Here is a 144,179-nt window from a genome sequence, read left to right on the forward strand (position 1 = left end):
TGTGAAAGTGACGAAGTCTGGGGATAACCTCCAGACTCAGAAAAAGGCTGACTGGGCTGCGATGGACCCCCAGCTAAAGCCTGCAGGGAAGACTGAATAGGGCGGTTTTGGTAACCTCCTGAACTCTGCCCTCTGGAGTATGAACCGCTAAACTCACCTCCCTTACGGAACATCTTAGATGTCGACGCCAGGGTAAAGTCGTCTGGCTTCACCCCCTCCACTTCTATCACAAAATCAACCACTTCCTGAAAGGATTTTGCTGCAGCAGCTACTTGTAAGGCTGGGATCCGCAAATCTGACCTCAATCCCTTTACAAAACGGCGAATCCGCTCTTGTGGACTGAAGCAAAGTTGAGTGGCATACCTGGATAGTGCACGAAATTTAGCCTCATAAGCAGCAACAGACATCCTTCCTTGCTCTAGGCTCAGGAATTCATCTCTCCTCCTATACCTCAAGGTCCGGGGTATATACTTCTGCTAGAGAATGATGCCCAAGTCATAGGTGGTGCCTGTGCTGGTTGACACTCAACATACGACCGCCACCATATTTTGGCAGCCCCTGAAACTGATAGGTCACAAACTCCACACCGAATTGTTCTACTATGTCCATCTTATGTAGCAGCTCATGACAATCAACCAGAAAATCATAGGCATCTTCAGATTCAGCACCCTTGAATACTGGAGGTTTCAACTTTAAGAATTTAATGAAAAGTACATGTTGATCACTTGTCATTATGGTCCCTGTAGTTAATCGAGGAAACGTGCCTACTTCCAATGAGGCATCCATGCGGGGAGCCACAGCAGCTGCATGTTGTACTCCCTGACCCTGAGGTGCTGGTGCAGAAAACACTGGAGGTGTCTGGCCCTGATCAGATAACCCGCTAAGATAGGTAAGAACCTGGTTAATCATCTTTGGGGTAGGCTGTGGGGTGGTAATTCCTCATCTTGAACCTGCTCATTTTCCCCTTCTTCCCCCTCTCTCACTACCTCATCAGTCGGTGGAGGAGTCACTGCCCTATTACTAGCTGCACCAGGTGTTTGTCCTCTACCTCTAGAGGGCGTCCTCTTGTGACCTCTACCACGGCCTCTTGCCACTGCTCCTCCTCGAGCTACGGTCCCAATGGTTGGCTAAGACGCACCCTGTCCTGCCGGTGTTTGTGTTGACACAGTTGTTGCTCTAGTTCTAACCATCTGCGAGATAGTGTGAGGATGTCAGATACCAATTTGTATCACCTAGATACCAATTGGACCCAAGTAATAGCACGAAAGAAAGAAAGAATGGAGTTTTCCTAAAGTCCTATAGCCTCTCAAAGAAAAGTAAGGGCGTCCCCCTACCGTTCCTCAAGACTCTACTAGACTCGTTCTTGTGTGATGAGACCAACGAACCCAACGCTCTGATACCAAGTTTGTCACGTCCCAAAACGAGCCGCGAGTGGCACCCACACTTATCTTACTACGTGAGCGAACCAACAATCTAAACCCCAACGTTTACCAGTATATAAATTTTGAATAGTAAATAAAATGCGGAAGATCCAAAACTCATTAACGAAATCAATTAAATAAACTTCTAAAGTATAATACTTATCATCCCCAAAATCTGGAAGTCATCACATCAAGAACATCTATCCTCAAATTACTAAGTCTAAGAGTATTTAAGAACTAAAATAAGTAGAAAGATGGTCCATGTCCGAACTTCAAAGACATCAAGACGTGAAGAAGAGAATCCAGCCCGAGCTAGGAATAATAGCTCACCCTGAAATCTGACGTGCTGAAGACTGGCTAGAGTTGAGGACGAGTCGAAGTCAATGGTGCACTTGCTGCACTCCACAAAACAACAAGAAGGAAAAAAAAGTAGGGGTCAGTACAAGGAACACGTACTGAGTAGGTATCATCGGCCAACTCAAAATAGAAAACAATATATACTGAATAATAATATAAAATCAACCACAATACTTAACAGGTGACAAGCAACAAGTACAAGAACCATTGAAAACAACAACAAACACACTTATGAGGACTCAAGCCTCCACACCATACTCATTTGGGGAAAGGGTTCTTCAAATTCGAGTATATTAAGTTAATTCAAGATTTCTTGCCTTTAATGTTAGTGTGTCAGAACGTGACACTCCGATCCCCTAATACTGTGTCGGAACGTGACACTCCGATCCAATAATCCGTGTCGGAACGTGACACTCCGATCCAAAATTACCCTTAATCATCATTTATTACCACCACTTTTCATTATTTAGTAATATCTCATCAAGCCTCTTTTATTCAAGGCATTACTTCGGTAGAGATGGTTCAAGATTAGAATTTCAACATTGTCATAACTTTATAGTCAACCACAAACCACACAATCAAAAACATGCAACAACACAATCAAGTAGATAGGGGACTTTACAATATCATTCAATACATATCAATCGCTATTTAGAGTTTATCTATTAGATAGAATTAAACCATAACCTACCTCCACCGAAGAATCGTGATCAAGCAAGCTACTTCCCCAATGCCTTTGCTGTCCTCTTCGTTCTCCCTCTTTCGCTCGTTCATTCCGCTCTGCTCTCTTTATTTTTCTTCTACCCTAATTATCATATAATTCATTATGATAAAAGTAACTCACTATTTATTTCAAGGTTATCTCCTTTAACCCCCAAGTAAATAAATAATTTAACTTACCCCACTAATTTCATAAAGTTTGTCATGAATAGTCCAAAACACACCTTTAAAACTTTTAGCGAAAGTCTTACCAAGTCGGGGTTAAGCAACTTGTGACGGTCCGTCGTATCTACGACGGTCCGTGATGCAGTTCCGTCGTGAAGTTCAGAGAGTCGATTCCGGTACCCAGATTCCCAGAGTTGAAGTGTTTTGGAACGAAGGCCCTCGACAGTCCGTCGTGCCTATGACGGTTCGTCCTACTTGTCGTCGAGGGTAAATAGGGAGAGCAGCAGAAGAAATTATACAAGTATGGGACGACGGAGTCCATCACGGTCCGTCGTGGCCATGACGGTCCGTCGCGTTGTCCGTCGACCCAGTCAGTTTTTTTTTATCAAAAATAATTCTACTGTTCGAACCGGCTAAACAGGTTGTTACGTTATGTGTCTGAAAATTCACCGAGATACGAATGAGAATAAAGTCATAATACACATGGAGGGGAGACCAACATGGCAGAATTGCCTGGAAAGCAAGAATAAGATGGTATGAAACATGAATATAAAATGTGTGGATGCACTAATGAGGAGGTTGAGAGGTTGGTTTTACTATATATCTGGAGAGATATGAAGAACTAGGGCAGTTGATTTGACATGGTAGATGAGGATGTGACCTTAGATAGGAATGTATCGAGGTCGAGTATTAATGTTAGGATTAACTTTTAAGGCTAATAGGTAGTTAAGTCATGGCGTTTTTCTACTATTATGATTTATATATCGCATAGTTTTAAATGTGTATAAAAATCATTCACTACATTTATTTTGTACAATGCTTTTTTGTGTCTCTTTTTCTTTTGTACATTCATGTGCCGATAATTTTTTTGAGTCGAGGGTCTATATATAATAACCATTCTATACCTCAAAGTTTGAATAAGGTTCATACAACATATCCAATACAGATTTGGTTTCCACTAATGGAATTACGCTGATATATTGTTTTATTTTATCAAAGAGGTAAGTGCTAACAAATCAAAATTTTGAGAAAAGATCAATGTTTGAAGTAAAACTTCATTGAAATCACTTACAACAATTAATAACATTGAAAAATACAAAACTTATATGAACAAATATGTTTCCCAATGATATCAAGGATGATCTGGGGTAGCTCAAATACAAGAGGGAAAGTTTGTAAGGTGTTGTTAAGGAATGAAATTGTAGTTCGTTGAGAATAGTCCATTTCAAAAAACTCAAAACGAAAAATATAATCGAAGAATTCATTCTTTTCAATAAACCCACATGATTAACGTCACGTCCCGAACTCATTGGGAGAAACTGGCTCCTAATGCAAAAAATTAGGCCCAAGCCGACCCTTTTTAACCATTTGCTACCGGCGCAAGGACGCCACAGTAAATCAAGGAAACAAACAACTATATCTTGGCTTATAATTAAGCCCTCTTCCGGCAACGCCCCTGTTAACAGATCTATTAAAAACAACTACAGCCAAAAGTTCATATAAATAAATAACCAACCATCACCAAAAGTCCTGATTGGACTGTTGAGGCCACCATGATATCTATAATAAAACTTAAATCATGTATATATGAAGACAATACACCAAATAGCTCAGAAGCTTCCGCGAACCAACAAACTAGGACATCATGGACATAATGTAGCTATACACCCCCCACACTAATTAGCAAGCCTCTATGAGTAGAAACTATTGGCTGGACAGGGCCCCACCCAACCTACCCATAAAAACATATACAACAAAAGCTAATATACCTCCAAACGCTGGCAGCTCTAGAGGAAAGGGGCTAGACAATCAGATATATGTCAATCCTATTGCTGAGGAGGTCTACTGGGTGGTATTTCAGGACCTGCATGCATGAATGAAGCTCCCACGCAATGGGGCATCAGTACCAAATAATGTATAGAGTATGAAAGGTTATAGATCAAATTTACAAGTATCATAATATACCAAAAGCAAGCACGTAAGGAAATAAAAGTATAAAAAAGCCTCCGAAAACACTTCTAAATCTAAAAATATAAAAATGATAAAAAAAAAAAACTAACCAAGCCCCCATAAGCTCGGCAGGTACAAATAACATACAACATACCTAGCCCCCCATAACCCTAGAAAGTGTCAATCAATTTGCAAATCCCTACTGTTAACACTTTGTCTTTGTATGAAGTTACATAGCCCTTTTTTGCATTCATATAGCCCCGTAGGAAGAGCACAGACCTCTTAGGAAACATCACAGCTCTGTGGGCCGCATATAGTGCTCCTTTGCATCATCATAGCCCTATAAGCAACACATAGCCCACTTTGGTATCATAATAGCCCCATAGGCAACACGTAAAACTCTTTGACATCATTATAGCCCAGTAGGAAACACATAACCTTTATTGGAAATAGCATAGTCTTATTAGACAACATCATAGCCCCCATTGGCAGTTCATAGCTCATCACCTAACTAGAATAGCCCAAAGGGCAACAACAAACAACTGAATAGGTTAAAGGTGAGTAATTTAGCTATTTCCAAGTTCTTCTTAAATTAGGGTCGTTCTTAGTAGATTATGAGTCCGTAAATGAGGATTTCTATCTACTAAATCATCAAACAACTCATAATTATATCTACAAGATGACAAACACTAACTACCCTTATATATCACGTCCAAACTCTAAGTAAACATACCGAACGAAGGGAATAACCTAAAGATACCTTTCCAACAAGCTCAAAACCGTTGTTCCTTCACAAAAGTAGTTCCTTATATCTTTAAATTTCGGAAACATTATATATACAAAGCTGGTATGAATCTATAAACAATTCATAATCAAGGCTTAAACCGAAAGATTTGCCATATTGCCCCAACTTGTTTAAACGCCCATACAAATTTGTAAAAACAACCATAAAAGAATCCTGATATGATTTCCTTAATAACTAAGTGTAAAGCTTGAATAACAACCTATAACTACGAATTTGTATTTAAAAACTATCTCCAAATTCAGTTAATAGAAGGGAAAAACGATTGTCACATGTAGAGATCACATTTCTTAGCACCGGGGCAACCTTTAATGTAAGAAATTATCCAACACTAACCTTAATCATGCAAGAACTCCATAGGAATAATCTCTTACGCTTTATTTCTTTTTAGAAGTTAAAGGAAATGTTTTGATGGACAAAATGCTGATTAAGCCTACAAACCACATTTTTTTATCCGACCCGGATTTTGCCCTGGCAGTCCGCATTAAAACCCTTACAACACTTAACTCCGATTTCAATTGGATATGGGGTTTTGTGCATTGCAATCTACACTAGTAAGGCTTTCATTTAATGGGTGAAAGGCCTTCTAAATGTTTACACATTTGGAGAAAACAACTATGACATTTGACTCAAATTTAAAAGAAATCTTTAAAAATAAACTTACCATAACTTTAACCAACTTTTATTTGCCACTTACGTAACTTCAAAACTTGAGATACAACCCTTGAACACATAAAATAGGAAATACCAATTATTATTAACTTATAGGCCACCTTCATTGTCTTTCAATGAAAATACGAATTAATTTCGACGTTTTAAAAAGTCTGAGTGTTACATTCTTCCCCGCTTCAAAAAATTCATCCTTGAATGAAACAATCGGAGTCCTGCAGTTATGTCCTTTGGAATTCCAAAAATTTAGGCAGAATATCCTTTGAAAATATGACTATCCAGGAACATGAAATGCATATATCTAACCTAGGCGTTTCAAAGGATGACATAATTAGGGAAGCACTATAGCTTCGCAATAGCAGTGGGAGCAAATATAAAACAACAACAACAATTACAATAATAAGAAACAATATATATTTTTTTAAGAATATAAGATTGGTATCTAACCTTACTGCACTAATACAAACTGATGAACCATCACACTAGGGAGCTCATGTCATCCTCAGCTTCTCATGTCATCTCTTTTCTATTCTTGTTTCTCCACAATACATTAAACGAAGCCCCCTCTTTGGTCCTAAATTTACAGACCAGCCGATCTAATATGATAATTTGAGTGTCCATGTAGAACAACTATTCTTTGATATTAACATCCTACACTAGGACAACCCGAAAAGGGTCTACTACACACTTCTGTAGCATGAATATTGTAAATACCTGGGAGCAACCCGTAGAAGTTACCGACATACAAGACTCTGAGAAGTCTCATACAAGACTTTTAGATCATTCATCGCGTAATATACTCAAAATAAATAAGAATTTATTATTCTTCACACACGAATAATACATTCATTAACAAGCAAGTAGAAGACTTCTTTACAAAAATTTAACTTTACAACACTTTTGTCTCCCAAACCATCTAATACCTTGGAGTACATCATAGTGACTATTCCTAAACAAGAGTTAAAATAAAGAGTAAAGACATAAAGGAACATGCGGGTCTTGTCCTCAAATCTATGTGGACTCACCAAGCTTCATCTTCAACCCTTAAAAGCCTATCCAACATCCATGGCATATAAAGACTTCTAACCCCTACACTTTAGTCAAAAAGGGAAAAGAAGGGGTTAGAACATTTAATGCAATAAGTATGGAAGCCATGCAAAACCATGAAAAGAGGAAATTTAGTATAGAAACATGCTTTCATGACATTTTGATTAAAAAAAAACTTTTATACTACTAGTTTAAGAGACATAATACAAGTAAACAATCATATGTAAGACAATACCCAAATAATCCACAAGATATGAACATAATCACATAAAATCCATTTAAGCATTTAGATCACCTCTTAAAGGTTATCCTAAGACCCACCTACGTTGGATATGAAGCGTCCACCCATACAACCTCGTCACACACAACTAGATGAGCCTCAAGACTACCAAAATTAAGGATGTTCCTTTCCATCACATAACACTAAGTTCCATATTCATTAAGTAAGTCTTTACATTATTTAGACTCTGTACTTAAGATTACTCTACCACCCATTTGGCTAAGACATGAAGGACCGCCCATACACCCTCTTCAAGCAGACCTAAACAATTCTCAAAGCTACCCTGGATAAGAACCTTTTTATTGATCATTATTTAAAAATATCAAGATTTTTCATTAAATCCACTACGAGATAAGTCAATTAGGGACTTGACATAATGGTCCTAGAAGACTTAGGGAAATCATATGCTTTAGAACATATCCAATAACTAGAGTGTACATCCCATATCATAAGACGGGCATTAACCACATAGACCACACTATCTAGGTATGGAATCCGTAGCCTACCCTACCCCAACGAGGTTGTTCTACTTACCAAGGGTAGAACTAGGATATTTCCCATCTTGACACATGGTTAAAGGATATCAAGGGCTTCTTTGTACTCTAGTCTCATCTAAAGTAGATCTAGTACCACAAGCATATCCACTCGGTGATTTGCCTTTGTTCTTATAGAGAAAATAACTCCCTAGGTGTATTATAGAAGGTAAAATTACTTAGTCCTACCAACTCATAATACTTTTTCTGCCAAGGATGGGTCCACTAGGGCTGCCAACCAAGGTCTATTAGGATATCACTTATGACTTTCTTAAAGATGGTCGCATGACATCCCAGACAGCCTATATATAATTCCATCATTCCACTTAAGAAGAAGGCTCCATATAGGTCTCTTTCTGCAAGGCTTCTTATTACCCTTCTTCCATATTCAAGGTTTCACATTCTTAACCTTCTTATCATATTCAAGGTTTTATATTCTTGACATTCTTTTGTTATTCAAGGTTCTTTATAAGTCTTTCACAAAAGGGAACCGTCTTAGGTCTACCGGTCCTAGACATGCATTCATTTTTACACATACATGAAAAGGGTGCCTAAACCAACCAAGTCAAGAGATGACATATTCACATTCTATCATGTATCAAGAAGAGGGACCTAAGTCTACACATCATGAATCAACATTATTTTATAAGGGCACTTCTTAGTCCTCATTATTATATATCATCAATTAACGAATAATCATGGCATTATAGCACTAATACAAGATCATATAGGCACCACATGAGCACCTTCACTTTATACATTCATATTATACAAGATCACACATACATCACATTAACCTCTACTTGATGCACTCATATAAGCCATAACACCTTGCACATAGTCACGTTACTTCATGTAGCAAACTTCACATTATACCTCACATGAACCCTAACATGATACTACTACAATTCACATAGGAATGCCCATAAGTCCATGATCATAATAATATACAACACATAAGCACCACCACCAAAAGCGGACAATAACAATCAATAACAATTCCATATTAGTTCTACATTAACCAAGGGAATTAGGTCAACTTACCTTCTTCCAGTAGCCAAGATCACCGGTCCTTAACATATTCATCATTTCACAATATAATAAAATAATTAACCATAAAAATCAACATTAGAAAATAATCTAAACTCAATTCTATCATCATTATATGATAAAAAATCAACCTATTCATAAGCAAAATTGAAAGATTTGAGAAGATATAGTGTTCACTGTCAGTTTCATCGGAAAACATCAATTATAAATCAATAATGTCAAATCAAATAATTTAAAAACATTTCATGCAGGAACCCATGAATTAGAGTGAAAATTAGACTTGTTGATTATCTTTGAAATCTTTAAAAATCACTTTGAAATTGTCTCTAAGGTGAAAGAAATACATAGATAAAGAAATCACATAACTTGTTAGAATAAATCCAAAGAGATTTGAAGAAGAACTCCGTTGCAATTCATTATCCTAGCTCCAGCTTTCACCTTGAGCTTCCATGGGGTTTTTTGGAGAGAACATTGGGAGGGAAGGGTTTTGATTTAGGTGCGATGATCTAAGAGAGGGTTTTAGAAATTTAATACTCCTAAAATACCTAAATACACCTAAAACAACCGTCCATACAGTTTAAAATACTTGGAATTTACCATATCACCCCAAGATTGGCCAAGTTGCAGCAGGAATTGCAGGCCTAAACGACGCCCTACCATCTACTGGTCGTAGATGGAACAATGCCCCGTCACTGAGGCCTATCATTTTGGTCAGAGAATCACAAAGTATAAGGCACTGCAGATCCAATCGACACCCAAGGTTGACTGGTAGTTGATTGAACGACTGGTCGTCCATTGGGGCTATCGTTTGACACTTCCTGAAAATATCTTGGCTAAGATTTGGGGTCCTCGTCTAGGGCCCCTTGTTGGTCCTTTGTGGATCTGTACTCTGATGTTAAACACCAAAACATGCTCATCTAGGTCTTAGGGTTCCCTCCTATCAAATTAAACACCAACAACTCATGAAACATGCAAAGTCACACTAGACCACACACCAGTACATGACTAGTCGTCGAACGTCATAGTTGTTCGTTGACGTTTGATTTCAAACTCAACTGGACTAATCTAAAAACTTATTTATACATTATATTACATATTTAAAATCCCATAAAACACAAGTGAATCTCTACTTCAACCCAGTTCATTTTTAGGGTCGTTACAGATACACAGAAAAATGGATGAATAGATTCAAGCCCCAAAGGCAATTCTAACTCATAAGTCACTCGCCCTACCTTTCAAAGGATCTAGTATGGCCCAATGAATCTTGTAATAAGATTATCTTTGTGTACAGTTCTCACATCACCCTTCATAGGTGAGACTTTCAAGAATACCCACGTACCGACATATAACTCTAAGTCCCTTCGTCGCACATGTGAGTATGACTTTTGTCGGCTTTGAGCTTTGAGAAACATCTCTCGAATGATCTTAATTTTCTCCAGTGTCTGTTTTACTAAGTCTTGTTCAATCAACATTGACTCACCAACCCCGTACCATCCAATGGGGGGCCTACATCTTTACCCATACAAATCCTCACAAGATTACATCCCAATGCTGAAATGATAACTATTATTGTAAGCAAACTCGATAAAAGCAAAGTGGTCATCCCAACTTCCCTCGAAGTATATCACACACAACATTTCTCGAGTGTAAAAATCATGCGCTAAGTCTGGACATCTGTCTGAGGGTGAAAGGATGTACTCGAATTAACTTGTGTCCCCAGAACATTCTGGAACGACTCCCAAAACTTAGCGGTAAATTGTGCTTTTTCACAATAGAAAATAGATATTGGCACACCATGAAGCCTAAAAATCTCTCCTACATAGATACATGCATAGTCTTCGGTTGTAAAAGTTGCTCTGAATGGTAAGAAATGGTTTGATTTTGTTAGTCCATTAAAATTACCCAAATAGAGTCATACAACGCAATCAAGGTTATATTGTAATAAAATCCATATTAATTGCTTCCCACTTCAACAAAGGAATGACTGTGTCCTGAAATAGCCCAGCGCAATTTTGGTGCTCAACCTTCACCTATTGACTGTTAGGACACTTTGCCACAAACTCAAAAATGACCTTTTTTTATCTCGTGTCACCAATAGATATCCTTAATAACATGTTACATCTTCATCAAACAAGGATGAATAGAATAATGGGAATGATGTGCCTGATCTATAATCCGATGTCAAAGCCCTGTAAAAATTTGGAACACACAATCCATCATTATATGTAGGGACTCAATCTCCAGTTATAGAAAATGCTAAAGACTGATGATCCTAAGCCATGGCTTTAAGAATCTCTAAAATAGGATGCTCTTGTTGTCGTGATTTTACTTCCACAATATAGATGATATGACTTTGTCCAGTATTTTTACCACACAATATTCTTCCTCGAACAATCTTGCTCCCTAGCTAGCTAACTAATGAATCTCTCTCTCTATCTCACGCTTCTCGACACCTTAATAGGATATATTTCCCATGGATATTTGACTAAGGGAATCATCTACTACATTCTTCTTTACTTAATGATATAAAATATCCACGTCATAGTTTTTCAGTAACTCAAGCCATCGAAGTTGTTGCAGATTTAAATCTTTTTGTCTAAAAATATTAAGGGATTTTATGATCTGTGAAGAAGCTAACATGAATTCCATTAAAATAATGTCTCAAGATATTGAACTCATGCACAACAGCAACAAATTCTAAATCATGAGTCAGATAATTCTTCTCATTCTTTATTAATTACCTTGAATCATATGTGATAACCTTACAATGTTTCATTATAAAATATTATTAGTTTACACCAGAATCATCACAGTACAACACATAGCCTTATGAACCCTTTGTCAATGCTAGAATTGGCGTTGATGTCAACCTGTCCTTCAGCTCCTGGAAACTATGCGAATAATCCTAAACATAGTTGCTTTTTTAATCAGCTCTGTTAAAGGTGTTGCAAGTGAAGAAAAACCCTATGAAAATTATAGAGTCCACAGAACTCATACATAGAAAACTATGTATAAAGTTCTCAGTCTCGAAGAACTTAAAGGAGTGCTTACATATTATTTGCATTCTCATCTTTTGAATGTGAATACACCAAAATATCATCAATAAATACAATAACAAAACGTCTAGATATAGCCTTAATATACTAGTAATCAGGCCATGAACACTTTTGGGGAATTAGTTCATCAAAAAGACATTACCAAAAACTCAAAAAGTCCATATTTTATTCTAAAAGTTGTCTTTGGAATGTATTTCTCCATAACTTGAATCTGGTGGTACCCTAATCTTGAATCAATCTTTAAGAAAACTAGACCCTTTGTAATAGATCAAAAAAGTCATCGATCCTTTGAAGGGGATCATATTCTTTATAGTTGTCGGTAATCGATACACATTCTTAGTGAGTAATCTTTCTTCTTTACTAATAACACTAAGAACTAGTCCTAATAAATTCATTATCACGAAAGTCATTCAGCTGATCCTTTAACTCCTTTAGATCATCAGGATCCATTCTATTAGGAGGGATAGATATGAGTTGTGTACCTGGTAGTGTATCGATGGAAAATAAATTTCCGTTCTCTAGGTATACTAGGGAGTTCTTAAGAAAATACATCTAGAAACTCATTAACTACTGGAATAGACAGACGAGCCAGTGGTTCTGTGTGAATATCATGAACGTGAAAAAGATGATAAATTCAATTCTTAGTAATCCTCCTTCTCGCCTTAAGATAGGAAATAAACCTACCTTTTGAATTTGAAGTATGGTCGTTCCATTCTCAAACTGCCTCTCCTACAAAGTGGAATCTAACAATATTTGTTAGAAAATCAACATTAGCATTACAACACGCTAACTAGTACATACCTATAATGAAGTCAAAATCAACCATCTCTAGCCCTATGAGATCTACAAAGGTCACGTTCGATAATTTTTATTGTGCAACCTCGATACACTCGCATATCAACAATAGGCTCACCAAATGATGTAGATAAAATAAAGGGTCAATCAAATGACTCTTCTACTAGACGTAACTTCCCCGCAATAAATGGAGAAACATAAGACAAAGTCGATCCAGGTTCTATCAAAGCATAAACACAATCGGAGAAAACAATCAACGTACCTGTCACAACATCTGGTTATGACTCTGAGTCTTTTCATCCGACTAATAAATATGTATGGTTATGTCCATTACCAGAACTAGATGCTCCCTCTCTTCCAATGCCTCTACCTTTAGCTGCCGAAGTCTGGGGTCCACGCTCTGTAGATTGTGCTGATGACAAGGAAGATACTACTTACCTAATCGACTACCTATACCCACCCTAACCTATATTTTGGAAGATCCTCTACACATTACCATGTTTTCCACAAGAATAACAACATGTGGAACCCTTTCTAGACCTCCCAAAATAATTCGTAATCATGTAGCGCAACGCGCTGGTCCTGTCCTATCCTATTGTTGATCCCTATGCTGCTGAGAACCTCATCAAGGTGAACCCTCCATGGGGACTGACTTTCCCTAATAATCAAACCTACCACCCAGGAATTGTGCTATGATGGCGGTCTAGGTGGCCTACTATAATATCAGGGTCTGAGACCACTTTAAATATCTCTTGATGAGCTAGTGGGCGTAGTCCTCTTCTGTCTCTCGCTCTATACCCTGTCACTAATATATTATAGTTGTGTATGATCCTCTATAACTTGTGCAAAGGCCTGAATTCATGAAATATCTATATTATCATATATTGCAGTAGTATAACAAGCATCGATAAAGTCTAAGTAAAGCCCTCCAACAAATATATTCACCCTGTCATGCATCATATAAACAAATATTGGTGTATATCTATCCAATGAATCAAATCTCAGCCTCTTCCTCATACACTCATGCTTCCATGTCAAAGTTTCAAAATATGGTCACCCAGCTATCCCTCATCTCTTGAGGCAAATAGTGATCTATGAAAGCTTTTGGAGCCAAGTGGGTGGATATGCATCTTTTCCCTATATCTCTCCTAACTCTCATACTACAATATTGAAACATCCCGCAATAAATATGTTCCTAACTCAAGTGATTTAATCGCTGAGACATGCATGACTCTTATGATACTATAAAGTTAATCAAAAAAGTGTCAAGGGTACTCTCTTCGATGTGTCCACGTAAACTGTGGAGGATCCCAGACAATAAATTTACAAACCCCTGGACTCTCAGAACCTTTAAAATGTCCAACAACTTCTTGAGCAACTAGTCGGTGCTGTGAAACTACTAACTGTGCTAACATACATATTGTAGTCTTAAAATCCTTATCAGATGGAACTGGAGGAAATGGAGGTGGTACTATTGGTGGAGCCTAAAGTTATTTAGCCCTCAGAGGCTCCTAAAGTTGTGGAGAAGCTATAGGGGGCTGAGATGATGTCTCCACCGGGTCTCATAATGGGCTAACTCCACATGTGGTAGCTTTTGTTTCATGACCAAAAAGCACCCCCTACATGTAGCCAGTGTCTTCGTCATCGAAGAGGCCTTAGGATAGCCCTTATCATACATTAGTGCATATTATAGATAGAGAAAATGTAGAAAATTTAGAACTTTTACATTTGAAGTATACTTAGACTTCTCATTTTTATATATGAAGTTTACATAGAGTTCTAGTCTATGAGATATTAATAGATTTCTCATATATCAAAATAGACAATTTTGAGTAGTCTAACATTGTCTGACATATAAAATCTAATATATAATTACAATATTCTAGTAGAGACCTTACACTAGTAAAAATGCCACATATAGGCTTACAACAATGTCTCAATATAAGGAAATAATAATTGTCTTAGACATAGTCAATACTACTAAGATAGAAAAGTGGCATCATCCTCGGACTTGAGGACTCACCAACAACTTGGGAAAATATCCTAGTCTTCCTTGCAAATGGCCTTGAAAGCTCTTCAATGGCCCGAACCTACATAATTGTTGAAATATAAAGAATAAAGGTTATTACAAACCAAATGTACTAAGTATGAAAACATATGCAATTAAAACCATAGAAGACATGCACAAAAGGCACATTTTCTGTAAAAACATGCTATGTAATTTTAAACCCTTCATGCACATAAAACAGCATATACAAGTCAATTATCACAACAACATCAAGAAATGTTCATATATACAAGAAAAAAATCATCAGAAAGTCATATCAAGATTTCATGTTCTATAGTTCATATCATCACAATATACAAGACCCTTACTCACAATCCCATCCCAACCTTACTAGTGCAATGCTCATGTGAAGTTCAATAAACAAACATAATCAAGTAAACCAAAGAAGAAACTTTAAGCAATGCCTTTACCTCATATAACATAACATCATGTGTAGTCATTATCATATATATAAATTTCAACCAATACCATGTTCATCAAATAAAACCAACATCATATAGAACCGACATTATACATTTCATTGTCACATAAATGCATAAGAACATTCTCGTAGAATTCCCCTCAAAGGCAAACTTGTGCAATGCATAGATAACGTCTCATACCCTTACATATACTAAGTAGTACCCTTTGAGTCATAGTAGTGAGTGTCTATCTTTATTACTTCCTTTCATTTATTTTACTTTCTGGAACAATTGCCTTGACCAAAAATAGACAATGCGAACTAAACATCGAATCTGGTGTCATGAAACCCTAATGCGAAATAAGGTGCTCTACTTGCCAAGGTAGAACCATAACATGTACATAGCATTTTAGGTGGATCCACTTGCTTATTTTCCTATGGGGGAACATCGTTAAGGAACAAGGATATTTGCTAGAAACTCACTTATTTCATTTTCTTAGTACTATCCATCTCATAAGAACAGTAGTGAACCTACCTTCCACTTAGGAAGGTACACCTGTCATATCTAGTTCGCTCGGTGCTAAGCTAAAGTCATTTTTTTAAAATATCATCAACCCTTTCTTAATCATCAATTCTTCATATAGTTTATAGGTGACTAACCCCTTGTATGATCGATCATAGCTCTTAAGGTTTAGAATGAGAACTTCCTTTAATCACAACCAACATTACTGAGAATATCATATCATAGTCATAATAATAAGTCACACACGAGAATAATGTTCAACCTTGCATCATAATACCCCAATGACCATCTCACATTCAATATATTCATAACATGACATCATATTCATCATACCATCATATTCCTATTCTTTTCACATAATTATACTTCAATTGAACGTCATCATCAATAATAGACAAACATAATTTTATTAGACAAATCATAATCTCAAAAGTCTTACCAATGGCTTCCGCGATTATCCTTCAACATCCCACCCTCAATTCAACCACATTCATACAATAATACAGTCACCATCATCATATAATAGTAAATTAAGCAATAAGATATTCATTTCAAACGTCCCTAATGATGTATCAACCTAATTCATAGTTAGGGTTAGGGAAAATTGTTCATTCATGGATTCTTTAGAGAACCTAGGTGAAAGACTAAAGAACTACAATAATCTATCAGTTGAAAATCATAATATATAAATATAATTCAATTCAATATCTCATTAAACCAATTTGAAAGACAACCCACGAAATTGGATGAAAACCATGATTTTTTAGACATTTGTAAACAAATTTGAAGAGCCTCTTGGGGAAAGAGATCCCAAGAGAGAATAGCCTACATATCTTAACAATCCTTGAAGAATTATGGAACAAAACATGTCTTTAATCCCTAATGAAACATGAACATTGGGTCTTCAATGGGGGTCTTTGGGATAGAAAGAGAAAGTAGATAGAAGTGGGAGTGAATTGGGTTTGGGAAATAATGAGGTGTTGGGTTAGTTTAATAAAGTATAAATCTTTTTTAGTCCCCAAACGAATTTGATTAAACATCTCTTCATAATAAATTAATTAACTATCTAATTCACTAATGTTGACCGAAACTAGACAGTGAACCAGGGTCCAACCGATGACTCCCCGTCGATGCCTCAACAACAAGACCACGGACCGTACTGGTCTTCCGTGTTTTTTGTCAGAAACTGGGATTTTGACCTTTTTTTAATTAGGGTAAGTGTCCATCCACGAGCACAATCGACGGGCCATTATCCCATCGACGACTCGTCATTTTTTCCATCGATGGCATTTTAGAATTTGACATCTTTGGGGTCAAAATGCAGGGTTCTCCTCAAGAACCCTTTGTTTGGTCCTTGGGGAGTCGTACCCAAACATTTAGACCCTAAACACACTCTAATATGTATTTCCAACACAAAATTTAACTTCAATATCATAATTTAAACAACTTGAAACACACTAGGGCATACTAGCTCAATTACACTAGTCTCCGGACGTTGTTGTCATTTCTTGACGTTTTGATTCAAGTACTTCCTAATTGAGTTTATTAACTTTGTATAATCTTATAAACACCATTTAAGTCTTAGTTCATCAAGTCCGACTTTAGACTAAGTCATGGAAATTCTGGAGTGTTACATTATCTCCCTTTTAGGAACATTGGTTCTTGAATGAAAACTAAATCGTTCTCTAGAGAGAGAAGATACTCAATATTAGCAACCCAACCGACAACAACATAAAATCATCATGATTCACAGCTCATAGGAGGATTTCTCAACTCCATTCAATAGAAAATCAAAGCACTTCACATAGCAACTCTATTTACAATTCATCATATATAAGAGCCCAACATTTCATATCATATAATGAGGAGTTATCTTTTCAATATCAATTTGAGCTCAACAGGAACATCAAAGAGTTAACACGCACTTAATCTTATCAAGAAAATCTCCAATACATGCTCACTACAATCTCAAGAAGCCAATTATACACATTTCATATAAGTGCAATTACAACATAAAAGGATTTTTTCATGAAAACTCATTCTAGCATGAACCTTTACAAATATATACACGTAATTAATTAAAAAACAAGTCAAGTTACATATTATTCATTATTTTTATTTTAAGAGGAAAGAGATGAGGATAACAGGACTTCATGTCAGCCTTGACCTCCCATGTTGTACCCTCAACTATATGGTATCTCCATTGGACTTCAAGCCACCTCTTTCTTCCTCAAATTTTTGACTGGACGATCTAATATATCAATCGGAACCTCTTCATAATAAAGGTTCTAATACACCCCTAACCCTTCAATAGGGTGAATAGATACTGGGTTGCGTATACATTTTTAAGCATAAAAACATGAAATACCGAATGAATCAGGACTAATTTATTCGGTAGTTTCAATTTATAAGCAACATTCTCGACTCGTTTCAAAATCTCATAAGGACCCACATACCGGGGACATAGCTTCCCCATCTTAACAAATATCATTACCCCTTTAGCAGGTGAAATCTTCAAGTAGACCCGATCACCTATTTCAAACTCAAGGTCTCTTCTTCTATTGTCGACATATAATTTTTCCTGATTATAGGCTGTTTTCAACCTATATTTTATCATTATATGTTTCACCATAGAATTATAGGTTATCTCAGGACCAATAACTTTAAAATCGCAAACCTCAAACTACCCAATGGAGACCTACATCTTCTACCATAGACTGCTTCAAATAGTGCCATAGAAATACTCAAATGGTATCCATTATTATAGTAAAACTCAATCAGCGGTAGGTGATCGTAACAATTACCCTTAAATTCAATAACATAATATATTAACATATCCTCTAGGGTTTGGATGGTATGCTCCGCTTGGTCAACATTTTTGGATGAAAAGTGGTACTAAATTTCACTTGAGTACCTAGCCCCTATTAAAAACCTCAAAAATAAGAAGTGAATTGGGAACCTCTATCCCAGATGATAGACATTGGGATCCCCTGCAAACTCAAAATCACATTAATGTACAACTTAGAATACTCCTCCGCTAAAAAAGTAGATTTGAAAGGAATAGGGCAGATTTCATCAATCTATCATAAATCACTCATATTGAATCATTTTGCCTTCGTGTACGTGGCAAACCTACAACGAAGTCCATATTGACATCTTTCCATTTACATGTAGGGACATCCTTCACTTGAGTTGAACCTCCCATACTTTAATGTTCGGCCTTAACTCGTTGACAATTAGGATACTTAGCCACAAACTCTGCTATATCCCTCTTCAAACCGTCCCGCCCATAAACCTCTTGAACATCATGATACATTTTGGTAACACCTGAATGAATAGAACATTTGCAACCATGAGCTTCTTCAAAAAAATTCCTTCTCAAATCATCAACATCCAGTACACACAATCTACCTTGGTACCTAAGTACCCCATCCCCTCTTCAGAGAATAACTCATTTATCTTGCTAAGTACCGATTCCTTAAAATCCATCAATATAGGGTCAAGATGTTTCGTAGACTTCACCTGAACCACTAAAGATGACCCAGAGTTCTTATGAACCATGAAACCACATTTAAGAGATTCTTCTAATCGAACACCCAACCGGGAATATCTATGAACATCCTTCACTAACTCTTCCTTACCTTCTTTCACATGAGCCACACTACCCATGGTTATTCCACTCAAAGCATCCGTAACAACATTGGCCTTGTCGGGGTGGTAAAGCACACTCTTTTCGTAATCCTTCAAAAGTTCTAAACACCTTTTTTTGTTTGAGATTTAACTCCTTTTGATTAATCACATATTGATGACTATTTTGGTTGGTAAATACATCCACATGAACAACATATAGGTAATACCTCCATATTTAAAATAGCAAACACTATGACTGCTAATTCATGATCATGAGTTGGATAATTCTTCTCGTGCGCCTTCAGTTGTATGGAGGCATAAACTATCAACTTACCATGTTGCATAAGGACCCAACCAAACCTACTTGAGAAGGTTCATAATACACGACAAACCCTTTTGTAACCTCCGATATGGTCAACACCAGAGCGGAGGTTAGCTAATCTTTCAACTCTTTGAAGCTTATTTCACAAGTCTCCAGCCACTCAAACTTAACCATCTTCTGAGTTAGTGTTGTCAAAGGAGAAAATGTAGAGGCAAAACCATCAACAAACCTTCTATAGTTTCTATCTAAACCCAAGAAACTTGTCATATCTATTAGAGTAAAAGGGCTAGGACAATTCTTAACCACTTTCATTTTCTTCGCATCGACCTCTATACCCTCATTGAGATTATGTGACCAAGAAAAACAACTTATCCCACACACTCACTATGTTTAGAAAAGAATTGATGCTCCTTGATAACTTACTATACAACCCTTAGATGGTCCATATGCTCATACTCACATAAAGACCATAAAAGTCATCAGGGCGTTACTTAAACCCAAAATACATGACTAAAAACACATAATAACCATAACTAGTTTGAAAAGAAGTTTTAGGAATTTACCACCTCTCACCCTAAGATGTTGATATCCGGACCTGAAATTAATTTCAAAAATTAATTCACACCTTGTAGTATCAAACAAATCATCAATCCTAAGTAGAGGATAAAAATTCCTTATAGTGACCTTGTTCAATTGTTGGTAGTCAATACACATTCTAAGAGACCCATCTTTCCTTTTCATAAATAATACCAGAGCTCCCCATAGAGGTATCTTGGTAGTATAAATCCCTTGTCAAGCAGATCCTTGAGTTGAACCTTCAACTCTTTCAACTCGGTCGGAGCTACCAAATAAGGAGTAATTGAAATGTATTTCGTATTCGGCGACAAAATTAAAGATGACATCTATTTCCTATTCGGGAGAAATTCATGGTAAGTCCTTTGGATAGACTTCCAGAAAATCCTTCACTGTGGGGACCGACTCTAAACGAGGAGTTTTCGAGTCTAAGTCTTTGACCGTCAAAAGATGGTAGATACATTCCTTAGAAATCATCTTACAAGCATTTAGACATGAAATGATTCGAGCTCTAGAAATTCAGTTCCCCCCCCCTTCCATTCTAAGACGGGTTTATTTGGAATTTGAACTTAAATACTCTTGGTCTACAATCAATAGAAGTAAAAAAATCATGTAATAAATCCATCGACAATATGACATCAAAATCACCAAGTTCTACCAAATTGACCAACGTAACTCTACTGGGCAACAATATAGGGGCAACTCATAATGTATTTTCAGCAACAACTAAGTCACCAACCGAGTATTCACCAAAAAGCATTATCTTACGATATCGGGTAACACATAAAACTTCATGGACACTTAAGAAGTTACATGATATAAAGTGGCACCACGATCTAGTAAAGCATAGACATTAATTGAAAAGACTTGTAACACACTAGTGACAACATCGGGAGATTCCTCTTTATCACCCCTAGAGCAAAGAGCATAGAAGCGGTTCTTCTTAGGAGCATTGGAACCCACACCAATTTCTCAAGATTGATTACTCTCTCTCCCTCAGCTTTAACCATGGGACACTCCCCCACTTTATGGCCACCATTTCCACTACCAAAACAATTATCCGTCCATACTAGACATTCACCTACATGCTTCTTAGCACACTTGCCACAAGTAGGTTTCTTACTTTGTTAATCACCAGTCCTTCCTATTTGGGACCTAGGGCTAGACACCCTATCATTAAGAACCTTCTGGAAATTAGAAGGAACTTGGTTGGAGAAACTCTTCTTGATCTTAGGCTTGTGTGGAATTTCAAACCTACCCTTGGAAGTACCAGCTTCACAAGACGTAGCATCCTTAATCTTCCTCTTAATCCTAATCTGTTCCACTTGTTGATCATGCACCATCAAATGATAAATGTCCGTGTTGTTATAAAGCATCACCTAACAACACTGTTTAACTAGATCATCGGACACTCCCATCACAAAATAGCTCATTTCATCCCTCGAGTTTGACAGTAAAGAAGAGGCATACTTAGACTACTTAGTGAACTTCAAAGAGTACTCAAGAACACCCATACCTTCTTGATAAAGGTTGATGAACTCCCTTGGGAAGAACATATCAACAATATCCCTTTTAAAAACTTCCCAACATATGGAACCCTCTCTCAAAGACCTATTGTCCCTTCATTGAGTATACCAAGTTTGAGCCGCATCCTTTAATTAATAAAGGATAGCTCGACCTTCTCATTTTAACTCATCCCAATAGCATGCAAGATCTTGTAGAACTCATCAAGAAATTCATGGGGGTCTTAATTCAACTTAAACCAAAAGAATATAGGAGGGTTAATCCTAGTGAAGTCCTTCAAGCGAGAAGCCATGGTAGTAGCTTTTTGGTGCACACGGGGTCCAACCTCCCGATTTGCTTGAGCCGTCATAGCTTGAAATTCAGTAGTTACTGCCTGAGATTGAGCAGTCATAGCTTGAGCAAGACAATGAAAAGCCAACCTTATCGATCCATCTGTCATAGCTGGAGGATTGACCGGAGTTTGGCCACCCAAATGAATTTGTTCTTTAAGAGGGGCTTGATTATCTTGTGGAGGAGCTACCGCTTTATCAATCTCTTCTTAAACTCTTCTAGAGGTTGCTTTTCAAGTAGTCATAGCCTATAACCACAATTAATGGGTTATATTAAAAGGACACATAGAGGTAAGACTCTTGAGAAATGACATCGGATTACTAAGAAGATGATAATTTCTTAGCATCACATAGCCTCTTATTCATTAACTGTGGAGTGCTTAACATTTATAAACAAGACCCTAATAGACGTGGTTTAATGAGACATCAATCCTAATATTACTTCACCTCATGCTTTGACACCATGTTTGTCACTACCGAGGAGAACCACTTAGACGTAATCGACGCCTTCATCCTTGAAGAGGCTGATACAATCAAATTACACCTCCCTAAATAAGCATAAGTGATCATTATCAAGTAGGAACTCAACTATTATATTTGGGTCAATCTTACGAGGAAAACGGTTTAGACTTAACCTTAACCCATGATTATATCCATTTAGTCAAGGTCTTTGCGAATTAATTAGATAAAGGTGGGGAGTTGTTAAAAAAATTCCGTAAGTAGTATAATTATCAAGTGAACAAAAGTAGACTACAATTTTTATAAAGATGGGAAAATAACCAGTGTGTATGTGTTCCCTACCGGCTCATAACACATTACTCCAAGAAATAGCAATCCTTTTCTAGTGTATTACATACAAATTGATAAGTTAGGTATCTCTAAATCCTTGGTCCGACATCTAAAGAATGTCATCCCGCACATTGGTCCGACTACGTATGAATTACTTACATACCCTTACCATTACCTCATATAAGACATCATAATTGATGTATGAATTTGTTAATACTTCACACCAATTGACACTGGCCTATTAGATATTGTCACACCAAATCCTTTTTTATAATTCTTTTCCAATAAATAACCTCCTTGGTCCAGCAAGAATCAAGAAGGTCAGTTCTAATGTTGGCCACCTTTAAAAACTCTTCTAAACGAAAGAATTATCAATGCATGCAAAAAAATTGTTCAAGAATTTCTTTGTTACTAGTCATACTTTGTTAATTACTGATGGTTACTACAACCCTATTTTTGGATTTAGTTACCGATGTTAGCAAGAATAGAATTCCTGTTTTTTGATAAAGAAATCATGAAATTACTCAGATAGATTAAGAAACCGAGAAATCACATTTGAAATTTCAAGCAAAAAGCTTTAAAACCAAATCCAAAAATCAATTTATTGCTAAAGTTTCAAAAATCAATCTCCAATATAAAAATAAGAACAAGAGTAGTAGTAGCTACCCCAAAATGGCGTTTTCATATACAATTTATAAAAAAAATTCTTAATGAAAAAGGAATTCATATATGGAAAGTTTTGTTCAGGTACGCGACTTCAATCAACGAGAAAACTATTAGACCGTCGATCAATCGATGGTCCGTGGTTTGAGTCCGTCAGTCAGTACTTAGAAAATATTTGGCTCTCTGGATGGCATCCTCTCTTCATCAAACGTCTGAAAAACAATACAATCCATTGATCCATTTACGGTCCGTCGATGCTCCACCGTAGCTCCATACTTAGAATCGTCAAATATTATGTAGTGGAACACTCTCAAACTAAAATGATGATTCACCAATACAGTCCATTGACCAATCGACAGACTGTTAATTCTCGTGGTTCCCCACTTGGTCAGACTTTCCTTATTTTCCTCCTATGCCTAAGCTACTTATCTACGATCACCACCTACGGTCCATCGATTAAAAGACGGACATCGATTTCCTCCGTAGGTCTGTTTCAGTAATTTTTCAGTTGCCTTCTTCGCTTTCTACCTGAACATTTTTGTGCAAAACAACACACAAAACTTATTACAACTAATATAAAAAGGATATATACACACAAAAATCTTGAGTGAAATGCATTTGAAATACCTTGAAATCACGGTATATCAACACCCTCAACTTAAATTTTTTTCTTTGTCCTCAAGTGATGCACTATGCCCTTAACAACATTGTATAGAAGCGGGCACTTTAACATCCAGCAATATCATTGCTATGTATCCCGACACTTTCTTGATTTAGGACAGGCCTACGTTTCAGTATCCACAAGATAACTCATACGGATCACATCATAACACGAATTTACCATACAGCAGACACCTCTACTATTTTTCCTATCACAAAGGTACCCATTCACTCCAAAAATAACTAGTGCCCTCACTTCAAACAAAATCCTATGTTTCCACAGTGATAATGAATTTTGGGTACAAGGATATTTTTATACTCTCACGCTCAGGAATGTGTTCACATACAGTTAGTTTTCCACGCCATAGGCTTGCCCTTATCTTCGTTGCTTAGGTTTACCACACTAGACTCTAAGGATCACGGTAGGAATTTCTTGGCTTGTAACATAGCTCAAAATGAATTGTGGTACATTTGAATATATTTAAATTGTATATTCCCTCCATGACATTGCCGCTAAGCTTTCCACCTCTTTTTATTGTTTTGACCTCCTATTTCATTTCTCTTCTTTCCTTTTGCCTAATTTCACCCTTTTTTATGTCAGTTTTGCTTTTGTCTGTTTTTCTCAGCAACTCTTTTCTCTCTTTTTATTTTACTTTTTTTTCTATTTTAGTATTTTTTATTTTTTTGCCATTGTACATTCATTTTTCGACAAGTAACATATCTCTCTTACTTAAGCTTTTGTTTTCAACATCTAACTCATTCCATACCCATTTTTGGGTATTCTATAATAATAGCCTCCCTCAACTCATGGATTTTCCATTAGTCGAGCTTCATAATACCTGATGTCGGGTTATCACGAAGAAGAGATTACATTTTGCATTAGCCACCCTCAACTTAGGCTTTTGTCTTAAGAGGATGTGCACATGTCCAAGGAGGGACATGGGCAAAAACATTAGACCCTGGGAAAGTGAGTTGCGGAATTTAAAAAAATGGACTATTACAAGCTCAACATATTTGGATCCAAAGGGACAATTAATTAATTTGGTCAATTTCTTTAGGCTAGATCTGGGCTATTTCTAACAAGGGACTCTAATAAGTTCCTAACTTCTAGAGTAGATTCCCTTCGCAGGACTAACCGGGCATGTCATAGTCAGGCACAAACTGGTGAACACTAAAATATACTCACACTTTCATGGCACATCGTCGCACTATCCGATTATCAGAATTCCCAGTTCAAGTTTTAGTTGAAGGTCATGCATTGGGTGCCTTTTCATGTCATGTTTAGTCACAACACATTCAACTAATCTCAGCCTATATTTTTCACACACTGATTCTAGAATCCGAATGCAACCGGCATCGTTAAACTCACAAAGGTCGCAGACAAGCCTCTTCATAGCATTCATCACATTCATATAGTTAAATTTGCGGAAAGTTTAAGACTTTTAAAACATAATGTAGTATACATAGACTTCATATATCTTCTACAAAGATTAATATTCTACTAAGCTCAAACTAAAACAACTATCTACAATTTATGAATCAATTCAAATCAAAGATAAATATATAATGTAATAGTTTTCCAAACCGGCCTTTATACAAAGCTCCGAAATAAACACCTGAAAAGAAACGGTAGGGACAACATCCACTAGATATGTCTAAAGTACTAAGATATATAGATATGTTTAGCATCCTTGAACATCAAGAGCAATTACCAAAGTCCTGAGATCGACAACCCAAACATCTTCGATGAATCTTAAAACTTTTTTCTTACCTGCACCTGTAAAGATAATAATAGAATAGGGTTAGTACAAACTTGTACTAGCTATTGGGTGTATGCACAAAAACACATAAGGACTATGCATGATCAAACAAAGCTCTTCTTATAATAACATGCCATTTTTGGAAAGTCACATCCCTAGACTTTACTAATTCGTTATTTGTGAATTATGGTATGAATACTATGTATTTTAATGCATCCAAAGCACAAAAATTATTTTCTATATGAATACAAGACCTTAGAGTTATCAACATAATATTAGAAAAACTTGAGCGAAAAGTTTTAAATTTGATGCCCCAAACCCGATAGCCTTCTTTCTAACATTTAGATTTTTTCAGTCTTCTTCTTCTTCTTGTAATGTAATTCAATGATCTCCTTTGATCCTATATTTTACTTACAAGTTCAATGATTCATTGTATTCCCATTCCTACAATTAATTAATTAAGTAATCCAAGGACTAAGGAAATGATTTGGCTATCCTTACAACAAGTTATTCTTTCAATCCTAGATTCGTTGGGCAGGAACACTTATAAGCCAGTCTTTATTTGCTAGGACACTTATTTCATCATTTTTTATATTAGGGAGATCACGGGGCATTGATTACCTATTATATTTTAATCCTCTTTATTGGCATAATATAAGAAGTTATTATAAACAGTTTCTATTTGGCTATTCCTATTTTTCATAATAAAAGAAATAATTATTTGCTATCCCCATTTTTTGTTGAAAACTTCATTCTTATCAAACACTGACGGTTAATATTCTTAGGCTCTTACTTTCTTAGCTCACTTTGAACATACATCTATTCTTCTTTCTTTCTTTACTTAAGGACATCTTTAGAATTAAGATCGTGCGAGCAAACATGTAATGTTGTGTCTTCTCCTCATCGAAATGGATGATTCACCGATCAAAGTGAATATAGATCATGTGAGCTAACAAGAAATCCAATGTCTGCTCCACACTGAAAAGAGGTGGTTCAACGGCTAAAGTGAAATTGAGTCCACCATTCACCCCACACAGAAAAGAGGTGGTTCACGACTAAAGTGAACCGAATACTTTCTTTGAGAATTTAACCGACATAGATCATGTGAGATAAAAATGAAATCCGGTGTCTCCCCCACATTGAAAAGAGGTGGAATCATCGGCCAAAGTTAAACCGCATCATACATAGCTCGCTTACCTGGAATCCACTAGCTAGTTCCAATGCTTGCAAGGAGATATACGGAGACTACTTATCAACCTTGGTGGTAGCCTCATCTCATGAGACTTACATGTGCTGGCACAAGCTCATTGCTAGTCTATTGGTGCTTTTCTCAACTTCTTTTTCTTTACATCTTTTAGAGTTTACTCAAACATTATGGAAGCTTGCTTCTAGTTATTAGGTTTACTTAACTCTTTGAATAACCGGTAATCCCTTTCTTTACTTGGTGAAATCTGAAATTTAACCTTACCGTACCATGTCGGTGTTAATGAGACTTCTCTCACAATTATTCACACCATAATTTGTGAGTATCTTTAACATAGTTGCCTCAGGTGTAAGTGAGACTTTTATCACTTCCTCTAACACCCCATTCTGGTCACTCTCATAATTTGAAGACTTTTAATTATGTTATTACTCACCTTAACTTATTTCATGTCTTTTGGTAGCTTTATACCATTCTTTGTAAATGTTAAGAACTTTGTTCAATGTAGTTACTATGTATATCGTTCATTTTGAAAGGGTATGTTGAGACTTGTCCCAATGATTGGCATACCCTTGGTTATGAATTCAAAATCACCTTAGTCATACTTAGTTGGGTTCACATTATCCATTGGCCATTCTTTCTATCAATCTTTGAAAGCAATATTGTAAGCCAATTTCATTCAGCTTTTTGGGCAAGACATTGTTAGCCATTTTATTGCCATAAAACAAACTTTCACTTACAGAACATTCATTATGTTATCACTAACCACATATATTAATTTCATGAATGTAATATAGTGATTCCCCAATATGAACTAGTCAAAAACTTAACATTTTAACAGTAACTAAATTGCATAACGATTCATAGTAACTTCATATTCTCGAAACACATGTAAACATTATATCATTCCTTAATTCGTGCAACTAACACTTATTTCGAATCCAACCTATATATCTCATTAGTCATTAACAAATCAAGAATTTATAAATTAAGTTATAAAAACATACCAACAACATGTTCATGATTACATCTACATACTTGAAGAATTGAAAACAAGGATAACTAGGGAGATGGACGTTAAAAAATAACATTGGGAAAAAACCCTAGTTTCGAAGTAAATGAATTCAAACGTTTGAAAAGTCTCTTGGAGAAAGAATTCCATGAAATAAAACCCATACATTATGTAAAATTAAATCTACTATGATCACCTTGCACGAAACCTTGAAGAAAACCTTGAAATCGTCTAAGAGAAATTGAGAGAAACTTTTCTACTTTTCTTTCGTTCGTTTACTGTTTCGCTTCATGAGTTTCTTAGTTTTTGATCGTGAGTCTAAGTCTTAGGAACCAACCATGACTCATTAAAATTAGGCTAGTTAAGTTATTGAATAAATTAATTAACTGATTACTAAAAAGCCCCTCCTATATTGACAAAAAAAGGGAAAACATAACACTTAGTCAAATCTTAAATTTTTCCTAAGAATTTTTGCCGTACTTCTTAATTCTTCCATAGTAAATTAATTCTTTAATTTAACTAATTAAGGTATAGAGGGTAATTACCAAATTACCACTAAGTCATTGGCACCATAACTAACCGTTTTGGACCATCCTAGTTTAAGTACTAGGATGTTTCTTGAGTTATACTATGTTAGTGTACGGATTTAGGTTTGACAATTTAATTTAATTAATTAAATTTCTAATTTAATAAATTAGGTTACCTAGGGTAATTGTTAATTTACCGTTAAGTTTTTAGGACCATAACTAACCCTTTTGACCATCCTAGGTTAGTTACTAGGTTGTCTCTTTACTAGTTACTAGGTTAGTGTAACCTAAATAATTCTAACTTTGTCGTGTGCATTGGATAATTTATTTTTGTTTGTCCTAGGTTAGTTATCTAGTTAGGTAAGTTATTTAGAGTCTAGAGTTAGTTATTAAATCTAGGACCCACATGGTGAAACCCTTGTGCACGCTTGCTCCCTAACTACCCTAACCGAATTCAGTTGTGGTGGTCCCCTCCTTGGCCGTTTATCCCGATTTCCTTGGATATGGGCTTGCACATGTTTTGCTTGTACTTTTTTAAACTAACTATTCTTGACAGTTCATTTGTAATGTTTACTTACTGTCCCAAGGATCCTCACTTTGTCACTTCTTAATCTACATGATCATTTTAAGTGGTCATGTGTTATTATACCTAAGCTTGACACTTGGATGCCTCGTATCTAATATGTTGAATTATGAATAAAGGTTGTTATCTTAGGGTCTTCATTTAAGGTACATTTCTTAACCATGCTCATTAATACTTTAGAAAAATTTGCTAACACCCTTTAAGCCAACATTTTCTAATATGCAAAATATTTTGCTTATTCGGGTATTATATAGAAATTGCCTAATACCCCTTAACCAATTTTATATACTATGCCCAATATTTCTCAATATTGGGCATTGGAAGGCCTATGTATTTCCAATACGCATTCTTAAAGACCTATTGGGTTCTTCACTAGACATGTAATTTTCTGGAATATTACATTATCCCCCCACCCCCCTTAGGAATATTCGTCCCTGACTGACACTTCACATCATTTTTTAAAATAAAGAGGGTGACTTTCGAAAACATTTTAACATGGTTGAAAATTTACTCTTGGTGAAATTCTGAAAATTTACTCTTTGTGAAATTCTGATTCACACTTACTTTGATGCATATTACTGAAGCTTATCTAACGCTTCATATTTGAGATTGAGGAACTTCCTTCTCAATCACTTAACCTAATGCACATCACAACTCATGCCACACAAGAATCATGTCTACGCTATACAAAAACAGAAAAATGAATGCAAGCATGAACTCATATAGTGCAGGTGTAAGAAACATGATTATGAACTTAAAACATCAAATCAACTAATGCACTAATTATTCAGTGTTTCTTAAGTAAAAACCAGACTTAGGAAGAGTATATCTAAACTCAAGAACTGAATAAGTGAGGGTAATGGGATCTCATGTCGGCCTCGGCATCCCATGTTGCTCCCTCAACAAGGTGGTTCCTCCATAATACCTTCACGGTGGAAACCTTCTTGTTCCTCAGCCGCTTAACTTGGCTATCTAATATTTCAACTGGAATCTCTTCATAAGAAAGGTTCTCATCAACTCTTAATCCCTTAAAAGGCAGGATGGATGCTGGATCGCCTGGGCACTTCTTAAGCATTGAAATGTGAAACCCTGGATGAATAGAAGCCAAGTCTTGTAGCAAAATAAGTTCGTAGTCAACCTTTCCTACTCGCTATGAGATATCTTAAGGACCTATATACCTTGGACTCAATTTCCATTTCTTACCAAACCTCATCACCCCTTTCATGGGTGATATCTTCAAGTAGTTTAGATCACCGACATCAAATTCAAGAGCTCACTTTTTGTTATCTTCATATGATTTTTTACGAAGTAAGAAGTAGCCAATCTATCCCTAATAATTCTCACCTTCTCCACAGCCTCATGTATGATAACTGGGCCAAGGATGGAAGACTCTCCTACTTTAAACCAGGTAACTAGAGACCTACATCTCCTGCGATATAGTGCCTCAAAACGTGCCATCCCAATGCTTAAATGATAGCTGTTATTATAGGAGAACTCAATTAGTGGCAAGTGATCATCCCAACTTCCCTTGAAGTCAATAACCCATGCTCTCTGCATGTCTTCAAGGGTCTAAATAGTACGCTCTGCTTGTCCATCCGTCTTGGGATGCAAAACGTACCCAAAATCTTATGGAAATATCTTCAAAAATGATTAGTGAACAAGGCTCCCCTATCCGAAATGATAGGCAAAGGGATCCCATCCCATCTCAGTATTTCATCAATATATAGTTTGGCATAATCTTAGTCCCTATAAGTAGGCTTCATTGGTATGTAGTGTACAAACATAGTCATCCTGTCAACAACAACCCAAATAGAATCATGTAGTTTCATGGCTCTGGGCAGAACCACCACCAAATCCATATTAATAGCTTCCCACTTCCAAGTTGGGATCTCAATAGACATGATAAGACCCCCAGGCTTAAGGTGTTCGGCCTCAACCTGTTGGCAATTGGGGAAATCCGCCATAAACTTAGAGATATATCTCTTCTTACCTTCCGATCAATAGATCTCCTTGAGATCCTGATACATTTTGGTAGAACCTGGATGAATAGAATAGTTTGAGTAATGAGCCTTTGCAATTATATTCGGCCTCAACCTATCTATATTGGGCACACATAATTGACCCTGGTATCTAAACACACAATCCTCCCATAGGGAGAATACTTTATTCATCTTACTCAACACAGAGTCTTTCAACTCCATGAGTACTGGGTCAAGATGCTTCTTAGCTTTGACATCTACAACAAATGAGGATTCAGAACTGGAATGAACTGAAACACCCCCACTTGGTGTTTCTACTAGGTGTACACCCAATCGAGCCAATTGGTGTACCTCCTTAACCAGATCCGTCTTCTCATCATCAATATGAGCCATACTGCCCATGCTCAAACAGATCAAAGCATCAGCCACTATATTAGCCTTATCTGGGAGATAGTTAACACTCATGTCATAATCTTTAAGCAACTCCAACCATCTTCTCTGACAAAGATTTAACTCTCACTGTGTAAAAACATACTGAAGACTTTTATCGTCAGTAAATACATCAACATGCACACCATATAAATAATGTCTCCAAAGTTTTAATGCAAAGACAACCACAGCTAACTCAAGATCATGAGTAGGGTAATTCATCTCGTTGACTTTCAACTTCCTGAAAGCATATGCAATTACCTTGCAATACTGCATAACAACAAATGCCAAACCTACTCAGGAAGCATCACAATATACTACATACCCTTTACCACTCCTCGACAATGTAAGCAGTGGGGCTGAAGTGAGTCGGTCTTTCAGCTATTGGAAGCTTTTTCAAACTTTTTTGACCACTTAAACTTCACCTTCTTTTTCTTTAAAGCTTTCAATGGGGAAATAATATTGCAAAATCCGTCCACAAACCTGCGATAATAATTAGACAAACCAAAGAAACTCCGAATATTTGTGGGAGTGAGGGGCCCCGAAAAATTCTTCCCTGGTTCAACCTTTTTCCTGATCAACCTAAACACCTTGGTCAGTCACCACATGACCAAGAAAGGTCACTAATGTCAGCCAGAACTAACATTTACTAAACTTTGCATAATACTGATTTTCCTTGAGAAGTTGCAATGTCATTCTCAAATGATTTTCATTCTCTTCTCTGGAGTTAGAGAATATACGGATGTCATCTATGAATACTATGACAGGAATCAAGGTATTCACCAAATACCCTATTCATAAGGTCCATAATCACGGCTGGTGCATTTGTGAGACCAAAATGTCATGACAAGAAAATCGTAATCACCATATCTAGTGTGTAAGGGAGTCTTAGGAATGTCTTCTTGTCTCACTCAAAGCTGGTGATTGCCTTACAAGAGATCCATCATAGAAAAGAAACTTGAACCTTGGACCTGGTAAAAAAGATCATCAATTATGGGTATAGGGTATTTGTTCTTTATAATGACTGTTAAGTTGCCGATAATCGATACACATTCTAAGAGTTCCATCCTTTTTCTTAACGAACAACACCGGAGGACCCCATGCGGATATGCTCGGCTGGATGAAGCCCTTATCAAGTAGATCTTTTAACTGCAACTTTAACTCTTTGAGTTCAACTGGAGCAATTCTATAGGGACGCATGGAAATTGGTTTGGTGTTGGGATCTAATTCAACACCAAAATCAATTTCGCATTTAGGAGGGAATCCTGATAAATCCTATTGAATGACATCTTGGAACTTTTCACTGTGGGCACGAGTTTGTGAAAGGAACTTCATGTTCTAATTCATTGACTTTGACTAAGTGATATAGATATCCCATAGATAGTAGCTTATTGGCTTTAAGATTGAAAATTATTTGGCTTGTTGGATTTGAACCATGCCATTCCAATTCCAGCTCTAACTCATTTGGAAACTGAAACCTTACTAACCTTTTTCGACTGTATATTGTAGCATAACACTTATGGAGCCAATCCATACCTATGATTATATCAAAATCAAGCATGGCTAATTCTATTAGGTCAGTAAAGGTGACTCTATCTGGAATATTAATTGGGAATTCTTTATAATCTCTTTCAGCTCTAATGAAATCTCCTATAGGAGTACTAACTAGAAAAGACTCATGCGAGATCTCAGGAAGCAAGTCAAACTTACTAGCTACTAAAGTGGATCCTGGATCTAACAATGCATACACAGGAAAAGAGAAGACATGAAACATACCAGTGACCACATCAAGTGACTTCTCTTTCTCCTCTGTACCTTCCAATGCATTGAATTTGTTCCTCTTGGGAGGTTCAGCTTCAGTATAGGATTAGGTCGAGGCTGAGAATCTGTCCTGGCCTGATTCCTTATCTATGGGCAGTCCCAGACCATATGTTCACTCTTTCCTCACCCATAGCAGCTATTAGCACCACCATGCACTCACCTCTATATATACAACCATATTTACCACACGGATTGATCCTACGATAGGCATTGCTATCATTGCCCTTTTTGGGGCCAAACTTGTCCACTTTGGCATTCGAGTTCTTGGAAGTAGTCGGGTTACCTGAGCGTTTGTGCCCCTTCTTAAACTTGGGCATGTCCTGAACTCTGAATGAACTTCTACCAGAGCTAGAAGCAGCCTAACTGAAGGTCTAGGATCCTTACCTTCTCTACCCCTATTTCTCTGACGACTCTCCTCCACCTGTTGTGCATGAACCTTAAACCTGCCAAGGTCCATGTTATCATGCAAAATGGCTGCCCTACATTCCTCCTCCAGATCCTCCGACACAACAGTCACAAACCTGCTCATCTTATCCCTGCTATTGGACACCAATGAAGAAGCATATTTTGAGAGCCTAACAAATTTCAAGGAATACTCCTTGAATGACATACCTCCCTGTCGTAGGTTGACGAAATCCTCAACCATGCCTCTCTCTACTCTCTGGGAAAGAACCTCTCCAGGAATGCAGTCTTGAGAATGTCCCAAGTGATGGGAAATGCTTCTTGTTCTCGGCCATCTGCCCACATTTTGTACCACACCTGAGCCACACTTTTCATTGATATGCAACGTCCTTTTCATTCACCCCCCATAATTTTGTGGACTTTATCCACGAACTCTCTGGGATCCTCATTGTTTTTGGACCCAAAGAAGACTGGATGATTCATTCTAGTGAAACCCCCTAGTCTGCTAGCATGTGGGTTCTCCCTGGGAGCATCCTCTGTAGTGGCCTGGGCTGTGATAGCCTGAGCCTGAGTAGTGATGGCTTGGGCCATCTGAACTAGTACTTCCCTTACTTCAACAGTTGGGGCTTGAGGAGGTTCTTGGTTTCTCTCATCAGCTGCTTCTCGAAATGTCCTACCTTCATTTCTTCTCGTGTTCATTGTTATACACACATACACAAGAAAGGAGTTAGATACTAAAATGACACAATATGTCATAAATATACACAGCACGATAAAGTGAATAAGAAGGGAGATTTCGTATCATCACATAGTCTCTAAGTCATGATTGAGGCGTGCTTCAGAATCATAAGTTAGAAACTATGTAATGTGGTTGTTTTGAGATTTAGTTCCTAGGTAATTTAATCTCATGCTCTGATACCAAGTTTGACACACCCGGAATCTGGAATACGAATGCAATCGGCGTCGTTAACCTCTCAAAGGTCGCAGACAAGTCTTTTCTTATCTTTAATCTCATTCATTTAGTTAAATTTAAGGAAAATTTAAATCTTTTAAAACATAATGAAGTATGCATAGACTTCATATATCTTCTAAATAGATTAATATTCTAGTAAGCTCTAATTAAAACAACCATCAACAATTGAAGAATCAATTAAAATCAAAAGATGAGTATATAATGTAATAGTTTGCCAAAGCGGCCGTATTACAAAGATTCAAAATGAACGCCTAAAAAGAAACGCTAGCGACAACATCCACTAGCTATGTCTAAAGTACTAAGCTAGGTAGATAAGTATAGCATCCTCGAACATCAAGAGGACCTCCCAAGTTTGGAGATCGACAATCCAAACAGCTTCGATGAACATTCAACCTTTTCTCTTACATGCACCTATAAAGATAATATAATTATAGGGTTAGTACACACTTGTACTAAGTCTTGGTGTATCCACACATACACATAAGGAGTGTGCATGATCAAGGAAAGTTCTTCCTATAACAACATGCCATTTTTTGAGAGTGACATCACTAGATTTTCCTAATTCGTTATTTGTGAATTGTGGAATGAATATGAAATATTTTAATGCATTCAAAGCACAAAACTCATTTTGTATATGAATACAAGACCATATAATCATAAGCATAATTTTATAACAACTCGAGCAAAAAATTTTAAATTTTATACCCTCAACCCGAGAGGCCCCTTTTTGACACTTTTTTTTTCCAGACTTTTTCTTCTTGTTGTGTAGTTCAATGCTCTCCTTTGATCCTATGATTTACTTTCAAATGCCATGATTCATTGTATTCCCATACCTACAATGAATCAAGTAAGTACTCCAAGGACTAAGGAAATGATTTTGCTATCCTTAAAACAAGTAATTCTTTCAATTATAGATTCGTTTAACAGGAACACTTTATAAGCTAATGTTTATTGTCTAGGCCACTTATTTCATCATTTTTCATATTAGGGAGATCATGGGGCATTGATTAGCCATTACATTTTACTCCCCGTTATTTGCATAATATAAAAAGTCATTATAAACCATTTTTATTTGGCTATGCCCATTTTCATGATAAAGAAAATCATTATTTTCTATCCCATTATTTGCTTATATTCATTCTTATCAAACACTGATGATTGATATTCTTAGGCTCTTACTTCCTTAACTCACTTTGAATATACATATATTCTTCTTTCTTTCTTGCTTTTTTAAGGACATCTTTAGAATTAAGATCATGCGAGCTAACATGAAATACAGTGTGAGCTAACATGAAATCCAGTTTCTTTACCACACCGAAAAGGGGTGGTTCACCGGCAAAAAGATAAACCAAGTCCAGTGTTCTCCCCACACCGGAAAGAGTTGGTTCACGACTAAAGTGAACGGAATACTTTCTTTTAGCATTTAAGTGTGTATCTTTAACATAGCTATCTTAGGTGTAAGAGAATTGTCTCACTTCCTTTAATACCACATTCTGTTAACTCTCATATTTTTAAACTTTTAATTATGTTATTACTCACCTTAACTCATTTCATGTCTTTTGGTAGATTTTACCATTCTTAATAAACGTTTAGAACTTTGTTCAATGTAGTTACTATGTTCATAGTTTATTTGCAAAGGGTATGTCGAGACTTGTCCCAATGATTGGCATACCCTTGGTTATGAATTCAAAAGTTGCCTTTGTCATACTTAGTTGGGTTTACATTATCCATTAGCCATTCTTTCCATCACTCTTTGAAAGAAATGTTGTAAGTCAATTTTATTCAACTTTTTGGGTAAGACATAGTTATCCTTTTTATTGGCATAAACTAAACTTTAACTTAAACAACATTCATTATGTTATCACTAACAACATCAATTAATTTCATCAATTTAATATAGTGATTCCCCAACATGAACCTGTTGAAAACTGAAAATTTTAACATTAACTGGATTCCATAACGATTCACAGTAACTTCATATTTTCGAAACACAGGTAAATCATTATAGTATTCCTTAATTCGTGTAACTAACACTCAAATCATTCTAATCCAATCTATAGACCTCATTAGTCATTAACAAATCAAGAACATATAAAATCAGTTAGAACCACATACCAACAGCAAGTTCATGATTACATCTACATACTTAAAGAATCAAAAAACAAGGATAACTAGGGAGATGGACATTCAACAATATCATTGGGGAACAACCCTAGTTTCGAAGTTCATGAATTAAAACGTTTGAAAAGTCTATCGGAGAAAGAATTACATGAGAGAAAAACCATACCTTATGTACAATTAAATCTACGAAGATCACCTTGCACGAAACCTTGAGGAAAACCATGAAATCATCTAAGAGAAATCGAGAGAAATTTTTCTATTTTTCTTTCGTTCGTTTACTGTTTTTGTACGTGAGTTTCATAGTGTTTGAAGGTGAATATAACTCTTACGAACTGATATTGAATCATTTAATTTAGGCTAGTTATGTAAATTAAATAAATTAATTAACTAATTACTAAAAATCACCTCTAGATTGACTAAAAATAGGAAAACATAACACTTTGTTAAATTTGAAATTTTTCCTAAGAATTTCAGCCTTGCTTTTGAATTTTTCCTTAATTAATTAATTACTAGTTTTATTAATAAAGGGACCTAGGGTAATTACCAATGTATCCCCAAGTCATTGGAACCATAACTAACCCTTTTGGACCATCCTAGGTTAAGTAATAGGATATGGCTTGAGTTATACTAGGTTAGTGTAAGGATTTTGGTTTGATCATTTAGTTTAATTAACTAAATTGATAATTTTAATTAATTAGGTGAACTAGGGTAATTAATAAACTACCCTTATGTCTTTAGGACCATAACTAACCCTTTGGACCATCCTAGATTAGGTACTAGGTTGTCTCTTTAACTAGTTACTAGGTTAGTGTCACCTAATTAAGTCTTCGGTAGTCGGGTGTAATAGATAATTTATTTTTGTTTGTCCTAGGTTAGTTAGATAGTTAGTGATAGCATAGAGTTAGTTAGAGAAATAGGCCCCACATGGTGGAACCCTTGTGCACGCCTGCCACCTAACTAACCTAACCGAATTCGATTAGGGTGGTACCCTTGGTCGTTTCTCCCATGTTCTTGCACACGGGCTTGCACATGTGTTACTTGTGCTTTCCTAACTAACTATTCTTGATGGTTCATTTTGAATGTTTAATTATTGTCCCAAGGATCCTCACTATGTCCTTGGGCACTGCTTAATCTACATGATCATTTTAAGTTGTCATGTGCTACGATATCTAGGCTTGACACATTGATGTCTCGTATCTATTTCGTTGAATTATGAATAAAGGTTTTTTGCTTAGGGTCTTCATTTCAGGTATTTTTTTAAAAAACTAATTAATTCATTAGAAAAATTAGCTAACACCCTTTAAGCCAGTATTTTCTAAGATGCCGAATATTTCACTTATTTGGGTATTATATAGAGATATCCTAATACCCCTTAGCCTATTTTCTATACTATGCCCAATATTTCTCAATATTGGGCATTGGAATGCCTATGTATCCTAAATGCGCATTCTTAAAGACCTATTGGGCTCTTCAATAGACATGTAATTTTCCGGAATGTTACAATGCAAGCACCACAATAGATGGGGTGTTATTTTTCATTAGCCATCATGATTCTGTCTTCCATGCTTCTACACTTATACTCAGTAATACATGTCGGTTAAACAAAAATTAAGTAGTCTTTCGGGGGAAAAGAATATAGGCACGAAAACCCTAAGAGAGGATCGTGAGTTGGGATACTCAGACATCACCCTATCACTCACAATACATTTACTCTACCCCCAACAAAAAAAATTCAATTGTCCCCAATTCATAATAACTCAAGTACATAGGATTGTAGGTGAAGAAAACTTGTGGCGCATAACATTGAAGATCTCTCAACAAGTGGGTTGGTTCGGTTTCTTCGAGCCCACAGGTTCATAATTTGGGTCACCATCAGTGATTCCCACATAGCTTAGGATGAATCCATCATTTATTCTATCAACCTCAATCGCATTAGTAGTGCTCCTTATATCACTCACAGACATAGAATTTGGTGTGTAAGTCCCCAAAAATGAACTAAGGTGATTAGATCCTCACATGTGTCTAAAAAGGTTTAAAATATGTTCATTATGTGTTTTATAATATGCATACGTGATTTTATGTCTTTTAAAGGTCAAACGTTTAAAAACGTCCTAGACGTTCGAAAGTTAGCCCTTGGATGTACTTGAGTGTGCTTACCGTGTTTTGAGTTGTGGTATGTGTTGTTTGATTTCCAAAAGCAGTACGGGTTAACCTAGGATCTTAATAGACATGTAAAGAGTCAAAACATTTGGGTGTGAATCCCCAAGGACCACCCTAACGGCCCCAAGGAGGACCCAAATGTTGGACAAGGAGGCTTCCCAAGGCAAGAGGCTGCAACAAGATTTGGGGACCAACCTCGCATCACGCGCCTGGAAATGAGTGTGCATGTGCAGTGCATTCCCAGCACGAGGTCCACTTTCTCAAAAATTCTTTGGTGCAAAATCAGAAGCTTCGTCCACGACGACCACTTCCATGATTTCATTGTGTCGTTTTAAATTTAATTTTGACATGTCTAAAAGTCCCAATAAGTATGGGGGTGTTTTGGTATAAGCTGTTTTTATGACTTATTTAACCCCTTTCCCAAGCCAAAACCCCAACACCCATTAAGGAATCAAACCCCAAATCTCTCTACTTTGCCGAATCCTCTCAAACCTCCATTGGAGGGAAAGCTCGAGGTTCAAGCTGGGGCTTATTTTCATGGTTTATTCTTAAATTTTTCATGTGATTATAATGTATAAAGGTTTGGGTGTACTTCATCCTTAGTTATCCATTCATCTAAGGAGTTCCTTCGAATGTTTGAGAATTCATGATCAAAATTGCTATCTTTCAATCTAGCCATGGGTTCATTGTCAAATTGATTTAAAAATCATTCTAATAATTAATTTATGATTAATAAATGATTTTAAGATTAATTTTAATCAAATTCAATGAAGAACCCATGATCCTCCTAATTTATCAAATTGGCTTATAATGTGGGTCTTGTTATCTTTAATCTATGTTGATTGAATTATGTTTCAATTATGTTTAATTGACTATTTATTGTTATTCATGTGAATTGAATATGAATTTTTTATGAGTTATCAATGATAAAAAGGGTTTAAGGATTGGGTAAATTGATCTATATTCCTCTAGTTTCTATAGACATGATGAAGTAGTGTACCTAATGTGATCTTGAAACCATGATGTTTGAAATATCATTTCGTTTATGTGATGTTACCTTTAGCTACTGTTTTATGCATAAACTGATTTTGAATTATGGTAATTAATAAATGATGATCAAATCTTAGAGGAATTGTAAGTTGGCCCTATTCTCTCTACTTTTCTATAGACTTGCTAGATGCTAGGTCTTGTATGACATTGATTGGTATGGTCCACTTATGGTGGCGGTGTTTGCCTTCTTGTCTACATAGCTATATGTTATGAGCGTGAGGGCAAAACATATTTGGTGAGGGGTTATCATGATCACACATTTGAAGCTATATTACAAGTCTCCAATGCAATTTCATGATCTAGGTTATATTTGTGATGCTTTCTATAAGTGAATGAATATGTTAGGGTTAGGGGTTTATACGTTTGACATTGTTGAGGTATATTGATGATTTCTTATTCTTGTGTAGCATAACCCCTACCTATGAACCTACATATGAATGTGTTGTCTTAAGCACGATAAGGAGTCCTAGATGTAAATGATGAATATCTCTTGTCTTCTATGCTATGATTGTTTGTGTGTGGTCTATAGTTCCGCTTACCCTATATATGATTCTATAGATTCAGGGACTTGAATGTGTATAGTGACCTTTGTAAGGGTGCTGCCTAAACGTTGGGATTTTTTCCATTATCTGATCATGTTGTGAAATGTACACATGCTCACACATTATGCATGTTTATAAGTAGTATAGGTTCATGGTGTCTAATTTAAAGGGTATCCTCATATGTACTCATGTCTACTACTATGCTTGTAAACTATATATGTTCATGAAGTATGTAATGGGTCCCTCAACTAGGATGACTTGATAGGTGTACTAGTATGGTCAAGGGTATGGAACCTTGTCTATGCATCGCACATGTGTGCCTTAATTGCATAGTTCCTAGGTGGTTATCTATGGCTATGAAAATGAATACATGATTAGGATATGAACATGCCTTAGGTGATATGATGAAGTATGAATGTGCATAGTGTCTTAATCTATTTATATGAAAGGATTTCTCATAAATACACTTATGCATTAATGAATGAATATGTGTGGCCCTAATATGTTATGTTATTGATTTTCTAAAATATATATATAAACACACATGTATGATGATCTAGTCAATAGAGGGGCACTCGGAAGGTGTTCCCAAGAGTACCCTATACTAGATTGTATTTTACATATGTTATGTCCATGTAAAAGGACTTTTCAGATAATTTAGGTTGATGAACTTTCATTTATGACATATGAGCTAGGCATATGAGGAGTCAATCTCCTAAAGACTATAATTTATGAAGTAATGTAATAAAAGCTTTTTTTTAATAAAGGGAACTAATATAGCTTAGCACCTAGTGAGCTTTAATATGAGGGGTGTCGCCTTCCCAAGGAGGAAAGGTAGGGTTCACCATAGTCCTCACAGGGTGGATAGCCTCAAAGCCTAAAAAGGGCGTACAGTGATATTTCTATGACATCCTCTATGTTCCATAAACTATGCTATGCCCATAGGATCAATTAAGTGATATTACTTAATAAGCTAACATGTGTTAATGTTCTACTTTGTCTAAGAAGAGCACCTTCATATGGTGTAAGGCTCTACAAAAAAAATCCATGTAGCACCCATGGTCTTAGTGATTGTTAAGGATATAGGTTCCCTAAAGTAAAATAGACAAAGAAGGTAAACAAAAGGACCCTAACTAGGATAACCTAAGGTTGGTTGCTCAGTGTAGGTTAGGGTTTAGAACTTCACCTATGCATTACACAAAGAGTTGTTGTGCAAAGTTCTAGGAAGGTGTTCTAATGCATGTGGCTATGTTTATGTTCCTTATGCATGACATTGTAGTTTTGCGTACTTGTTATGGTGATGTGCATGGTATCAGTATATATGATGTGGTCTTTCCTTATATGAACTATGTAGGTCTTATGGACTACTTAATGAAGACCTTGCTTAGTTTGGATAAAGTTGTCTTAACTGACTTTGTTAAGTATAAAGTGAATTGTTAAGGCTTGTTGTCTCATGATAGGCTTACTAAATATGTGTGAGGTTATGGGGCTTCACATGTACATTGAACTAGTAGACTTAGATTGGTGTTGCGAGTAGGGCCTTATAATGGTCTAAATGAAGTGATGTTAGTATATGTGTAAGTTTAATGTAGTTTACTTTAATGGCATTGGGAGTATTGACTTAAATGTGTCATATGATGTGCTATACTTCTATGAATGCATGTGTTGAGTTAGGAAGACCATATGTAAGATTTCCTTGTGGTATTAAGGTGATGCTTGAGAGTGGATAGTATAATGGGACATTATCTATAAATTGCACCAAGTGCCACTAGAGGGTTACATGGAAGGTTAAGAAAGTAATAAGAAAAGATGGTTCACTGTAAGAAGAAAAGTACTTACTATAAAGTGGAAGGAGGTTACTGTAATGTGACTCCAAATGTGATTTAAATGTTATGCGTGATTTTATCTGATATTATTACTATAGTATATACCTATATGAAGTATGTGAATTGTATAATGCTATTGTATCAAAGTTTTATGAAGTTGGTTTCAAAGTAAAATGTACTCTTTAAATGCATGTTTTTGCATGGTTGTCACAATTAGTGCATACTTGTACAAACACCATTCTTCTTCATCTTTTTACCCAAAGTGTAGGTGGTGGTGACTGGAGGATGTCTCTTAAAGTAAAGTACTTTGATTGCTTTCCCATGTTCAAGATAAGGGTTCCTTATGTTTCAAGGATTTCCTATATTATGTTTTATTCTAAGTATATGTAATAGCTTTGATATTATGTTATAATAAAAAGGTTCGTGTCCCTATTAAATTCTAAAATGTCGACTCTAAGATGGCAAATGAGACTTAGAGTCGAACTATGTATTATGACTTATATTTTATATATAATGAAAGTGATGTGCTAGTATATGATGTACTATGAAAGTTTTAAATTTTCCGCTAAATTTACTATGATAATGCGATGAATGATAAATATGAGCTTGTAAAAGACCTCCGAGAGATCAACTATGCCATGTTACTTCTAGGGGGTACTCCCTAGTCGTGACAGGATAACCCCGTTGCTAACTCTTGCATCCTCTAACGCATCTCATCATCTACTAATGAGGCCCACCTGGCTTACTCTAGCTCTGTACACTCCCTCTTTCTTACACTAGCCTTATCACTGGATATAGTGGTGCGGCCGGAACGGTGCCTCTTTCCACGAGCACGTGGCTTGGGGTGTGGCTTCAGAGGTACCTTGAATAAGGCCTCAAGCACAGTGTCCTAAGCTAGGTCTGTGGTGGCAATCTCTAGCTCAGCCCCCTGCATCTCAAAGATTGCATCAACATCGACTCGTAAGCTCTCCAGCTAAGTCTCGATGGCAGTAATTACAGTGGCAGAGGTTGGTCTTTCTAGAACACGCCATTCAAATTGATCAAGGCGTTTATGCACCGTCTAAATTTGCTGCTCATCTTTCTTGGTCACCCGCTTCTCTATGGGGTCCTCTGTATTTGCTATGGAATTCTGCATCCATGGATGAATATGATGGAGCAGAGTGTCCATTGTCGCCTCTACCTTCAGGATTCTAGCTAGAGAAATCACTACTGCAGTAGGTGGTTTAGATTTTGACGAGCTGGGGTTATGCTATATTTATGAAAAAGGGAGGTGGGAGAGTGGTTGCTAAACTCTGGTATGGAAATGTCATCCCCTTGGTCTATCTCCAACATTTTTGCCATGTTTTTCCTCAAAGAAGGAACGTCAACCTGGGGCACTCTGCGGGGTGCTGCCACATTGTCCTTATCCTTGACGAGACCTATATCTAATGTCCCTGTCGACTAGAGAAGTGCGACACAATTTCATATTGGCATTGCAGTATCCCTGTAAATATGAAAAATCAAACATCGAAAGGGGTAAGTGGTGGAGGTATAAACAACATGTCATGTATCTCCGCCAACATTATCCTGGTGAAGTCGATCTCTAGCCATACTACACGAGCTGCCAACATTATTGACCTATTCCATGTGAGGATGTTATCAGCCTGAGTAGGTGACACCCTATTTTGAAACAACATCCAGAAGAATTTGGCCACAAAACTCAGTGTGGACTTCCGGATGCTTACTCGGGGTGCTATGATCCAATTAGCTCGCTCCACATCTGTCTCTATATGTTGACCAAACCACATTTTTAACGCCTGTCTCTTCTCTATCTTCGCTGAAACTCACAACTCTAGAAACTTACGCACTGAAGTACTTTTACTCCACTGTGAACCTGTGAAGGGGCCAACAAGAATCGGCGGATGGTGGCTTCTAATATGTCGACCCTGCAGTCCCGGACTAGTGTAGATGTGAGAGGTTGTTGTTGGTTGGTTTTTCAATGTTATCGATGGATCCCCGAATAGTGAAAGGAAAAAAGGTATAGAACTCCTGGACGATCTCATCATTCTATGCTCCCATGTCTGGACCCGCCAAGTCGCACTTGTGAATATTAAAGAGTGCGTGCATCTCTAGAATTGAATGTAGACTCCCTGTAAAGAATCGATGTTCCTCAGTAACCAATTGGGTCATCACCCTTTTTTCATTTATCATTTTGGCCTCTCTATTCACTTTTAATTGACCCTCATTACACAATATGTTTGTCTCATCTACAATCGGAATGGGGTTATCTATTCGGGGTGTAAGTGTAGCTCTCGAGCTAGTGACCTCATTAGACGAGGCCTTTTGTTCTTGACCCCCTTGATTGGTGGTTCCCTAAGACTTTGAATCGCAGGAAGTGGCCGACTTGGACCCTGAAGTATGCGTCGACCCTAATCCTGAAGTTTTGGCAGACTAGGAGCCAGATGTTGAGCCGCCTTCTAAATTGGAAACAGCCTCGCTTGGTGAGTTCATTAGTGTGGCTCCTCATCAGACTAGGAGGCAATTACTACGTCGGGGTTCACCATATGACGGGTGCCCCTTGTGGATCGGCATGATGATTGTGGTGTTTGACTGACTGAAGGAACATAGGATGGAACCTGTTTTGTGTTGGTGTCTTCATCGATCAGCAGATAAGACGAGGAGAACGAATTGGATTTGTCGCTCTTGGTGAAGATTGTTTTTATCTTTAAGACCACTGTACTCGTGGAACGATTGTTAGTACCCTAGAAGATTAAAGACACCCTCGAATAACAACACAAAAAAACAAAACATGAAAATAAAAATACAAATTTTGACTGCAGAATTAGGTTGACAAGACCAATCCATGGTCCATACAGTGAAATATGATTCGTAGAACTCGTCCGTGTTTTGGATGGGTAAAAACAGCCCCTTTGATGGAAATGACTGATGTATAGAATGGCTTGTTGATAATCGTAGTACATATCCGTCATTTGACACTTAAGATTATTTTTTTTGGCATGGAAAGGATGGACCTAATCGATAGCCCGTCTATAGAATGACGATCCTTACACGGGGTCTCGTACTTGACGCCTATGATGGATTTCAGCCCCCTTTCAATTTCAACTTCCGATTTTATTTAGTGAACCATTTTAACATCAATCAGTTCTAAACTTCATTCTTGACACATCATATTCTAGTTCCTCGTTCCTAAGGTTTGGATTTCGTAAGTTTTACCAACCCAATGAATAAGGTGTGGAACCCAAGGTCAGAAATTATGTGGAAACTTCAAAACACAACCTTTTGGGTGGTTAAAGCGCTACACAACCACTATCTATCATCCTAAGGGAAGTAACTACCTGACTTTTAACATGAAAAGTTAATCAATTTATTCCAAAAGGTCCAGATCACTCTCAAGACTTCCTATATTCAACTATGAACGCGAATTTGAAGTGAGGGGAAGTAACATAACCTTATAAGTGATGTTGAGTGTTGTGGATGTGTGCCTACAGTGATGTGTAACCCAAAGAAGTAGCCAAATTTTTTCAAACCCGATAATAGGACGATTGGAGGATGAAGAAAGAGGGGGTTTGGGAGAGAAATGGTGGGATTTGGGAAAAGTGAGGGGGGCAAATTTTGGGCGATGCGGAGATTAATTTGGGAGTGATTTAGGGAGGAATTTGATGGGGTGAAATGGTTATGATAAGAGTTTTTAAATAACTTGGAAAAAAGTTAAGAATTTGAAATATTTGGAGTTTTTATATACCTGTCCGAGTTGGGTCGGTTTAGTGGAAGCTTGATCTACGAGACCCCATCGACGGTCCGTTGATTGGGACCATCAATAACTCTTAAACTTTGAAAAAATTTGAGGCTTACCTGGCATCTACAGATACTATTGATGGGCCATCGATTGAACGACAGACCACCGATGGGTATGTAGACCTCAACACCACAACATTTTCTGCAAATTTCTAATTTTTCCTAACGCACACTTTACACCAATTAGGCCATTCTTTCTATAGTTTTTTTGGACACTTTTTAAACAGACCCTATTTTAATCTCTAGACAACACTAACTCACACAGAAAATTAAAAAATGAAACGGTTAAAGCAACTAATCAAAACAACTACTCTTTCTACATGGAAAACAAAACCTATTTTTAAATAGAGGGTACACCTTGAGTTGCCTCCCAAGCAGCGCTTGATTTAATATTGCGGCACGACACAGACTCCATGATTAATTAGATTTCATAAAGGTGTTAGGCCTCAACCACTTCATAAACACTCTCTGCACGCCCTAGATAGATCATTATCCTTTGTCCAATTACTGTGAACCTTTCGTCTTCCTTGTTCTCTAGCTCAACTGCCCCATCTGCGAACACTTTTGTGATGAGAAATGGCCCTGTCCATTTGGACTTGAGTTTGCTCGGAAATAAGCGCAACCTGGACTTGAATAGAAGCACACGATCACCAATTGCAAATTCTCTATGTTCAATTTATTGGTCATGATACTTCTTCATCTTGACTTTGTATATGGCTTAACATTCATAGGCTTTTAGGCGAAACTCATCAAGCACATTCAACTCATTTAGCCCCTGTTCTAACACTCTGGTCCAATCTAAGTTCAGTCTCTTCATTGCCCACGTTGTCTAATGCTCTAGCTCGACCGGTAAGTGACAAGCCTTCCCATTTACAAGGTTGGATGGAGAAATACCTATGGGGTTTTGTATTCAGTGTGGTAGGCCTAAAGATCATCATCTTGATTCCATGACCAATCCTTTATATTGGCATTTACAATTTTCACAAGAATCTGCTTGATCTCCGGATTGGACACTTTTACTTCCTCGCTACTCTGTGAGTGTTAAGGAGTTGCCACGTTGAGGTGAACACCATATTTATCCAGCATCCCTCTAAAGAATTAATTACAAAAATTTAGAGCCGTCGTTGCTTATAATGGCCCAAGGCGACCACTCTGGAGAAGATATTCTTCTTCAGAAATGCGGTGACACTCTTCACTTTATTGTTGGAGAGCATAATTGCGTCCACCCTTTTAGACAGATAGTCAACCGCTAGAAGAATATACTTTACCCATGAGAATTGATAAATAGTCCCATGAAGTCAATGCCCGATACATCAAATAGCTTAATCACCATAATGGGGTTCATCGCACCTATCACATGATTTGGCAAAGTCATGAGCATCTTGGTGAATAGTGGGCCAGTAGTACCCACACTACAAGATCTTATGCGTAATTTAAATACCACTATGGTGCTAACCAACAGGCGAAGAATGACATGACTCCAGAACACTTAACATTTCAACCTAAGGTACACAGTGAAAAATGATCCCCCTCTAGAGAATTTCACCCCTCACCTTGGTCCGGCTACGTTTATACAATTACTTACCCTTACCATTATCTCGTATTAGACATCATAATCAATGTATGCATTAGTTAATACTTTGCACCAACGGACACTAGCCTATCAGGTAGTATCACACTAAATATATGTTGATAATTCTTTTCCTATTAACTACCTTCTTTGTACGACAAGAACAAAAAAGAAGACTTCAATCCTTGGCCAATATTAATAAGAGATCTAAACAAAAGAATTAACAATGTATGCAAAAACACTATTCGGGAATTGTTTAATTACAAGTCATACTTTATTAATTACCCATGTTTCCCATGACTCTAGTTGTAGATTTAGTTAACCATGTTAGCAATATCACAATTCATATTTTTAGAAGAATAAATCATGCACTTACTTAGCAAGAAGAATAAACCCAAAAATTGCACTTGAAATTGCACGCAAAAGCTTTAAAACCAAATAAGGAAATCAATTAATTGATAAAGTTGAAAAAATTAATATCCAATACAAATAAAAGTACAAGGGTATTAATAGCTAACCGCCAAAATGAGGTTTAAATCCTTATTTATAGAAAAAAAAGTACTAATGAAAAAGGAATTCAAATAAGGAAAAATTTGTTCAGGTGCGCCACTTCAATCGACAGTCTGTGGTTTGAGTCCGTTCGTCATGACATAGAAAATATATGGTTCTCCCTTATGGTACCCTCTGTGGATCAATTGCGGACCAATAGTATGGTCCGTCGATCCATCATTGGTCCGTGGGTGCTCTTTCATAGCTCCATACTTAGAATCTTCAAATACAGGTATTGGAACCCTTTCCGAATCAAACAAAGATTCACCAGTACATGCAGTCAATCAATCAACGGACCGTCAATGCCACTCGCGGTACCACAATTTGTTAGACTTCCATGATTTTCCTCCCATGCCTAAGTTTATCATCTACGATCACCACCTTTGTTGGTTAAAATGAACGACAGACCGTCGATTGCCTCAGTAGGTCTGTTCTGCACTTTTTTCAGTTGTCTTCTTTTCTTTATACCTGAACATCTTCCCTATTAAACAAGACATAAAACCTGTTAAAACAAAAATAAAACAGCTCTAGACAAACCCAAATCTTAAGTGAAATGCATTAGAAATATTGTGCAATCACAGTAAATCGGAGGCCTTAGACTAGCCCTTAACATACATCATGACATATCATAGGGAGAGAAAATGCGGAAAAATTAAAATTTAATAATATGAAGTATACTTATGCTTCTTATTTATCATATGAAGTTTACGTAGTCTTCTCGTTAATGAACTATACATTGACTTCTCATTTATCAACAAAGACAATTCATTTAAGTAGTCTAACATTATGTCACATATACCATCTAAAAGAGAATTACAAATTTTTGCATATCCCTTACACTAGTACAATATGCCATATATAGGGTTACAACAATGTCATAATATAAAGAAAGAACAATTGTCTTAGACATAGTCAAACTACTAAGATTGAAAAGTGGCATCATCCTTGGACTTGAGGACACACCAACAACTTGGGAAAAGATCCAATTCTTCCTTGCAAAGGTCCTTCAAAGCCCTTCAATGGCCCGAACCTACATTATTATAGAAATATAAATAATATGGGTTAGTACAAACCACATGTACAAGGTATGGAAACATATGAAATTAAAACCTTTGAAGGCGTGCACAAAAGCAACCTTTTCTTTAAAAACATGCTAAGTCATTTAAAGCCTTTATGCACATACAAGAGCATATACAAATCATTGATCACTAAAACATCAAGGCATGTTCATATATACAAGAATAATATCATCATAAAGTCATATGATTATTTCATGTTCTAGAGTTCGTATAATCAAAGCACACCAGACCCTTACTCACAATCCCATCCCAAGCCTACAAGTGCAACACTCATGTGAAGCCCAATTACCCCATATAATCAAGTAAATCGAAGAAGAAACTATAAGTAATGCCTTTTACTTCATAGAACATAACATCATTTGTAGTAATCATCATATATCAATTTAGACCAATATCATATTCATCAAATGAAACCAACATCATATAGAACTAATATTATACAATTCATTATAACATAAGTGCATAACAATATCCTCATAGGACTCCTCTCAAGGCCAAATTGTGCAATTATAGGTAAAGTCTCATACCTTTAGCTATGCTAAGTAGTACCCTTTCAGTCATCCTACTTAGTATCCATCTTTAATACTTCCTTTCATTCATTTTACTTTTAGGAACAATCCCCATAACCAAAAATAGATCATGTGAGATAAACGTGGCATCTGGGGTCATGAACGGTAGAACGACAAAATCAACATAGCATTCTAGGTGAATCCACTAGCTACTTTTTCTATGGGGGCACATAGTTAAGGAACTAGGAGTTTGCTAGAAGCTCATATATTCACATTTGCATGGTAGTATCCATCTCATGAGAACATTGGTAAACCTACCTTTGCCTTTGAGAAGGGGAACGTCTCATATAAAGGTCGCTCGTGCTAAGCTAAATTCCCTTTTTGAAATATCTTTAAGCATTTCTTAATCATCAATGCTTAATATAGGTAATTACAGACTAACCCCTTGTATAATCTTGATTATAGCTCGTTAGGCTAGAATTTGAACTTCCTTTAACCACAACCCAACATTAGTGAGATCCTCACATCGTAGTCATAATAATAAGGCACACAAGAGAATCACTTTCAACCTTGCATCATCATAACCCTATCATTATCTCACATTCAATAGACCAACAAAATTGAAGTAGAGAAATCATAACATCCAAAAGTCTTACCCATAATTCCACCACATTCATCAAATAATACAATCATCATCATCATCATCATATAATATTAAATGAAGCAATAACACATTCTATCAATGTAATTCAATCCAATATCTGATTAAATCAATTTTAAAGACAACCTACAAAATTGGATGAAAACTATGATTTTAGACATCCTTGGAAACCAATTTTGAAGAGCCTCTTGGAGAAAAAGATTCCAAGAGTGAATAGCATCCATACCTAAAAAATCCTTGATGAATGATCGAAGAAAACTTCAGTCTTGAAGCCCTAATGAAGCTTTAACCTTGGTCTTCAATGGGAGTCTTTGGATAGAGAGAGAAAGTAGAAAGAAGTGGGAGTGAATTGGGTTTGGAAAATAATTGAGTGGTGGGTTAGTTTAATGACGTCTAACTCTATTATAGTCCCCAACTAAATTAATTAACCAATCCTTAATAATATATTAATTAAATAACTCATTAAATAATTTTCTTAACCTTTACTGAAATTAGACAGTGAACAAGGGTCCAATCGATGACTCCGTGTTGATGCCCCGTCAACCAGACCATGGACAGTATGGTCATGCGTGGTTTTGGTTAGAGACTTGGTTTTTGATCCTATTTGGAATTTTTATCCACCCATGAGTACCATCGACTGGCAATTGTCCCATCGACGGCTCGTCGTTTTCTATGTAATGACACACTTCCATTTGAAAGTTTTGGGGTCAAAATGTAGGGTCCTCCCCAACAACCATGCCAAACAACACAATAATCAAGAAGGATCCACAACTAAGAATTCAACCACCAGCAACAACCATTAAATAGAATACACCAACCAACAACCATGGTCAAGAACGCAATAATCAGCAACTATTGTCAAGAATGAAACAAGCATCATTCACATCTATGAAGGCAACAACGAGCATCAACCATTGAAAGGAATATAACAACCACGGGAAAGAATGCAAGGAAGAGCAACAGATAATGCCAATAAAAAAAGAATCCGATAAGATTGAGAAAAGGCTAGATGAGTGAAATATGTTATGTAAAAATTAAAAAAATATCTCTCTCTATCTATCTCTCTCTCTCTCTCTCTCTCTCTCTATATATATATATATATATATCTGTGTGTGTGTGTGTGTGTGTGTGTATGTATGTATGTATGTATGTATGTATATATATATTTGTATCATTGTAACTATATTATCTCCTATTGCCACCATGTATGCCTTCGATTAGAATCTGCAGAGTAAGACTTAGATCCCCTCGATAAAAATATAGCAATCACTGGACAAGACTACATTTCTAGTGCAGCTACATTTCAAGAAAAAGTGTAATGCTTGACTGCTCTACTTTCAATTTTACCAATAGCTACTGCCCAAAGAAGGTGACAATCTGCAACCACCTCATCACCATTTGTTGCAGCGTTATCCAACATTCCCACTACCCCAACATATTTCACGATTTTCCCAGCAACTGAAACACCAAGTTAGCTAACATCTAACCACAATGAACTCGAAGTGAGACTTACTTCCTAAATACATGAAAGGATACGACTTTTCTATTTAAAAATTCTCTATCCCATGTTTAACAATAAATAGATAATACTCTAACACCAATAATTTTCTTTATGAAGTGATTTTTTTTTAAATCATGCCCCGTTTCACATTCCCCATTTCAAAGAACTAGAAGACATGTCAAGCATGAATCATAGAAACACAATTTTTTTGTTGAAATCTCAATATAAAGAACACAACTACATTGTGGTATGATAGTTTGTTTTAAAACTTCTTGTTCTCCTCAAGTTCGATGCCATGAAATAGAGGACTTCTAATGGTATGAAAATCTTATCTAGTCTCATGAAAAACACCATGTCTTGGTTGAATCTCCATCTCAATCAATCAGGAATCTAAGATAGTCGAATCACCATCACCTCTATGTATTTCACTCGGCACATCATCAATATCATTGCCAATCACACTACCTTGAACTGAAACACCATAGAGACATCATCATTAGTAGAACTCATTTCATCACTTTCCACATCATAATTTTGCATCTCTGGGACATCATATATATGTCTATCTTGAAATTTGTGCGCAATTTGCCGATTTCTTCCTAATTTTGGATCAACTATGTAAAAACCTGCTTCACATTTGTAGCTACCACATATGAATCATGTTCATACCAACATATTTTAGAGAACTTTGGAGAATTTGTCCATCCTTTGTCTAGGATAAACTGCTACATGTATAATCACATAATAATTATATGTTATAAAATGGTCAAGTATTTATCGTCAATTTTTTGAAATTGAACTTTTCAATTCTTGAAGTTGTGTATAGACAATTTAAGGTTCAAGTCAAAACATATAGTTCCTTTTCACAAACCAATATTTAAGCTCAATGGTGAACGAACATCATACAATCAGAATAACGCATGATAACTCATACTCAAACTATGAAATCACTCCTAGACAATTTGTCGGACATGCTGTAGGCGTCCTATTCTATGCTTGGTTTCAACACTAATGAGTAGTCAAAGCACCCATAATGTTGGAAATTATAGTTCACTGATCAGAGTGATAATGACAATAATACCTACTGACAAACCATGTCACTAATAAAAAAACACAATTCACATCAATTGCACAAAATATGGTCCAAAGGGGAACAGAGAATGGGTATAACACTAAGTAACAGTTAGAGGAAGGATAGGTTCTTACTTGAACACTAGCGGCGTTGAGGTATAGCCAAGAGCATCAGCTAAAACCGATACAAAGGAGTTTCGTTTGAAGGTGGAGAGCCGAGGACCACATATGTTATTCTTTTTTGATGAAAAATAATAGAAGTCAGGTGTTGGGTTTTATTGTAAAAAATTACAATGGATAATCTTATTAATTGGTGACTTTTATATATAGGAAAAATGGTCCGGTGGACCCATGTACTTGTACCAATTTGTATTGTTAATCATTTCTCTTACCTCTTTTGTCATCTGAACCCTTACACTCAATAAAACTAAATATATCATGTCACTATGACCATTGACCATGTTTATGTGGCATAAAAATAATTGTGTTGGAAAAAGAGTGAGACTACACACCTATTAAAGCGAGTGAACACCATATATAAATTTGAAAAATATTTAAGTTATAAAAAAATAAAAAATAAAATAAATTTTAAAAAGAAAAAAAACAATGTTCTTCAAACAGTCCACCTACTTTTTTAGTCATCCTATCCTTCCTCTACCCTTTTTTTCTTTCTTCCATCTACTTTTAGGAAATTAAATTTATTTTGTTGTTTGGAAATCCAAGAGTATATTAAATGAACTCTTCGATGTTTGCTACCCTTTCTAGTTAAATAGAAGAATTATGATGCTCATTTTACCCTTTTTTTGTCGGTTGTTTAATACATTCTTAGATGTGTGACAATCTCTTATTGACATATATTGAGAAATTGAATTTTAACTGAGGACTTTTACAGTTTTTGGATTGAGGCGGCGGGAGCCTTCTAACATGTTGGTACGCCGGAGGTAGTGAGGAGTTTCTTGGCGTTCTGATACGCCGGAGAGATTGGAGACCATAGGGGGTCTGTAGTTGTTTGAAGCGGTCGACGATGGTTCACAAAAATTTGTTATTGTGAGGGGCGAGGAGTTGGTGCGGCGGCTTAGGGTTTCTAGATTTGTGGAGGTCGGAGAAAGAGAAAGAAAAATTGTGAAGGTCCGCGATGAAGATTGAGGCTGGTGAGGGAGAAAGCATTTGTGGTCTAGCCGACAAGAGGAGCAGCAAAAACATCGACTTTCTCCGGCTGGCCCTTTTCATGGTGAAAATGGGAATATGATGTGAGGAGATCCAAAGTTTTAATCTAAAAGAGTAATAAATTTTAAAATTTAATATGACAAAATTATATCATAACATTATGATTTTTCTTTTGTCAAAAAAGAAATTATTATAAAAGTAAATAATGATGTAGCAAATTTTATCTGACATGGAGTGTTACATCAGCGCGATTGAGAGTCACCATGAGTTGAAAGGTTTCAAAATATTGTTTAGATTGAGTTTAGATTGATTTAGGGTCCCATATAACAAATAGGAAAGTAAAAGGACTCACAATATAAATGCTTGCAAATACAAGGATCTATCAGACCATTTCGAAGAACTTAGTTTCCCTTTGGTTTTTAAAAACATGATTTGTCTCAAATAAAGTCATCCATTTTATACCATGACATGAAGATTACCATATTTATCGACTTAGATCGTCTAACACACACCAAAATCTTTTATTTTTTTAAAGAACTTTTAGATTCGCACCCAATTGGGTGACTCGTGAGAAATTTCCTCCTCACAAAAGAAGGTGCACCTTTGGAGTGTCTTGCATCCAAATGACCTCGTTATTTTGACAACATCAAAAAATTGGAAACTCAATAGCATCAAACAAACTTATTTTCGTAAAATCAACAATTTGATGCCACGTTTTGGCTAGGCGTCCATATAGCTATTAAGTTATTAATCTTTCATTTTTTCTATAAACTCACTTCTCCCATTTATATGTGCTCTTCTCAATTTTTCATATATAAACACGACAGATTTTTATATATAAATCATACGCCCCACATTTAAGGATTACACTCGGCATGTGTTATGTAAATCGTCATGTCCCATACCCACACCTTTCAATGTTTTTAAAATACATTTTAACTAGAACCTTAATGGGTAACTCGCAAGAAATTTCATCTTCATAAATGAAGTTGCACCTTTGGAGTGCCCGACATCCAAATGGCCACATAATATTGACAACTGCAAATAATTGGAAACTCAATGGCATCAAACAATCTTATTTTCGTCAAATCAACATTTTGGGGCCACGTTGTGGCTAGGCGTCCTTATAATTGTTATGTTATTCATCCTTCATTTTCTATGTGAACTCACTCCTAGACGATTTCCCTTCTCGATTTTTATATTTAAACATGATACATTTTTTATATAAATCATATGCCCCACTTTTAATGACATATACTCGTCATGTGCTATGTAAATCGTCTTGTCCCATGCCCACACCTTTTAATGTTTTAAATAACCTTTTAACTGACACTCAAACGGGTAAATCTCAATTAACTTCCTCCTCACAAAAGAAGTTGCACCTTTGGAGTGACTTGTATCCAAATGGCCTTGTAAGTTTGAAAACATCAAAAAATTTGAAACTCGTAAAACAATCTTATTTTTGTCAAATAAACATTTTGGTGCCACATTGTTGCTAGGCGTCCTTATAACTATTAACTTATTCATCCATCATTTTTTCTATGAACTCAGTCCTCCCATTTCGACGAGCTCCTTCTTGATTCTTTTATATATAAACACGACCAATTTTTATATATTAACCATATGCCCCACTTATAAGGACTTACACTCGTCTTGTGCTATATAAAACATCTTGTCCCACGCCGGCACCTTTTAATACATTAACAGATACTTTTTTCGGGAAATAAGTTATTCGAGGATGAGTTATCCGGTGTATTTTATCCCAATCAAACATGGAATCAGCTCATCCAAATATTAATTTCAGCATTAGATATTTTATGTGGGAATTGGTGAGTCAAAAGATAATTATACCAAGATAATTAAGTATATTTTTAAAATGTTACTTTTTAGGTTTTAGACGTTAATTGACTAATTGGAGTGTAGTGATTCTTTTTATTTCTTTTGTTATTCATTTTTTGTATATTAATGTTTTGAATAACCTTTTAACATAAATATATTAATTAGTTGCTCCGAGAAAAAAATACAGTACAGGTTCCAAACAACTTCTTGTCATCATCTGTTTTTTGGGTATCACTTATAACTCTAACAAATCGTTGATTCCCACAAAAAAACTGAACCATCTTTGCTGTAAAAAGAATGTTTTGGCATTCATGTTTTTAATTTCTTCCTCTAAACTACCAATCCCAAAGTGAAGTAGGATTCAAAATCTGATTGAAGGCACAAACTAGGTATGAACGATTTCAATTTCTCTTTGTTTGAACAATTTCGAGTACATATATCATCAAGAAATGAAAACTGACATACAAAGTTGGACATCTTTATTTGTGTATGTAAAACATTCATTTATTCTAATGTTTTTTCTGAAGTATCATAAATTTTTATACAAACAATTTCTCTCTCTTTGCTTTCGAGTTAACTTTTTGTTAATCTTCTCCTTGTCTTTTACAAGTTGTAAGGCATTTGGAATAGTTTCAGTTTTCTTTTCTAGCCTGCGTGGTTCAACTATTGACTTGATGTTTGTATTCTCGAAAAGGCTTAAAAGATTTCAAATAGTTCACCAATGTCACTGTCACCTAGAGGACGTATCGATAGGCAAAAGATACTTGCTGGGAAAACTATTTTAGCTACTTAATCAATCGATGTATCAAATATATGTACTCGGACTACTAACATAGGTAACAGAACTTCTTATACTAATAAATATATATCTATATGATAGATACTTTCTAGCTAGATTTGAAGTAAAAATTTAAACAAACAATGATTTCATTTATGTTAAACTTTAACCATACAGTTCCTAATTGTAATCTTCAAACTCGTTGAGGCTTGTATGAGTTCTAGTTTTGCACTATTTATATATCGAATGCAAGAAAGACTATGAGTCTTGTATGAGTCTCTTCGTAGTCTTATACGATGTGTCAAGTCTATGGGATGCTCTCCGGTGTGAGGCATCTAGAGAAAACAGTAATTAGATTTATCTTTGAACTAGAACCTTTCTGGAAAGACATGAAAAACAGAGTGGTCAAATGTGCACCTCTATCAAAAATGATACACACTAGCACTCCTTACAGTCAAATTATCTCCTGAATATATAATTTGGCATCATTCTCTTCTGAATAGGTAGTATTTACCGGTAAGAAATGGGTTGATTTAGTCATGTGTTCTTTAATCACCCAAATCGAATCATGCTGCTTGCGAGATCAGTTCAAGACATTAATGAAATCCATAGTAATTAGTTCAAGATATTAATGAAACCCATAGTAATTATCTCCCACTTACATTCTGAATGATCTATATTTTAGCCATACCCTCAAGCCTTTTGTACTCTACGTTGATTTATCGGCCATTTGGATAGTTAGCCACAAAATTTGTCATACACCTCTTCATTCTACTCCGCTAACAGACTTCTCCCATGTCATGATACATTATTGTGAAACAACGATGGATTGAATCTCATGAACTATGAGCTTTTTCCATGATCCTCTTTTATAGTTAATCTACACATAGTAAACACATTATAGGTACCTTGAAATCTCAACACGTCACCGCTCCCTCTTATAGTTGACCTACACTTGGTCTTGCTTCTCTTTCACTTCAGACACTAGTGATGATTTAGCTCCATTCATCACTACAAGTAAAAATTCATTGTAATTCAATAGATGGCTTAAAATCGGGAAAGTATATGAACTTCCTATGCCAATTCTTTCGTGCCTTCCTCTACATGGAACGTACTACCCATATATAGCCTGCTCAATGAATTAGCAACAACATAAGACTTACATGGGTGATAGAGAATGTGTATCTAACAATCCTTGAGCATCTCCAACCACCTTCTATGTTTGAGATTAAGATCTTTCTAATTTAAAACATATTGAAAAATGGAGGGATCGGTGAAAACATCTTGATGAAAAACATAGAGATAATGACGTTATATATTTACTGCGAATACTACCGCTGCCAACTCAAGATAATGATGTCACTAATTATTCTCGTCAATCTTAAGCTTTTGGGTCGCATAAGTTATAAATTTATCATTATACATGAATACACAACCAAGTCCAACTTCGTATGCATCACAATAAATAAAAAAGGCTTGCATATCTTCTGGTAAGGTCAAAAGTACGGTCGTAGACAACCATGTTTTCAATTAATGAATGATTTTCTCATAGGCTTAAAACTATTGCAACTTAACTGTCTTCTGTGCCAACTTTGTCAATGGGGAAAAATAGATGAAAACCCCTCAAAGAACCTTCTACATAAACTAGACAATTTCATGACTCCTTATAGAAATAGGAGATGTTGGCATGTGCAAGTTCCACATAACTTCAATATTTTGAGTGTTAACTCAAATCATATCACCAAACACAATGTGTCTGAAGAAGGCAATAAACATAAGTAAAAACTCACACTTAGAAAATTTGGAATACAACTCCTTATCTTTCAGATTTTGGAGGATTATTTTAAGATGACTTGCATGATCCTCCTCACTGCTCGAATAAATAAGGACGTCACAAATAAACACGATAACAAACATTTCAATACATGGATTTACCATTATTTTCTGAAGGTCAATGAATGTTGTAGGTGGATTTGTCAAGCCAAAAGAAAGAACAAAAAACTCATAGTTACCATAACAGGCCCTGAATGCCATCTTCAGGATCTCACTTTCTCTTACTCTCAAATGATGCTAGCCATATGTTAGGTCTATCTTAGACAAAAAAGTGGAACCCTGATGTTCATAAAAAAGATATTTAATTCTTAGAAGGGGATACTTATTTTTTGTAGTTACCTTGTTTAACTGGAGGAAATCTATGCATTACCTAAGAGAATCATCTGGCAGAAATTTATGCACTACCTAAGAGAATCGTCTTTCTTGAACACAAATAAGACCGGTCGCCCCAACATAAGACACTATGTCAAATAAATCCTTTGTCAAGAAGATATTCCAACTGCTTTTTTAGCTCATTTAACTCCGCTGGAGCCAATATGTATGGTTGAATAGATATAGGTCGAGTATCAAGAAGAATATCTATGTCGAAGTTGATTTCTTTCTTAGGAGGGACTCTAGAAAGATCATATGGATAGACTTGTCAAATCTTACTCGCCACTGGAAGCGACTGAATAGGTGGTGTTTTATACTTAAGTTACTAACTCTGACTAACTGATAGATGCACTACTTAGAGACTAACTTATTGGACTTAAGATATCAAAGCAAATGACTGTTAGGCACTACTAAATTACGCCGCTCTAGAAAAATCTCATTAGGAAGCTTGAAATTTACTACTAAACTTCTAGAATCTACTAAGATATACGAAGCTTGAAGTTCGTTCATACCTAGAATAACATCAAATTCCACCATGTCTAGCTATATGAAGTAAGTCATGGTGTCCTAGTGATTTATAGAGATAAAACAAGCATAATAAAATCTCTTGGCTATAAATGACTCACCGACATATGTGGAAACACTGAAGGGCTTTAAAAGTCGTTCATAAATAATATCGAACCTCATAGTTATACATGGAGTCACAAAATATAGACTCGCACCTGGATCGAGTAATTCATATACATAAAAAAAATAAAGACTTTGATTATGCTAGTGATATCATTTGGTGAATTATCCTCCTCTTGGAGACAGGGGATACCATAACGACGATTTGCTCCTTTGCATATCCCTGAAATGGCTACTCTAGGTGCAGCTCTGCTTGAGCTACTGAAGAGGATTGGGTTCTATCTACCTGTTCTTACAGAACTCTCTCATAAAGTGACCTGTATGAAAACACTTGAACCAACCATTGTATCCATCATAACAGACTTCTTGGTTTTTCTTACCACACATAGCACATGTAGGGTCTAGTTGGCCCCTTGTGTCACACTACCCCAAGACTGAGTAGGTTGATATCTCAAGTTCTATAAATTTTGATTTCTTGAATGACCTCTGTTCCTTATAAAATTGCATTAGTTGTTTAAGGGGTTGGCCTAGTTGGCATTTTTTTTGAAGAAATGCATTGTTTGCATTTCATGCCTTATGCTATGAGGACTCATTACCCGTTTTCATTGCCCTGTTGCTGCGGAAATCATCCCTATCCTTGAACTTGTCTTCCAAAACTTAATACACATGGATCATAAGCCTTGATATATGTATGCACCCTTTAAACATAGGAACCTTATCCTCTTTGATTGACAAGAATGATAGTCCAAACACAAATAGACTGATCATGCTCCTCATATAAGCACAATCATTGAAGTATAATGGGACAGTTGAGGTTGTGTTACAAAATTTTGTCATATTTAATGCTTGAAAAAGTAAGAATTAATACTAGAATAAGGTGTATTTAGGTGTATATAATACGTTTACTAGTTTTTTTAACAGATGAAAACTATGAAAAGTGAAAGAAGGGAGATATAAAGAACAAGTCCGCTAAGTTGAACTTAATGAATTAAGGACCACAGAAAACCTCACAAGCCTTGGTTTTAATTATGTACCGTGGTGCAAGTAATGGCTTGGAATTAGTTAAGAGGCTAAGGGAAATTTCAAAGTGATGGGGAATGGGAACCTATACAGGTTGTAGTCACCATGACCACCTTTTGTGTTGATCATGGTTCTGATCCAATGTGCTAGCATTTCATCAAAAGTGCGGGAAATTCCAATTGAAGATCACAAAAAACCTCACTGACCGTGGTCCCTGTGAATGTCCGTGATATGCTTAGTGCCTTTTCAAGTTTGCAAAAATTGAAGACATAAACATGGGAAATTTCATGTGAAGTCCATAGACAACTTTACGGATCATATCTCTTTGACGTTCAATAATGTTTTCCCTAAAATCTTGTCCAGTTTCAAGTATTGAAGACTTGATGTTGGGGAAAGATCCAAATAATTACCACGGAGGGCTTCACGGATTGTTAGGTCCTTGACAAATCTTAAAACTATCTGTGAAGCTGCCCGAATTTTAGTCCTACTTCGAGGAGGAATACTTTTTGAATTTTTTTTAATTGTGGCTCATTTTTAATGTTTTAATCGTAGCTAATATTGATCAACGGACATGTTTTCCATTAGTCTTAGTATTCGACTTTCAATATTTAACATTGAAATCAGTTCGATGTTTTGACCACAATTATTGAATAATTAAAGCGACATGTTGATTTGAATATTTTCTTAAGTCTTTTCTATCGTGGTTTAATTCAATATCTCTGATTGTTTACATGAAACCATGAAGGGCTAAGTACCATGACTAGGTTCATTTGATGCATTACATAATTTTAACTATAATTTGGTAAAATGAGTGACATGTAGTCTATGGTTATAATATGTAGTTTAGATTTGATTATCCTTGTAAAATGATGAGTGCATGTATTAGATTGATCCTATATTCGGCATTTGTTCTAAAAAAAAATACGAGTTAAAAAAAAACTGCACTAACCTGTCAAATTGAAGTTAAAGTTTTAGTTCAAGAGAAAGAAACTTTAACATAAAACCTTTGTAAGCGAAGGTCAATATTAGTAACACTCTAGGGCTGAAAGGACGTGAGAAAAACTTGTCTGATTAGACTAAGAAGTTTCATATGAAATTAACTCGCATAAATGTTGTAAACATTGAATTTCTTGAAACTCAATTATGAAAGAGAACAAGAACTAATGTTATGATTAACATAACCATGGTTTCTCTTAATCAAATGAATCAACTTTATCATGTTATATTCTATTATTTTTTTATCTAGATTTTTACTGCAAGTCTTAGTAACTATTACATCTAGACTAAAACAAATTTACTTTCCGTCATTGTTTGTTTAGGAGATAATAACGACATTCAAATAAATGCGACGTTGAATCCTTTTTATCAAAATTTTCTACGGGATTGGACTCAACTCAAGTTGATTTTGTAAATTGACATCGAGCGTTTAGACCTCTTAATTGAGGTGTGTGTTTGGACATATAAAATTTTTGCCCTGCTGCAAAGGAATTTCAATTTCGAAGTTATTTACTATATTTTATTCGATTTGTAACTATATTTTCAAATTTCAAGTCTTTCTCTTTGTCTGTATCTCTTGTTGAGTTTTATTGTGTATGTTGAATAGCAGAAGTAAGGGAGCCCCACTAGTCTCTAACGATCAAAAAATTGGAACAATTCACAAAATAGTTAACACGCAAGAACTTGAGACAGAGATTTGGATTTGAAGTAGAAGTACTCACAAGAGGTGTTCAGCCAAATGATTTGAACAACAAACCCAGAGAAGTTAATGAGAACATAGTAGTGGATGGAATCATTCCTCCCCAACACCAACCAATAGCTCCAAGGGGCAGAGCGTATCATCCAACTCACATGATGTGTGAAGAGGATGATGTAGATTTTGATGGAGATGGAGCCAAAAGAGCATTAGTTTTACTTGCATTACCTTAAGGTGTTAAGTTCACAATGACCATCACCATGATTCAATTATTAAATCTTAAAGTTATGTTTAGGAGGTTTCTTGTGACGATGAAAACCAGAACTTGATGAACATTGTGGAAATCTGCAAGTCATAAGAGATTCCTGGAGTTAACCAAACATTAACGAGACTAACGTGTTTCCACAATCTCGTACTAGAGAGACAACTAACTGGTTTAATAGAATACCAGACGACTACATTAGAATTTGTACTGAGCTGAAGAAAGCTTTCTTGGAACGATATTTTTAGAATCAATAGAGATGCAAATGAAATATAACATCAGTATGCATAAGCAGCTACCAGGAGAAAAAATGCTTGACACATATTTGAGATTCAGAAAAAAAATCTAAAGAAATTCCCTAACCATGATCTCACTAAGAGTCATATGAAACAAGATTTTTATAGATCATTAAACTATATCACTAAAACAATTGTTGATGTTGTATGTGGAGGATTATTCATCAGGAAGACATTCTCGAATAGAATGCAACTGTTAGATGAGATCACAAGAACAACAGGGCATGGTACACTAGAGATGCAGAGGTAGGGGATCTTTCGTAGACATTTGAACTTTCACTGGAATAAAGGAAGAGAGAAGAAGAAAGTGTCCAAGACATGACACATATGGATACCCAAATAGATATACTTAGGAAGCATCTGGTCTCTAAGTGTTAAAAGGATAACATGTATGAAGATCAGGACATCGATTTAGATGATAAGGCTAACTACCTAAGAAACAAAGGAGGTTTCTGGAATTATTACTTTGGAAACCAGGTTTATATTTTTTGAAGTATATGTTGGAACTATTCTAGGGAAGGACAATATGATAGGCCAATATATAGAGAGCATGAAATTGGAAGAACGGCAAAGGGTACGGGAATGATCGCACTTGTGTCCGAGATACTCCAAAAAGTTGAATTGACTAATGTATGGTTAAGATATGAGAGGTGACTTCTCGAGCATTAGTCAACTGGTGGACTCGGACACAACCTCCATCAAGAAAATTGAGCAGCAGTTACGGAAACTCTCAGCCTCAATAAGCCAAAGGAAAAATTGATCACTACTAAGTGACATAATAAAAAATCAAAAGAAGGATGGACAAAACATGGCCATCGCCACCAGGAGTGGTAAAATTCTTATTGACTCAATTTTTGAAGATTCTAAAATGAACAAGAATAGGAGCAAGATGGCAAAGCGGAGGATGAATATAAACACATAAATTACTTTGAGTATGCTCCATCATTAGAACAGTATGCGAGAAGAAAAGAGAAAGTGGTCGAGGGAAACATTCCTTTACAGGAGATCCCAAGACCACATCCTATTTTTCCTCAAAGGCTTAAATATAAATCTGAAGATAGGAAGTTTGAAAACATCATAACCACTCTAAAACAACATAAAGTGAAAATACCACATGTGCGGGCCTTGGAGAATATGTCAGGATACGCCAAGTCCATGAAATACTTCGTTACGATGAATAGATTTGTAAGTCTTGATTTAACTAACGATGTTCCTCATAGAAGTGCTATTTATACCGGACTTATGGTTTTTTCAAAAGGAAAATCCATGTGAATTCACTATATTTTGAACCATTGGATCAATAAGATTTATAGTCCTTGTGCGATCTAAGAGGCATTATCATCTTGATGCCATTAGAAATTTACAAGCAATTGGGGTTAGCAGTTCCAAGACCCATAAAAATGAGGTTAATGATGGAATATAGATCGTTGAAGCTGTGTGTTGGAATCTTATATGATTTTATTTTAAAGGAGGTGTTATATTCTAGAGAATGTACTCATGTAGCGAATAGTCTATTAAGTTTTAAGAATAGGTATTCAGGGTACATAGGCATCGCAATGCCAAATATTGAGTAATATTGCGCATATTAGAGAATATTGGCTTAAGGGTGTTAGCCAATTTCAATGAATTAAGATATACTTTGATGTTCAAATGCCTAAATTCAAGCTTGTTAATGAATTATGCCTGCAATAAAAACCCTAAGCTTAAATATTGATTCTCAACTTAACCAATTAGGTACGCGGCATCCAAGTGTCAAGCCTAGGTACCATAGCACATGATCATTGAAAATGATCATGTAGAGTAAGAAGTGCCCAAGGATATAGTGAGGATCATTGGGACAAATAAATTGGGCAGCAAGACATGTGCAAGCACATGTGCTAACCGGCCAAAAGACAAGCCCAACCAAATTTGGTTAGGGCGGTTAGGGGCAGGCGCACAATATAGCGCCAAGCCAATATGGGCATAGGCACGAGTTGGAATAAATTTAATGAATTTATTCTCCAAATATTTGCATGGGGTGTGCATACCAGATTTAAAACAAGAGCGCGAAATAATGATAAATGTGACCCAAGTGATGCAGAAACATTGAGTTTGTTTTCTAACAAAAATGTTCCTTTAGGAGCAAAGTAAACTAATCCAATCATTTTAGATGACAAGTCACTAAGTCAAGAACATGCGTACTTATTTGAAAATTGTGACGAGAATCAAGAATATATAAGGTACCTTAGTTTGAATATAGTATTTTTTTTGTATAATTAACTTTTAACATATTTTATTTATTATTTTGAAGAAAAAAGTACATATTGTGTAGAGATCATTAGAAAGAAGTTAAAAATCAATCACGAAGATCTAAATGGAAGGCCAAGAATCATTTTCAAAACTTATCTCAATCATTGGAACTCGTGATTTGCAAGAGGATGCGTCTGATTTTATAAAACAATTGTCTAGTGGACCAAATTCTATTGCAAAAAGATATTTTGGGTATCTCATCAATGGATATAGATTACATGTTAGGCAGCATGATGCAATGCGTAAAAAACAATATAGTGGTGTAACACTAATTGCCTCAACTAAAATCTTTGCAAGCTCAAATGATAAAAATCTGATTGCTGAAGATTTGACTTATTATGGCAGAATAGTTGGTATTGTTTAATTACACCATTACAGTCATTTCATGGTTGTTTTATTTAAGTGTGATTGGTATGAGGTTTAAAATGATTCTTATGGCCTTACTTATGTCTACTTTAACAAAAGATGCTCTCAGGAAAAGCCTTTTGTGATAGCATTTCAAGTACACCAATGCTTTTAGGTGAAACATCCAGGATGACTAAGTCTGCCCACTTTATCCCTGTGAAGTCTACTTACAGGGCCGGGGATTATGCGAGACTCTACATTGATTAGATTGTGAGGTGGTATGGGATTCGTTGGTCTATTATTTCGGATAGAGGAGATCCGTTTATTTCGCATTTCTGGAGATCCTTCTTGAAGATCATAGGCACACAGGTAAAGGTCAGTACTGCTTTCCATCCTCAAACAGATGTGCAGGAAGAGTACACCATTCAAACATTGGAGGACATGTTGAGGGCGTGTGTGATCGACTTCATAAGTAGTTGGGACGACCATCTACCATTCATAGAGTTCTCGTATTAAAACAACTATCACTCCATCATTGGGATAGCACTATTTGAGGAAATGTATTGTAGGAGGTGTAGGTGTCCAGTTAGGTTGTTCGAGATTGGACAATCATCAATTTGGGTCTAGAGATCATTCATGAGGCCTTAGAGAAGGTCAGGGTGATTAAGGACAGATTGGCTACTGCTTACAGTCGGAAGAAGTAATATGCATATAACAGGAAGCGGACCTTAGAGTTATATGTTTGTGACCATGTCTACTTTAATATATCACCCATGAAGGGGGTGATGAGGTTTGGCTAGAAGGGGAAGTTGAGTTCGTGGTACATTGGGCCATACAAGATCTACAGCGTGTGGTTGAGGTGTCCTATGAGTTTGCATTACCTCTGGAACTATCTTTTGTTCATCTAGTCTTTCATGCTTCTATGTTAAAGAAGTGCCTTGCTGATCCAAAATCAATTCTGCCTATTGAAAGTTTGGGAGTTGATGAAGAGTCATCCTTTGAGGAGGTTTTATTGAGATTTTAGATCGGCAGGTTAAACAACTGAGGAATAAAGAGGTTGCCGGAGTGAAGTATTGTGGAGGAACCATCTTGTTGAGGGTATTACGTCGGAGTCCAAGGCTGATAAAAGATCCCGCTATCCTCATCTTTTCGGCTCTTGAGGTTAGACTTCATACTCTTAAGTCTAAGTTTCCTTATCTCCTCTATTCTTTGTTGCTATTGCTTGACTATGTAAAGTACTTATGTTATGATATGATTTCCATGGTGCTAAATAATTAGAAGTGTCATTCGGGGACAAATGCTCCTAAAGGGGGGATAATGTAACAACCCAAAGATGATTATGCTAAGTAATACCTAAGTGTACCTAGAATACCTAGATTAGACCGGTTTTACACGTCTTGATGCACGTGGAACCACACCTCACAACCTATGCACCAGCCAAGCCGACCAACTTTGTGAGTTAGTTAATCTAGGCATGGTTTGGTCTAGCCATGTAGGGAACCCGAATTGAAGAGATTCACCCGGATGAGTTTTAACCGGACTTAAAAAGGGTAATCATAGGTTTGGAAGGTGTAAGGGTAAAATGGTATTTTTTAGTCTAAGATTAGAATTATGATTACCCTACATATTTAATTAATTAATTAATTAATTTAAGGAGTGACCAATTAGGGTAGGGTTGACCCGAATTGACTCATTTTCGCGAGAAGGGCTTCACCCGGGTTCGATCCTTGGTGGAAGCAATATTTAAGTTGAACTAATTGGTATTTAATTATTTGATTTAAATAAGGGAATTTTAGTCTTGTAACTTAAGACTTACAAAATCATATTTTTATTTAAAATAACAAAGAGTCCTACTTTGACTAAGTCCCTACCTAAACTTCCTACTCCTAAGCTTACTATGACATCTCTCCACTCTCATTCTCACGATTCTCCACTCTCATTCTCACGCTTAATTAACAGTAGAAGAGCAAAATAAGAAGTTCATCACAATTAAAGGACATGAAAGCTAAAACTCAAAAATAAAAACTAAACTAAAAACGAAAAGCAAAAACATTGTTCTTGCCGGATGGTGCTACAAGTTTGGTGGTGAGGCTTTGGTGTCGTGGGAGTTGGCTGTCCATTGGAGCAGGTTTTGACAATGTTGATCAAAAAAAGATATGGGTTTTCTTCCTCTTGGTCCCTTTTGCGAAGAGACACCTAAGATACAGTCAATTCTAATCCAAAAACTAGGAATGTTTCCCCGTTACATGTCCTTATCACTAGCTCCCATCGATTGTAGCAGGTTTGGGTATGTTTGATGGTAGAAATTAGGGATGTAATGTTTTTTCGTGATGATTATGTTCATGTATGTATGTTCGGATTTATGTGACTAATAATTACGCCTTTCTGAAGTTATGTGATAAAGAATGTGTGTGAATTGTGTAGGCCTTAACTCGTGTCACAAATTGAAGTGTGAAAAAGGCATGTTGAATCCTGGTACTTTATGTGCAAATGTTTGTAAAAATCGTGATGTTCATGTGAGGTTTTATGTTTTTGAATTGAGTGAAAACTCTTGACTAAATGTAACAACAAAAATGTGCCTAAAAATGTATGAAATGCTCTTCGAATTGTCCTACAATCTATCACATAAAATGCTGAGAAAATGGACTGGAAAATGTAATCAAGTTTTCATCTTTGCTTAATATTTGGTTCTGCTATGTAACATGAGGAATTCGAGATTTACAAATCATTTTTAAAGATGTGAGGTCATTAAGGATTGAACCCGAGACCTCACTATATATAGGCTGCTTAAAAATTTAATATTTAATGTGAGGTGAGGGGGACTAAAAATAGGGTAAGGCTGGGTGAAGAAACTAAAGAAAAAGGGAAATAAATAAAATTGGGAGTGTGGGGATCGAACCCACAACCCCTTGGAGTAGGTATGAGAAGTAGGAGAAATTAAAGAAAAATAAAATGAGGTTGTGGGGGATTGATCCCACATCCTCTTGATCTCAAAAGAAAATAGCGAGGAAAGAAAAGAATGAAAAAAAAATGAAGTGTGGGCATTGGGGATCGACCTCGGACCCCCAAGCTTAAAATGTAAACCAAAACAAATTAAATACGAGACTAAGTGTTTCACAAGGAATTCGAAATCTGGTTCCCTTGCCGAATTCCATATTGATATATAAGTCTTAAGTTATTAAATATTAAATCAATGCTGCCTATGGGAATTGAAATTGAGACCTTGGCATATTTAAAAAGATGCATATTCTTTTACCATATAATCTTTGTTAAGTACAAGTCACTTAGACAAATTATGAATGAAGTCTCATGGCTTGTACGTATCCGTTCATAAGTCCAGCGTATATTCAAAAGTAAGTGAACCTAAGATGTATATGGTTAAATGATGTAATCCCAAGAGGGTTAGGTAAGAGTGTGAAATACACCAAAAGGCAAAGTGCATTGGCATATGATGAGATGAACATTCACATAATGGGGTGAGTAAATATAAAGGGCTAATGTGCTAAAGTTAATGAATGTGGTGACAACTTGATAAGAGTCTAATATGAAAGACAAGATCAATCTCAAATGAGCCTTATAAGTGATACCAAAAACCGTACTAACCTATGAGAGTGTAAAGCTAATAAAGAGACCAGTCTTTAATGAACACTCTAATGAAAGTATTGAGATTAATAGACACTTAATACTAAAGATGAGATGAGAAACCATCTAATAAGCAATGATGCCCTTATACTAGAAGCCAACTTCTATGATGTATGAGATGAATGTAATGGTGTTATATACTGAGCACCGATAGGCTAGCTATGAGTCGCCATTCCTTAGTTTGGGAAGGCAGAGGTTTGTGTAAATTTCATGAGATGAGACTGTCCATTTAGGCGAGTATGGGTCTCCTTATATCTCCTTGTCCTTGAACCTATGCAGCCAAAATAGGGATCTAGCAGGGTTCCATTCCCTATATACGCTAGCAAGATTTGGTTTCACTTTCGCCGGTGATTCCACCTCTTTTCGGTGTAGGGTAGACATTGGAGATCATGAAGCTCAAATGAAAGCATGAGTTCCCAAATAAAGAATGAGGCCGGCCTCATGTAATGCACAGTACAAAATGAATGATACCAAAGTTATTTGGATAGGATAATCAAGAGGTTAACTAGACTCAAGTAATGACAACATGTCATTCTTGGTCATTGCAAAGTGAACCCGAAGAGAGACCTAGACAAAGACATCGTCCTAGAGATATCCATATCATTATGGAGCATAGCCGTACAACATTCTTTTTCAACCATACTTGACACCCCCATCACGAAATTATTAATTCTAGCCCTAGAATTTGGCACCAAGGTTGGGGCATACTTGGAGAGTTGGGTAAACTTTAGAGAATACTCCTTCACACTTATTCCGCCTTGACGAAGGTTTATGAATTCCACTAACTTCCCCTCCCTCAACTTTATGGGATGCTCTGTGCAATATGAAAAGAATGATGATGCATGTTACTCTCATAGCATGACTTTCCTAATCTGATTTGGCAAGTCGATCTAATTGGCATTCCATAACTCATATAGTTAGGAGAGGTCTTATTAATCATGCATGTCCTTGGTGTGTACTTGCATACAGCCGTACTTAGTACAAGTGTGTACTAAACCCATAAAACCATTTACTTTTAGGTACAGGTGTAGGTGGACGCTAGAGCATATAAGAGTACGCTGAATGATATCCAAATGTTTAGCATTCATCCGGAATTGGTAGGCCCTCATGCTTTCAAGGAATTTTATTTATTATATTCTATCTTAGACGTTGGCATGATCTAGTTGACAGTGTTCCACCAGCAATACTTTCTTACTTATTTTTCAGTCGTCGTATTAATGCAATTTCGGCAACTTTATGTTTATCCATATATGAACTATTTCCTTCATTTTAATATCTTAGTAGTAGAGGGTTGTTGTGAACTGATGTAATATAATGCAATTCTTACTATGAAGTCTATGTATACTTCAAAGAAAACAAAAGTTTTACATTTTCCGTTATAATTAACCTATATGATGCACTGATGACCTATGTAGGCTTCTCTGAGATCTTTGAAAGGTAAACGACGCGATTTTGTCTAGCGTCTAGACCATAATTGTGAAAGGGAACATATGTACTATGCGAGCGACGCGAGGCAGGCTTCAAATTCGTGCCCTGCACACTGCGATGGCAGCTCCTTAGTCCAACATTTAAATTCCTTCTTGGGGACCCTTTTAGATAGGCTTTACTTACTCTAGCCTAAGCTTTGACTACTCATGTGAATATTGGTAGTCAATCTAGAGTGAATGTTGTGGACAATACTATGATATCTAGATTAAGAGATTTTATGAGGATGAATACTCCTATCTTTCATGTCACTAAGGTAGAAGAGGATTCCAAACAGTTCTTACATAGTGTGTATAATGTGTTGAGTTCCATGAGGGTGGGAGTAGGCGTAGTTAGATTCATACCAATTGGAAGAGGTTTCTCAAGTAGGTACACTCAATGGAAAGATAATAGGCTAGTCTAGTCGGGTCCTATAGAGTGGTAAGAATTTAAAGAAGGTTTTCTAGGTAAGTACTTTCTCCATTAGAGGAGGGAGGTGACAGTAGATGAATTTAAAGAAGGTTTTCTAGGTAAGTACTTTCTCCATTGAAGTTCTCTAGGTTGTCTAGATATGACCCATCCTTATTGTCTAACCCTTGGTATGAGATGAGTAGGTTTATGACTAGGGTCGCCAACCTAGTAAAGATACATGATGATATGACCCTATAAAGACTCATGGTTTATACTCAATCAATTGAGGAATCCAAACTTGATAGGATTTCTAGAAACTTTAAGATAAGTGGTTCAAGTGATCAAAATCAACCTAGGTTCAAGAAGAAGGTTTCAACTTAAGAAGATTCTAGGGGTACTAAGGTAAAAATAGAGAAGGGAGATGGTTCTCAAGTTGGCAAGCCTACATGTGTTAAAGACGGAAACAAGGTGAGGGATTGTGCTACTAGAGATGGTAAGCAAGTTGCTCCATATGTTCTGAAAGATGATGCTCCAAGTAAGAGGTATTTCGATGCACTCTGGACTAGAAGGAGCAAAGCCGGATAAGACTGATGATAATGATGTTAAGTTCTTGCATTTATATAGTGTTATGAGTACCTCCTCAGTGGGGGAGTATGGTTAGTAGATGGCTAGAAAGTTATAGAAGCATGTTTTATGTGCATGGTGTTTAGGAGTCTTGTTGGAATTGAATATCATTGATTCCTTGCGTTGTGCATTTTATGATGTTATGATTATATTTTAAAATGTGTTTATATACAATGTTTCCATCATGAATTGCCTAAAAGTTGCATTTTTTAAAAATGTTGCAGAATTCACAGTAAGGCAACCTGCTCATTGTAGCATTTTTGTAAAATTGACTAAGTCATTCTTTGGTTGAAAATTGTTGTAATGTTTTTAGAACTGATCTATATAAGGATGATAGCAAGTATAAAAGAAGTTTTTGCTATTTGGAATGAAGGATGTGAGTTTTTATTGTATGATGAGTTGTAGAATTTCTTCTAGTTTCTTGTGGTGCTGTGAATCTCTTGATTATGTCAAACAGGGGTTTCTTATATATGTTTGTATTATTTAATGTGTTATATTGTATGGTTATTAGATGTAGTTGGAATCTCTATTCTTATAAGTGTTCGGAGAGTGGCAAGTGTCATTCGTGGACAAATGTTGACCAAGTGGGGGAGATTGTAATACCTCTAAAACAACTTAGGTGAAACTAGAGACTAATATGTTTTTAATGAAGCTCTAAGGTCCTAAAACGGTTTATAATATATGATATTGAGGCAGTGTCTAAAGGTTTAGGTGCATTGGAAGTCAAATGTCTAGGGATGACCAACACGTTCGACGACTAGTCATTTATGTGCTTCATGAGAGTTTTTTGTGATTATTTATATGTTATGAGCTTATAAGGTTCTTATATGAGGTTTTATAGTGTTTATAGTCAGTGTGTCAAGTTTCATGAGGTTTGGAGGTAAAACATCCAAAAACGTTTTAAAAGGTTTGCCTTGAAATGAAGTTGTGTCATCGCATGTTTCATTGAGTTTTATGTGTTCGTTTTGGATGATATTGATGTGGAAGGTACTTATATTGTATAAGATCATATTTGGGTTGCAAACGTCGGGGAAAACATCGCCAAAGACCAACCAAGGGTCCTTGAGGAAGGACCCATCTTTGAGCCAAAGGCTCTAAAGACGAGCCCCAATCGACTGAGGTAATCGACATCCAGTAGACTGGTCGAAAACCCATAGTTTGTGTACGTTGGTCAAGACTTAGCCTAGGGAGGTCAATATCCAAAGAGTCAGTCTGAGAACCAAACGACGGCCAGCCAGGACGGTCCGTTTGTGGATAAATAGTCCATCGATGGCCAATTGGTTGTGAGGCCTGCAACATCGCAGTTCACTGTTATGTAAATTCACCCAATGTCCAAATAAGAGTTTGAGAGGTTACTTAGGGGTATTTTAGGTATTTTAAGTGGGTTATAAGTCCTAAATACCTTGACGAATTCATTCTTCAAAGTAAAAACCCCAAAATCTCTAATAAATTCTCTATAACATCATTGGAGCCAAAGCTCAAGGAAGATCTTGGATTGAAGATTTGATTGGAGATTCTTCATCAAATTCTTGGTTTATATTCATTGAGGTATGTTTTTTATCCTTGAAACTTTATTCATCAAGGAGCCCAAAATTCAAAGAGATTTCTAAAGTTTTCTAAAGATGAACCTGTCTAATTTTATGATTTATACATGGGTTCTTGCATTAAAGATTTTAAATCATTATATATTGATTGAATTGTTTTTCATAAGAGTATTTTAACATAATTAAACTATGAACCCATGTAACTCCATGAAGCCTAGTTTTTTACTACTTTATGGGTTAATTGATATTGTCTGATGCTTATGAATTCTACTGTAGTTTTCTATGGGCTATTGAATGATGTAAGAATTGTATTTAATTGATGTGTAGGCTATATTAGATTGATAAATATATATTTAATTGAACTAGATTCATTCAGTATTATGATTTTTATATTGAATTGATGATCATGGCCATGTGTAAGGTATTTTTGGTATTGAATTGGATGATTTAATTATGGATTGAAGTGTTGAGAATTTATTGGTGGTACGCTGCCCTAATTCTCCTTATTTCATAAAATTTAGATCTTGAATTATGTTGAGATTAGTATGGTCAACTTCTTGTAACGGTGCTATGTGTCATAATTCTAAATGATGTGGCCTCGTCGGCGTTAGGTGATCAAGTTAGTCTATGACTATGTCCTTATGTGTGTAGTCTTAGAGTTGATGCATGATTAAATCTAATTGACTATATGATTCAATGATGGTTATATTGATTATGTTATTGTAGTATATATGATGACTTATAGATGATAATGGTTATTATTATGTTCTTCTAGAATGATATGTAATATGTGCTAAAGTTAAGTATTTGTATGTCTTGTTTGATAGACTTGTGTCCCTTACTTGACACATGTATAACTTTGAATATGAGATTTTTTGACTTAGGATTCTAAAGCCTCTTAATCTTGTATTTATGAATTACATGAGACATTGAATGAATCAAAGGTCCTTTATGTGGAATCTTCAACCTAGTGGTAAGGTTATGATCCTTGTAGTCGAAAGTCGTAAAGGTATCCTTCTTGAATGGTATGAAATCATCCTTAGGGAATTCATTAGGCTATCCTCTTCTCCATTTAAAGGCATCCCTAGGATACCTCTTTGGTAGGGTGAATGTTATTTGGTTATGAACTATATATGGAACCTCTTCATGTGATTCTTAATGTTAATTACTTCAAGAGAACAAAGGCTAGCAACGAGTGAGTCTGGTAAGAGAGATAGTTCTAGTAAGAGAGAGGCTAGAGTACGAAGAAACCCTTCATATTGCTTAACCATGTGCCTACATGGGATGTTTCAAAGTTCTACCATAGGTAAGTGGAACACCCTCCATCAAAGCAGCTTACAACTCTGCATTCCATGCTTTGCTACCATGGTCTATGTCCGTTATTGCATATTCTTATCATATGGTACACCTACTAGTCTTGGAGGAGTTCATTGAGGTTTAGGTGGTAGTATGTGACGCTATCTAGACATTGCACAATTGTCTTTGAAGATGTTAGTGAGAGTCCATTGATGTGATGAATGTCTCTTAAATGAACTAATTAATGCAATGAATTAAAGTTAGAGAGCATGTTAAATGAATAAATACTTATCTAGAGTAGTTAAAGGTTGTCTAGTTAAGGTGTGAAGGGGGAATAGGACTGGTCACTTCGCATCTTACCTAGATAAGCATTAAGAAGGACTCAAGTTGGGAAATTTTGTTGAATAAGTAGATATGATCAAAACTTAGGTAGTCTTAAGGAATACTTAGGTAATATTTAAGAGTTCTAGTATGGACCTTCTCTTCTTGATTTACTTGAGTAAGTGTTTTGATAACTTTTTTAAAGAGAATGTCATATTATATATATGGTCCTGTATTGAGTGAGAATGATCTTATACTAGGTAATCTAAAGGATGTCCTAAGTGTGTGTGAAGGGATTGTATGGGCGGTCGCTTCATACCTCAATCAAGTGAACCTTAGAATCAACTTTGGTTTGAGGATCTCATGTTTATCTGTTTGGTGTATTGCAAGTGTGTATATTTTATTATAGGTGGTCTTAAGAATCATTTATGTGTGCCTAGAGATGGTTTATAGGAGGTCTCTCTTTGTCTTACTTAAGTGAGTCTTAGCATAGAGTTTAGTGAGAAGATTGCATGCTAGAGAGTGTCCAATGTAAAGTTGAAGAACTTCGCTGTAATAATTAAGGAATTCACTGTAATAGTGACTACTTCACTATAACTTTCACTAAAAATGTGATAAAATGCTTATGTTTTATATTATGTGTTTCTAAGGTGTTAAATGTTGCTCCTATGACATTTTACTCAAAGAGAATATTTCCAATTAATGTCCGTTTTCATGATTTTTATGCATTGTGCCATACTTAGTACATGTATTTGTACTAATTCAATGCTTTTACCTATCCATCAAGTGATTCATAGGTTAAGGTGCTTATGGGAAAGAAGCTTAGATTATAGGATCTTTTATGCAAGTTGAAATATGTTCTCATTTGACTCGAGGGCATAGATGTCTTTCGTTTTTTTTTTATTCAAGTGATGTAATAGAATTAGTAGTACTATATTTCTATTGTATGGGCCGTGTCCCAAGTACTTTTATGTCGAGGATTTGATGAAATGAGACTTAGTATTTCTACTGTTTTTATATGGAAGAGATTTTTAAAGACTATCCGAATGTTGTGAAAAGTTTTAATTCCGCACTACTTTTCATATATATGTATATGCGATGAACAATATAAAAGGGCTTGTACAAAACCTCTGGAAGGTCATGTACGCCTCTTTGCGATCTAAGAATATCCCAACTTCTAAGGTATAGGTGCTGGTCGTGACAACCCTATTGACTATCTTATTAGCCATTAGGATGGCTTCCCCAGAAAGGTTTTTCGGTGAACTAGAATAGATTGTTAAGGAATTCATAATATCCTTTAATTTTCCTCTCTTCCTTTCTACCAAATCATTTATGTATGGTGTATAGGGTGCAATAGTTGGATGAATAATACCATATTCCAAACAAATCTCTCCAAAAGGAGATTTGTTTTCTCCACTCCTATCACATCGAATAATTTTTATCTTTAGATTAAATTGGTTCTCCAAAAATTTTTGTATTTCTTAAATACATTAGTTCCTTCATCCTTACTACTAAGAAAATATATATAACAAAATCGAGTGAAATCATCAATAAAAGTTATATAATACTTTTTTCCACCATGAGATGATGTCGATTTCATATTACGTATATCTTTGTTAATTTGGTCTATAAATTTTTGAATTTCTTTAATTAGACTTGTAAGAATGTTTAACAAACTTACTTTCCACACAAATTTCACATTTCGAGTTATCTCATTTAAAATATGGCAATATTTCTAAGATAACCAATTTTGCAAGACTTTTTAATTTACATGTACCAAACGGGCATGCCATAAATCATTTGACTCTGATAACTAAATAGAAAAAGAGTTCTTGTTAATATTATCAACAACCATTACATTATGTTGAAAACGCCGTTATTGAGGTAGCCCTTTCATATGAACATATCATTCTTACTTATTACAACATTATCACTAATTAGGACACACTTAAACCCATTCTTAATGAGTAGTGCAACAGAAATTAAATTCTTCCTTATTGTAAGAACGTGTAGAGAACACTATCCAAAGTCAACACCTTGCCGGATTCCATTTACAACATTATTTTCCCACTTCCAACTATCTTAGTTGTTGTTGTGTTTCCCTTGAACAAATCTTCATCGTACTCAGCAGGAGTGTACATTGCAAAGGCTTATATTACACATCAAATATGTCGAGTGGCACCTGAGTCGATAAACCACTCCTTGAGATTTCAAACTAAGTTACACTCAGAGATCATTGCACACAAGTCATCTGCATCTTCCATGTCTTCCACGGTGTTTGTTTGATTTTGCCTTTGCCTTTGTATTTGCCTTTGTCCTTTTTTGGAGGAAGTTAATCAGATGACATATGACCAACCTTACCTCAATTTCTATAGTTGGCATTGAATTTCTTCTTCTCTTGTTCTGACGTCTGTCCATTGGACTTCTTTCTCTTTTTGGCTTTGGTAGGAGCTTCTTCAACAATATTAACTCCAATTATTGTAAAACTCGTTTCAGACTTTTTTCCAGATATGTTATTATCTTCCTCAATCTTTTGACGAATCACAAGATCATCAAGCATGATTTCGTTACGCTTGTGCTTTACATAATTCTTGAAGTCGTTCTACGAAGGAGGTAACTTGTCGATCATTGCAACTACTTCGTAAACTGCATTTACTACCACATCTTCAACAATCTGATCAAGGAAAAAAAGTTGATGTTCTTACACTTTTGATCCAACAATTTTACTATCTACAATTTTATAGCCTAAAAACATTCGGCCACAAACTTTTTCAAGGATGCATATTCTAACTTACATTTCTTGTCAATCACATCCCACAATTCTTTTGAAGTTTTATTGCACTATAGAGATTATGTAAGTAATCTTCGAAAGAACTAAGAATCTAGCCCTTACATAGGAAGTATGTTTGTTTCATTGCTTCAATGATCATGAATTTTTCTCTGTCTGGCATTTTAGCACCAGGCATTGGTGTTTCTTCGCTTGTATGTTTCTGCAGACCAAGAGTGGTAAGCTAGAAAAATACCTGTTGCTGCCATCCTTTGAAATTCACACCAGAGAGTTTACCCGGTTTCTCTGCTTGTGGTAGAACAGGTCGGATTGGTGCAGCAACAACCACTATAACATTGTTTTTTTCCCTAAAAAATTGATACAGTCTGAGTAAGTAATAACTTAAAACTGCATACTTAAAGGAGTATAAAATCACCAAGGTTTTTGTCTCCACAAGAAACTTAGATCAAAATTAAATGATAATTTCCTAAAGATTATTGCCAATCTATATTTTATTACAGAATTATTAATTCCAACAGAACTTTGCCGAAATACGAAGTTACCAACGTTTTAATGAACCAGTAAGAGAAATGAATAGAAATTAATTCACAAAAAAGTAAAATCCGTAAACGTATAAGAATCTGGAAAAAAATAAAAGAAAAAGATCAAGACAACTGAATGCATAATCTCCTATTAAGGAAATTATTCCCCTTATAGTATCCGAGGTTTGATTTGGAATATGTCCTCCCAAGATAGAATGATCTCAATCACGACCAGCGTATTGATACCCAAAACTCTAGTGTCAGTGAACCACTCAACAACAGTAAAGTTCACGAAGAAACTTTGTTTCTAAAAAGAAGAAGAAATTAGAAAAATTTGTAAGAAATTTTTTTGAAGAATGAATAGTATTTATAGGAAAATAGAACAGGTTCCAAAAGGTTGCAATCCTTTCGGAATCCACACGACCATTGATGAAAGTTTGCAACCTTTGAAGTGGTCCTGACTGTTCGTGAAAGTTGCAACCTTTCAGAATAATCATACCCAAACAGTGGTAGGAAAGTTTTTAAATAAAATGGGTCGCCCGGAGCTGAGTCAGGTTAGGTTAATAAACTAAAAATTTGAAACGTTTGGCTTAACATTAACTAAATAATTGAAACCAATTTTGTTATCAACAGATTAATCGAAATGTTTTTGGCCATTTAATTAAGTTAAATTACTTAAACAAACAATTAACTACATAATTAAAACAAAATTGTCTAAAAAATAATCTCTCAGTCATTTTCCAAAGTCGAAGTTGAGCCGAGCGAGGGAAGATGGCGATGGCGCGAGGGATATCCTTCTCTCCAATCCTTTTAACAATAAATAAGAGTGTTTCTATATTTATAAACTCTTATTTTTCTTTCCACCAAATACCTTTTCACTAAAGCATAAGAGGAATTTTCAAGTTCCTCTCTTTTCATCTTCCCTCTATTTTCAAATATTTTTGCTACATATCCAACATGATTTACATTTGAATATATACCTTCTATTCCTAATGTAGAGAAATGGGTGAAAATTACAAAAAAAAAAAACAAATTTTGAGTAAGTTTTTCCTCCTACATCAACATATATTTTAGTGATGGGTTTTCGTTGACTAGATATTTGTTAGTTTTTGCATCCTACTTTTATACTCGAAGAGATTGTTGATCCTCAGGGATACAACTATATTGGGTGAAATATCCTTAAGGAGAGTCTGTCTCGACACGCCTCAAGCTACGAGAAGTTCCAACCAAAGTTTGTGGTTAAGTATAATGGTTGATGAACTCCGTTTAAGTGTTCATGATGAAGGTTTATTACGCAAGAATTTACAACACATATTGCATGAGCTTTTGAGAAAAAAGAGACACAAAGTGGAAGAAAGGGTGACCTCTTTCTCTTCGAGCAATGATGAAGAGTCTTGAAATGAGACTTCTTGCACAATAGATGTCTTTTACGATGACTCCAAATAGCATCGAAAGTATTCTTGTAAATAAATATAGAGCAAGGAAATTAGTTAGATTGTTCAAATTTAAATGATAGTGAATAAATCAAATATAAAGCTAAGTAAACTCGTAAAACGAATATGCTATTCAAAACATGTAAATGTGCAAATACCTACCAAGATATTCCATCTACAATCAACCCATCATTCATGTCTTTTAAACAAAAAATAAACACTCCACAGTTTTTTATCCAAGATCCTTCCACATTTAAGATTGTTTTCACTAAACAATTGTCTCGACCGGAGAGCACCCCTTAAACGTAACCGGCATTGGCGTCCTTGGAGAGGACTAAGACTAGCCTCTTAGGATTCGTCATAACATATTAGCTGTTAAAAATGTAGAAGAATTAAAACTTTTCATATATATATATCAATAAAGTGAGGTTTACACTGACCTCTCGCAGACCACATAGGTAGTTTACTTTGACTCCTCACATATGAATCTTACATAGTTTTTTTGTTTAGAAAACATAATCAATAGATAGGAATTGGCCTAGTACTCTTTCTCATATCTAACCATCTAAAACAATCTAGAACATAAGGCATAACCCTTACAAAAATGTATAATTGCCACATAGGTCTAACAACAAAATCTTACAACATAGGAATGCAATGATTGTCTTTAGACTATAGCAATCAACATATCTAGAGTGGCAAAAGGTAACATCCTCAAATCTTTTACGACTTACCAACACTTGGAGAAAGATGTCCAAGTGTTCTTCAAGTAGCCTCAGATACATCAACGACCCGAACCTACATTGATTGGGGAAAAGGGAAAGAATACGGGTTAGTTAAACCATATGTACTAAGAATGGAAACATATGCACATCAACACGGAAACCATGTTAAAAGGGACATTTGTTCAAAACCATGCTAATTTACTTTGAAAAGTATTATGCACAACCAAGAACACATTTAATCCAGTGATTACATATTCCTTACGACAAGACCATGTACAACACAAGACAAATATTATCAATAAGGTCAAGTAAACATGAGTGGTAGAATATCAGGAGTACATAACCAAAGCAACTCAAACATAATGTCATAAGAACAAAGCATGTACAAGAGTTCATATTTTCTCAACTTCTAAGTCCCTTACTAATAATTCATTCCAAGAATACGTGTGCAATGCTCATGTGAAGTCCCATATCTCTGATCCACATAATTAAGCAAATAGTTAAAGAGATCACAAGTATTGTCTTACTTCATATAACATAGCATTTTGAGTAGTCATCATCACACAAAGCAATATAGACCAATAATATGTTGATAAGTGAAAATAAAATCATAAAGGATCATCAACATGTAAAGTCAAAATATATATATCATTTACATTATAAGAACATAAGAACAACTTCCTAGGACTTCACTCCAACCAAACTAGTACAATGAATCAGTACAGTCTCATACCCCTACCTACACTAAGTAAACCCCCTTATGTCACCCCAATTAGTGTTCACTTTATCACTTCATTTTACTTTTGCGAGCAATTGCCTTAATCGACATAGAAAACATGAGCTAAATGTGGAATGTGGTGTCATGAAACCCTAAACCGAAAGAAGGTGGTGTACAGGCCAATATTGTACAAAAATGTGAACATGACATTCTAGGTGGATCTACTAGCTAGTAATCCTAAGGGGGAAACATAGTTTAATAACTAGAATACATGCTACAAACTGTCTTTGTGCACAAATGCATGGTAATATCCATCTCATTAGAACCATTCTGAATGTTACGACCGGAGTATAGACCCCAGACGAGATCGGCGTTGTTTACCTCTCAGAGGTCGCAGACAAGCCTACTTACATCATTCTTACTTCGTCTAGGTTAATTTTAATGGAAAATTTGAAAGTTTTCGTTTCATAACATACATACTAATCATTCTATTAGATTCTTAATTGTTCACCATCAACCATCTAACATTAAGATCATCAAATGAAAGAAATAGTTTAATATAGAATTAAATGTATACTTGCAAAAATGGCACCAATAGAATGTCTGAACAAAAGTGGAAAGAAACGCTAGTGGAATATACTCCACTAGCTCAATCCTATATCTAAGCTAGAATATAATGGGCAATCATCCTTGAAAGCATGAGGGCCTACCAAGTCCATATGAATGCTCCACGTATGGATAGTTTCAGCGTCAACCTTTAGCTCTAGCGTCCACCTGTGCCTACACCTAAAATTGTAGAGCTGTATGGGATTAGTAGACACTTGTACTGAGTATGGGTATATTAAAGCACACACCTAAGACATGCATGATTAAGAACAACTCTTTTCTAACAACATCATTATGGAAAGTGAAGTTAGTGGACTTGCCAAATTGGGATTAGGAAAGTTAGTGAGCTTTCAATATTGGGATAGGAAAGTAAGTGAACTTTCCTCATTTTGATTAGCAATGTCATGCCATGATAGTAACATGCATCATCATACTTATCATTTTGCACACAGTACATAACATCTCTTTCACATAGAACTTAACATATTTCATATAGCACATAACATTTTTCATATCATTCGTTCATATGCCATGAGACCTTGAAATCATGGACTTGACATCAAGACTTCCCAATAATGAGGGCTCAACATATGGTATCTCAACTAGGGATCCTTCTTTAGCAAACACAGATTCTGCTTTCTTCATTTATATGTACTTCATTTCATTTCATTCATAGGCTAGTGTAAACACCAGCTATACCTAGGATGTAGTTTAAGACATTCATGGGGATCCTTGTGCAATGATCAAGAATGACCTAGTGTCATTACTTAAGTCTAGATCACCTCTTGATTATCCTATCCTAAGACCTTTGGTATCATTCATTTCATTATTGCATTATTTGAGGCTTGCCTCATTCATTCATGGGGAACTTTAACTTTAACCGACATAGATCATCATAGCATCATGAAATCTAGTGTCATGAAACCCCACACCGAAAAGTTGTGGAATCACCGGCCAAAGTTACCCAAAACAGGCTAGCGTACATGGGGTTGAACCCAGCCAGATCCCTATATTTTCATATAGGTTCAAAGACTAGGGGATAAAAGGAGACCTTTACCCGGTATGCCGGACAGTCACATCTCATGAGATTTACGTGAACCTCCGCCCTTCCTGAAAGAAGGTATCTCCGCTCATAGCTTGTCTATCAGTTGTAAGTATAAAGTTCCATTATATTTAACTCATATGTCATGGAATCTAGCTTCTAGTATGAGGAGATCATATCTCATTAGATGATTTCTCATCTCATCATTAGTATTTAGTGTGTTAATGTCAATACTTTCATTAGAGTGTTCATAATGACTGGTCTCTTCATTAACTTTACACTCTCATAGGTGAGTACATTTTGGTAACAATTACTTAGGCTCATTTGAGATTTCTCTCATCTTTTACATTAACCTCATATCATGTTGTAACCACATTCATTAACATTAGCACATTTTCTCTTCATACTTACAAACCCCATACGTGAATGTTCATTTCATCATATTCCAATGGACTTTGCCATTTAGTGTGTTTCACACTCTTACTTAACCCTTCTAGGGTTTCATGATTTTATTATTCATTTCATCATTTCTTTATTCATTTCATCAGTTAATTGTTCAAAACATCATAAACCAATGCACTTGGCCATTTAGTGTGTTTCACACTCTTACTTAACCCTTTTAGGGTTACATCATTTCATTACATACATCTTAGGTTTACTTACTTTTAAACGTATGCTAGACTTATAAGTCTATACATACAAGCCATGAGGCTTCTTTCATAGTTTGTCTAAGTGATTAATATTTACCCAAGATTATTTGGTACAAGACTTAGGCATCTTGTAATTATGACAAGATATTGATTTCGATGTTTAGAGGCATCATTCATTAAATATTTATTTATGTATGACATATGTGTCAATACGAAATTGGTCAAGGGAAACAAATTTTGAATCCCTTGGACAACACTTAATATTATTTTAAACTTGATAATCATATTTATTATATTTCGGGGACCCTAGTTCGATCCCCATCAACACCATAATATTTCCTCTCTTTTTTCATCTCTCCTTTTTCGTTTTAGTCAAGAAGGTTATAGGTTCAAGTCACCACAAGCTCATTATTTTTCTTTTAATTTGTCTCTTAACTTTCTCACCTATCCAAGAGGTTGTGGGTTAAATCCCCAATCTCTACATTTATTTTCTCCTTTATTTTTCTCCTAACTCTCCCGTCCATTCAAGAGGTTGTGGGTACAATCCCCACTCACCACATCTATTTTTCCTTGCATTTTTCTCACGCAATTTTATGAAATTTTCATTTAGTGATGTCATGGGTTCAATGCCCAATGACCTAACATTAAAAAAAATTAAACGAAGCTCATATTTTTAAATGTTGGCCGAGACTACAATTTCCAGCAGGCTGGAAATTTAGTCTCTTCCAATCCATTTTTGTCTTAATCATTTGTTAATTTTTTTTATAGCTATAATGTAATGATGTCGTGGGTTCAATCCTTAGTTATCTCACTTATTTACATTCATTTTTCATTGAATTTTACCATTTTGTTTGTCCAAACCCACCTACCAAATGCTTGAAATTTGTTCACTATTTTCATCTTCTTTTTAACATTATTTGATATGTTAATTCTTAAGGCATTTCGTGGATCATTTGGTGCATCTTTAAGTGTAATATTTTTATGATTATATTCATTTAAGAATTAGAATTTCATCCAACAACATTACACCACTTTTACACATCATGATTTACACAAACATTCACACATAAAATTCAACCATAAAAACATATCATTTTTCACATACTTTTGGTTAACATAACGTTACATTCTTAAAATTCTAAACACATAATCAAGAACACATTATCACGAAAATCAAACTTCATACTTAAACTACTAGCAAATATACAAACAACAAGATCTCTAACCTTTTTCACAATGAGATCAAAGGGATACCGGGGACAAGGAGTTTGACAAGAACGGGATCAACCCTAGTTTTCGAGTAGATTCATCAGACCATTAAGGGTCTTTTGGGAAAGGACCAAGAGTATGAAAACCCATACCTTTAATGACGTTAAAACCTCGACTTTCTGCCCAAAATCTTATCCACAAATCACGTCCAAATCCCCTCAAAGTCAACACCAACTCGACGGACAAACTTGTCTTTGCCTACGTGATTGTTTTCGTTTGTTTTCTTGTATTTTCGTGAGTTCTTTAAGTGTGAAGAACTTTGGTTTACCTAATGTTTTTTAAGTTGTTTGTCATAGAGAATCGTGAGTGATAGTGATAGTGACGTGAGAGAGAGAGATGAGCGTGGGAGAGAAAACTTTTCTTAGGATTAGGAATATAGTTTAGGATGTAGTCAAACAAGGTTTTGATTTAATTATTAAAAATATGATTTAATTTTGTTTTAAATCAGAAAATAAATAATAAATATAAATTAATTACATCGATTTGCCAACTTAAATTAAAAACAATTTAATTCATTGCTTCTACGTAGGTTCGAACCCGGGTGGAGCAAGACTTCACTTCAAGAGCCCAATTATGGTCCCTCTCTCCCCAAAATTCCCATACACCTTATTAATTAAATAATCAATTATATATTTAGGGTTATTCGATGCTACCCTTAGCGTGGAAAAAGATCATTTAATCCCTAGACCCTCCAAACCTAAGATTTTCCCATTTTAAGTCCGGTAAAGACTCCTTCAATTAAATCTTCATATTTGAGAGCCCTACATGGTTGGACCCAACCTTTCCTACCTCAAATAACTCCCCAAGTTAGGTTGATTTGATGTACCAAGGGTTCCGATGTCTGGTTCTACGCGCATCATTCCGTGTGAACCCGGTCTAATCGTTGGCATTCTACCCACATAAAGTATTTCTTATCCTAACTATTTTTAGGGTGGTTAAAGTTAACCTACCTTCCCATAATTAGAAGTGAAACCTCTCATATCTAGTTCACTTGATTATAAGCGAAAGTACCTTTTTGAAATATGTATAAGCCATTCTCAATCATCATTACATAAAATAGTCCATAGGAGACTTATCCCTTGTATATCATATCATTAGCTCATTATGTATTGCATGAGAACATCCTTTCAATAAAAGTTTCATATGTGAGTTTAACACATTATCATCATCATGTCATAGTAAGGCACATAAGTGACTAAAAATCAACCTTATATCAACATACCTTAGTCATAACCTCATAATTCATATAGTCAATACATTTCAAGTACATTCATAATACCATCGCCTACTTAGTTTTATCACAATTAGTACTTCAATTGAGAATCATCATAAAGTATAAGCCATCAAAACTGAAGTAAGGATATAAGATCACAAAGATTTATCAATTCACCTTCAAAAGCCTTCTTCCATGGTCTTATAATCAAGCAACCATTTTCACCCAGCAATAGACTTAATAAAATCATATAATAGTAACCACCACAACAACTAAGTTAATTGCATCATCACAAACCAATTCACCATTAATTCATAACCTAGGGTTAAAGAAATAGGGTAAATTCATTAACTTTTATAAATAAGGTCTAACATAAAAAACTACCCTAATTAAGAAATAATCAACCATAACTTATCTAGAATAATCAACATAAACAAAGAATAATACAATATAAAAGATCAATTTCAGATTAAGAAGTAAACCCATATTTTTATGAACTTTTGGAAATCAATTTTAAAGAACCTCTTGGGTAAGGAGTCCCTAGAGCGAAGAGCTTCCATAGCTTAGTAATACTTGAATATTGATGGAGAGATATTTGAATTCTTGAAACCCCAATAACGTTGAACCTTGTCTTCAATGGAGTTCTTTAGGGAAAAGAGAGAGAAAGTAGAGAGAAGTAGCAGGATTTGGAATTTGGGAAATGAAGTGCGTTGGGCTAGTTTAATGAGGGTTAGACCTTTCATAGTCCCCCAACTAACTTACTTAGTCACTCCCTAATCCATAATTAACCTAACTAAATCTTTGTATGACTTAATTAAAATTATAACAGTGAAACACATACCAAGCAATGACACCCCGACCTACGGACCTTAGGTACAACAATGCCACCGTACTAGCAAGGCGTCGATGAGTTCAGGGACCATGTTTTTGGGAATTTTGGAAAATGGATAAGGCTGGAACTAATAATCCATTTTTAGGACGTCAACCAATCGATGGCTCGTCAATTGGTCGGTCGTTTGGCCACTGTCAATTTGAAAACGTTTAGTCAAATGCAAGGTTCCTTCTCATGGAACTAAGGGTGGTCCTTGGGGATTCGTTCCTGGACATGTCAACCCTAAATACATTATATCACATTTTTAACACCTTTCTACCAATTTTCCTTGAATCCTGGATCTTTAAACCCCATGAAACTTTCGAAGGAACACTAACCTCTATATCATTAGTCTTCAGACGTAATGGACTTTCCTTGATGTTTAGACTCTAGCACCTCTTAAATGATTCAAATACATTATTTTAGGTCTTACAAAACTGTTACAAGTACTACTTAATCATGTGATCCTTTAGATTAGTTCATGGACTTTCGGAGTGTTACAACAATTTAAAAAGAAACTTATACATACAACTCGATTCACTAATGGATTAGGAAAAAATTTTAAAAGCTATGTTTTTGTGCGCATATAGATCAGAGAAGAATATATCGAGCATGATCACAGGTCTTCTTAAAAAAAATTTTTTTATTTAAAATGTAACCACCATAACTAACTAAGCAAGAACAATACTCATCTCTTATAGACTAATTTTTTACTTATGAGTACATGAGCTGCAAAATTTTATCATATAAAGACATCATATGGACATTTAATTTGGACTGACAAACTAATTTCATGTAAAGATTTAACAACAAAATGAAACCATTTCTCAATTAAATGGCACAATAGAATGTTAAAGGAATATGACTTCCGATCTACACAGAGCGTGAAGGAGAACAAATTATAATTTTGTAATCACATATAATTATAGATAAGTAATTAAGTTAATTGCAAGTAGTTATTTATTTAAGATAAAAATAGCAGTTTTTTTATTGTGATAAAGAAATAGAGAAAAGGAAAGGTCGAACATCACCTGCTATTTATAGGGAAGAACTAGGGTTCTTTTTACTATAGTTTTAGTTGCTCAAATTCAAAATCTGTGTTTGTGATTCTTCATATAAGATATTTCAGAGGTACCAGCATATTATTGTAGTTCATCTTGTTTATAAGAACGATATAGTTCAGACTTCTAATGCTAGTGCCTTTTATATGCATTTAAATGGGACAAAGTAAAAATATTTATTTTTACATTGACTGAAAAAACCAATTTTCTTAAATGTTAAATTTATTTATATTTTCAATACCGATATAACTATTATGATATGTGTATATTCATTATTGTTTTAATTTATTAAAAGGTGAGATTATCATATGTGACAAATGCCTCGTAGATTAGATGATTGTAATATAAATTGGTGAAATAATAAGTTAGTTAATGAAATACATGTCTCAATCTAGAGATTGATTGATATGTATTTTTGAGAAACTTATAAGTTTCCATCTTCTCAAAACTTACAAGTTAATTTATAAATATGATACGTAAAATAAGTTAGGTAGTGCTCTATAGGAAATTAATTATTTAGTTAACTTCTTAAATAATTTTATTAATTAATTAGTATTTATAATCTTAACATGGGGAATAATGTAAGTATTTAACGGGAAATTTTGAAATAAAATTAGAGAAGTGCTATTACCAATCTTTAGTGTAATGATTTAAATTTATTATGATAAGAATAATTCAAATCAATTATTTGAAATTATTTCTATAATTGGAAGCCTCAAATTTGATCATCATTAACAATGAAATAATTTGAATTTGCAACGGTATTGGCTAGATTTCTTGTTGAATATGTATTAAATTGTAAATCATTGTAATGGAACTCAACGATCGTTTGAAAAGCTTGATGCAATGAGAGATGGAGTGAATCAAATCTTACTTGGTTTGTTCGAGCTGAGGGGAAGTGAACTCAACGATATATGTTTTGATGGAATTCTTAAAAAATTAGAGTACATGTTGCGGGATCATCCCAACCACAACTTTTTGCAGCCTCTAACGAATCGAGGACACTCACCTACAGATTCAACTTCGACAATCACCATGACACATGCAATGGAGCTTGATGTTTGAGTTGGGGCTTGATAATTCTTTCTACATTTTTTTTGTTTTTGTTTTTTTCTTTTAATTTTTTCGTCTTTTCTAGATTTTAGGATTTTTTTAGGTTTGGCCTTTATGAGGTTTTGTAATTATTTCAAGTCAATAAAGGGAATTTATTCACAATTTAGATTTTTTTTAAAAAAATAAATCTATTGTTTGTACTATGCCCTCAATTGAGTAGAACTTAGAATTCAATTTTCTGAGAAAAGGAAAAATAATGTGGTTTTTCTAGTTTTTGATTAAAAAACTATGTTTTCTACTCCTTTTTGGATTGAAAAGAAATATCTATTAATAGGGATTCTTGTTTCCTAGAAATAAATGAATTAGTTTTCTATCATACTTGTCTACCCAAGTATGCAGAGATTTGATATGTGAACTTGTGATCATTATTAATGACTACAAAGTTGATGTCTATCCTGTAGATTCATTTTAAGGTTTTCTAACTTGGGGAATTACTTGAAGATATCTGCTCACTCTTCAAGAGGTAATTATTAAATTATATTCAAGTAAGTTTATCTATTCTAGCATAATTGTATACGTCACTACAAAAAAATGAGCTTTTACCGACGGATCAATCTGTTGCTAATCTATGATATTCCGTCGCTAAACAGGTTTAGCGACTGAGTAGCAACGGATTATTGATTTTTTATATATAGCTCGTAAGTAATCTCTTCGTGACGAAAAATGTGTTCCGTCACAAATTTAGCGACAGACTGATTATATTTAAAAATTTGTTGCTAATTTTACAATTTATTCCGTCATTTTTAATAAATTGGTTACAATATTTTCGTCTGTAATCCGTCGCAACATATTCCATCGTTTGAGCAAGCACATTTGGCATAATTTACATTCGTCGTTGGTCCGTCTCCATATCTATTAATAATTTTTTTCTTGTAAATTTTATTTTTTTATTTTTAATATGATGCTTATATATTCAAATAAAATTCATAAATACCTTTAAAATTATAAACATATAAAATAATGTCATTTGTGGTTCAAAATATATATTATATTGAAATATCATATTTTCAATTCAAAACATCCAAAACAATATATACACTGTTCTTCAAACAGTCATCAAATATTGTTACCGCAAAGTTTGTGCTTCCAAAAAAGCAGAAAATATAACAAAAAGGGATAAGATTGTCACGTAAAACTAATGAAGGATTAACCTCGTCCTAATTAGTAGTAGCTGAAGGTGGCACTAAGAGTGTCACTGTTGATGGGTTGCCAATGGAAATACTCCTTTCTTGTATCCTCTCAATAAGAACGGGAAGAGGGTGATTAGTAAGTGCATGAAGAATTTTTATTACAAACTCATCCATATTTGTTTTCAGTGTTGATTGAAAAAGTGAAGGAAGTACACATGATGAGGTACAAATTTTATGACCGTGATAAATTTTTGCTTGAAAACCAAGACGATATATTTTTCTCTTCTTTTATCCCTCACAACATGATAAAATTTTTCACATTGATCAATATCAGCTTATGACATATTTTTCCCGCAATATTTCTTCATATTTATCCTTTATTAAGTAGAAGAAATATGAAAGTATTAAACATTGTGAATAATATTTATTTTGAATAAAAATACAACAAAATGCATAACATTTTAAGTATTAGCATTAAAGTATAAAATGGTCCTTCAAATTTGAAGCTATGAAATTTAACAAACTATGGGATCTACTATATTTCAATTAGATCAAGAGATCATAGTGTGAGACATTACGAGGGCACTTAGTTGCTAATTATTCCAACAACTAGACAGTTGAAGAATAAACCATTTATAAAGTGCAAGATCCTAATAGGAATGTGTTTCCCCTGCCTGCAGCCAAGAAATTCATCAACAACCCAATTAGGATAACCAAAATTCATATAGTGTTCATAAACAAATGCATAATCCACAAAGAATGATCAACTTCATATGAAAATACCAATATTTCATCGATTTAAAGAAACAAAAGAAAGAATCAGAAGACAGATACGCAAAAGATCTATTTCAAGTATATGCACCATATGATCCCAACTAAGAAAATAACTAATTTTATACCTAATCAAAAGTAATAAACACTATAGATATCAATATTTTTTGTTTAGATCTTTAACTTTTGAATTATTTGTATTGAGCACAAATTGCTTAACCCTTTCAATTTTACTAAAGAATTAAGTTCTAAAAAAGCTCCTTAGAAGCTGGCCTGTATTTGGATTCTCTCTATGACAAGAAAGAATCATTTTCTCTGACTTTCACGAAAACATCCTTTTCTTCCTTGTGCAAAAAATGCATCGATTTCTTGAGTTTTTTTTTATCCCTCTTTGGAAATTTCTTCATAACTACATAAGAAGCTTCTACAATATAATAATAGAGTTTTTGACCAAAAACATGCTTACACTATATGTATAATTTAAGGTACATATATCCCTGAACTAATATTTTTAGATACAAGCGTAAAGAAAGTAAAAATCTTTGCTTATATAATTAATGGAATATGTACTTCAATGTTTTTTGCGATATTCTCCAAAATAGATCTTGTGTGGAAAATCAGAGAGGATATGGAGAATTTTGATTCCAACACTGATTGTGATAAAAAGATTAGATCGATAGTGGGCATGAGAATAGTTGGCATGCTTACATAAATAGCTGGATTACTTCTACATGAGGACTTGCCACAACCTCTTCCTCGAAGCATACATATATACAAATGTTTTAGTATAAGCGTATTGATTATATATTATTCATGTAAGCAGTAAGATAGTATGCTTTCACTGTGTATATTTATTTCCAACAATAAACGAACAGAAATATATAAACCGTATCCTCTCTAGCAAATATAACTGTAGCTATGAAGATTAATAATGCAAACTATAACTGTAGAGCCTTATTATGTATATTAGTTTTCTTACTTGAGATATTTCCTCATTTTTCCATTTAAATTATGTTTAGTTTCTAATTGAACAACTAGTATAACATATAGAAATCTCATACTTTTGAACTAATTACATCGAATAAGTTTCCCAATTCAAAAAATACCGGATTTTTCAAATTACAAAAAATTGTTTTTTCATTGCTCTTTAATATATATTCTTTAGTAGTCTAATAATTTAAAATAATACATTAGTTAATAGGAGAAATGTATTGGAGAGCAGAGGGGATAAGGTTTGAAATAGGAGTCCTTATTTAAACAAAATTTAAACAATAAAAAATCACAAGAGAGCAAGAATAATATATTATGGAATAGCAGGAAGATTTATTGTGGCGACTTCACCTTATGCAGATGTTACGGTCCCCTATTATGGATATGGTTATGGGACACTGCAAGATAAAATTTAAAGTTTTCTGTTTTCTAACCATGGTGTTGGTTTATAAAGATAGAGCCTGCAATCTCTTGAATTTGAAGTGCTGAAAATCTTGAGTAATTTTCACCTTAATATTTCACTTAATTCAAATACCTTAAATACAACACTGACAATTAAGAAAATAATTGTCTACGGCCCTACTACAACCGAATGAAAAAGTGGAGTTTAAACCTCTTTACTGCAACAACTTCTACATAAAAATAGGAAAAATAAATAACAAAAACGTTGTAATAATTTACTATAAAAACTACATGAAAGAAATAAAAAAAAAATAACTTATAAGCTGAATAATTCAACATTCGAATTTCCTTAAATATTACATGGGTAGACCATTGGTAGACTAAAAGGGTGCTAACATTACTCCCCTATTCATATTGCTCTTTCCCTCAAGCGCTAAATATTGAAAGTATTAGTAATTAACCCTTTTCTAACGAATTCTTTCTCATCGTATATAGAGTCAGTTCCAAATAACTTCCTGCGCTGATAACCTCCAATAAATGGTTCATCCAAGTTGAAGCAAAGCCCCTTAAGTCGCCTTTCATCCATTTCAGATCTAGTCAATTTCTTCACAAATATGATATCTTGAGGTGAGAAATCAGATGTGTTTGAATTTCAAGCATCTAACATTCGAGAACAAATAGATTGTTCCTTGCGTTCATAAATCAGGGTAAACTCATTACTGTAGCCAAATCGGGGGGATTATGCACCTCAACATTAATTGCTATATATTCAGTAAGACTTTTAATATACAATTTAATCTTTTGTGGTTATGTTAGTATAGCAGCCCACAAAATTAACTACTCTAATGATTCTTGGTGATCTGCCATAAACCCTATATGACGTAACATAGCCAATTCTCCCAATATCTGACTTCTGATTGGTGGCCCAAGATGAAGGTTACAATGCAGTATAAAGTCATCAAAAGACAATTGAGCAAGATCTATCTATAATTGCATAAACCAAAGTTGTACATTGCCCTCCAAATGAAAAGAATAAAGTCCAACTTTTTCTTCTAGAGGTAAGTGGTGTCGAAATAAGCTTTCACATCTGTTCAACCATCTCAAAGGGTCCTCTTTGACATTAAATCATGGGAAATCGAGTTTTGCATGTCAAGGAATTATGAAACTTTCTCTTGTTTCTAATGGTGACCCTCCAACAACTCTATTTTTCCCCCTTCCAACAAGGATTTTGACTGATATGTTCAGTTGAATCAGAACCGACCATATAATTTTAGAAATATTCGATGAGTGCATCAAAGTTAGCATTTGTTTCTTCACGTCTCGCTAAATTGTTTGTTGCTCTTTCCCTCAAGCGCTAAATATTGAAAGTATTAGTAATTAAGCCTTTTCCAACAAATTCTTTCTCATCGTATATAGAGTCAATCCAAAATAACTTCTTGCGCTGATAACCTCTACTTAATGGTTCATCCCTGTTGAAGCAAAGCCCCTTAAGTCACCTTTCATCCATTTCAGATCTAGTCAATTTCTTCACAAATCTGATATGTTGAGGTGAGAAATCAGATGTGTTTTAATTTCAAGCATCTAACATTTGAGAACAAATGGATTGTTCCTTGCGTTCATAAAATAAGGATAAACTCATTATTGTAGCCAAATCGGGTGGATTATGCAACTCAACATTAAGTTTTATATGATCACTAAGATCGTTAATAAACAGTTCAATCTTTTGTGATTATGTTAGTAAAACAGCCCCCGAAATTAACTACTCAATTGGTTCTTGGTAATCTGCCATAAACCCTATATGACGTAAGTTAGCCAAGTCTCCCGATTTCTGACATCTGATTGGTGGCCAAAGATGAAGGTTACAATGCAGTATAAAGTCATCCAAAGACAACTGAGGAAGATCTATCTCAAATTGCAGAAACCAAAGTTTTACATTGCCCTCGAAATGAAAAGAATAAAGTCCAACTTTTTCTTCTTGATGTTGGTGGTGTTGAAAGTGTTGGGTATGTAGGAAGAATTGATGGGAAATAGAGGGAAGGAGAGGAATTTGAAAAATTTATAACTTGAAAGGTTGGGAACATTAAAAGTCCTCTAATGCTTTAATGAAAAAGGCAATAGTCCCTCATCGGTAATGGAAATGAAAATAGGAGAGTTTAAATAAATAAACACTCCTATTAATTGTTAAAAGGGTTGTAAAGAGGGAACCCCCTTGCGCCGTCGCCGTCGTCGTCGTCGCTCGCTCGCTTCGGCTACAGCTTCGGCTTCGGCTTTTGCAAATGATCCATCGAGAGATAATTTTTTATTTTAATTATTTATTAATTTAACCCGACCCAAATCGAATCCGCGTGCGTGACCCGTTTTAAATTCCGTTATATTCAAAATTTCCCGCCATGACTTTCTAAAAGGTTGCAACTTTCAGGAACAGTCAATACCATTTGAAAGTTTGCAACCTTTCATTAATGGTCGTGTCAATTCTGAAAGGGTAGCAACCTTTCAGAATATATTCTTATTGCCTATAAATACCATTCAGTCTTCAGAATATTTCCATACGAATTTTCTGATCCTCCTTCTTCATAAAAACACATCTTTCTTCGTGTACTTTCCTGCTGTGGATTGATTCGATGACAGTATAGTTGTTGGTATCTATACTCTACTGATTAAGATCATTTACCCTGGGAGGTTATATTCCAAATCAAACATCGGATACTAGAGGGGAATAATTTCCTTAAGGGGACACTGTGAATTTAGTGGACTTGATTTTCTTCCTAAATTATAAATAAGAGTATTCCAGATTCTGGTAAGTTTTACATATTCAATTATTTTTTACAAATAAATTTCTGTTCATCTTATTTACTGGTTCTAAAAATATCAGTTACTTCGTGTTTCTGAATAATTTATTACAACCAGTAATTTCTGATGTTCATAAAAGATATTGGCAACAATCTTAAGGAAATTATTTAAATCTTTGTTTCTTGTGGAGACAAAAATCATTGTGATTTTATACTCCTTTAAGTCTGCAATTATAATTTATTGCTTACTTATATTGTATCAATTTTGTTTATCAGAAATGGAAAACACTGGTGTTACAGTGGCTGTTGCTGCACCAACCCGAACTCTTGTATCACAAGAAGAGAATTCGGGTAAATTCGCAGGTGTGAATTTCAAAGGATGGCAGCAACGAGTATTTTTCTGGCTTAACACTCTTGGTCTGCAGAAATTTACAAGTGAAGATACTCCAGTTCCTGCTGATGATATGCAAGATAGGGAAAAATTTATGATTGTTGAAGCAGGGAAACAGTCAGACTTCCTATGTAAAGGTTACATTTTGAGTGCTTTAGAGGATGACTTATATAATGTCTATAGTGTAATAACAACTTCAAACGAGTTGTGGAATGCACTTAAGAAGAAATATAAGACAGAAGATGCATGCTTGAAAAATTTTGTGGTCGCAAAGTTTTTAGACTATAAAATGGTAGATAGTAAAACTGTTGGATCACAAGTGCAGGAACTTCAACTTATTCTCCATGATCTGATTGCTGAAGATATGGTAGTAAATGAAGCTTTTCAAGTGGCTGCAATGATCGAGAAGTTTCCTCCTTCGTAGAACGATTTCAAGAATTATCTAAAGCACAAGCGTAAACAAATGAAGCTTGAAGATCTTGTGATTCGGCTCAAGATTGAGGAAGATAACAGAAATGCCGAAAAGAAGTCACGTAAGAGTTCAACAATCATTGGAGATAATATTGTTGAAGAAGCTCCTACCAAAGACAAAAAGAGAAAGAAGTCCAACGGGCAGAAGTCAGAACAGGCCAAGAAGAAATTCAAAGGCAACTGTTTCAATTGTGGCAAGGCTGGTCATAGATCATCTGATTGTCATGCTCCAAGAAAGGACAAAAACAAAGGCAAAGGCAAAAGTCAAGCAAACATCGTGTTAAAGATGGAAGATGCAGATGACTTGTGTGCAATGATATCGGAGTGTAACTTAGTTGGAAATCCCAAGGAGTGGTTTCTCGACTCAGGTGCCACTAGACATATTTGCTCTGCGAAAGAAGCCTTTGCAACGTACACTCCTGCTGAGTACAATGAAGATTTATTCATGGGAAACACAGCAACAACAATAATTGCAGGAACTGGAAAAGTAATGTTGAAAATGACATCCGACAAAGTGTTGACTTTGAACAATGTTCTGCATGTCCCTACTATTAGGAAGAATTTAGTTTCTGCTGCACTACTCGTTAAGAACGGATTTAAATGTGTCCTAGTAAGTGATAAAGCTGTAATAAGTAAGAATGAAATGTTCATAGGAAAGGGCTACCTCAACGAGGGTCTTTTCAAACTAAATGTAATATGTTGTTGACGATATTAATAAAAATTCTGCTTCTGTTTACTTATTGGAGTTAAGTCATTTGTGGCATGCCTGTTTGGGACATGTAAATTACAAAGCCTTGAGAAAATTGGTTAATCTAGAAGTATTGCCTGATTTTAAATGCGATAAATCGAAATGTGAAATTTGTGTGGAAAGTATGTTTGTTAAACATCCTTACAAGTCTGTTGAAAGAAATTCTAAAACTTTAGACTTAATTCACACAGATATATGCGATATGAAGTCAACTCCATCTCGTGGTGGAAAAATGTATTTTATAAGTTTTATTGATGACTGCACTCGATTTTTTTATGTATATTTGCTTAATAGTAAGGATGAAGCAATTGATGCATTTAAACAATACAAAAATGAAGTGGAAATCCAATTTAATCTAAAGACAAAAATGATTCGGAGTGATAGGGGTGGAGAATATGAATCTCCTTTTGCAGAGATATGTTTGGAATATGGTATTATTCATCAAACTACTGCACCTTATACACCACAGTCAAATGGTTTGGCAGAACGGAAGAACAGAACATTAAAGGAAATGATGAATGCCTTAATGATCAATTCTGGTTCACCGCGAAATCTTTGGGGGGAAGCCATCCTTACGGCTAATAAAATACTCAATAGAGGACCCCATCGAAAAACACAATCAATTCCATACGAGTTGTGGAAAGGAAGAAAACCCAACTTGAAATATTTCAAAGTGTGGGGGTGTTTAGCCAAGGTAGAGGTTCCTTTACCGAAGAGGGTTAAATTGGACCCAAAACAATAGATTGTGTCTTTATTGGGTATGATGTGAATAGTAAAGCCTGTCGATTTTTGGTACACAAATCTGATAATCCTGAGATTCATGTTAATACGATAATTGAATCAGATAGTGCACAGTTTTTTGAAAACATTTATCCGTATAAAACTGAAAGTGAGTCAATAAGTGAAAGACCTAAACGACCACAAGAAGAATCAATGGATATTATTCTAACTAGTGAGTAACCGAGGCGAAGTACTCGACAACGAAAATCTGTTTCTTTCAGACCAGATTTTGTAGCACTACTGCTTGAAAATGAGACTCAAACATTTAAAGCAGCTATGTCTTCGTCAGAGTCAACTTATTGGTAAGAAGCAGTCAATAGTGAGATTGAATAAATTTTAAGCAATCACACTTGGGAATTGACTGATCTTCCTCCACAAAATAAACCTTTAGGATCAAAGTGGATCTTTACAAGGAAAACGAAACCTGATGGGACTATTGACAAATATAAGGCTAGACTGGTAGTCAAAGGGTACAGACAAAAGGAAGGTTTGGACTACTTTGACACATACTCTCTACTAACAAGGATAACATCAATTAAGATGTTAATAGCACTAGCAGCAGTGCATGATCTTAAAATCCACCAAATGGATGTAAATACAGCCTTCTTAAATGGAGAGTTAGAGGAAGAAATTTACATAAAACAACCTGAAGGGTTTATAGTTCCTGGTAAAGAAAAGAAAGTGTGCAGACTTGTCAAGTCACTTTATGGACTCAAGCAAGCACCCAAACAATGGCATGCTAAATTTTATCAAATAATGTTTGCAAATGGATTCAAGATTAACGAATGTGATAAATGTGTTTACATTAAAAACGTCATGAATCATGAAGTCATTGTTTGTTTGTATGTTGATGACATGTTAATAATGAGTAAAGAAATTGACGATATAAATGCTATTAAGCGCATGTTGTCCAGCAAGTTTAATATGAAAGACTTAGGAGTTGCTGATTTGATCTTAGGGGTCAGGATTATCAAAACTCCCTAGGGACTAGTATTATCTCAATCTCATTATATTGAAAAAGTATTGGATAAGTTCAATTACTTGAATTTCAATGTAGTTAAAACTCCAATTGATTTAAGTTGTACATTTAAAAAGAATGAAGGTCAAAGTGACTCTCAATTTGAATATGCCAGAGTGTTGGGAAGTTTGATGTATATTATGAACTGCATGCGACCAGATATAGCATGTGCTATTAGTAAACTGAGTCGGTACACTAGTAATCCGAATCAAACTCACTGGATGGCTATGAAACGTGTGTTGGGTTATCTAAAATGGACACAACATTATGCTTTGCATTATAATAAATATCCTGCTGTGATTGAAGGATATAGTGATGCAAATTGGATCACCGGGTCAAATTATTTAAAATCCACGACTGGTTATGTATTCATACTAGGTGGAGGAGCTGTCTCTTGGAAATCTTCCAAACAGACCTGTATTGGTCGCTCCACAATTGAATCTTAATTCATTGCTTTGGATAAGGCTGGTGAAGAAGCGGAATGGCTCCGGAATTTCCTAGAGGATATTCCATTCTGGCCCAAACCTGTTGGACCAATTTGCATACATTGCGATAGTCAAACAGCAATAGGTAGGGCATGGAGCGTTATTTACAAGGGAAGTCACGTCATATACGACGTAGAAATAACACCGTAAGACAACTGCTCTCTAGTGGAATTATCACAATTGACTATGTAAAGTCAAGCGATAATGTGTCCGATCCACTAACGAAAGGCCTAGTGAGAGAGGCAGTTGAAAGATCATCTAAGGGAATGGGTTTACGGCTTAGGACAAGTCATCATGACGGTAACTCTATCTAGTAGAATGGAGATCCGAAGAGCTAGATTCAAGGAGAAAAACAAAGTTGTAGCTGACGGTTCGACATTGTCAATTAACTCAATCCATTCCCATGATGAAGACAATGTTCAGGAAAAGGTTAAGACTTTAAGGCTTGTTAATGAGGTAATAAAGCTTAATGTTTTTAATGATTTTCTAAGTTTGATAGATTTGACCAAATAGTGTATCTATGAGATGACATGGTTAGAAATCACCTATGTGAGTGTGAAGTGGAAGCCGCTTCAAAGAGAATTTTATGTCAAAAGCCTATTCTCTATACACTCATGAAACCAGGAGGTGTTCATGGCTGAAACGAACACAACCGTAAGAATCATAAACAGTAAAGGGTTAATTGTGTGACATATGGTTGTCTAGGTATACACCAAAGTTCAACGGTTCAAAGATATCACATCTACCGATTGACCGAGTATATCCGACATATGTTCACTACGGAAAGTCCAAGGGGAAACCTACTTATCCAGATGCAATTAATCCTTGATTGTAAAGTACACAATTGTCCGTGCATTCCTATGTTATAACTATTCCCCATCAATGTGGGGGATTGTTGAGTATGTAGCAAGAATTGATGGGAAATAAAGGGAAGGAGAGGAATTTGAAAGGTTTAGAACTTGAAAGGTTGGGAATTTGAAAAGTCCTCTAATGCTTTATTGAAAAAGGCAATAGTCCCTCATCGGTAATGGAAAGGAAAATAGGAGAGTTTAAATAAATAAACACTCCTATTAATTGTTAAAAGGGTTGGAAAGAGGGACCCCCCTCGCGCCGTCGTCGTCGTCGCTCGCTTCGGCTTCGGCTTCGGCTTCGGCTTCGGCTTCGGCTTTGGCTTTGGCTTTGGTAAATGATCGATCGAGAGATAATTTTTTATTTTAATTATTTATTAATTAATTAATTAAATGGCCAAAAATTATTTTCAATTAATTAGTTGATAACAGTAGTTAACCGAAATGTTTTCAACTTTTTAGTTAACCCGACCCGACTCGGTTCCGTGCGCGTGACCCGTTTTAAATTCCGTTATATTCAAAATTTCCCGCCATGACTGTTCTGAAAGGTTGCAACTTTCAGGAACAGTCAATACCATTTGAAAGTTTGCAACCTTTCATTAATGGTCGTGTCAATTCTGAAAGGGTAGCAACCTTTCAGAATATATTCTTCTTGCCTATAAATACCATTCAGTCTTCAGAATATTTCCCTACGAACTTTCTGATCTTCTTTCTTCATAAAAACACATCTTTCTTCGTGTACTTTCCTGCTGTGGATTGATTCGCTGACAGTAGAGTTTTTGGTATCTATACTCTATTGATTAAGATCATTTTACCCTGGGAGGTTATATTCCAAATCAAACCTCGGATACTAGAGGGGAATAATTTCCTTAAGGGGACACTGTGAATTCAGTGGACTTGATTTTCTTCCTAAATTATAAATAAGAGTATTCCAGATTCTGGTAAGTTTTACAGATTCAATTATTTTTTACAAATAAATTTATGTTCATCTTATTTACTGGTTCTAAAAATCTCAGTTACTTCGTGTTTCTTAATTATTTATTACAACTAGTAATTTCTGATTTTCATAACACAGATTGGCAACAGAAAGAAGTATTCACATATGTTTAACCATATCAGAGGGTTCTCTTTGACACTAAATCGTGGTAAATCGAGTTTTGTATGTCAAGAAATGATGAAACTTTCTCTTGTTTCTAACTTGACCCTCCAACGACTCTATCTTCCCCCTTCCAACACGGATTCTGACTGATATGTTCAGTTTAATAGAACCTACCATATAATTTTAGAAATATTCTATGAGTGCATCAAAGCTAGCATTTGTTTCTTCACGTCTCACTAAATTGTCTGCATGCTCTTCTTGGAACAAATTCACTTATTCTGCTTGTTTATGTCGAATTTGGTCTCCCGAAATTCGTGTCTCTAATATCAACTTGTTATGGTCCCATGTTTTGGATCTAGTTATAGGACACTGCAAGATAAATCTAAAGCTTTCTTTTTTCTACTATGGTGCTGGTTGATTAACAGAGAACCTGCAATCTCTTTAGTTTGAAGTACTGAAAAACTAGACTAATTTTCTGCTTAACATTTTACTTAATTAAAATGCGTTAAATACAACACTAAAATGAGGAAACTGATTGTATACTGTCTACTATAACTGCATACTACAAATGGATGAGAAAATGGAGGAATAACCTCCTTACTACAAAAACATCTACCTAGAAAAAGGAAAAATAAATAGCTAAAAAGTTTTAATAGTCTACTGCAAACACTGCTAGAGAAAAATAAAAAATAAATACCTTATAAGCTTAAGAATTCTACTTTCAAATTTCCTTAAATATTCAATGGGTAGACCATTTTATAGACTAAAAGGTGCTAGCATTAGATACTCGGATGCAGATCAATACAAACATTAAGCCTTTTGAAAATTCCAACTTATTTTACAAACTTCACATTTTAATCTCTCTTATTTAGTTTCTTCATCACTAGGATATAAGCTATGGTATAATTTTTAAAGGTGAAAATATAGTATAGTTTTTTTAGAGTTTCTCCAACTTTGGACAACTTCTCTCTAGATCTTGAGGCATTATTATTGGTTTTCCAGTCTGGATCACTAGCTAAAAAGGTTCTTTTCTCGTAGAATGTCGCTCAACACAATATCATGATTTATAAGAGTATGACACTAATATCAATGGATACAAAAACACCACAGTGTTGGAGAAACTTAATCATCCCATGTATTGCCTTAATCCAACGTTACATTGTATCCATAAGACGTCCTTCTATAATATAATGACTTGCTTCTCAAGCTTATATAGTTGCAAAAACATAGATGACATCAGAAGAGTTATTATTGAAGGTACAAATTAGTTCTAATTCAATTTATTCCTAAATGAGACTTAAAGTAAGGATTAGAGATTCCATTCAAAATTTTGTTCAAAACATCTCAACTAAGCTAAAAAGATTCACTCACTTTTTCAAGGTATTGCCATCAAAGAAGAGAATTATCAGAAGAGAGGAATCAGTCGACAAGTAGAATATAGGTGACTTTCTACTATTTTTCATTTACTTTTTGCACATTTCAAGCGATGAATTCTAATAGATGAAAGATTTTAGCATTGACAAACCATGATGTTTGGGAATCTTCCATTTTAAATTTTCTTGACACTACTTGATTGAACCTTTTGTTTTCTCAAATAAAAATAGAGCAATTCCACATAACAATTAACATTTAAGTGTATAAATGGTATATATAATTTCCTAGACATCTCACTGTAATTTTTTGTAAGTCTACCAAAGCACACCAGAGAGAGAAATCTAAGGTTAACCATTTTCTCAAAAGTTCCTTTCTCAATTAAAAATCGTCTATGCTCAATTTTCTCAAGCCATAGTTAGTATGTCAAAATGGAATTTTCATGCAAGTATAATAGTGTATCAATGTTCCTAATCTATAATATGATATTATACACTAACAGTCGGAGGCTTATTATTGTCAGTATTGTTTTTACACTTCTCCTTGTTTATTTTCAACAAGCATTTTCCTTTATTTGATCCCGCCAAATGTTATCATTTTTTGTAAATCCTACGTATCTATCTTGAGGGATTACCTTTGAATGATATATGTATGGCCTTTTCTTAACTATAGAACCTAAAGCACTTGTGTTGAGCTGACATGAAATATGTTTTGATGATTGACAAAATATAAAAGAAGACCAGGTCCTTAGCAAGTCTATTGATGAACTACGTTGCAGTAGTTCAAGTTATTATAACAAAAAGATATTTTGTGGTAATAGATTTTTATTTTAGCAACAATAATGATCAGTTATCATTGGCCAATCAGCGTTATAGAGTTTCAATTTAGGACATACTTCAATGTTGTCTTCTTTCCCGAGTCTCTCGGTTCGGGCTCCCACAAAACAGTTAGTGGTAATAAGGTTTATATTTTTGCATCCAATGTATAATACATTATAAATAAATCAAATAGGACCGAACATAAAAATGTGCTGCTGTACACATTACATAAGATGTAAAGATATAACACATAGACCTAACTTAACTAAAAATCTAGCTCATGAATGAAGGATTCTTCGAATCATATAATCAAACAATCGGTCCAATCCCCAATAAATGTGGGGCTCTTAGTCCCTCTAACACACCATATATTCACCTATAAAGGGAATCCCAAAAAAGGATAAACTTGAAAATGATACCATGTAAAGATATGGTAATTTGGTCTAACTTATCTTGAAAATCTAGATCATGAGAGAAGGATTTCGAAAATCCGTAAAAGCTAACTATTTCATTTTCCAAAAAATCTGAGACTCTAACCTACTCTTATACTTGTTTAATGATCAACCCAGCTTGAGCGTGGAGCGGGATACCAAATAATAATGAACCTTGTATGAGCTTCAGTAATAATCTGCCCTAAGTAGCTAAGTTTTGGTGTTGAAGTCTCATTTCTTCACATGGTATTTGATGTTATTCAACCTGTATTATAAGGTTAGCCTAAAACGACAGATATAGAATAAGATGAAACAAAAACTACATAAAATACAAGAAGTAATCCGAGTCCACAGAAAGTACTGTGTGTCCTTAAAATATTTAATCCCCTCAGTGTACCCAATGTTATGGATTAATTTCTCTCAAGATAAAACGGATTAAACCTGTTAAAGAAATAGCGGTACCTCAAATTTTTTTAACTTCAGCGAACTTCAGATTAGCAACAAGTCACACAGACTCAGTCGATGGACACTTTGATTTATTTGAGTGAAAAATATCTGCAGAAAAGTAAAATTTCAGTGTTTGAAAAATTGAAAATTGACTTCCTTTTATAGCCATTTCAGCAAGAAACGTGTCTGTTCTGAGAAATATGTTCAGACACGATTTATCCAAATTGTTGTATCTTTTGGAAAAAATAACAACTTTTCGGAAAATGTGTCTGTTAGGGAAATAACGGCTTTTCAGAAAGTAATGACTTTTCGGAAAGAGCAACAACCTTTTGGAATGTTTCCGTTACACGCAAATTTATAAGAGATAATATTAATAGGATGTATTTGATTTAACAAAAACATATTAAATAAATTTTGTCCAAAAAAATTATCAATCAATCACATAATTGGCCAAATCCAACTCTAAATCAAAATCTAAATCAAAATCCAAAGACGAAGCTGAAGCAGAGCGAGCGACGACGACGACGTGAGGGGCATATTCTTCTTATCTCTTTAAGAAGTAATGGAAGTGTTTCCCTATATAAAGACAACAATTTCCCTTTCTTGTGCCGATATGGGAGGAATGACTTTTCATTTGCACTTTACAAATGACTTTTCATTTTCCCTCCAAAATATTTCCCTCACTTTTCATATTGTCTCTTTTCTTTTCCCATTCACACTTGCTAAACCCAACAATCCCCCACATGAATGGGTAAGGCTATTGTTAAAACATATGCATGAAATAACTTGTGTCTTGTAGGTAAAGCTTAATCGCATCTGGATAAGTGGGTTTCCCTTTAAACTTTCCGTAGTGAACATATATCAGATATACTTGGTCAATCGGTAGATTTCATCCTTTGAACCATCGAGCTTTGGTGTATACCTAGACAAAATATGTCACACAATCAACCATTGAACTGTTCATAGTTCTCATTGTTTTGTTCGTTTCGGCCATAAACACATCTTGGATAGCAAGTGCTTAAAGAACTGGACTTACCGGATTCTCCTTGAAGCGGCTTACACTTAACACTTATATAGGTGATTTCTAAATGTGTTATCCCATAGATACACCATTTAATATTCCATGTATCAAACTTAGAAACCATTAAAAAGTCCGTATGTCTTTATCCTGGTTACTAAACATTGTCTTATCATAAGAATGGAACATAAAATAATAATAATAATTTTTTTTCATGACAATGTTGAACCGTCATCAATGACTTTGTTTTATCTCCTTGAACCTAGATTTTGGGATCTACTGTCTTCTAGGTAGAGTTACCGCCACGATGACCTGTTCTCGTCCATAGTCCCATTCCCGTCGATGATTTCTCAAATCCCTCTCTATTCAGGCCTTTTCTAAGTGGATCCTACATATTATCTTTTGACTTCACATATTCAATTGTGATAATTCCACTAGAGAGTATTCACACAGAGTTATACAAAATGTTACTAGACCTTCCTATTGCAGCTTGACTATCACAGTGTATGCATATAGGGGCCATAGGTTTGGGCCAAAATGGAATATATTCGATGAAATTCCGGAGCCATTAAGCTTCTTCACCTGCCTTGTCTAAAGCAATGAATTCAGACCCCATTGTAGAGCGAGCTATACATGTTTGTTTGGACGATTTCCAAGATATTGCTCCTCCACCAATAGTAAAACTGTATCCACTTGTGAATTTTGTTTCAGTTGACCCAGTAATCCAATTTTCATCACTATATACTTCAAGAACGGCTGGACATTTGTTGTAATGTAAAGAATAGTTTTGACTGTCATCTAAGTATCCCAAAACTCTCTTCATTGCCAACCAACGACTTTGATTAGGATTTCTTGTGTATCGACTTAGTTTATTGATAGCGCAAGATATGTCTGGCCGTGTACAATTCATGACAAACATTAAGCTTCCCAATAAGCTAGCATAGTCCAATTGAGAATGACTTTCACATTTATTCTTTGCAAGATGAAGGTTTACATCAATTGGAGTCTTTGCCCTTTTAAAATTCAAATATTTGAATTTTTCAAGTATCTTTTGAATATAATGTGTTTTAGACAATGCTAGTACTTTAGGAGTTTTAAGAATTTTAATTCCTAATATCACATCAGCAACTCCTAAGTCTTTCATAACAAACTTACTAGCGAGCATACAGTTTTTAGCTTTTATATTAGCAATGTCTTTGCTCATTATAAGCATGTCATCTACGTATAGGTATAAAATGACTTCCTTATTTGGAGTATATTTAATGTAAACACATTTATCACATTCATTGATCTTAAATCCATTTGACAACATGGTTTGATCAAACATTGCATGTCATTATTTAGGTGTTTGTTTTAGTCCTTAAAGTGACTTAATAAGTTTGCACACTTTGTTTTCTTTACCAGGAACTACAAAACCTTCAGGTTGTTCTATGTAAATTTCTTCTTCCAGCTCTCCATTTAAGAAGGCTGTTTTCACATCCATTTGATGAATTTCAAGACCGTATACTACAACTAGTGCAATTAACATCCGAATTGATGTAATCCTAGTCACTGGCGAGCATGTGTCAAAATAATCAAGACCTTCTTTTTGTCTAAAACCTTTGACAACAAGTCTTGCTTTATATTTGTCAATAGTTCCATCATCTTTCATCTTCCTTTTAAAGATCCATTTTTAATCCAAGGGTTTGTTCCCTGGAAGAATATCAACCAACTCCCATGTATGATTGCTTAAGATTGATTCAATTTCACTATTAACAGCCTCCTTCCAAGAGGTTGAGTCGCTAGACAACATTGCTTCCTTGAATGTTTGAGGCTCACTTTCAAGAAGAAATGTTACAAAATCAGATCCAAATGAAGTAGATGTCCTTTGACGTTTACTACGTCTTGGACTATCTTCATTATGTTCATTCTCTTTTGGTTCTTCTCTGGGTTGTTTAGATCCTCCACTAGATGACTCAAGTCTAGTTTTATACGGATAGATATGTTAAAAAAGTTCAGCACTATCTGATTCCATTACTGTATTATCATGAATATCCGGATGTTCGGACATATGAACCAAAAAATGACATGCCTTACTAGTTGTGGCATATCCTATGAATACACAATCCACAGTATTAGGCCCTATTTTTACCCTCTTAGGTATAGGAACTTGTTCTTTGGCTAGACACCCCGACACATTGAAATATTTCAAGTTGGGGTTTCTACCTTTCCCTTTCTCATATGGAATTACATTTATCTTTGAGTGAGGCACTCTGTTAAGTGTTTGATTTGCAGTAAGGATAGCTTCCCCCCACAAGTTGTGTGGTAAACCTGAACTTATAAGTAATACATTCATCATTTCTTTTAAAGTTCGGTTTTTCCTTTCTGCAATTCCATTAGACTGAGGAGTGTAGGGAGCAGTAGTTTGATGGATTATTCCATTTTCTAAACATATTTCTGCAAATGGAGATTCATATTCTCCACCTCTATCACTTCTGATCATTTTGATCTTTTTATCTAACTGATATTCAACTTTAGTTTTTTATTGCCTAAATGCATCTATTGCTTCATCCTTACCATTTAGCAAATAGACATAACAATATCTAGTGCAATCGTCAATAAAAGTTATGAAAAAAATTTTCCCACCACGTGATGGTGTTGACTTCATGTCACAAATATCAGTGTGAGTCAATTGTAAAGGATTTGAATTCCGTTCAACAAATTTATAAGGATGCTTAGCATACTTATTATATTCAAAACAAATTTGACATTTTGATTTATGCACTCAAATTTTGGCAAAATATTTATGTTAATCAGTTTTCGCAAGGTTTTGTTATTAACGTGTTCCAAACGTTCATGCCATAAAAATTTAGACTCAATCAAGTAAGAAGAAGCAAAATCTTTATTTATATCAACTGCAATTATATTAAGTTTGAAAAGGCCATCACTAAGGTAGCCTTTTCCTACATATATATCATTTTTGCTTACTTCTACTTTATCAGAAACAAATACACATTTAAATCCATTCATGGTCAGAACTGGAATTGAAACTAAATTTTTCTCAATTCTGGAACATATGAGACCCTATTCAAAGTCACCACCTTGCCTGATGTCATCTTTAATAGGACTTTGCCAGTTCCTTTCACCTTTGCAACAGTGGAGTTTGCCATAAACAATTTCTCATCTGTAAGTACTAGCGTATATGATGAAAACAACTCTTTAATGTCACAAACATGGCATGAGGCACCAGAATCTATCCACCATTCTCTTGGATTTCCAACCAATATACATTCTGAATGCATTGCACAGAGATCATCCATTTCTCCTCTAGATTTAGTCAAGTTTGCTTGATCCTTCTTTTTCTTGTCCTTCTTAGGACCCCGCAGTTGAAGCATTTTTCATTGAATTTCACCTCAGGAGGATTGTTTTTTGGACAAGATGCTTTCTTTCTTTTCTTTTATTTTGTGGGATCTTCTTCAACAAAATTTACTCCACATATAGCTTAATTACCACGTGACATCTTTTCTGCAGAATTATTATCCTCTTTGATTCTCAACCTTACTGTGAGATCTTCAATAGTCATCTCCTTGCGTTTCTGTTTCAAGTAGTTTTTGATGTCCTTCCACAACGGAGGTAACTTTTCAATAATTGCAGCCACTTGAAAGGCATCATTCACAATCAATCCTACATTAAAGATTATGTGAGTATTAAGGAAAAAGTTAATATTTCTAACATAGGCATTAAATAAATTTATACTTTCAGAAAGGAGATCATTGATTATGACCTGCAGTTCTTGAACTTATGTGACGACGGTCTTACTGTCTATCATATGATAGTCCAGAAATTTTGCCACAATGAATTTCTTCATTCCGGAATCTTCTTTTTTGTACTTCTTTTCTAAAGAATCCTAGAGTCTTTTGAGGTTTTGATATCGCTGTACACATTGTGCAGATTATCTTGCAGGCCACTCAGAATATAATTTTTCTACAAAAAATCTGAGTGTTTCCATGCTTCTGTTAGCAAGAATCGTTCATCAGGCGGATTGAAGATAAAAACATCTTCTGCTGCCAACTCTTAAAGTCGACTCCAGAACACTTTGCAGGTTTCTCAGCCGGTTCTAAGGCAACATTTGAACGATTATATGCAACTAATGTTGATGCAGCACTTACTGTTGTAGCACTTACTGTTCGACCATTTGTTTGACTTGAATTACTCTTTTTTATCTGTAACAAATGGCAGATAACTTAAGTATTTGAAATACTAACAGTAAAGAACAAATCTTTACACAGACTGTTTCTGATTTAAAGATAAAGTTTTTATGTTCTTTTAATCGTTAATCGAATGAATTTTAATAAATTCAAGCAGAGTAGAAAACCATAAAGGTTTTAATCTCCAGAAACCTTAAATACATAAACTTACTAAATTTCTTATAATTGTTATTCAACATGTATTATAAGGTTAGCCTAAAACATCAGAAACAGAATAAGATGAAACAGAAAATACATAAAATACAAGAAGTAATTCGAGTCCACAGAAACTACGGTGTGTCCTTAAGAAATTTAATCCCCTCATTGTACCCATGGTTATCAATTAATTTCTCCCAAGATAAAACGGTTTAAACCTGTTAAAGAATTAGCGGTACCTCCAATTTCTTTAACTTCAGCGAACTTCAGAACAGCAACAAGTAACACTGACTCAGTCGATTGACAGTTTGATTTATTTTAGAGAAAAATATATGTATAGAAGGAAAATTTTAGTGTTTGAAAAATTGAAAATTAACTTCCTTTTATAGCCATCTTCAGAAAGAAATGTTTCTGTTCAGAGCAATCTGTTCATACTCGTTTTATCAAGAAAGTTGTGTTTTTCGGAAAAAATAACAACTTTTGGAAAAAATGTCTCTGTTAGGAATATAATGGGTTTTCGGAAAGAAACGACTTTTCGTAAAGAGTAACAACTTTTTTGAATGTTACCGTTACCCGCAAATTTATAAGACATAATATTAACAGGATTTATTTGAGTTAACAAAAACTGATTAAATAAATTTTGTCCAAAAAATTTATCAATCAATCACATCATTTGCCAAATCCAAATCCAAGTCCGAAGCCGAAGCCGAGCGAGCAACGACGACGACGGCGCGAGGAGGCATATTATTCTTAGGTCTTTAAGAAGTCATGGAAGTGTTTCCTTATATAACGACAACAATTTCGCTTTCTTTTGCCTATATGGGAGAAATGACTTTTCATTTGCACTTTGCAAATGACATTTCATTTTACCTCCAAAATAGTTCCCTCACTTTTCATATTCTCTCTTTTCTTTTCCCATTCACACTTGCTAAAACCAAAATTTGAGTCATGTCCGTTTGGACTTTCGATCCACACTCCAATTGTGCTTAGGCTTGGGCTTGGTAAGATAGGTGGGTGTTATAGTTCGGCATTGGTTGGGGAGTAAACTAATAGTGTTCTTATATGGACTTGATATGTCAAATCCTTAAATAAACAAATTTCACAAATTTACTACAAAAACATATCATCATAAGCTGGATGTAATTAATATTAACAATATATATTTTTTGTTGTTTCTATTTCTTAATGATAATGATTTATTATAGGTTTACATATCTAGTTCATTGATTGTTCAGCATAATCTACCTAATCACTTCGGAGATTTCACTAATTATATTTTATACCATTTAAAACGAAGTTGTTTTAAGGCAAAACATTTGTTATGTTCAAGAATAGACTTAAAAATAGAATAGAAAGAAATAAGGGCATGAGAAACGACAATAAAGCAGCGAATCAAGTGGTTTATCAAACAGTGTAAGAATGTAGCATGACATAGTATTTTAAATCATCTCCTTCTTTCTCTTAAAATTTGTTGTTCAATTTAATTTTCTATCCAAGTATATTAAAGATAGGATATGTCATCCTGAATATTCCATAATATTGTTCCAACACCAAAGGGTCACCATTACACAACTCATCTACTTAGCGGATGATGGAAGATTAATCACACAACTCCCAAACATATCCTTTAACCCTATAACTCAATATGTGACGATGTTATATTTTATCATAGAGATCATGGGCTCACGTAATGACTAATTCTTAGTTAATGTCTAATTCTCCAAGAAATGAGTTAGAAAAAATGGCCTAGTTGTTGATTACCGTTATGTAAATCAATACAAATCGGTGACCATAAGTAACTTGGTCGAAAATTCCATCTTGTTCTCAAAATTTCGCTTACATTCATAAAACTTATATGGCTTGTGGCGTTAAAAACAAAAATAGAACCAATAGTTTCATATCCTTACCTTAAGAAAATTCATCTATATATTGACATTATTAACTATATTTTCTCAGAAGTGATGGTAGTGTTCTAGTTGTTGAATCAAAGAAAGAAGAGGGCATACCCATTGACCCTTATTAGTTTATTGATCATTCGAATTTTGACTATTGATATTTTTTGAATGGTGGGGATATGAGTACTAGCGTTATTTCTAGGGAGGGCGCAAGGTTTACTTTCCCTTATATGTATTTCAAGAAAGTACATGGCCATTGGTACTTATGACACATCAAGGAACTGTTGGAAGGTTTCCCAAACTTTGGGCAACTTTGCTTTAGGTTCAAATGGCCATATTATAGAATTTTCAGTCTGCATTGACAATGTGTAAGTGTATTTTCTGGTATGATGTTCCCAAAAACATTATCATGATCTATACAATTATTGATACAACTTCAATGTGTATAAAAATTTTGCATTTCTGGAGATATTTTAGTATCTCATGTATCTTCAACTCAAAACTCTCTTATTCTATCCATTACACACCCTCTTATTCTATAACGACTACTCAATAGGCGTATATTGCTGAAAAATGTGAAGATAATAGTTGTGGCGTATGTACTTTATTTTGTTAATCATGAGTTTTTCCAAAATCCACAATTCACTATGATATATAACAACATAACATTCTTCTTTATATATCTCACAACTAATTTGGCTGATTTTGGTTTAGTGAAACTTGTTCTTGAATTCAGTAGTGAGTCAGAAGTATTGTCAAGATCATGAAGTGCATACGCCAGATCGATTAATATATTAATTCTCTAAACTAGTTTCAGTCTACCATTCTCATATATCTCCCTCTGTGGCATGAACTGAATGACTAAATCCTGGAATTTCAAATAGTTAGTACCTTTGATAATAAATCTTCTAATGTCTTCTAACTTTTAATCAATATACGACTATTGACCAGTCATTAAATAATTTGAGAGAATCTTTTGGACTCAAGCTAATATTGGGTGGAAGTAATACATGGGATAATCAAGTTTGTCCACAAGTGCAACATTTCTGTACACATTGATGCTGGTATCATACTCATAAAGATCATGATATTATATTGAAGGAATCATACAAGAAAAGACCCTTGCTTGTTGTCGATTCAGAGTGGAAAGCCTATAATATGGTCATCTGGATCTAAAACAAAGTTATCCAAAGTATGGGAAACCCTCTTACAAAAGCCTGCTCTATTTATAATGACTATGTACTTTTTGAAAATACATACATGGGTGAGTAAACATTGGTCCCTCCCTAGCAATTTATCGCTACTACTCATATCCCTACAAGGCAAAATGTTTCCATAGCTGAGATACTAAATATTAATAAACTCGGGAGCGTCTATGAGTATACCCGCTTCTCTCTTTGTAACAATCGGTAGAACACTACCATCATTTCTGAGAAAGTACAGTGAATAATGACAATAAGCAAGTGGACTACCATAAGATAAGGATATGAAATTATTGGTTCTCGATTGGATTTCACGCCATAAGCCAGGTCAATCTATTGAAAGTAAGTAAAATTTTTAGAACAAGTTTGAAATTTTAACAAAGTTACTTAAAGTTACACATTTGTATTAACCTGCATTAAGGTAATCAACCACTAGGTTTTTTTTTTATAACTCATTTCTTGGAGCATTTTGATATTGAATCAATTGATGTCTGTAGTTAATCAGACAATTACATGATCCGAAAATCTCTACGCAAAAACATAACATCATCAATAATTAGTTATAATGTTAAAAGACAATTTTGGGATTTGTGTTATTTGTTTCCAATCGTGTACTAAATAAATGAGTTGTTTAGAAGTGACTTTTTGGTGTACGAACAATGTTTTAAAATATTGATGATGAGATATCCTACCTTTAAACTTCTCGGATAGAAGGTTACAGCGAACAAAAAACATCAAGGGTCGGAGATGATCTTCATAACTATATCATCCAACATTTTCTGATAGACCAATGTGTTCCTCTACTCTATTGTTCTTTCTCATTCCCTTAATAATATATATTCTCATTTTATAATCTATTTAGGAAGGCGAATGTTTTTCCCTGCAAAAAGTTGATGTTAAATAGTACAAAACTTTATTCCGGAAATCTCCGAAGTGATTCGGTAGATAGTTCTGAACAATCAATGAACTTGATATAAGGACGTATAATAAACTTTTCTCATTAGACTAATTAATTGTTCAAATAGGGTATTTATACAAGGCATTTGAACAAAGGGATCAGGAACAAATCAAAAAAATATAAATTAAACTAAAAGAAAATCTTTACTGTTATAAATAGGGATTAAGGAAGAAAACAATACAATCATTAAAAAACAAATGATAATATATTTACATTTATGAATGAGAATAAATAAATAAATAAATAAAATCAATAAAATTATACCCGAGGGTACCCCTGGGCGTAAATATGGGCCATAGGATCATTTATGAGCCCAAGTTAACCCTGAGCTGACATATCATAAGCATACTAAATGATTAATTAATAAATAATATGCGGAAGTTTAAATAGTGATAATTCAAAGTCGGGATTACCCAATATAATCTAAATATATAAAAGACTATGACTTTGATAAAAACTGGAGGATTAAACACAAAACAAAAATTGTATGTAGTACTTTGTCTAAAAAAACTTTAACTGACTAAAGTTCTTGGGACATGGCCATATCTTACTCTGCAAAAACTCAAAAACTAAATAAAAATACAAGTTTAGAGCATATATGTTGTCCTCGAATTATAAGGTCTCACCGCTGAACAAACTTAAGAGGAGATCAAGAACTAATATATGTGATAGGTATGTTGAGTACCCAAAGCTACATCATGAAAGGATGTAACATACAAGATGTGTCAGTACTTGGAATGTACTGAGCATGCATGATAAAGAGTATAGCTGAATAATATACATAATTTTTAAAAACATACTAGTAAATAACATAATCATATTTGAATGTAGATGCGGAAATATACAGAAGGCTAAGCTAAATGCACTAACAAAGAATAATCCTTGGTATGACATCTTAAGAATGAATGCTGAAATATAATTGATGACCTGGTCAAATGCATTGATGTCTTACTGTGGCAACTACTATTAAACGACATACAACTACTTTATCTAAAGTGGAGGGGCACATAATTATATACTATGAGGGTGGCTGTAACTAGTTAAATTCGGTATTAAGCCTATTCCCTACAGGGATGTGTACAATACAACATATCTGAAATAAACAGCATAGCTGAAGATTTTGACATGCTAACTTAAAATGCTACTTGATGTACTAAAAATGCAACATTATGTAGTGAAATGAAAGATTTTAAAATTGATGCATGTATATATTTATAAGTGACCTAGCAAATAAAAATATGAATTAAATGAATCTGTGCTACTAGGGTTCTAAATTTCCTGAAAGGATTAAGCAACATGGTTATGAAAACATAATACCCCCTTAACGATTACTCTAACATGAAATTAACAAAAATTAACTAAAAATGTAGTAACCCTAAGTCTAAACATGATATAGAGAATCAAGAATCTAACTAAATTATATGGACTTAATAGGTGAAAGGAACCCAATAGTCAAATCCCACATGCTTGGTGACGAAATATATAGAGAAATCCTTAGATTTTGGGGCTAAAAGTTGAAGAAAATTGTTGCTTGTTCGTGAGAATTGTGGTCAACTTTTCCTCTTCTTTTTGTTCCATGTTTGGATGATTTTAGGTGAATGAGGTTTCTTGGTGTCTCTCAATATGTAATAAGGCTTAGGATGAGTAAAACGATGTAGTTTAGGAACAAATCTATCATGTTCAAGTGCTAAAGGGATGGTAAAAAGAACTAAATTATCCTAACATAAAAGGTGTCGAAGGCCACCCGCGTTACGTACCATACGTCGAACTACCAACCGTAGGTATGGTCTTCAGTAGAGTTATTGAGATAGGGATTCACTAAAATGAGCATAACATTATAGATAGAGATTAGATTTTACAAATTTAGTGGCTATGGAGAGACATTTCACGTATCTATTATGCATAATGTCAGGCACCACCTAATTCATTTTGTGCTTAATGTTATGACCATTTGAATATTACCCAAACACAATTTCCATCTAACTGGTTGCTGACCCTCACCTACAGTTCGTAGGTCCTATAACGAATTGTATTGGTCGATAGTGGCTGGACTCATAGACTATAAATATTTTAGTCCTCAATGATGGACCCCACCTGTGGACCGGTGCTAGACCATGGACCATCAGTGGCTTCCGTGGTTCTTGCACTACATCAGGAAAGCTGCATTTTTTTCAATCTTCTAAAATCATACGTATAACAAAACCTCCCTTTTATAACATTCATCCTCGAATGAAGTATAAAAGGTGAGTATGGAGGGAACAAGATGCAATCCCTACCACTAACTACTAGAAACTCATATCTGACTAAACTGAGTTCGAAAGACATGTAAAATATGTTGAAATTGCAACAACAACTATGGAAAAAAGTATCAAGACTGAATTTTCGCAACAGTAAACTGAGATACTAGATAGGAAATTATTATCTAAAACCTCAAATTGCTACACCCCGAGGTTACCCTTAGACGCGTACATGGGACATAGGATCAGAATGACCCCAAGATAACCATCCCTGTATATGATAATACTACTTAAATAAACTGAATTAAATAGTCACTATCCAAAATCTAAATCATAATGTAAACTGAATTGATGGAGAACACCCATATGTTGTTTGAATAAATGAAAATTGAGAGTTTGAATACCAATGACAAGTCCAATTATAAGACTAAAGTTCAGTATATCTATATCTAAAATAAAGTATCTACTAACTATAAATGATGGTACATGCCCTTGCTAAGTTTATAAAAACTAAAACTAAAGCTAACAGAAAGAAAGATAATCATATCACTTGTCCTAAAAGAATTAGAATTCACCACTGATGCTACTATAATAATCATGAAGCTATCTATGTTGATCTAGATGTTGATGACTTAAATCTTCATTAGGAGAAGATGTAGTTTAGAGTGTGCATTAGTATTTGGAAGGAAATGAGCCCATAGAATAGAGTAAAACTGAACAATAAAATAACTTAATAAGTAATAAAGCAATAATATGAGTTGAACATGATAAGGATACTGAGAATACTTAGGTTGAAAACTGAACTTCATTGATAATTTGGTCAATGCAATAGAATGTGGCTAAAATGTGAGAGCTACGAATAACTAATATAAAACAACATGAGCTAAATGTAGAGTCCGATGTATACACCCCATCAAGAGGATGCACTATACCCTACTAAAGGTATAGAGTCATGCTAGCGTTATCACTAAAATGATGCCCACGGAGGGGACTTACAACCTGTGGGTCATGTAAACATGGAGTGACTGACGCCAGTCCACTCGGTGTTAAGCTTCTCTCAATTTATTATGTACTTTAGAAATTATGACTAATGTTCTCTGATAGTAATCGATCTATAACTTAAAAGTAATGACTTGAAAACAATAATAAAACATTATAACTATTGACAATAATGTATTGGCAAACTGAGAGAAGTTTATATACATTACCGAATTTACTGACCTAGTATGTGTAATTTATGAACTAAAAGAACTACATAGATATGTTTCTGAGTTTATGCATGAATCTAGGAAAAAAAATAGTATAACATATTAATATAATTTGAATCATCGTAATAGCTAAAACCCAAAAAAAATCTAATAATCAAGAAACCCCACGTCTAGAAAATATTATGGGAATAAAGATTCTAACTGAAAATTGGGGACCTAATGTGTGAAAGAACTCACTAGTGAAATACCTTATACATGGTAAATAATTAAACAATTAAATATTTCGATTAAGGGTTTAAACTTATCAAGACTCGATGTATTCTTGGGAAGGGTTTCGTAGTGTCTTTCTCCTGCTACACTATAATTTTCTATGTTTTTGTGAATAATCTACTTTAGACAAGTTCTTTTTATGTTTCTAGGATAAAACTAGTCAAAATTAATTAGTTTAGGCCCAACGCATAAGGAAAAGAACAAAAGACCCATGACGTAATAGTTGTCGAGAGCACCGACGGATAGGATGAACTGAAAGTCGATCGACTCATTATCTGCGATGGTTAACCATATGTAATTATTAAAGATTTAATTTTGAGGGTATGATGCATGAACACCGACCTCGGTCCGTGACCTGATATACAGTTTGTGGGTCCGTCCTTTGCTTAACACTTAGAGGGATTTTTGGGGCTCAGTCTGGGGAGGTTTATAGATGCGATCCACGGACCACTAGCATGTTCCATGGGTCACCCTATGGTCTCTGTGTGTCAACCATTGGTTGTACCTACATGTTCTGAAAATCTGCAATGAGTTTTCTTTAAAGATATGGGGGTTACATTATCTCCGCCTTTGAAATATCCATCCTCGAAGGAAGACTAAACTAACTAAAATAGAGGGAAGTAAGTGGAAACCCTACCACTAAACATTGGAAGCTGACATTGGATTGAATTATGTTGAATGAACATGTAAATGCGCCGAAAACAGAAGTATAAACTGAATGTACATGAAACTAAGACTTAATTTATGCTTGAACGACTAAAAATATTGAGAGAAACTATTACCTCAAGGTGTAATTGTTTTCGGAAGACAATGGGGAAGATATTGTGCCTTTATGGTTTCGTCTGCTTCCCAAGTAGCTCCCTCTACTGATTGACTCCTCCACAAAACCTTGATCGAAGAGACTTTGTTGTTTCTCAACGTTGGAACTTTACAATCAAGAATCTCTACTGTTACATCTTCATAAGTTAGACTATCCATCACCTCTACACTTTCTAAAGGCACAATAGATGACGGGTCACCCACACTCTTCTTGAATAATGTAAAAAAAATGAATCCACTAATTCTTGTTCTTTTGGAAAATCTAACTCATAAAACACATTACGAATAATTTTAAAGATCTTTTAAGGGCCTACATATCTTGGAATGATCTTCCCTTTCTTGATGAATGCAATCACCCCTTTAATCGGTGAGAGTTTACGAAAACCCAATAATCAACTTCGAACTCTTGTTCCTGTCTCCTCGCATCTTCATAATATTTATGGTGACTCTTAGTTGGATTTATTATATCCCTAATGAGTTGAACTTTCTCCATAGTATCATGAACGGAATCTTGCCCTATCATGGATTTTTCACCTACTTAAAACCAAGCAACTGGAAACTCACTTCTACGCCCATACAATGCCTCATAAGGGGCCATCTTAATGGTGAAATGATAACTTTTATTGTAGGGGAACTCTATAAGAGTATGGTGATCATCCTACCTTTTAAATTGATCACACAAGCTCTTAACATGTCTTGTAAGGTGTGAATGGTACGCTTTGCCTGCCAATCCGTCTTCAGATGAAATGTTGATCTAATATTAACTTGAGTACAAATACATTTCATAACATGTACATGACAATATAGGCAAATTTACCCCATACTGCCTTAATATCTTACTAATGTAAATTTTTGGGGTAGTTCATTAGAAAATTTGTCGTCTTGACAACCAAAAGTTATGCAGACTTAGTAACTATGTAACAATAACCAAAATGGTGTCATGGTGCGAGTACAAGGTAAACATCTTATAAAATCCATGTTGATCACTTCCCACTTCAAAGTATAAATTTTGATCTCTTGATTCATACCTTTTGGTGTCTGATGTTATACGTTCACGTGCTCGCAATTAAGACGCTTAGCCAAACAATATGATAAATTTTTTTCATACCTTTACAAAAGACTTCCTGCAGATCACATTACATCTTAGTGGCACCCGGATGAGTATAATATTTGGAGTTATGAGCTTCTGCAAAGATCTCCTATATCAACTCACACACGTAAGGAAAACATAACCGACCCTAACAACGAAGCACACCATCTCACCTTTAGGAAAACCCCTCAACTCTTTGTTTATTGATTGCACCCTTTAATCAAAGAAATATCGAATAACTCTCTTGAGTTTCGTTAACCTCCACTACCAATGAATATTATAACCTATTCTGAACTATTACACCACAACTTGTCATGCTTACAAGACAAACTCCTAATGAAGAAAGTCTATGAACATGTTTTGTTAGTTCCTTCATTTCATTCCCTACAGGTTCCACACAACCCATCGATAGTTTTCTTAGACAATCTGCTACTACATTGTCCTCACGTTGATAGTAATGCACACTTATATCATAGTCTTCGAGGAACATAAACAAACTTCTCTAGCGAAGATTTAACTCTTTCTGGATGAACACATACTGAAAGGCTCCTATGGTTTAGTAACACCACCATGTGAACACCATACACGTAATGTCTCCAATGTTAAGTGAAAACATCACCAGTGCAAGCTCCAGATCATGAATGCGATAGTTTTTCTCATTTCCCGTAAGTTGACTAATATGATATGTTTAAACCTTACCTGGTTGCATTAACACACAAACTAGGCCGACTTTTTACACATCACAATATATCACATAACCATCTAAACCCTCTGGTAAAGTAAAAAAAGGAGTTGTACTCAACCTACTTTTAAATTGTGCAAAGATTTTTCAATGATAATTTAACTAGTGAAATTGAACCTTTTTGTGAGTCAACTTATTCAATGGAGAGAGAATAGATGAAAATCCTTTCACAAACCTTCAGTAGTAGCCCGCCAAGGTAATGAATCCTCTAATATTTGTTGGCGATATAGGTCTTGGCCATTTTTTACTGATTCAATCTTATGAGAATCCACTTGGATCCTTTCTCTAGACACATTATGACCAAGGAAAGCGATAGATTACAACCAAAACTGAGATTTTTTAAACTAAGAGAATAGTTGGTGATCTTTGAGAGTATGTAGAACTACCCTCAAATAATTCACATGTTTTTCCTTATTCCTAGAGTAAATTAGGATATCATGAATATAGACGATAATGAAAAAGTGTAAATACTTAATGATTACAATGTTTGTCAAGTCCATGAAATTTGCAAGAGCATTAGTTAGTGCAAAAGATATAAATAATAATTTATAATAATCATACTGAGTGTTAAAGGTTGTCATTGGAATGTCACTATTCTTACATAGAGTTAATTCAAACATTATATGAGGTCAATCTTTGAGAAATGTCGAGCACCCTGTTGTTGGTCAAACAAGTCATATATCTTGGGGATGGGGTACTTATTCTTGATTGTGACTCAATTAAACTACCTATAATCGATTTCTGAGAGAACCATCTTTTTTTTAATGAACAACACTAGTACATCTCAAGGGGAAATATTATATCTGATAAATCCCTTATCGAGAAGTTCTTTCACTTGCTCCTTCAATTACTTAAGATTATATAGAGCCTTTATATAAGAAGGAATAGAGATCGGTTGGGTATCTTGAAGGAGACCAATTCAAAAGTCGATCTACCTTTCTAGAGGCACTCTAAGAAGATCTTTTGGAAACATTTCTCAGAACTCATTTACAACTGGAACTGACTCAAGATTTGGAGTTCTAGAGTTTTGATTCTTTATTAAAACAAGAAAATATAGATAACCCTAAGAGATGATCTATACCGAAATTAAATGATAAATTTAACCCTTAGAGATTATATTTTTTTACCTTTAGGTAAGAAATAAATCTACCCATATATTTTATGCCATGGTCGTTCCATTCTAAAATTTGTTTGTCGAGAAATTAAAAACAAACAATCCTAGTTCTACAATCGACTCAGACATAACATGAATGTAATAAATCCATGCATAGAAGGATAACAAAGTCTACCATTGATAGTTCTACGAGATTGTCTAAAGTGAGTTTCGGGGAGACTGTGATAGGGCAATATCTATAAACGTATCTTGCTATAAGTGGATCACCGACTAGAGTAGAGATTCAGAATGGTTTTGAGAGTGTTTGTGGACATATACTTAATCTGAATGATACATAAGGAGTTAAAAAGGAAAGAGTATCCTTTGGATCTTACAATGCATAAACATCAAGTTAAAAGACTCGTAATGTAAAATGAATAAATCACGATAATCTTTCTTATCTAGGTGAGTCTAGAGAGCATACAACATGTTTCGACATTGACCTATGAATTACCTTGCTTATTTAGGAGACTTATTTGTGATATTGACATTTTGTACTTAACTTTACAAATTTTACCTGCTTGACCTACTTTTGAAGGACAATCTTTCAACATGTGACTAACTTGACAACACATAAATCATCCTTCTTTTCTTGAATGAAACACGCCCGAATGGTTCTCACCACACTTTGGAAAAATATGGTAGGATCTACTGCGGGAAATACTATGTTGAGTCTTAGAGACTAATTCCTTACATTTCTGATCATTTAAAAACTTGGAGGATGGAACACTAACTGATGAAGGTGCTGCAATTGAAGACTTCTACTTAAACATTGAGCCATTTGAATAACCCAATATATCTTGAGAATAGTCATAGTTGTCTATCCTAACCTTAATATTCTTCTAAGCGTGCTCCCTAATCTTATCACCCTCAAACTCTTGAGCATTAGGCATTACCATAGGGATGTTTATATTTTCCAACAACATAGTATTCCTATACTCTATTTTACATTATATGCTACCTTATACATGAACTTGATCATTTGAGCCTAAGAATAAGAAACCATGTGAGGAGCATTACCTGGAAATTGGGTGAACATGAGTCTATACTTTTGGATTGTCATAAAATCCTGCATCAAATTCATAAAATCTTGAGCTTTTTCCTCCCTTAACTCTCTTTGTAAGAACATTTCCAAAAAGGTCTCACTATATCTATCCCAAGTACATGTATCCCTCAAAAAATATTCGTGATATAAACAATAAAGTTTTTGGATCCTTACAAATCTTCTACCCTAGAACTAGGGCGGATTCATCCTAACAAGATCCCAAAACTGTAGCTACAGTAAATCAAACATTATCATTTTCTAGTACAAGAACTTGTTGATTGTTCTATTTGTTAACACTCTGAGCCAACAACTCAATAGATTCAACATTTAAAACTTATTAATTTAGGATCTTTCTGTTGATTCCCGGTGTTCACATTCCTTGAGTTAGTTGTACAAGAAGACATGATCTAGAACAGATAACAAAGGTTAGAATGAGAAGTTGGATCATGCCTCACTCATGATAAGAGTAACAACGAGATGATGTTTTTTACTGAAGCAACTTGTAGCTTCCCTCTCATTAGATATGTTGCACTTTAGACCCATGAAAATGACTTTACTTAGTGTGTATTTTTAGATATACTAGGACTCGTAAACCTAATAATCTTATACAAAGTTTGTTAAGACTCGAATCTACCCTTTAGACTCGTACATGGACCTAGGATCACAATAACCCCAAGCTAACTTTCATTGCATATCATACACATTATTAAATATATTGAAGTAAAAAACCATTGTGTGGAAGTTAAATTATCATGTAATTTTAAATGATGGGGATTACCCATATAAATTTGAATAAATTTAATTTGAGACTTTGAATACAAATGAGACTGCAAATTCTAAGCCTAAAAAGATAAATCTAACTATGTCTGAAATAAATCATTTACTGATAAACAGTTTGAGGACATGCCCCGACTATATCTATAATTGATTAAACTAAAGCTAAAATCAACAAAGATAATCATGTCCCTAATCCTGAAAGAATGAGGACTCACCTTTAATGTTTTGAAGTGAAAATTGGGAACAAATCTCTGTATGACCTGACTGATGAGGATTTGAACCTACATCACGAGCTTGAAAGGTACTGAGTATGCAAGATCCAGTAAAGTGGAACAATAACATAAACGAATAAGTAACAAAGCAATAATATGAGCAGAATATTATAAGGATACTGAAAATACTACACATGAATAAACTGAATGCAATGACCAAGTTATTACAAACTGAGGTTGAAAACTGAACTGTATAGATAACATGGTTCGTGCAATAGAATCTAAATTAAATATGATACCTACTAATAACCGACATGAAAACACATGAGCTAAATGTGTTGTTAGATATATACGCCCCATTAAGTGGAACAAATATACCCTATGATAGGTATTTAGGCATGAAGGCACAATCACTAAAATGATATCAATGGAGGGGACATACAACCTAAAAGACTCATGGTTCTAGGACATAGAGGTGACTTACCCTAATCCACTATGTATTAAACTTCTCCCGGTTGATTATGTAATTAACAAATTATCATTGAAGTTCTGTGATTATGATAGCTTAATGTAGTTGTAACACCTTGAAAATCCAAGACGTGTCGTAAAGCCTAACATAGGTGTCATAAAGTCTAAATATTGTTTTAAGTACATTTTAATGAATATAGGTCATTTAGGAAGTTTATGAACCAAAACATCCAAGAACGTCCATCTGAGAGTTTGGTTCAAAAGGGTACTAGTGTGTCTTAGCCTGTTTGACTAGTTTGTAGGAGTTGGAAATGTACAAAAATGGTGAAAAGGTATCTAATTAGTGTTTGAGTTGTTTCATGGTTGAAACGTACGGGTAAAATTCCTCAGGGACCAACCAAAGGCCCTTGAGGAGAACCCTTGCGTTTGAAGAAACAATACCTGGGAAGTGAGCATCGACAGGACCTCCTACGGTCCGTGTGTGGACTGACGAGGCGTCGATGCCACCGTCGTCCCATAATTAGCCAAGTTGAGGAAGGAACCCTCTTTAACAGTCTCTGAACTCATCGACGTAGTGTAGGAAAGAGAGGTGAGGGTCCGTAGATTCAAAGGCGGCCCGTCGGCGTGGTTTAGTCTGTGAATGGTGAGTTTCCTACTCATATTTATATTTATTTCATTAATTAATTAGGTGTTTAGGCGTTATTTAGGGATTAATGGTAGACAAATTATCTAAGTTAAAACCCATATAAAAGCCCCAACCCCAATTAAACTAATTACAACTCTAAAACACAAACTCTCTTCCTTCTCTCTTCTTTTTATCTCTAATTGAACTAACCATTGAAGACTAACAAGGATAAGGGTATGGGGGTTGGAAAGGGATGAATTCACCATCAATTCATCATCAAACGTTAAGGTATGGGATCTAATTATCTTTGAGACTATTTCCTCAAAGGGTTCTTTCAAAATGAATTTCAAAAGTTGAGTTTTCTTATGGGTTTCATCCAATAACGAAATTGAAGTTATGAATTGAGTTTTTGATGATTTATTTAGGCTATATTGAATAGATTAACATGTAATTTAACTTGTTAATGTTAATTGTTGATGGTTCGTTCTAAATTAAAGAATATGTTCCTCAGTCTATAACCTTAGGTTTTTATCTTGACCTATATTGTATTGTGATCATTCAATTGACTTTGTTATTGATTAGATTACTATACTATGGTGTTATTATGAATAAATAAGGATGTATTATAGTACTGTAATACTAGTTCTTCAGATGTGATTTAGGTTATGAATCATATTGTGAAATTAGCCTAAGTATCTTGTCTTAAGTTATGATAAACTGTTGAATTGTGTTATAGAGAAGCAATTGGCATTTTTATATTATTGGTTATCATTGTGTGATGATCTTACTCCCTTAATAGAATTGATTTATGGGCTTATGGTAAGACCTTTATGATGATAAGGAAGACTTAGTAAGTCTTAGAATCTCCATCTTTACTTCCAATTGTGATTAATTGTGGTTAAGTCATGATATTATATTGCAATATGCCTTGTATTAGGATTGATAAAATGGTATGATGATTTAATTTAAATGTCTTTATTATGGTTGTGAGATTGATTAGGATGTAAATGTTATAAGGATGGTGATGTATACCAATGTGCCTTATTATGAAATGCTATATAATGTGTTAACCTCACTTATATGAATTGTGATGAAAGGAATATACTCATACAAATTTTATTGAGCTATTGATGATGATGATTATAAAAGGGATAGACCCTATGACTTAATCTAAGATATGAATGTTAATAGAAGTCTTAAATAAATTTCAATAAAGGGACTTAGCTTAGTACCGAGTGAACATGACTATGGGAGGTGATGACTTCCCAATGAGGAAGATTCGCCCTATAGTTCTAATTGAGATGTTTACTTCCCAAAGAGGAATGCTCATCCAATGGATTCCCATGAGAGAAGGACCCAACTACCAAGTAGTATCAAGAGGGAATATACTATCTCTTAGTTGTTGAACTATATTGCCCCCATAGGAAGACTATCTAGTGGATCCACCTAGAAAGCTACATTTGTGTTTGGTTCGACTTTGGCCGGTGGACCACCTTCCATCGGTGTAAGGTTTTACAACGCCAGATTCCACACTTCGCTCATGTCGTATACGTAGATTAAGGCAAGTGTTCTCTAAAGTATAATAAATTAATGGATTATAAACTAAATAAGGTGACTTGAGAGGTTTAACTTAGCCTAGGTAGGGGTATGGGACTGTACCTATGTCTTGCAATAGTTGATTTTGATGTAAGATTTAGGAAGTTGATATTATATATGCATATGATAATGATGTATATGATGATAATGTATTGATGCTATAATGTAAATGGATATATAAGATGATGAATATCCTCTTGATATATGTAGTTAGACTATATTGTTAAAGTTTGACATTGGTTATATTTTCTTATTAAGTTTACATTGTTGAGCAAGGTTATGGTGCTTTGCTTGGTCATTGGACGTGTTGACTTGATAAGGATTCATGACTAGTTGTTTTGATTATTATGATATGATTGACACTTATTCTTTTGATAGTATTCCTTGATGTTAGGGTTGTAGTAAATCATGGTTTCAAGTATGTTGGGATAAGTATTACTTATTGAGATAGTAAGCATGTTTGGTTGGTTGATATGACTTGTTTGGCTTTGCACTACTCTTAAAGGGGTAAAATTGCATGTTTCCACTAAAAGTCCCCTTTTAGCATGTTTTTCTTGTATATATGCATAAGGTCTCATACTTAGTACATGTGGAGTAATAACCCATTTTCTTCCCTTTTCCAAATCATTTTAGGTTTCGGTCGTTAAATGTTTGGAAGGCGACATTGTTGAAGGCTTGTATTCTTCATTTTATCCAAGTGCGGTAGGTCCTCAATTTTTGAGGGAAATGACACCATTTAACTTACAGACTTGTTTTGATCCTAAAGAATATTTAATTTCTTTAATTTTAAATTGAGAATTGTACTTGTTGGAGTGATGTAAGGTCTATGCCCATATTGTGATAATTGTTTATAACAACAGACATCCTTGAAAGCATGAGGTCCTACCAAGTCCGGATAGCTGCACCGTTGTATCGTAAGCTCTAGAGTCCGCCTGCACTTGCAGCTAAAAGTATAGAGTTGAATAGGATTAGTACATACTTGTACTAAGTATGGGTATTTGCAAGCGTACACCAAGGTCATGCATGATTACGAATATCTCTTTCTTATCGATATGAATTATGGAAAGTTATTTCAGTGGACTTGCCAAATCGTATTAGGAAAGTAATGTCATAAGAGTAACTTGAATTATCATACTTATCATTTTGCAAATAGCACATAACATATTGCGAATATCATATCACATAGTTCATATTATTCTTTCTTATACCATAAGACCTTGGAACCATGGACTTCACATTAGGACTTCCCAAAATGAGGGCTCAACCCATGGGTCTTCAACTAGGGAGCCTTCTTTAGCTAACACACAGTCTGTTTCATTCATTCATAAGTACTTCATTTTTTATTCTTTCATATAATAGTCCAACCACCAGTCATACCTATGATCTAGTTTAAGACTCTCATAGGGTTTGTTGTGCAATGAGCAACAATAACCTGGTACCATTACTTAAGTCTAGATATCCTCTAGATTACCCTATCCTAACACCTTTGGTATTGTTCATTTCATTATGTGGATTCGTTGAGGCTGGCCTCATTATTTCTTTGGGAATTTTAACCTTAACCGACATAGATAATGTGAGCATTATCAAATCCAGTGTCCTCCCCACACTAAAAAGAGGTGGAATCACCAGCCTAAGTGACCCGAACATGCTAGCGTGAATAAGGAGTAGAACCTTGCTAGATCCCTATATTGGCAGTATAGTTTCAAAGACTAGGGGATATAAGGAGACCCATACCGATCATGAAGGACAGTCTCATCTCATGAGATTTACTTGAACCTTCGCCTTCCCGAAAGAAGGAATCACCACTCATAGCTAGACTATCGATGTTCAGTATAAAGTTCCATTACATTCAACTCATACATCATGGAAGTTGGCTTCTATCATTAGGACATCATAGCTCATTAGATGATTCCTCAACTTATCATTTGTATTAAGTAAGCATTAACTTCAATGCTTTCATTAGAGTATTCATAGAGACTGGTCTTTTCATTTACTTTACACAAAATTGAGTATGATTGTATGTGTGATAGCATCTACGATACCAGCAATATCAATGAACCCGATTATTGCAATTGCTCAGGATAGCCTTTTTTAGATTCTAGGGTCTATTTCTTAGTTCAAGATCCCTCTTACTTACTGGAATCAAAGAATAAGTAGATCTGGGGATAAACTAACCGAATTTCGTCAATCTATCCATAATAACCCAGATTGAGTTAGCTTGCCTACGTGTCCGCGGGAAACCCACTATGATGTCCATATTAATGTCATCCCACTTTCAAGTAGGAATATTTATTACTGTCAAAGAAACCAATTTTTGATTATCGGCTTTAACTTGTTGGCATGGAATGGTAGATATTATTGTAAGCAAACTCAATAAGATAAAGGTGATCATCCCAACTATCCTTGAAATCGATCACACAAGTTGTAAACATATCTTCTAAGGTATGATTGGTACGCTTTTCATGCTCATCCGTCTGTGGATGAAATATTGTACTAAGGTTAACTTAAGTACCAAGACCTTTCTGAAATGACTTTCAAAAATGAGAGGTGAACTGAAGACCTCTATCTGAGATGTTAGACAAAGGAACCCCATGCAACATTACAATTTCATTGTTGTATAGCTTGGCATAGTCCTCCGCCGTAGTCCTGACCTCTAAAAAGCGAGTAGACTTAGTCATCCTATCAACTATCACCCAAATGGAGTCATGCTGTCTGCGAGTACGTCGTAACCCTGTGATGAAATCCATATTGATCACTTCCCACTTCCAAGTAGGAAAGTCGATCTATTGAGTCATACCTTCTGGTTTTTGATATTCTACCTTGATTTGTTGGCAATTAGGGGACTTACTCACAAAGTCAGTTACTTCTCTCTTCATGCCATTCAACCAATAGACTTATCGCAGGTCGCGATATATCTTAGTGTCAACTGGATGAGTAGAATACCTAGAGTTGTGGGCTTCTGCAAGAATATGCTCTCTCAACTCGCCCACATTAGGAACACACAATCCACCCTGTTAGCGAAGTACACCATCTCCGCCTTGGCAGAAAGCCTCCACTCTCTAATTGTGGACTGCACCCTTGAGTTGAAGCAACATTAGATCACTGTCTTGCTTCTTCTTAACATCCACCACCAAAGAAGATTCTGCCCCATTTTGAACTGTTACAACACTCTCTGATATGCTAATAAGGCAAACTCCAAAGCGAGCAAGACTGTGAACATCCTTCACTACTCATTCCTTTCTTCCTCAACATGGGCTACACTACCTATAGATAATCTACTAAGAGCATTGGCTACTAAATTCACCTTACCAAGATGATTATGAACTCTCATATCATAATCAGTAAAAGAACTCAAGCCATCTACTCTGGCAAAAATTCAACTCTTTATGGGTGAACATATACTGAAGGCTCTTATGATCAGTGAACACATCTACATGAACACCATACAAGTAGTGCCTCCATATCTTATGTGCAGACACCACTACTGCAAGCTCAAGGTCATGAGCTAGATAGTTCTTCTCATGAACATTATGTTGTCTAGAGAGATACGCTATAACCTTATCTCACTTCATCAACACACAACCTAGGCCAACTCTGGATGCATCACAATAGATCACATAACCGTCTAAACCCTCTGGTAGAGTAAAGACAGGAGTTGTAGTCAATATAGTTTTCAATTCTTCAAAGCTTTTGTCGCAATCATCTGACTATTAGAACTTGACTATCTTCTGAGTCAACCTAGTCAATGTTGAGGCTATGGATGAAAATCCATTTATAGTCCTTCTGAAATAACCCGGTAGACGTAAGAAACTTCTGATATCTCTAGTAGAGTTAGGTCTGGGCCACTGCTTCAGTTCTTCTATCTTCTATGAATTCCCTCGGATCACTTTGCTAAATACAATGTGACTAAGAAAAGCAACGGATTGCAACTAATATTCACATTTGCTAAAGTTAGCGAATAACTGGCGATCCTTGAGAGTCAGTAGAACAACTCTCAAATGAGTTGCATGTTCTTCCTCTTTCCTACAGTAAATTAGGATATCATCAATAAAGACGATAATGTACAAGTCCAAGTACTGTTTTGAACACTCTATTCATCAAATCAATGAAAGTTACATGAGCATTGGTTAGTCCGAACTACATAACTATAAATTCATAATGACCATACCGATTTCTATAGGCTATTTTTGGAATGTCATTATCTCTTACTCTAAGCTGATAATAACCCGATCTGAGGTCTATCTTTGAGAAATGACTAGTCATCAATCCTGGAGATGCGATACTCATTCTTGATTGTGACCTTGTTCAACTACCTGTAGTCAATGAACATTCTGAGAGAACCATTTTTCTTCTTTACGAACAACACTAGTGCACCCCATGGAGAAATACAAGGTATGATGAAGCCCTTATTTAGAAGGTATTTCAACCGATCTTTCAATTCCTTAAGCTCTGATGGAGCCATTCTGTAAGGAGGAATATAAATAGGCTGGGTATCGGGAAGGAGATTAATTCTAAATTCGATTTCCCTTTCGGGAGGGACTCTGGGAAGATCTTATGGAAATACTTCTTGACATTCACATACTACTGGAACTGACGCAAGAGTTGGGGTTTCAAGGTTAGAATCCTTAACCCAAACTAGATGATAGAGATAACCCTTAGATATCATCTATCTGGACTTAAGGTAAGAAATAAATCGTCCCATAGGCGCTAAGCTACTACCCTTCCATTCTAAAATTGGTTTAAGTAGAAACTGAAAATGAGCAATCCTAGTTCTACAATCGAGTGAGGAATAACAATAGTGTAACAAATCCATGCCTAGAATGACATCGCATTCTACCATTTCTTACTCTACTAGATTTGCAGAGGTGGCTTTCTAAGAGAATATGATAGGGCAATGTTTGTATACCCTTCTCGATATAACTTGGTCACCGAATGGAGTAGAGACTGTGAAAGGTTCTGATAGTATTTCTGGACTAACACTGAATGGGACGGCTATGTAAGGAGTTATAAAAGAAAGTGTATCCCCTGGATATACAATGAATAAACATCAAGGTCAAAGACTCGTATCGCACCAGTGACTACATTAGGAGAACCTTCCTGATCTTGGCAACCCTGAAGAGCAAACAACCTACTCTAGCGTTGACCGCCACCTGTACCAGATGAGTTACCTTGCTGAGTTGGGCGAATTTTTAGTGCTAAGTTTTAGACTGTGTTCTACCATTTCAAACTCCTTAAACCTGTCAAGAAGGACAATCCCTCAATATGTGACAAGACTAACCGCATTCAAAAAATCCTTCTTTTCTAATGAGACACTCGCCCGAATTGTTCTTACCATACTTAGCGTAAGTTGAGTAAGTCTTGGTGCCTGAAACACTTCCCTGAGACTTAGAGAGTGATGTTTTACCCTCCTGGTCATACTTGTTCTTGGAGTATGGAACACTAGCTGACGAAGGTGCAAGAGCTGAAAACTCTTCCTGACTCTGCGAGCGATTTCCACCACACAATTTATACTAAGAATATTCATAGTTCAAAGTCCTAGCCTTCTTATTCTCCTTAGCATGTTCCCTAAGCTTATCACTCTCAACCTGCTGAGCATAAGTCATAAGTCTAGATATGTTTATATCTCCTAGTAACATAGAATATTTGCACTCAGTTTTCACCAAATCTGACACTCCATATAAGAACTTGTTCATCTAAGCCCTGGAGTAAGAAATCAAGTTAGGAGCATACCTGGAGAGTTGGTTAAACTTCAGCCCATAATCATGGACTGTCATGTTACCCAGTCTCAAGTTCATGAATTTTTGGGCTTTTGCTTCTCTCAATTCTATTGTGAAAAACCTGTCAAGAAAAGTCTCACTAAAGAAATCCCAAGTGATAGGAGCCGCATTTTAACCCCTATTCTCCTTCCACTGAGTGCACCAGAAATGAGCAAAATCGTTAAACTGGTATGATGCTAACTCAACCCGATCATTCCAAGTGACTTGCATTACACAAAGATCTTCTTGATCTGATCCAAAAAATTCTGAGGATCCTCATTAGCTTGCAGTCCTAAGAATTCAGGAGGACTCATCCTAACAAAGTCACGGACCCTTGATTCCACTGATCCACCATTTTCATTTCCATGAGCATGAACCTGATTGTTATGGTTAGTCATACTCTGAGCCAACATCAATATGGAATTTGTGAACTCGGCATTGGAGACAACCTGATTTGGGGCTAGAGGAGCTCCATTTGATTTTTTTGCATTTGCATTCCTAACATTAGCTCTACGAGGAGACATGATATGTGATGTATAACATCAAGTTAGAATGAGATAAGATCATGCCTCACGCACGATAATAGTAACAAGGAAGTGAAGTTTTTCGTAAAACATTTCATACCCTCCCTCTAATTAGATGTGGTGCACTTCACACGCATGAAAAATACTCTACTCAGTGCGAATTTTCAAACATCCTAGGACTCTTGAACCTAGAGCTCAGATACCAAGTTTTGTCACGCCATGAGCTCCCCCGAGATGCGGACACGGAACCTACGACCACAAGAGATCCCAAGCTTACCCTGCTTGCATGATCATGAGGATCCTAAAGATACTAAAATGATGCAGAATCTAAATCATAACTTATAATGAAAAGATGGGGAATACCCACATGCTAAAACTGATATAATATGAAGAATGTTGAGTTTAACACAATGAAGTTACTAACTCAACACTAAGCTGAAACTAACAATATCTGAAATAAGACTCTAAACTACACTAGAAATATTGGGAAAAGCCTTAACTAAATCTAGTAAAAACAAAAACTAAATGACTAATGACACTCATGACTATTGTCCTTTGAGAATGAGGACTCACCACTGAATCTGCTGAACTGGAGATCAGAAAAATTGATCTAGGGTTAATCTAGATGCTGAGAACCTAAATGTACATCACGAGAAGATGTAGCGCATGTATGCGTCAGTGAATGAAAGGTACTGAGCATGTAGGATATTGTAAAGCCTAAATAAAACATAACCGACCAAGCACAAAAGGAAGTATAATAACTCAACATAATATGCTAATTTCTGAGAAAACTTGATGCAATCACCAATTTATAAAATTCTGAGACTGAATACTAAATATGCTGATAAATTGTAAATGTAGAGAGTTTGACTGAACTGTGGCAGCTACTAATAACCGACAATAAAACCACTTGACTTAAATGTGGAGTCCGATGTATACAGACCATCGAGACGACCAATATACCCTGCTAGATGCTTAAAGGCAAGCTGGCGTGATCACTAAACTGATTGCCCATAGAAAGGACTTACAACCTACTTGGCTAGTAGTTCTAGGACTAATTGGGTATGCAGAACCCTAGTCCAAGTCCGTAGTATACTACTCCAAATGAATTCTGTATATTTACTAATCATCTCTGAGTTTGTGTAAATCCTAGATAGCTCGAAATTGAACATCCAAACTGAGAGTTCAACAATTAATCTGGTAATTATGCATTTATAATTGAGACATGTATATCTAATGTGTTTGAAATATCTAACCTAGCTTGTGTAATTCAACAACTAAAGAAATACAAAGCTAGGGTTCTGAAAACCATGCAATAATTTGAGTAATAACATGATAATTTCATTTGGAACATATATTTAATAAATTCATCAATTCTATCAAAGTTCCAGAAACCTAGGTTTAATCAAGAGAAGAGAATCAAGAATCTGACAGAAAACTAGGGACCCAATTGGTCAACGGAACCCAGTAGTTAAATCCCACATACTAGGTTATGAAATCCATGGAAAATACTTATGTTTCAGGGCTAGAACTACTCGAGCATGTGGAGTTCTTGAACTCGGGTTCTTGATCTTTTTCACCACTTTTGCTTCAAATCTTCTAAGTTTTTATTTAATTATTTGACTTAAATATGTTTTCATTATGTTTCTAGGCTTAAACTGACTAAAATTTGATGATTTAAGGTCAAAATGATGTATAGTAGGGTTTAAAGAGAGTGGGAAAGGTCCAAAAGACCCTGGGGAAAGTTGTTGTTGGACCAATCAACGGCAAGGATAGACGGTCCGTCGATTGATCCACGCCCCGTCGGTTGGTTCATTGATTGGGCCTGTTTGCCAGGCGTTTACTAAAACGAGCATAACTTTTTACTAGAAGGTCTGGTTTTTGCAATGTTTATTGATATGGAAAGATAATTCAATTATCTATCAGTGGATAGGTTATGGGATACCTAATTCATTTTGTGATAAGATTTATAACCATTTTAATTTGACTAACTGCACTCCCCCTTAACTGTGTACTAAAGTTAACCTACGGTCAAACATACATACCGTGGGTCCACTTACAAACCGTGCTGGTCATCCGTGGCTCTTGTTAGAGAGTGGGTGAAGGGGGTCTCAATTTGTGGTCACAGACTGTCGACTGACCTAAAGACCGTAGGTCCGTCCGTCGATCAAGACATAGCCAATTTTTCTTGACTGAGTTTTTCGGAGTGTCTGATCCCATCTACAGTTAAGTAGGACGGACCGTGGGTCAGGCTACGGTCTGTCGATGGTCACGTGTAGATTTTTCTGAAAACGGATTTTTTGCTCTTTTTTGGCTTTGGGTTGTTACAAAAATTTCATTCTCTTTTGCACCAATATAGTCAAGGGAGAAAAAATGGACGCAAAACAATCCACAAACCTCTTATAATAACCCGCAAGACCCAAGAAACTCCTAACATTGTTTGGAGTCAATGTCCTAGGACAATTCATCACCTCCTCGGTTTTCGTTGGATCAACCTCAACTCACTCACTACAGATGATATGACCACACAACGCCACAAACCTTAACCAAAACTCAAATTTGTTGTAATTGACAAATAATTGATTCTCCTTAAATACTTGAAACACAATCCTAAAATTATCTATGTGTTCATGATCATTTTTCGAATATACCAAGATGTCGTCAATGAAGACAATGACAAATGAATCTATGTAATTTTGAAACACCCTATTCATGAAAAAAATAAATGTTGTCGGGGCATTAGTGAGACCAAAATACATTACTTAGAACTCATAGTGACCTTATATTGTTTGGAATGCTGTTTTTGGTATATCCTCACCTCTCACCCTAAGTTTGTGATATCCGGATCTCAAGTCAATCTTAGAAAAGTAGCTCGACCCTTGGAGTTGATCAAATATTTCGTCAATCCAAGGAAGAGTATACTTGTTCTTAATAGTGATTTTATTAAGTTGGGGATAATGCATATTCTAAGGGACCAATCCTTCTTGTTCACAAACAAAATCGCAAGATTCCATGATGAAATAATAGGTCTAATGAAGCCTTGGTCTAGAAAGTCCTTTAGTGGAGCCTTCAACTCTTTCCATTCGTCCGGAGCCTTCTGATAAGGAGGAATTGAAATGGGATTGGTATCCGGTAGCAAGTCAAAACCAAAATGGATTCCCATTTGAGAGGATTCCGGGAATATCATTAGGAAAGACCTCCGGAAATTCCCTGTCCATAGGGACTAACTCAAAGGAAGTTTTTTTGAAGTCTAAATCATTGAATCTTACAATGTGATATAGACACCGTTTTGAGATACCTTTACAAGCCTGAAAGCAATACATAATACGACCGCTTTGCTACTCTACAACGGGTTCATTTGGAAAGTTGAACTTTACAATTCTAGTTATCCAATCAATCGAAGTAAATGAATCATGCAACCAATAAATCCCCAAAATGAGATCCAAATCGACAATATCAAGTTCTAGTAATTCAACATGAGTAACTCTATTGGGAAACATTATTCGACAATTTCTATATACCCTTTTTGCAACCACCGTGTCACCTATCAGGGTAGTTACCATGAAAGTTTTATTCAGAATATCGGGTAAAATATCAAACTTTCTAGCTGTCAAGGGAGTAACAAAACATAATGTAGAACCCGGATTAAGTAAAGCATATACATCAATAAAGAAGACTTGTAACATACCAATCACCACATCGGGAGAACTCTCTTGTTCACCCGTAGAGTGAAGTGCATAAAATCTTATGTTCTTTGTAGGATCCACATTTATACAACTAGCTTTAGATTTCCCTCTACCTTTTTATTGCCCCTTCAAACATGGGAAATCCCTAACCTTGTGGACGCTCTTACCACACCCAAAGAAATTGTCCGTCTCAACAAGCCATTCACCATAATGCTTCTTGCAACACTTTCCACAAGTCAGCTTCTTTATTTGTAAGATAGTACCTCTTCCCTTTTTAGACTTAAGGTTAGACACCCTATCATTATGAGCCTTGGGAAGTTTGGTAGGAACTTGATTAGAAAATCTCTTCTTGAACATAGGGTTGTCTTGAATATCAGGCCTACCTTTTGAAGAACCACCATCATAAGACCTTGCCCTTTTTCCATCCCTACTCATCCCCTTAACCGTGGTCTCTTCCACTTGTTAACAGTATAGATGAGATGAGAAATGTTCATATTATCATTTATCATAGTCGAACAACATTCTTCTTTCAAGTCATCTGACACCCCCATCACAAAGCGACTCATTTCATCCGTAGGGTCGGAAACCAAAGAAAGAGAATACTTTGACAATTTAGTATATTTCAAGAGTAGTGAAGTACACTCATACCTCTTTGACGAAGTTTGACGAATTCTTCCACTTTGGCTTCCCTCTTCTCCCGATGAAGGAACCTCCAAAGAAGAGCCCTCTTGAAAATCTCCAATATCACAGGTACACCCCTTAAAGGAATGGTCTCTTTCCATTGGACATATCAAGTTTGGGACATATATTTGAGTTAGTAAGTGGCTAACTCAGCCTTATCACTAGTAGTCAATCCCATAGCATAGAGGATCTTGTAGGTTTAATCAATTATCTGTTGGGTTTGTTCCTCAACTTTGGACCCATAGGAAGTAGGGGGATTCATCATTGTGAAATCCCTCAAACGGGAGGCCATGGTGCGAACATGTTTGTTTCCTCCAGATACCACCTCCCGATTAGCTTGGGCCGTCATGGATTGTACTTGAGTAGTAACGGCTTGTGATTTTGTAGTAATAACTTGGGCCATTTGGAGAAAGACTGCCCTTATGCTTCCATTCGTCAAAGGTGAAGGATTGACCATATCTTGATCATCATTAGCAACTTCTTCAAGATAAGGGACATTATTGACTCACGGAGGATATCCCGCATTGGAAATCTCTTCAACGAGTCTTCGAGTGGCTGTCTTCGGTATTCATTAACTATAATCATAATATAAATATAAGCTACTAAGGTCACATAGATTTAAAACTCTCGAGGAACGATATTGGATTTCCAAGAAAAGAAGCGTTCCTAAGAATCATATAGTTTCCTATTCATAAGTGTGGCACACTTCAAAATTATGAATAAGAGTCTACATAGACGTGGTTCAGTGAGAAATCGACTCTAAATATATACAACCTCATGCTTTCATACAAAGTTGTTCACATGCGAGGAGCACCCCTTAGACGTAACCAGTGTAGTTAGTCCTCGAAGAGGACTAAAACTATCCGATTATCTTACATCATTACATTCATAGGTTAAAAATGTGAAAAATTTAAACTTTTCATCTATCTATCATGAGATTTACATAGACTTCTCGCATACACATAACATATATTTATATCAAGTTTACATAGACCTTCGTATAAGATGATTACATAGTCTTATACTTTTATTACACATTTAAATATATGAGATATAACATAGTCTTAAAACGGATGTCTCATTTCACAACCATCTAAACAAGAGTATAACATTGGGCATAGCCTATACATCAATACAATAAGAACAATGTTTAGGCTGTACAATCTTTAGTATTCAGATGAAAGGAAATGAACAAAGTGTATTTAAGACTAATCAACATCCAATGCTTGAAAATTGCTTTGTCCTCGAAGTAGTGAGGACTTGCCCAACTTGGAGAATGAGGATCAAAGTCTTCCTTCGAAAGACATAACGAACCCTTCAACGACCGGATCCTAATATGTTTGGGAAATACGGATAAATGGGGTTAGAAGATCACATGTACTAAATATAAGACCATATGCACACACAACATGCAAATTACGCTAAAAAGGGACATTTCATTAAAGCATGCAAAATTACTTTAAAAAGCCTTAAAGAAATTCAAGAACAATTACAAGTTAATCATACATATTTATTAAGTCAAGACCAAGTACATCAAAAGACCAACCATACTAAGTCTAGTCAAGTCAACATGCATATCAACATAATTGAGCACATAATCAAGCCAACTCTATCATCAAGTTATATTATCAACAAGCATGTATAAGAGTTCATAACATCATTACAAAAGCAAGACAATATCATGAACCCTCATCAATTCCTCTAATGCAATGACTAATAAAAGCCTCATAACCTCACTCAATCAAGTAAACCTAACAAGAACCATAAACAATGTCCAACTTCACATAGCATATCATTAAGAGTACATAACATCATACATTAGCAATAGAGACCAAGCACATGCGCATAAGTGAAACAATTATCACACAACGTTATTAACATGTAAGATCATCATATACATATCATTTACTTTTATAAGCATGTACATACATAGAACATACTCCTAAGACATCCCTCAAGGATAACTAGTGCAATTTATAAGTAGAGTCTCATACCCCTACCTAGACCAAGCTGAACCCCTTAGGTCATCCTCGTTAGAGTTCACTTCCTTACTTCATTTTACATTTTGCGAACATCTTTCCTTAACATACATATACCACATGTGTTAATGTGGAATCAAGGATCATGGAACCATACACCGAAAGAAGGCGGACTCCCTGCGAAGATAGTACCATAACATGAACATAGCTTCTATTTGGATCCACTAGCTAGTATTCCACTGTGGGAAACATAGCTCAAGAACTAGGAGATGTAGTTGGGACCCTCTTTATGATTCATTCATTATATTATCCAATCTCATTAGTACATTAGTGATCTAACTTCCCTATATGGGAAGGAACACTCCTTACTCTAGTTCACTTGGTGGTAAGATAGAGTCCCTTCTAAAATGTCTTTAACGCTTTTATTAATAATTATAGCATAATGTAGGTCATAGGGTATATTCTTTATATAATCATCATCATATCTCAATAAGAATTGCATGAGTATTTTTCTTTAAATACAATTCATACATTTAAGGCTAGCACATTTATGTTATCACATCATGATAAGACACATTTGTAATTTATCACCATCCTTAGAACATTTAAATCTTATCGAACAACTCACAAACCATATTTCAATACATTCCAATTGAACATCATACCAACCATATCAATCTTAACATAAGGTATACTTTAATGCAACATCATCACTTAATAACAAGTAATCATAATTTAAGTAACGAATTGAGATAACAAGACCTACCCAATATCCTTCACAAGCCATCATCAAGGTGTTACCATCAACCATCCCTTTCAACCCAAAAATGATTTAATAGCATCACACAATAGTAATAAACATAATAATAAAGTCAATTGAATCACTACACAAAAACTCATCACTAGTTCATAGCCTACAGTTAGAGACTTAGGTTAAATTCATGATCTACTTCACAACCTAGGTTAGTTACTAAAGAACTAGCATAATTGGATTACAATATATCACAATATACATATAACTTGTAATAATAAAAACGTAGAATAGTTAATCACACATTAACTAAGCCAATTATATCAACACTAAAACTTCAGTTCAAGATTACAACACATGGTTAAGGGGGAAAGGTCAACTTCCACAAACTAGGTCAATTCCACAAAAAGTAGTATACGAGAAGAATAATACATGTTAATCTACTCATAATAACAAAAATTAATAATAAACAAAGCAATTCACAACACTAATTTCGTAATAGAAGAAAGCCCACTTGAATTTCATATTTCAAAATCAACTTGGAGGAACCCTTTGGGGAATAGGATCCCAAAGGTGAAAGGAATATCATAACTTACTGATTGATGAAGTTTGATGGAGAAAATACCCCTCCTTGAAGCCCTAAATACCTTCTTTGGGAGAGAGAAAGAAGAGAGAAGAAAGAGTAATTGGGTTTTGGGAATTCAGAGTGTTAGGTTTAGTTTAATTAGGCTAAGTGTTTATATAGACGTGCCTAATTAAACCTCACCTAACCCTTATATAACTAACTAACCACTTAACTATTTCAATGAATTAAGTAAAACAAAATAGCAACACACATACTTTACCTACAACACCCCGACTAGTGGGTCATAGGTCAGTCGACGGGAAGTGTGGCCTCCGTGTTGCACATCTGTTGTTTTGGTCAGAGATTTGTTCGAAATGACTTCCCACGAAATTGTCTAAGTCTTCATCGATGCATTCAACCATGCCCCATCGATTCACCAATGCCTCGTGGCCTGCAGTCTATCAATGGACACTGCCTCATGGAAACTTTTTGCCAAATTACAAGGGTCCTCCTTATGGTCCCTTGGTTGATACTTGAGGAGTCATACCGAGACGTTTTGAAACCTTACCACCTAATTTCATCATTTTTGACTCCTAAAACTTATTCAAATAGGCTAAGACACATTAGCTCCTCTTAAAAAAGTTTCCGGACGTCATGAACGTTCCTTAACGTTTTGATTCTACAACTTCCTAAATGACTTATATACAATAAAATTCACTTTGAAATAGTGTTACAACTCTTATAATCTCATGTAAGGATATAAAATAGGCTTTAGGATTCCAGAGTATTATAGGAAGCATCGTCCATTTAAAGAAACTACTTGAGAAACTTACAAGTACAATTGATAAAAGTATCCCCAATTGTTCATTGAATCATGTATTACATCATTCTTTCCCTTAGCCTATTTTCGTTTGTTTTTTCACTCAGAGACGAGTGATGGATAAATTGTTATCTGTTGTAATGACATGTTCCCTTCATTATTCAATTACCAATGAGGGACTACTGGGCATGAACTTTTTTTTTTGTATTATTTGAATTTTTCCAACCTTGTCCAAATTATGAGAAAATTGGAGTATCCAAAGGATAGGAAAATCTTGTATCCATAGGGTTAGTTTTTTTTAATTTTGATTTCATGAGGAGTTGTATAACTTATTAAGGAATCCATAAGAGTTTACAGAATTTAACTTGGGTAATTAGATCTGTAGAAATCAATCTTAGTGTGAAAGGTACGTTCTGAGCATAGTGGGTTAGAGGGGCGTTGCAAAATCAGGCTTTTGAATTTCTTCACTTGACTCTCTTTTACCATTTGTGCCACCCTAGACGTACTATTGTTACTCTGCTGGGGCCGTTGTAGTGGAAGAATGGCCAATGTGACGGGTGAGATAGGATATAAAATCGAAGATCAAAGATGAAGAGGTCACTAGTTTAAAAATACCATTTTGATGATCACTTGAGTCACTATTCCACCGCTGCTAAAGAAGGATGAGGGACACTGTGGAGGGCTATACAAGACAAAATTTCCTTAATAGACCGTTTAACGACTTTATTTGGCACTTTTCATCTTTTTGATTTAAGCAACAAACCCATGCGATTTGTAATCATTTTCAACATCCATGAGGCAAAAGGCAAGATTTTCATTCCCCTAATCCATTTTTTTGATTCGTAAAACGTAAATGAATCGGTGAATATTCATTAGGTAGGGTTTGGTTATGAATTTTATGAAGGAGATTTGTTAGTTGGGATGATGGGTTTGATCTAGGGTTCTTAAAATTCTTAGTAATCCAGGTTTGTAATGATTTCTATTGATTCCTATATTTTATTAGATTGTTTATGCACCAGGAACAAGCAAAATAAATCAAGAGAGGAAAGTATTAAGCTTCTTAGGGTTTCTAGCTTGTTTCAAGGTAGGTGATGGTTGTGATTCTATGTTTCTGTAATGTATTCTTATTTTTGCTTCATTATGATACTTGTATATTTGTGAATGTTGAAATGTTGATTACATTTGTTGTAAATATGATAGATGAATTGCATTGATTTGAACTCATGACTTAATTGTATGATCTTAATCATGTAGTCGTGGTTGTAATTGTCGTTTGAACGGAATATGTTTCCATATTCCAACATAACTTGTATCGTATCGTCATGCTTAGGCATGCTATTTGATCATTTATACAAGTTCTGGCATGGTATTGTATCAGATTGCTATGTTCTCGCATGATGATGGAATGTCTTTCCACTCTCTGGCATAAATGTGGTATCAGATGATCACGTTCTAGAAAGTTAACTCTTTGGGTTTGGGTTCCATGAGAGGACCATTGAATTGGGTTACGTTAAAGGACTAACAAGGTGATATAAAATCAGAAATGTGTTGTTTATTCTTCATGTAGATTATATTGTGTATGTTTATATATATGCAGGTGATAATAATGTTGTTTGACATGTTTATGTTGCATTGGTGGGATAGCCGCGTGATCCTACCAACACACCATAGTTGTTTACTGATACTGCACTTGCACTTCTTTTTTTTATGTACAGGGAATATTACCACGACTATTCATAGACCTTTCTTAGAAAATAAAAATCGCCTCTTCTAGTTCAAGGATGACCCAATTCGTCGGGGCTGCCATAGGATTGTATTTCGTCTATGTCAACCAGTTCTGGACTTAGACGTTTGCTATATTTAGTTTATTAGTTCATTAATATCTTCTTTTTTAGACTTGGATCATTGTTAGATGTTTTGGTACATACTTTTACGTTATAGGTTGTTTACTTCCGCATTTATTTAGTTAGTTCTTTGGAATCCTTGTTGATGTTTATGGAAAAACATTTTACTTAGTTTATTTAACTTGATTCCGTAATTTAAATGTCTCAGTATTTAGATTATTTGCTTATTTTAGGTTTTAGTAGGTGTTTTTCCATTGTAGTGTTAGTGTGAATGCCAATAATGACGATCTAGGTCATGAGAGTTTGTTAGAGTGAGTAAGAGTCCCACATTAGTTGGGGATTATATCTGTGGTTTGCTTCTATGATTTATATAATCCTTCATTCATGAGATATTTTAGGGGTTGAGTTTGGTCCACGCGTTATTTCATTGCATTTCATATACTCTATAAAAAGTCATATCAATTTGGTCCTATTGGATACATTTATAATTTACTATACATATATTCATCAGCTCACAAGAACAAATAAATGATTTAACAACAATTACATAATTGTTGCAAAATAATTTTAGCAATAATAATAAATATTACTCGTATTTACTACAACCCTTTATGTAAATTTCACTAAAGAATCTAACTACTCTGGATACAATAACATGAAGCCGATGGCAGCTTAATGATCATTAGGAGCCTGGAGCGAGAGATCTAGGAAAGGAGACCACATTAAAGAAAGTCCTAACTTGAAACAATGTACCATATAACTACTGCAGCTTAAAGTAAAATTTTGTTGCCCCTACTATATCTTTTCTTGTAGTAACTTGAACCACTACAAACTAGATCGTCCACGAGAGATCTTTTCTCCTTTTATACTTGGTTAGTCATTAAAACATAATTTTAGCACAGCTCAACACAACTGCTTTAGGTTGTATAAAAAAAATTGGCCATAGATGAATCATCGAACTGATGGAGATGATGTTGTATTTTATTTTATTCTCCTCATGTAAAAGAAATCCCTAAACATTGCTATTTAGGATATACAAATATTACTACAGTAGCCCAATTACTAAAAGGGAACTGCCTTTTTCAAAAGTAGGAACTAGAAATATAAGCAAAATATTGAGAGTAATATTCTTCAGTCAAGTAGAGCATTATCGCTCTATGATTTCATATCATATAATATTATATTATACATTAAGATCATTGATATCATCTTAAATTTAATTTTAACATGGGAATTATTGCATATTCAAAATCCCAATTGATCATCCAAAACATTGGAACAAAATAATATCATAACATATGATGATGCTTGATTGATGAAGGCATGCCCCTTGTTGTTGAGTTTACTTACCAGAAATTTCATTTAGATGTCAAGAAATTATACTAGTATTTAAACACTTTCATGTTATTTGTTAAGTGCAATTACCATTTTCTAGTATACTGATTTGTAATTTATTATCCTAAGAATAATTTAAATTTATTTTATTAAATTAATTCCATGATAGGAAGCTTCAAAAGTTATTTTTCGCAATTTAACAAAGAAATACCTGGACTGTGCATTGATATTAACTAGATTTCCCACTCAATCTTCAGTAAAGTGTATATCTT

The 144,179-nt window shown here is 35.1% G+C and overlaps 1 long non-coding RNA gene across 1 annotated transcript; it reads right to left on the reverse strand.

The window, feature by feature from the left end:
* Positions 1-49,390: 49,390 nt before the first annotated feature.
* LOC114076984 lies at positions 49,391-53,706 on the reverse strand. Its single transcript, XR_003578070.1, has 2 exons — positions 53,583-53,706; positions 49,391-49,656 (listed from the first exon to the last, which is right to left on the reverse strand). It is a non-coding gene; the product is annotated as an uncharacterized LOC114076984 (long non-coding RNA).
* Positions 53,707-144,179: the final 90,473 nt, after the last annotated feature.

Source organism: Solanum pennellii, chromosome 4, assembly GCF_001406875.1.
Source record: "Solanum pennellii chromosome 4, SPENNV200".
In the NCBI taxonomy this organism is placed as follows: Eukaryota; Viridiplantae; Streptophyta; class Magnoliopsida; order Solanales; family Solanaceae; genus Solanum; species Solanum pennellii.